Source organism: Marmota monax, unplaced genomic scaffold (assembly GCF_021218885.2).
Source record: "Marmota monax isolate L192 unplaced genomic scaffold, Marmota_monax_Labrador192_F-V1.1 WCK01_AAM20220418_F8-fsc00007, whole genome shotgun sequence".
Taxonomy (NCBI): domain Eukaryota; kingdom Metazoa; phylum Chordata; class Mammalia; order Rodentia; family Sciuridae; genus Marmota; species Marmota monax.
The window spans coordinates 32,549,072-32,671,249 of NW_026692781.1; the positions used below are offsets into that span (position 1 = coordinate 32,549,072).

Sequence of the window (122,178 nt, forward strand, 5' to 3'; positions counted from 1 at the left end):
AGTCCCTGACTTCAAATCCATTTCACAGGGGAAAAGAGTCTTAGATATGCAAAGGCAGTGAGCTGACTCACTCATAGCCCTGAAGGGAACGGAGAACAGCCAAGAGCTGCTGGAAGTGCATGTGGGCAGGCAGGTGAGAGCCCTGGTTGGTGCGTCTGGACTGCCAGCGAGACTATAAATCGCCCTGTGTCAGTCTGCGCTGCCCACTTGAGCTTCCCCAAGGCCTATAGGTATCTGGGATCCTGCTCTAACATATCTGCTTAAAAAAAAGGAATAAAAAAGAAAAAAAAGACGTTCTTTATCCTGGTAGAAGCAATTTTTTATTTTTTGGCATAATGCCTTCCCTTTCCAATTCTGATGAGCTGATCTTTTTTGTGAATGGAAGAAAGGTAAGTTCATGACATGATTAACATGAATTTTCATATACCAGGGATAAAATCAAGCTTTTACCCCATCTGTGATGCCATTCATTTAATATTTCCTTAACTTCTGTCTTCTTCTGTTTGAAGTCATATAGTGGTATAAACTTGGGTCAGTAGTTGAAATGTTGCCCAATTTTTAAAACATGGGGCTCCTACTTGCTTTTCGTTTTTCCTCTGCCTTCCCTCACACCTTAGCCTCCCTGTTTCACTGGGAGACACAGAGAACTAGAGGCAGAAGTAGGGAAACAATAGCCCTGGTTTTAGGAAATCATCTCTGCCTGACCAATTTAATGACTTTCTGTGGCCATGAGTTATTTGAGTCAATTTTGGAATCTGTGTATCCGTTCCCCATCTGAGCCCTTTTCAGGTAAGTTGGGGTCAAATAATCATCAGGTATATTGGAAAATTCAGGCATCAGAAAATGCAGTATATTTTCAAAATTCTGGTTCCAAGTAGTAAAGGATTTCTTTGTTATGTTTCTCTTGGAAAGTCACCCACATCAAAGATGTGCCGTCAGAGCAATGGCTAGAATTGCCATAACATGTCGATGTTATCTTCCTAATCTCCTTTCTCCCATTTCACAATGTAGGTAATAGAGAAGAATGCTGATCCTGAAGTCAATCTGCTGTTTTACGTGAGGAAAGTTCATATCCTTGTGTTTTGCTGTAATCCATCTGAATCGGGTAGTAAGACGTGAACATGGTAAGAACTATCAAGAAAGTCACCTGAATTTGTTCTAGATAATGACTTTATGTTCCATTGGCAGAGTCTAGTCGGAGTTCAGAGAATGAATCTATCAATTTGTGCTTTGTTTGATGCATTTTTTTTTACCTGAGCAAAACCAAAAGAAGCATCCAGAGAACCATGACTGTGCTCACTTCGGAAATAACTTATGACTTTGGAGCCCAGTGGTCATTCTGATGCTTGTTTCATATTCAGGAATATTATTGATGTAAATATGTCTAGCCAAATTTCTGGCCAGCTAAATATTCATAGTTGCATATCACAGGCAAGAGTGTTCCACAAGACATATTACTGACTGGTCCTATGCCCTTGGGTCATCCTTATCAGAGAAAACAAGTATTATTAATGTATTTCAAAATCCCAAAGTATAGTTAATGCCCTTCAAGCTTTCCATATCTGCTCTTAACTTCACACTCCTCTGAGACTTTCAGTAGATCTTCAGTATTCAAGGAGAATTCCTTGGATTTGGGTGCAACTATAAAGAGCTGGTACTTAGGACCAGATGTGGCCATGGTTATACAAATATATATATGAGCACAAATTGCATAGAACTATGCACGCATGTACCTGAGTGTGTGTATAAGAGGTGAGCTCAGGATAAGTTCTGCACTCTAGTTACCAACACTGTGCCAATGTCAAATTGCTGGTGCTAATTTGTACTATAACTATGTGAGTATCATCAGTTGGGTCAGTTGGGGGAAGCTGGGTGATGAATGTACAGGGCTGTCAGTACTACTTTGCAAACTTCCTGTGCAACTATAATTATTTAAAATAATGACTTAAAATATATACTCATTGAGCACATACAAAGCTCCAGGAACTGTGTTAGGCTCTAGCCAATGATGAACAAGTCGATATTATCCTCTTTCTCTGTGTTTTTTGCCCCCAACATACATATCTGAAGACTATTTCAATACTCCCTGTTCTCACCATGACACTTAGCTAAAAAAATAGACTGTACCTCACCCTTGTTTTCTCTCAGACTCCATCTCTCTCTACTTAGTACCTTGTTGTCTGGTTTCCTACCCATCTTTTACCACTCTGCCCAGTACTGCCTCCTAAGATCATTATTCAACTTACATTCCAGGTGGGCCAAATCCTCTCTCTCCACTCCTGCCATTTCCCATCTATCTCCCTTCAAAAGCATACTAGAAACCAGCAGGACCTATCACTCCCTTTTTATATTATTTCTAAATACCAATCACACTTCCCCCTGCTTTCTCTGGCATCTTAAAATGAGGAAATAGATCTATATTAGGAGAAAACTGAAAATTCACAAATTTCCAAGCAAACATTGCCAGAACTAGCCCTAGGAAAAATCACCCACAGCGCCCCCACCTGCTTTTCCTCAGCACCTGCCTCTGTTCATTCCTTGATGGTGCCTAATATAAATAAGCAGTTCTGGGCAAGTAAGAATTGCCTGGTACCACCAGATCCTAACTTTACAATTAGAGTGAACAGTTTTGTACAGTTCTGTAATGGTGTCAGGGGTGTTATAAAACTTGTTCCTCAAGTGGGTTGTTATGATGAATGGCTACTCTAGAAATGAATATTTGTGAATAACCACAGACTCTTCTGCCAGTATCATCCTACTTCTCTTTCACAGGACTCCTGTGAGTCCTTCCAAAACTCTGTACCTACATCTTCCCAGACGTGTGTGTGTGTGTGTGTGTGTGTGTAATTTTTCCTTTAAATCATGTCATCCATATTGCAAAAACTTTAGGATCCCATAAAACCCTAATATACTAGTGACTCAGGCCTTAGCTTAGCAGTCATCCCCAGAGTAGAACACAGTCACACAAAGAGCAAACTTTGGAGGCATCTGCACCTCTCTTCCACTGTCCCATTCCCTCCCTGCCCAAGGTCAGAGGATCCTTCAGATGCCCACAACTTCCCATTGACACACCCCAAAACCCCCACAGCCCCACCCAGACCTGCCAGTGGATCCTGTATCCCTACTCATTCAGCACCTTCCAGCCTGGTTTTAAGCAACCTGCAGAACAAGATGATGCACCCCAGGCTGAATGGTCCACAGCTACTTGGGGCAAGAAAGGTGCAGCACATTAGAGTTGTTTAATCTCCCATGAAATCCTGACTCTAGAATCAAACTAATGACTTCGGGGGAGAGGGGTCCTAGAAGCACCCCCAAACATTTGTTCTTCACCCACCCCTCACCAGAGCCCTGATATTGCTTGCAGTTCTGAAAACACTTCTTAATTTTATTCAGCTGATTTTATCAAGCACGGGGTATTCTAAAGTAAGCTAAAAAACTGTGGGCTGCACAGAGGAAGTGGGGTGAGCCCCATGTCATGGCGCACAGGGAGGGGCACTCACCATGGGCTTGGGGAGGTAAGGAAAGGACCAGGGTCAAGTAGGTGGTTTCAAGGCAAATAGAACTTGGAACCAAGGGCATTCTAGTCAGTGGCCAGAGAATAGAGTGCTTGCGAGGAACAGAAGGGAGTCCTGATGGCTGCAAAGAGCTGGAGGTGGGGTGGGAGGCTATGATGGCAAATGAAGGAGAAATAAGGAATGAGGTCCTTGAAGCAAAGGACCAGGTCTGGCTGATGTCATTGTCACAGAGTGCATGAGAGTTACAGACCACCAAACATACTAAGCCAAATTGAAAGGGAATAAAAGGTTCTTTAATGAGCATGGCCGGCAAACAGCTGGGAGCAGGCTAACGCCCCAAAGAACTCCCAGCACTTAAATTTTGGAAGTACAGAGTTTACAAAGAAAAAAACCCATGAGAACAACTGAGGCACATGTAGGTCAGAAAGACCCTGTTGAGACAGATAATTTTGATCATATGAGAGAATTGTTTTGATTATACATTTTAGAGTCATTTTATTATACATCAGGGCCGTAGTCAGGGATGCGGGAAGGTCCTACTGTACTGTCAACATAGATACAGCTGTCAGGAGGCTGCAAAGAAAACATTTTAAGCAAGCGTACAATGGAGTTAGGTCAGAACAAAATGACATTACTTTGGTTCTTTCGAATTTCAGTCACAATCCCTGTGCACGCCACCTGCCCACTTAGTGTTGGGGTAACTTTGGGATGTATTGTTGGGCTATGAATAGGTCACCAAAAAAGCTCTTCAGTGTAAAGGAACAAACAATAACTGACCTAAGTCAGTTTGACTGAAGTTGCTGTGTTAGGCATATAAAAAAATATAGCACACCCAGTTAAATTTGAATCTGAGTGTGTAAGACATGCTAAATATTCCCATTGTTTATCTAAAAGTTAAACTTAACTGAAGGTCCTGTGCTCTGTCTGGCAACCTTACCTGATGATGAGTGTTGAGATGACTCTACAAGAATATGGAAGGAACTGTCAGGAACTCCTAGCGAGGGTGAAGGGAGGGGCCGTCAAACCAGCTACTGGGCATCCAGAATCAATTTTTCACTTTCCACTCAGGGCAACTTTAAAATGCGTGTCACAGACTGTTTTTAAGTTCTGAGGAAGTGAAAAGTGACCCTCGTCTCTGAGCCAAATAGCACTTGATTCTTTATTTGGAAATTTCAGGAATTTCCAAAAGCAGAAACAGAAGGTTTCCTTGCCTTTCATGCCCCATTCAATGGAGCACTTCAACTAAGATGTGAGCCACTCACTTTCAGCCCTCTGCCTGGAAGTGGAAAGCCTGGCTTTGCAACCCTGAGATGGCTTAGCTGGCTCAGATGGGGACTAAAGAACAAAGCAGAAAGTGTGCAGCCTGTCTGGGCTGCTGCAAAGAACTTCCCCTTACTCCACCACTAGGGTTATCCTGACCCTGCATTACCTTTCCTGGGCAGCAATTTCCAAGATGAAAATGAGCCTTAGCCTCCACTCAAGCCAATTATAAATTTCACCATGAAATCCTTTTTAAACTTCATCCAGAAAATGTCCCAAGCAAATTCCAATAGATTCTTGGATGCAATTCCACTAGAACCTAAAGTAGGGGATTTGCATATATTATTTGTGAAAATATGCAGATGTCTTATAGGAAGAAGATATACAGTGATGGTTGATATTATTGACTCAACTAATCCCATAAGAAAGTAAAAGCATTACATTGCTGTACCTGAGAAAGTTAAACCTCATGGGGTTGGGGGTGGATTTTTCTAAGTTCTGCACACAAACTCCTTCCATCACTCTGTAGCAATAACACTACATGAGTTTTGAATCCATTGTCCAGTTCTGGACTTTTTACTGCGGACTTTTTCACAACTCATTTAGATGCAAACTCTGACCCAACAAATGTGAGGCTCAAGCAGTCTTTGGGTATCCTACTTGTGTGAATATCCATATGGGTCACTGCAGAAGTATCCATGTTTGATCACAAGAGACTTCTCTAGGCCCACTGGGAAAATCTGAAAAGTTTTATATCTGGAAATGCATCTGGACCCGAGGTTTTCAGATAAGGCAGTGTGGGTTTGGGATTTCTTCTCACCTTTCGTCAATGAGCTCATTTATAAGCAAAAAGATCATAAGCAGGAAACTGGCCAATTTGTTACAAGACTCATGGAAACATGTTGCTTGTTATCAGTCTCCAAAGGAGAGAAATGTGAAAACCAAAGCAGCCAGGGACCCCCTTTTCCTTAACTCCCTTCCCCCAGTCCGTCTCACAGGCACAAAATATGGCTGTGGGGGAGGAGGCTGTGGCGCCTGCACGGTGATGGTGTCCAGATACAACCCCAAGACCAAGAAGATCCAGTATCCTTTGTGTTGGCCTGGCTCAGCTCTGGCCTCTGGCAGGGTGTGGAGCCTCTCACTTTCGCTGTGGCCATGAGCCCCTCCCATCTCCTTCCAGGAATCTAGCATAGTCATGTTGCCTCCAGATCTTTCCCATGGATGTTCTTTCTGGCAGAATGTATTGGCCCATGTGCCAGTCGCTTAGGGCTCTGCTCTCTATTGCTGCAAAAACACTTGCTTTGTTTTTGAATAGGAGATTTCAGAGTGTGTATTAGGCAACAATGGTTAATGGAAAGAAATGATAGTCTTGCTGGAAGATGTAGGTCAACTCAATGAGAAGAGTTGTTTGCTCAGAAGTGCTGAACGACTCCTCAAATCATGCCATGCAATTGAACCAACATTACCTTGACCTAGAAATGAAATCTGTGCTCTGATTGAATGCAGAGGTGAAGGGAGAGTTGTCTAGCATGATTGCCAAGTTTTTGCCTTAGGAAACTTGGCAGGGGGCATTTACAAATTAGAAAACTTGGAAAGGGGTAAATTTAGCTAGAGACACATTGCATTTAGGGTAATTATGGGACACTTCAGAGGGACTGTCCAGCAGAACTCTAGATTGTTCTGTTATTTAAAGAAGAGTTCTCATTTAGAGCTTATAACTTAATGTTATATCATCAATACTAACAATAACAATGCTAATAAAAATAACTAACAGTTATCGAGTGCTTATTGCATACAGACACTATTCAGAGTAGCTTACGTATAGGATCATATTAAGTTCCCCAAACAACTTTGAGATAGACATTAAATTCACTCACATTTTGAAAACAGGAAACCAAGGCAAATAACTTTCTCAAGGTTTCTTGGGTCAGTGAGTAGCAAAGGCATGTTTTCATCCCACATCATGTAAAAGGCAGTGGGAACTACAGGAGAGAGTAGAAGTGTGAGACACTGTAGGACAATAGAAAGGAAACTGGGCAAAGAAAGAAGCCCCCACACAGGAGACCAAAAGAGTCTCCAAAGTTGAAGGAAGACTATCAAATGGAGAAGGCTCCAAGAAGATAGCGGTGATCACTATTGTGAAACCCTAACCCTAACCTCAAACCCTAACCCTAACCCGGGAACACTAGATTGCTGCCAGGGCAAGGTTGGCAGAAAGATAGAGCTGGAAGGTAAAATCCAGTTGCTACAGGCATGATTGGAAGGCAAGGAAATGGTGGAGAGATTTTGAAGAAACTTGAGCAAGAAAGGGAAAAAAGATGGGTCAATGCTAGAGAGAGATGTGAGTTAGAGTGTTTTGTTTTTTGTTTTATCATGGCCAACACTTGATTTTATTTCTCAATGCAAAAGAATTTAGGGAAATGAGACCCTAGAAAGGAAGTGGATAGTAAAACAATGGCGGACAGGGAAAGTCCATGAGAGGTCAAGAGTAAATGGGATCCAGAGCACAGGGGAGGAGGAGGATTGATAGTTTCTCACCTACCGATCCTTGAATGGAGGTGAGAATGATGCAGATCAGAGGAGCAGTCTCGGCCAGCAGGTGAAGAGAGCTCATGCCTCTATTCCCTAGATGAGGCTCAGGATAAGACAGAGGAGAGCAGTGAACACTGGGAGTGTCACAGAGAGAAATGGGATAGGAAGAGAAGACTAAGAGGAAGCAAATCTTAGGAGCGAAGGAACTGGAGAACATAAAAACCAAAAATGGATCTGTTGCCCAATGTGCCTGGGGTCTGCCCTAGCTCTGTACACCAAGCTCTCTTCCCAGGTCCCTCACTAGTCAGCTGAGTGACTTCCACACAGCTTTGATGATTCTCAGGGAGGGTGGAACCAAGAGCGGAACTTGGTTTTTGTTCAGAAGAATGGCAGTCATACCCTCAGCCTGGGTAGAAGAATCATTCCCTGAGAAAGGAACACTCCCCACACCTGAAAAGACGATGGGACTTAGCCTGAGTGGGACTCAACAAGCTAAATTTAGCTAATGATGTCTGGATCCCATTCCCAACCAATGAGATGAGACTCCAGTACTCACCGCACCTACCATGCCATTAAAATAGACACTAGTGTGGGACAGGTGGCCAAGACAAGGGCAGGAAACAGTGCCTTTCAAACTCAGCCACACATTGAAGTCATCAGTTAAACGTCACTAGTTGATCTGATTTAATTTAATACACCAAGAGTATCTGTATTTTGTAAAACTTCTCATGGTTGAGAATCACTTGGCTAAACTTTCCCATGGTAGTTCTCAGAAATCAACATGTTAACTTCTGAATTCCTTTCTCTAGAACGAGAAAAAAATAAAATAGAACTGGAGAATGGAAGTCTCTGAGAAGTCCTTGAAAGCCTTTACTTTCTTTTCCTTTCCTCTCTAGCATTCTACCAGCTATATGTAGGTCCTTTCTTGACATATCCAGGAATGCATGTCCCTATAGCTAGTCTGCTCTGTGTTCCCAGGGAAAAACAATATTGTGACTCTTCCTGGACTGAATTGTCATCCCCCAAATGTCACCCACTCCTGCAATTCCAGTGTGTTCTCTTTATATCATTCATTGCAGCCATTATCCCGTGACAGCATGCCTGGTGCCCATCTGCTCTCTGTACGGGGCCGCTGTCACCACTGTGGAAGGTGTAGGGAGCATCAAAACCAGGATTCATCCCGTGCAGGTAAGAGCACAATGATTGGGACCAGCTGATGATATGGGAATCCCCAACCGAGTCTAGTGACCTCCCATTTGGTCACCAACTTTGACATCCTTTGGGCTTTTTTTTTTTTTTTTTGCCCAGTTAAGTCTGCAGATAATGACAACCTTTATTGACTTCTTTTTTTTTTTTTAATTTTTTATTGTTGGCTGTTCAAAACATTACATAGTTCTTGATATATCATATTTCACAATTTGATTCAAGTGGGTTATGAGCTCCCATTTTTACCCCATATACAGATTGCAGAATCACATCAGTTACACATCCATTGATTTACATATTGCCATACTAGTGTCTGTTGTATTCTGCTGCCTTTCCTATCCTCTACTATCCCCCCTCCTCCTTTGGGCTTTTAAATTCTTATTTTGTGACATTCAGTGCTTCATTTGCTAGTGCTCTTTTCAGGGATCTTTTAAAAATTCTTTCATTGATTGTAATAGATCTTAACCCCAAGAAACTTTCTCAGCCCCATCTTTGCCCTAAACCAAAAGAAAAGTCCAATCTGAAAGGAGAAGAAAATGAAAGAAGAAACCAGAGATTTATTATAAAAGTTCTAGTTTTCCCCTCACTTTTCAGATTTACTGAACTCGAATAGGGAGCCCAACCATATGTAAGAATACTGCACAAATGCTTTCCAAATATCTGACAAGTAACAGTACACCATACCACAATAAAACAAAACTAGAATAACAAGATGTTGACTAAAATTCAGAGGACTATCTAAAGATATGGCAATGTTAGTTTTATATACTAGAAGAGGAACTTCTGCCTGGGATGAGTTTTAAAAGCACTATGAAGAAAAAAGAAATTATAAAAGAGTATCTTCCCCTGAGATTCCTTCTCTTGGAAGGCTGTGCTTGGAACTCCCAAGCTTGGCTGACAGCTGGTTACCTTTGATGGACACTTGCTAATAATGCATGTCTTTCAGCCATAAACTTAATGGCTTTGTTTTCTATTTAAGATCTTGTACCATGCTTGGCTCATCACCTTAATTATGCAAACACTTTCTGCTATACTTGTTGGATTTCTTTCTCTGAAGCTCTTGATAGTACAAAGGTAGGATTTGTTCAGCAATGCCCCGGAGCAGGCTTGTACTGACTTGTGAGCATGAATTGTCAGTGTGCAGGAATTTCACAAGCCAGTCTTAAAACATACCTATTAATAAATCAAACTATATACACTCACAATTACCTAATTTATAAAATAATATGGATTATGGAGGTGGAAGTAGTTAGACTATGAAAATTGGCAGAAGATATAAATCAGGGCTTGTTTTCCCCCAGAGAGCCAGTTGTTAAACATTTACAAGCACATTTACAAACCGGATTTATATGACACATCTGAAACAAATTGCCTCATAGCAATAAATCTAACACAACCATTTTGTCTTCTAGCATTAGAACAATGTCTGTCCTTTATGTTGAGCCACAGATGAAGTGTTTGGCTTTCATTTCAAGAGGCGCACTCTTTGAAAAAATATTTATTTGAAAACATTTGCATCACACTCAAGCTGGCCCATTGAGCAGTTGTTGAGAGGTGCACAGGACAGATGCACGGTCCTGTCTCCCATTTATGTCATCATGGCGTAGGGTTCTTGAAAGGAGCAAAGTAAATTGTCATTTCTCTTTTTCTGTTGTTCTGTTGTATTTGAGCGTAAAAGGTTGAATTGTGTAAATTAAGTACATGAATAGCACAGCACTACTGAACAACACTGCACAATTTTCAAACATTCATATAGATAATATCCTTAAATTCATGAAAAATTCTGTAATATAGTTGGAGAAGAGGATGCAAATTATTTGCTCATATTTAACTATTTATAATGATCCTGTAAAATAGATACCATTATCTTCATTTTCTAGATGAAGAAGTCAAGTAAATCAGCCGAACTCACACAACAAAGGAGGTGCCAGAGGGACCAAAACTCACATGAAAATGACACCAAAGCACGTTAGTTGTTCTTCTAAGCCACACTTTCTGTTTCACAGGCTCCAAATATAAAAGTTTCTTAATTAACTTGCTACTAGGCTTTTCTTAAGGGCAAAAATACGCATCTGATTTTAAAAAATAAAGTGCTTTCCTTCCAGGGGTTATCTTTTACCCTGCAGTTATTTCTGAAAAGTGGAATCTACAACTTCTGCTGCTGACTGGGGCACAAAGGTAGGGAAACAAGAGGTCTAAAGCATAAATGATGGGTGTACCATTGCTTCCCAGGAAAGACTTGCCAAGTGTCATGGTACACAGTGTGGATTCTGCAGCCCAGGAATGGTGATGTCTATCTACACGCTGCTCAGGAACCACCCAGAGCCAGCACCTGAGCAGATAATGGAAGCACTTGGAGGTGAGTCATCTTGGTCCTGCGTAGGCAGGAGTCAGAGTAAAAAGTGCTCAGGAAGCTAGACACAGAGACCCTGGCTCATGGGAGAAATAGTGGCACAGCTTCGTGGTTCCAGGCTCCTGGCTTCCTTAGTACCTGTCCTGACCGAAGTATTTCTAGAAAGGGCTGTCTTTGTTTGGCAGCAATGATGCCAGGAATGGGCATGCTGCTGGATTCCTGACTAATACTTTTCTTTTGGTGGAGCCATTTGTCACTCTGCAAAGACACACAGATGGGCTCTTTCTAACACTATCTTTTCTAAATGTAGAAATTTAGGTAAGCTGGAAGAACAAGATTGTGCTGTTTCCTTTTTAATTAATCTGTCTGAATAGTTCATTAACATCACTTACGAAAATTAATTTTGCAAAAAGGAAAGACTTTTTTAGATACTTTGTATCTTTATGCCCTAGTTGGTTTATTATAATAAGATAATCAAGGAAATCATAAAAACAATTAGTTATCAAATAAACTTAGCAATTCGATCTCCTGAGGCAAAAGAGCTATCAAATTTAAATGAACAAAAACAATTATATACCTGAAAAAGCTATGTTGACAAATGCAGTGTTCTTCTTTTTTTTTAAATTTTATTGAGAAGAAATTCACTTATCATAAAATTCACCTATTAAAGTGTACAATCCAGTGTTTTTAGTCTGTTCAGAGTTGAATAATCATCCCCACAATCAGTTTTAGAAAATATTCATCACCCAGGAAAGAAATGCCACAACTACTTAGTAATCAGTACCCCGCCATTCTCTCCCTCCCAACCTCCTACCATGGCAATTACTTATCTACTTTATTTATTCATTCATTCATTCATTCATTCATTCATTTATTCTAATCAGTTATACATGACAGTAGAAAGCTCTTCAATTCATTGTACACAAATGGAGCAGAATTTTTCACTTCTCTGGTTGTATGTGAAGTAGAGTCACACCATTAGTGCAACCATACATGTACCTAGGGTAATGATGTCCATCTCATTCCACTGTCTTTCTTACCCCTCCCTTTTTCCCCCTCCCTTTTATCTCATCCAAAATTCCTCCATTTATCCCACGCCCCCCCATATAGATTAGCATCCACTTATCAGAGAAAACATTCAGTCCCTGGTTTTTTGAGATGGACTTATTTCATTTAGCATGATATTTTCCAACTCCATCCATTTACTTAAAAATGCCACAATTTTATTCTCTTTTAATGCTGAGTAATTTTCCATTGTGTGTATGTAGCACAGTTTCTTTATCCATTCATCTATTGAAGGGCATCTATGTTGGCTCCACAATTTAGCTATCATGATGTGGCAGTGTCCCTGTAATATGCTGTTTTTTAAGTCCTTTTGGAATAAACCGAGGAGTGGAATAGCTGGATCAAATGGTAGTTCCATTCCAAGTTTTCTAAGGAGTCTCCATACTGCTTTCCATTTTGGTTGCACCAATTTGCAGTCCCACCAGAAGTGTACGAGTTGTCCCCCCACATCCTCACCAACAGTTATTGTTGCTTATATTCATGGCTATTCGGACTGGAGTGAGATGAAATTTTAGAGTAGTTTTGATTTGCATTTCTCTTATTACTAGAGATGTTGAACATTTTTTAATATATTTGTTGATGGAACAAATGCAGTTTTCTGTAACAACTCTAATTTCATGGTGACTGGTCACTAATTCTTAGAAGAAAGCTATTAAGGTAAATTTCTAGGTATTATAGGAAAGTTCTTTGTTCTTTTCTATAAACAGACCTGGATAGAAACTGAGTTTTATGATGAAAAGATGCAGAATACAACTAAATAGATGTTAAATTTAAATGTTATAGGAAGTGGCATATTAGTATTCCCTAATATTTTCCCTTATCACTTAACAACAACTTTTTTGGTTTCTAGTTAAACACTATTAAAATATGGGTCAATAATTTCAATTATAACCTGAATGGATTGAGCAATTGATAATTTTTGCTCAGTGAAATAATGAGCAACTAATGAGGTATCAAGAACTTTGAAAAGCATAGGTCTTGTGATTTGCCCTTTTTGTCAGTTTATTTGATTATGAGGCAATCTTACAGAGACAAATTATACCTTTCATGATTCTGTGCCTGTGATTAACATAGAAACCACCAAGAAAGAGATGGTACTGTCAAGTTTGGCTAAGTGGATGAGGCAGACAACTTTGTTCTAGGTGTAGATAACTTGAAGGGTATATTTATGCTCTCTGTAGATAACTTGAAGGGTATATTTTTGCTCTCTGTAGATAACTTGAAGAGTATATTTATTTGCTCTCTTTCTAGAATTATAAATATTAGTCACACTGATAACCTTTGTGGGTCTTTTTTTTAATGTGTGTGGTGCTGGGGTTCAAACCCAGAGCCTTGTGCATGCGAGGCAAGCACTCTACCAAATGAGCGATATCTCCAGCCCTCATGGTCATATTCTAAGAAAAACAATAATACAGGGGCTGGGAATATAGCGCAGTTGGTAGAAAGCCTGCCTTATATGCACCAAGTCCTGGTTCACGCCCCCCCCCCACAAAGAAAGAAAAACAATAATATAAAATAAAGTTCAAACAAATGTAATTAGTATAGGCTTATAAGTTCTAAAATGGGCAACCAACATAAAAATCGCTGCTTAATTTAATCTAGGCTTTTCCTTTCAAGGCTAAAGGAATAACATTTTTGAATTTTCATCTTTTTTTTCTTCTTAGAATTAGAAAAATGTCTGTAATGGGCAGTTATCTTTTCTTCAGCAGTCTTTAATACAGTCTATGGAGTTAACATTGATTATGTAACCCTGAACAAAATGAAACAAAAAGTCCTGATACTGGCTCACCCCAGCCTTTACTGCTAGCTTACAGCTTATCAGAGAGAAGATGTCCATGGCCTTCCCACTACTTGTATTTCATAACACGTAGTTATGTTCTAGAAATTTCAGCTTCTTCCTTCTACTCTAAGGAATTCTAAATTCACATCCTTCCATGTTTTTTCTTCTTTAGCAAAAAGAAAGAGACTATGGAGTCTGCAGCCATTCTTGTGTATTCAGCTTCTTCTAAAAAGAAAGGAGGGAACCCACAGCCCAACTTCCCTTGTGACTCACTGGAAGCAACACTTTTCTTCTAGTAGTTTTAACTTGCCGGATCCACATATACACACTCCCTCTGAAATTGTTAAACTATAATTGAACATAATAATTTGAAACATACTTTTAGTATAAAAATAATACATTCTATTGTGAAAAGGTCCCCAAATTTAAAGATATAGAAAAACTCATCAATAATTCTGCCACCAGTAGCGCCACCCAGACCAAGACATTAACACATGAGCCTTTGGGGACACTTATCCAGACTATAGCAGTCCCAATTCCTCTTACCCTGGGAGACTGCAGGAGAAAGGTATGACCGAGGGACACATAGATGATATGGAGATGCAGATATACAACTTAGGATAGGGGCAGGAAATAAAGAAGAAAGGATTGAGAAAAACTTTGGAGATTTCTATGGTATTTCAGGAAGAAAATGTAACCACAAAATTTATTTTTTGAAGAACATCTCCAAGGGAAACATTTTTTTCTAAAAAAATCTTGCTGGCTTTAGGGAGCAAAAAAAAAAAAAAGAATCTCAATACTAATACAACTATTCCACTGAAAACATGAAGTACAGATATGCAATGTATTTCTATATTATTTTCTAAAACTTTACCCCTTGTTAATCAGGTAATTTGTGCCGATGTACTGGATACCGACCAATTATAGAAAGTGGGAAAACTTTCTGTGTGGTGAGTTAAAAAAAAGACTACCCATTCTGTTACATTAATGATCTTTTGCATTAAAATAATGTATTGCATTCACTAATCTCTAAAATAACCCCATGTTGCCTTTTCTAATCACTGAAAGTTGTTAAATACCTACAGCTTTTTTTTTAAATAAATGGTTAGCATCTGTCTTGTTTTTATCCTTAAATTGGTCATTTTCCTGAGGAGGACAGAATTTAGTTTATGACTTCAAGAAATGTGTGGTCTACTGAAAAAAATAAAGCATGGAAACAATAAAACCATAATTGAAAAGCAAGATATTAAAAACTCAACGTATCCAATATATGCATATAAATTTTGAAGGAACATGAACTTAAGAGAATTAATAAATGGGAAGAAAAGAGACAGAGGAGAGAAGGGGAGTTTTGAGCTAGGTCCTAAAGAAAACACTAGAAATGAAGGCTAGAGAGAGGTCTAGGAAAATTCCAAGTAAGATTGGCAGCCATTATGAAGTCAAACAACAACAAGTGCTGGCGAGGATGTGGGGAAAAGGGTACACTTGTACATTGCTGGTGGGACTGCAAATTGGTGCAGCCAATTTGGAAAGCAGTATGGAGATTTCTTGGAAAACTGGGAATGGAGCCACCATTTGACCCAGCTATTCCCCTTCTTGGTCTATTCCCTAAAGACCTAAAAAGAGCATGCTACAGGGACACTGCTACATCGATGTTCATAGCAGCTCAATTCACAATAGCAAGACTTTGGAACCAACCCAGATGCCCTTCAATAGACGAATGGATTAAAAAAATGTGGCATTTATACACAATGGAGTATTACTCTGCATTAAAAAATGACAAAATCATAGAATTTGCAGGGAAATGGATGGCACTAGAGCAGATTATGCTAAGTGAAGCTAGCCAATCCCTAAAAAACAAATGCCAAATGTCTTCTTTGATATAAGGAGAGTAACTAAGAACAGAGTAGGGACGAAGAGCATGAGAAGAAGATTAACATTAAACAGAGATGAGAGGTGGGAGGGAAAGGGAGAGAAAAGGGAAATTGCATGGAAATGGAAGGAGACCCTCAGGGTTATACAAAATAACATACAAGAGGAAATGAGGGGAAAGGGAAAAATAATACAAGGGGGAGAAATGAAGGTCAGTAGAGGGGGTAGAGAGAGAAGAGGGGTGGGGAGGGGAGGGGAGGGGGGATAGTAGAGGATAGGAAAGGTAGCAGAACATGACAGTCACTAGTATGGCAATATGTAAATCAATGGATGTGTAATTGATGTGATTCTGCAATCTGTATATGGGCTAAAAATGGGAGTGCATAACCCACTGGAAGCAAAGTGTGAAAGATGATATATCAAAAACTATGTAATGTTTTGAACAACCAACAATAAAAAAAAAAGAAAAAAAAATAAATAAAAAAAATAAATAAAATCAATACTTAGAGATAAAAAAAAAAAGAAAATGGATGGAAGTAGGAAAAAGAGAGATGTCCAAAATTCAGGTTAGAATGACTAAATGATGAGACTAAAGTATTAAAAATTCATAAGATCGTGTTTGGGGCTAAAGAATGTAGATGTAAAGCTGATAACCAATGTGTAGTCATTGTTCTCAAGCCAGAAATAACACAATGAGAACAGAATTTTGGAAGAAAAATTCTTGGCACTTGCTTATAGATAAGCCTGGGGAGCCATGTTGGGAGTGAAGGGATGGACTAGTGCCATGTCCCACACAGGAGAGAATGACGACCCAGACCAGTGTGGCAAATGTGGAGACAAGGAAATCACTTTTAAGAGGATTGCCAGAATCATAGCCACCAGATGGTAAAGAGCAAAGAACCCAGGTCACCTTCCAAGTCAAGAAACAGGAACCACAGGAGACAAAGGAAGCTGGGGAAAAAAATGATTTAGTGTATGGGGGAGCAGATAGTTTTGAAATATCTTGTTTTCATAAAGTTAAATGTCAGGAGAAGATATATTTTGAAACAATTTCAGTAGGGGTGTTTTTCCAGGACGCATTTTTTATAGTAAAAATTATTTTTATATGATTGTTTGGCTAAAAACAATTCAAGGTACATAAGTTCATGCCAAATACTAAAAAAAATCTTTAAAAGACATATTTTAATGCCAGTACTGAATATTTTCATGTTCTACACACTACAGGCTATTTTATTTTAATTCCTGGGTTGGATATTATTTATGTGGAACCATAGGAGTGGGCAATATACTACCATTTTTGACCTTCAAAAACAGCAGTTTCTTTGTCTGATTCAACCTCTTACAGTGTGATTATTTTTCTGGTGACAAAAAAAAAATCTGTACAAAGATAGAGACAAAATTAGATATTTAGACTCTTTCTCATACTGGGTCCCCACATTCAGCCACTTGTAGTTAGTTCCTTTACTGTGTACAGCATTGCCATAAAATCCAAATCCCTTCTTAATTCTGTAGAAATGATCTTGCAAGTAAGATATACCAGCTGCTACTTTGGCAGTAGTTCTATGTGTCAGGCACTGTATGAAACTTTTCTAATACTTAAATCTATCGAATCTTTTGGGGATGGGTTTTATAATCCGAATTTAACCCTGCTAATATGTGTTAAAGCAGGCACTAGACCCAGTTCACCTTGACTTACTTTTTTTTAAATATTTTTTAGTTAAACATGGACAAAGTATCTTTGTTTTGTTTATTTACTTTTATGTGGTGCTAAGGATCGAACCCAGTGCCTCACACGTGGGAGGCAAGCACTCTACTGCTGAGCCACATCCCAGCTGCCTCCCCTTGACTTATGTATGAAGAGCATCTCTAGATTGCCACAAACCCTTTGGCAGTGTTTACACATTGAAAAGGGAAAACAGGAATGATAAGTCTGATTGTTGTAGTAACTGATAAATGAATTCCAGCTCCAAATTCTGCATTTCTGCATGAAATGTCCTAAAAATTAAAGTTAAATGATTTTAAAATGTTTGAGTCATCCCAATAATTCAAAATGACCCCAATAAATGACAAATAAGCTCAGGCTTTATTTATATTGATATATAGAAAGTTTTAAAGCCAGCTTGTCTTCTTAGGACTTCATTAAAGATGCATTCTGTATCACCATTAAGATGACAAAAAACAATTTGTTGGGTTGGTTACTACACTGTAACTACACTTCATGTATCTCAGTTCCAATAGAGGCCTCTGCTGGCTGATTCCACCCACCTCTCACACCTTTGCCATCCCCAGAGATTGGAATGACACTGTTTACAGGACTCCATCCTGACTTCGTCCCGTTCACTCCCTATTATTTTATTTAATTGTTCAGTGAAGAGATAGCAGGTTACCTAACCTGCCAGATGCTAAGATAGGTGACTAAAGAACCAACTAATGAAATGAATTACAGTAGATGGGGTAGAGAGAGAAGATGGGAAGGGAGGGGAGGGGGGATAGTAGAGGATAGGAAAGGTAGCAGAATACAACAGTCACTAGTACGGCAATATGTAAAAACGTGGATGTGTAACCGATGTGATTCTGCAATCTGTATATGGGGTAAAAATGGGAGTTCATAACCCACTTGAATCAAATGTATGAAATATGATGTGTCAAGAGCTTTGTAATGTTTTGAACAACCAATAAAAAAATTGAAAAAAAAGAAAATATGTGCTAAATTTTGTACTTCAAAGTAAAATTAATGATGGAATTTGTGACCAAATAAAAATTTAATCTTTTAAGTGAAAAAAAAAGAACCAACTAATGAATTTGACTTCAACTGCATTACCTCCTAAGGAATCCAGTGTTTGTCAGCTGAAAGGATCCGGAAAATGTTGCATGGATCAAGATGAGCAGGCTCTTGAAAACAGACAAGAAAAAGTAAGTATCTGGCTTTTCCACTTCAGTTGAGATTGGCTGAAAAACATCCATATAAACCCAAAGGAGTTCTCTGTTAGTGTGAGTAAGTAAAATGCAAAATAAGTGAATTGGGATCATCAAAAGCCTCAAAGAGCTCCAAAAATTAGGAGGTTCGTGACTCGCACAAGGCTGGTCGCACAGGCTGCTTCCCTTCCCAAGCATCAAGGCTTTCTGTGCTTAGTCTGAGTTTAGCAACCATCCCCATTAGTTAGTTAACTCACTAACTCTTAGTGAGTTAGTCCCTCACTAAGAGAGACTGAGCAGCAGTGCCTCCTCATGCTCCTGCCAGAAAAAATACCTGCAAATGATTCCTGGGACCCAGAACAGAAACCTGAAACCCAATTTCTGACACCAGAGGAAGAAAACCAGAGTCTAGTAAGCAAGCTGGGAAATCATCCAGTGCTCTTGAGAGAGTGGGAAGCACTCCACTGAGAGATGCCCTGTGGTTCTGGCACCTCATTTTGTGTCAGGACGTGTCAGAGGAAGAGGCCCTGACTCTGAAGTCTCTCACTTAAATCTTCCTGCACTTCTCTCAGTAACTCCATGTTTTGTTTTGTTTCATTGAGATATGTACCAAACTGTATGATGAAGATGAATTCCAGCCATTGGACCCATCCCAGGAGCCTATATTCCCTCCTGAACTGATAGTAAGATACTTTACTTCTATTGTTTCATAACATGATATGGTATCTGCCTTTTTGTATTACACTATGAAATTACTGAGCTTTAACATTAAAAGTGGGAAGTGTGTCCAAGATAATGGAGCAAAAACCCATTTTTAGGGATTTTATTCAGATAAGTGGAACAGACAGCTTGGACGAGTGGTGCTGCCAGGATCAGCTGCCAGGATGCATTGGTTGAATCCCATCAACTGAAGAGCCTCAGGCCAGAGTACAGTGACACACCCAAGGCCATTGGTACTCTGTGAGATATCTTAAAGGTCATTTGTAAAATCAGTAAGTAAGAATCCAAAGACACTTAGAATAGCAGAATCACACTATTCTTACATTTAGTTTCTGTAATTTCAACTCAATGGGGGAAAGATAAAGAGAAAATAACGTATATAGTGCAGTGTGTCTGCCACTCTCTTCTGTGCCTGGAGAGAACACGAGAGAGGTGATTCCACTGGCTACAGAAGGTCTCAGTCCCCACACACCTCTCAGAATGGTGAGAACTTGGGCATCCTGAGTACAAATCTAGAAATAAAAATTACATGCATAGTGTAGCTGTCTGTACACACATATCTAAATATATAGAGACAGTTGTTCAAAAAACCCATTTATGCAATTCCTGCTGAGTGATTTAAGGGATGCTTTTCAAGGATAATTTTGCCTATAAACAATTCTTGTCCAGCAGAAAATCTCATCCCCAAAGATGAGTCTCCTCTGAGTCACTGTTGGGCAGAACTAGAGCAGGAAGCCTGGCATCTTAGTTCCAGGCCAAGCCACCTTCACTACATTGTGCTATTTCCTCTTCACACACTCACTTTGCAAATACAAATGGAGTTTAGGCCACTCTCCATGATGATTCTTTAGCAGTGCCATATGGATCTTATCAACAGATGACTCATTGGTGATCCCTAGAAGCTGGATCTCTCCAGAAAGCTAAATTGCAGCCCACCTGGACACCCAGTGAAAGAACGAACAAGGCTTGTCGACAGAGCAAATGCCCCTTTATTGAGGAACAGCTCTGCATATTTATAGAGCCAGGGGTAGTTTGACAGTTGACAAGGGGTGCTTTTTGATTGGAGGGTAAGGATCAGGTGAGCCATCAGGGCTAGTCTGATTGGTGGGTAGGATCAGGTGAGCCAGCAGGGCTCTGATTGGTGGGTAAGGATCATGTGAGCCAGCAGGGCTCACCATTGGACGGCTCTTCATGGGATATGGGGAAGTTAGTCTTTGGAGCTGGGCTGACTCCCAACACCCAGAGCTGTGGATACACTCGTGGCTTGTGATCAAGAGCCCTGCTTGAAAGTGTGTTACATTTGCTTCTCTGCAGAGAATGGCAGAAGATCCAAATAAGAGAAGACTGACGTTCCAAGGGGAGAGGACTACCTGGATCACCCCTGTGACCCTGGATGACCTTCTGGAGCTGAAAGCCAATTTCCCGAAAGCCCCACTTGTCATGGGGAACACTACAGTGGGTAAGTGTTTGCTTCCCTGTTCTTTAGAGTGGGTAGCCTAAACTCTGTGTCTCTTCTGAAACTCCTCCTAAGTGCAATTCATTTTTGTTAATGATACTCATGGTCCTTTAGAATGATTTGTTGCTTTCTTTTGAATATAAGTTATGAGTGTCACAATTTTCATTCTGGCTTATCAGTAACTTACATGTATTAGCATCCATTTTCTTCTTTTTCTGATTGCTTGAAATGGTGTTCCCCTTAAGGACCCGCCATTAAGTTCAAAGATGAATTCCATCCAGTTTTTATATCTCCACTTGGGCTTCCAGAACTACACTTTGTGACCACCACAGATGATGGTAAGTACCTTCTTTCACAAATAAGATATAATTGTTGGCTGTTGGGCTGTTGGGAAGCAACCACAGGTGCTGAGTGATTTTGAGATTTCACAGAATAACTCACCTCATTTCTTTATTCAGATATTTACTGAGCACCTACCCTGTGTCTTTTATGAGCATTTTCAAATGAATTTACTCAGCTACATCACTGAGTTCTACATCATCATAGGAGCCATAATAGCAGAAAGATGTCACATACCTCACCAGGTATTCAGGGATTGACCAAACAAGAAACTGAAGACATGTGCTGTCCAGTAGGAAAGGTTCTTGTCACACATTACTCTCCGATTCACAAATTTTCTCAAGGTTTATTCCATATATACATACACAAACATATGCACACACACATACACATATATCTTGACCACAAGAAATGTAACTATGAACAACAAATTTGTTTGAAATATAACGATGAACAACAATTTTTTTATCTTCACATGCTTTCACAACAACCCTGAGAGATAGATAGACATAGCAGGCAGCCATGGTACCTCTATTACCCTACAGAAGGTATAGAATCAAAGGGCTTAAGTAATTTCATCAACATCACACAGCTAGCATATCCAGGTCAAGGCTCCAACCCAGGTCTTCTTGCTCCACCTAATGCACTAAAGAAGGCAATCTGAAAAACACATCCCACCATCCACTACCCAAACTAAGCACTGGAATGATAATGACTGTAGAAACTAAAAATCCTATAAAGCAAGGTTCTCCTCAGTGAGGAAACAGAAATCAAGTAGACAATTTCTTGATAGCCCCTCTGACCTGCCAGTCTGAAGTCAGTCAGTCTGTTCACTTTTTAACCTGTTGGAAAGTGTATATCAATGGACTCACAAGAAGAGATGGAGTAAGGGAGGCCAGCCATGTAGAGCAGAAGGTTGGGAGAAGGTGTGGGAAGTATTTGGTTAGGGTGTGGTGAGGAGGTGGGGAGGAGGTAGAGCCTGTGGGACCCAAATCAGTGTTTGGGTCTTCACTGTTGTCCCTTTTCTTCACTGTTGTCCCTCCAGGGAGCAATAGGCACTGTTTCCCTAACCATCCATCTAGTAAATTTTAATACCGCCCATAAAATGTATATCTTTTTTATGTGCAGTGTGTGTATTGGTGCTTTACACATAAAAAGAGTTTCGCACTCCTTTGGGAGCAATATTGCTCCCATTGAGGATGCATGGACTAGATGACATCACTACTTAAACTATACCCTATAAGCACACCTGCAAATAAAATTGACCCAAGATATGGCAGTTGTCTTTTCTTTTTATCTTTTTGATCTGAGAACAATAGGAAGAGATAACTGAAGAAGGACAAATGGGCAATTGACATTTTTCAGGTTAATTTTTATTTAGGCTTTGTAAACTTAAAAACAAAACAAAAAACCTTTATGAGACCTTGACTAAGATTTCCATATTTGAGCAATTTAGGAAAAATAAATGAAGTACTGAATTTCAGTTATTCGTGCTTGATATGTGCTAAAGTCTATGGCACACATGACTGAGAAAAGGAGTTTGGTGTTCAGTATTTGAGAGTAAAGCAGATTGCCAGAAATATTTTTAATTATTGTTTTTGTTGGTTGTTGTTCTGAGTGAATATGGAAAGCGAAGACAGATTGAAGAGACTGGTTTCATGCAGTCCTATCTTGTTAAAGTTCAGTTAAGCTTATATTCCACTATCTTATTTTTAGGGGTGACAATAGGTGCAGGATACAGCCTGGCCCAGTTGAATGATGCCTTACAAATTATTGTTTCGGAGCAACCAAAGGAGAAGACTAAGACATTTCGCGCCCTCCTGAAGCAACTGAGGACACTTGCAGGAGCCCAGATTAGAAACATGGCTGTACGTTCTCTATTAGATAAAATAAGTCACAGTTCTGGACAGTCATACAGTTCTGCTCATTTTAACCAGTGTTATCCTGAAGAGGAATCCTAAGTCAATGTTGAACATGTCTCCTCAATATGAGAGTGGGGATAGGTGGAGGTGTTCAAAGTAAGAGAACTGTGATATAATAAGATTATGATACAAGAGTCAGAAGATTCCCAAATTCTAGTCCCAATTACCTGTGATGATGTATGATCCTGGAGAAGCTATTTGATCTCTTTAAACCACTGTCTCTTAATTTTTGAAATTAAGGTCCAACCCAATGGACTGTCTCTAAGGTACTGTCCAGCTCTAACACTCTATGAAATATACCTCCAAGATGCTCTTTTATGGCTGGTTCTCCTCTTAGATCTTTGTATTAAGGTCAGTTTCTAAATGTGTCTCCCACATGTGCATTCGTGGATTTCCCCAGTTGTCTAGCTTACTGGGGTTTCCTAGTTATTTAATATTTGAGAAAAAATCAAAGGGAGATCAGTAGAGTAGAAGAAGGGGATCCAGGAGAGTGAGGAGGGGAGGTAAAGGGGAAATACTGGGAAATTATATTGACCAAATTATATCATGCACATGTACAAATATATAACAACAAACTCTACCATTATGTACAACTGTAATGTACCAATAAAAATACAGTGGTGGTGGGGGGAAACTTAAGAAAAATTGGCTCAGACTACTCCCCATTCCACACATGGTGGGTAGATTAGCAGGATTTGGTGGGGTCATGGGTCACTATATTTCTCCTGTTTGGCTCTGGCTCCTTGGCTGATCCTCCATATCTGCCCTTCATTTTCACCTTCTGCATCTTATGTCCCTTTTCTAAATGGCATTGGTCCTCTCATTATCAACTTGACTCCGTAAGTCTTCAGAGAGCCCTTGTTTGAGTCAATGTGGAATAGCCTTTACTGAAGGTTCAAGGTGACAGAGAAGCATTCTGTTTCACAGCAGCAAGACAGGCTCCATATCCCAGTTTTTCAATTTGCTCAGGCCACAGTCTCTCCACCCTCCTCATGTTGTCTGATACTTTTTCTACCCTTTGGCCAAACCTTCCCTTCCCCCTAACCTGCTTTCACCAGCCCCCAAATTCCCATTCATTTTCCTTTGTATCTATCTTCATAGGTAAACACGCCTATCAAGGAATGTTTCCAAAGACAAATGCATATTTGAGTCAGTCCTTGAGGAAATCATTCCTCCTTGTTGCACATGGAAGAGGAATATTTTCTCAGGATGGGGTCAAGAGTGGGAATATTGTATGACATGTTGTCTGAATCTACTTAGCTGCTTCCAAATTCACAGATCTTTCTGTGACACAAAGAAGAGAATTAAAAACTTAACACAAGGCCTCTGTATAGAGAATTCATTATTTGACAAACAACTAAGTACATCTTTTCAAATGCCATCCTTTTTTATTTAAACTTTAGGAGGACATGTGGCAAGCCAGCCTCATTTTTCTGACCTAAATCCCATTTTAGCAGCAGGAAATGCAACCATCAACCTGATATCTAAAGGTAAGAGGCCAAGCTTCAGGTATTCTACTTTAGACTTACCACTGTTTGTTTTGTAGCCTCTGCTGTAATTATTAGCTGGGGACCCAAGAATATTTAATTTCACTTCATAAGGCTATGTTGACATTGCTTCAAACCTAAGGGTGAAACTTTGATCAGTTATCTGCTCTACAGAGGTCCTTTATCTTACAAACTGGATACTTTTATTGCACCTGACAATTTTTCTTAAATATTTGACCAATTTGTGAGCAGTTAAAATTACAGTATCAAAGTAGTTGAAGAAAAATATTAATGAGCGGTCTCTCCATGGCATATTTCAATCCAGAGTTTCATAAAGATGGCAGTTTTTCTTATAAGAATTTCATTTTAAACTAAATAAAGTTTGTGGGACATCTTACCCATTACTTCTGTCCTTATTCAGATACTTTGAGCTTTTGGGAGGGAAAAGGATTTAAACTTCAGGAAATAAAAACAAACTCATATTATTCATAGGGCTACTGATGTATGAGATTCTTCTCTGATTAAAATTAATTTTTTAAAGGTTACTCAAGAGAGTATGATAAACTAAGAGAACAGTGTGTGTGTGTCTGTGTGTGTGTGTGTACACATATATGCAAATAATCAAAGAGAAAGTGATATATCAGGAATCCCACCTCTGCCGGAAGTCCTACCTCTAGTACTATGGAAAGGTCATTCAATCTTTCCCAATCCCAATTTTACCATTTGTGAAATATAAACATTGCAGATTGTTTCCAAATAACTTTAAAGTTCCTTAAGGCCCAAATTTGTGAGTGGTGTATAAATGTGCTGTAAGAACCAGAAAAGACTCCTCAGCTTATCAGGTCCATCCCTGTCATTGTGCAGATGGGACCCCAAAGCTGCCATGACTTGCTTCAGCGAGCCAGGTTGGGAGCTGGAACTAGACCCCTGTGTTCTGGCTCCCAGCCTACACGCTGTCTTTCCCACAGATACATCACATCCACCACTTGCCGTGGGTTCTGCAGTGAAAAAGCTCAACCTAATCAAGGCCATTTTCTCTAACAGAAGGAGAACGGCAGATTCCATTAAATGGCCCTTTCCTGGAGAAAGCACCAGAGGCCAGCCTGAAATCTGAAGAGATTGTGTTGTCTATTTTCATCCCCTACTCTACACAGGTGAGGTTCCTGGAACTGCTGCCCTGCCCCACAGAAGCCCTGCTGGCCCTGTGCAGAAAGCCTGAGCTGCAAACAGGCTTCCAGGGGAAATGGCCCCCTATTCAGAACCAGTTGCTTTAGGGAAAGTTTGGGCCTCTCACAGGGGGAGACCAATTCCCAGATGGTCATTTGATTTTCTTTCATAGAAGAGTCACATTATAACTTTCATAGATCCTCAGCAATCTATTCTTCATGACTCCCTTCCTCCATAAATATCAGCCCCCCGTTACCAGCTGATCCAACCCAACTTCTCGTTTTAAAGAAAATTAGAATGCAAATATATATATATTTATATATATATATATATATATATATATATATATATATATATATATATATATATATATTTGTATAAAGGTAAATATAACCCTGGCTGCATTCAGTATTTATACATATTATTATTATTATATTCATTTCTTTCTTTTGACTTAAAAGAAATTAAGAGTGAAACATTTCTGTGGGCTTGATGTATATAACTCTGCCAAAGTTCAAGATACCTTTTCACGAACTAAATATGTTTTTACTCTTGTTAATTTTATTTTGTAGTTTTCTTATAAATGGTCTAAAGATTTCTTGTTAATGTTTTGCAGAAGTACTGCTTTAAGAACACATAACCTGGGTTAATTTAAGATAATAAATGATCACCTACAGGATTGAGAGATAGACATTAAAGCCCAGTACACTGTGATATTGATTTGCTGGATGTTTAAGATTAAGATTTTAAATTAAAGTTAAATTAAAAGGGCCAAAAACCCCAAAAGAGCTCCTGATAGTATCCTGGTCCCTATCTCTAGGTCTAAGGGAACATCGGCCCTGCAAAAGCAAAATCTATTATGTGAGTAGAATTTTTTATTTCAAAATGAATGTGCATCTTAGCCAAGATTGAGTACATAGTCAACATTAGCTAGAGGAAGCTTCTAACTAAGTGAAAGTTATTTCAGGTATTTCAAAGTCAATCAACATTTATTAACCAAATCATTTAATAAGATTCTTTACCTACCGACTATGTATCACAGCATGGTGTTCAAACTGGAAGACACTACAAGAGTTAAAAGGCATGGGGTCCTGTCCTCAGAGTCTCTAAATCTAACAGGAAGGGCTTGAAAGGTAGGGTAGGGGAAGGGGGACCAATTGCCTGGGACAGGAAATGACAGGCAGCTAGAGTAGTTTCTATTGGGGGACAGATGATAGCCCTGAATCCATGGGGTGGCCAATCCGGGCAGGAGAACCACATGGAGCTGGGAGGTAAGGAACAGGGCAGCTGGACAGCCTGCGAGGTGAGTCAGGGAAGGAGGCCGGGGTCCATCACCAAGCATCTCAGCTGCTACAAGGACTTATGTGTTTTAGCAGGTGGCCACCTTTGAAGCCTAAAGCAAGGTAAAATTTGAATAAAAGAGCTATTTTAAGAATATTGATCCAGTAGAAGAAATGAGTGAGCATAAATTGGTTGGGGGGAGGACTGAAGGCAGAAGGAGCAGTGAGGAGGCCAAGGCAGTGGCACCTTTTCTCCTGACTGTCCCCTCATCCCAACAGCAGCCCCCCGTTACCAGCTGATCCAACCCAACTTCTTGTTTAAAAGAAAATTAGAATGCAAATAGTAAGTCACTTACTTACCCAGGCCACATGTGGCGATCCAGAGTTGAAAGAAATAGAGCCCAGGGGATGAGCAGGGACTCTGGAGCCTGACAGCTGGGGAACCCCAGCTCTGCCACTTACTGTGTCACTTTGTGCAAGTAGATCAGTGGAGATAAGCACTAACCCTTCCGAGCATTTCTCTATCTCCAGTGGCACTTTGTGTCGGGGCTCCGTCTGGCCCAACGGCAAGAGAATGCCTTTGCCATTGTCAATGCCGGGATGAGCGTGAAGTTTGAAGACAACACAAACACAGTCCGGGAGCTCCAGATGTTCTTTGGAAGCTTCGGCCCCACCGTGCTCTCAGCAAGCCAAACCTGCAGACGGCTTGTCGGGAGGTATGTCATGGCGTGTCTGGCCACATGGAATGTGGGCCGTTCTGTTTGGAATGTTTTAATAAAAAATGTACTTTGGAAATTTTTTTCTGGTTTCAAACATACATATAGTCCCCTAAAAAAAATTAAGCACCACAGAATTGGATGAAGAAAGTACAAGCCACCCAAAAGCCAGGCCTTTGAGATAAAATGATTCTTTTATTGCAAGTTTCTGAAGTAAAGTTTATGCACAAATCACATGGTTTGAGTAGGTGGTACCTCTAAGGAATCAACTGTAAAATAAGTAAATAGCTCTAATACTGGGACTTAAGACATCTGAAAATATTCTTACTCCACTTAAAGAACATGAAATATATTTTTTAAAAGTCACATTGTCTTCTTCTTGTAACTCTCATGACCTCTAGCATTTGGAGAGTAAGTTCTAAAAATTCTTCCAACTTGCAGTTTTACAATAAATTTAACCCATCATCAAAATTTAACCTTCCTTGTCGAAAACTAGCAATTAATGCCAGGTTTTTCAGATATGAAAATAAATCCATGCTTCCAAAACAACTCTGTACAAATTTTTGTTTGTGAAATTTTTCCAACTCTCTTCAATCATTGGGTCATTTACCATGTTTATGCAGTGTACTTTTTGTACCAGACACTGATCTAGTTCCTGCAGACACAGCAGAGCACAAGACAGAGTTTCAGGTCTCAGGAAGCTTTCGTTTTAGTAGTGTTTTGGTTGTTTGTTTTGTTTTTGTTTTTCACTTGAGCTATTTGAGGTAAATCAATATTTCCAACTCATTTTATTAAAAAAATAATAAAGGAGAATTCAGTAAGGAAACTTTGGGAGCCCCTGCATTAGGTGCTAAAAAAAAAAGCTAATGAAATATTTTGAGAATCTTTTGTTCAGACTTCATAGATGATTACAGATGCCTGGAGTTATAGCTCCATGGTGGAGCAGTTGCCTAGCACATGTGAGCCCAGATTCAATCCCCTGTACCTCCCCAACTCTTTCTCTCTCTCTCTCTCTCTCTCTCTCTCTCTCTCTCTCTCTCTCTCTCTCTCTCACACACACACACACACACACACACACACACACACATACACACACACACAAACCAAAATGGTTACAGGTTGCACTCCATCTTTTCTTGCCATCAGTTTAGTATCTATCTGTCTTAGTACACTTTCTATTGCTATAACAAAATACCTGAAACTGGATGATTTATAAAGGAAAGAGGTTTATTTTGGCACATGGTTCTGGAGGCTGGAAGTCCAAGAGCATGACACCCACAAAGGCTTCTTTCCATTCCAACTTACAGCAAAAAGTTGAAGAGCAAGCAAGCCGGTGTTGGCTGAAGAGACAACACAGTGGCATACTTGCATTTTAGCAGCATGCTGTTACAGTGACTACTCTAGTCTCTCAACTGCATTAATCTCTCTTAAAGATTTAAATCACCTCTTCCAACACCACCACAATGACAATCAAATCTCAACATGAGTTTCAGAGATGATAAATCGTAGCACAGTCTTTGCCCCTTCTGTGAAACGTTTGCATTCTTACTGATAGACAGTGGGATGACGAGATGCTGAGTGACGCGTGCCAGTGGGTCCTGGATGAGATCCACATTCCCCCTGCAGCTGAGGGTGGCATGGTGGAATACCGGCGGACACTCATCATCAGCTTACTCTTCAAATTCTACCTCAAAGTGCGGCAAGGGCTGAACAAAATGGTAAGTGATTTCTCTGGGTCTCTGGTTCCTTGTCATTCCAAGCATGGGTCTGCACAGGAAGACTTCCCCTGCCTGGTTTGGATAATACACTGAGTGTACCTGGCATGGTGCCCTCCATGGTGCTTCCTAGCCTCCAGCCCTGCCTCTGGGCCTGGAGTGGTTTCTCCTCCCCTTTCTTCTCCTGTAACCCCAGGCTCTGAAGGGGGCAGCCTTGTTAGTCTATTTGCCCTATGATCCATGTGACAAGTGCTAAAACGTAATAAGAGGTTAACTAACAATGGTGAAAAGCCTTCAGTAAGTAAATTATACCTTTTCCTTGTTTGAAACAAATTTGCATAAAAATAATACTTTAATACTTAGAATGTAATCCTAGCCATTTGGGAGGCTGAGGTAGGAGGATCACAAGTTCAAGGCCAGTCCGGGCAACTTAGCAAGACCCATTTACAAAATAAACATGAAAAAAGGTCTGAGAATGTTGCTCACTGGTAGAGCACCACTGGCTTTAATCCCCAGTGCTGCAAAGGAAGGAAGAAGGGAAGAAAGGAGGAAAGGAAGGAAGGGAGGGAGGGAGGGAGGGAGAAAGGGAGATGTGAGTAAAGCAAAAAGGAAGAAAAAATGATTTGTGACCCCTATCATCCTTATTCAACCACTATTAATATTTTAGTGCACATCCTTCTAAACCCTTCTTTATGGATGTGTGTATATGTGTGTGCATATTAATAACTGTTCAATAGACGTTGCTTGTTGAGACCCATCCGTGAACTATATATACATGAGGATCTTTTCAGCACGGTAGCCAGTTAGTGGGAAAGCCTGGTATTGGGAACTTCCGGTGGCAATCTCACAGGGTAAGATCGCCCACAAACATGTAAACTCCCCCTGAGCTCTGCTCAGGAAGGTCCCATGTAGGACCAGAGATGGAGTGACCTGCTGTGGTCACACAGCCTCTCAGAGATGGGTGTGACCTGTCAATATGCCAGTCAATCTTTGACTGCCAGACATCACGAAGCAAGACACCACCTCTGAAACCTTATCCCTGCCTTTGATGTACCCCCTTAAATAAACCACGGGAGCCATTTTCTAATTGTCCAGCTCCAGCTCCTGTGTGGCTGAACCTATCAGGTGCTCCATCCTTTAAAACTGTGATTGTGATTCTGTCTTTTGTTCTTTACTAATTATTTCAGACTTTAAGTTCTTCAGAGGCTTATCCCTCTGAGCAGACAAAAGGACCCTGGCGAGGTGCTAGCCACTCCTCGAGAGTTGCTTACTTATTTTACTTAGTAATATGAACATCTTTCAATGTCATTAAATATTTCTCAGTGGCATCGTGACAGAATGGTTGCATGTGTGTTTATGGATGACTGTGCCATTATTTGATCCATTCCTTATTTTTAAACGTTTAAATTGCTTCAAGTTTTCTGTTAACTAGTTTTTTCTTACTCAACCTCATTTAAAATAACCTCCACAGCAGTGTTTCTTCTACCAAATATTATTGATATATCTTATTACATACAATTATATACTATTATATATTCTATTATGTATTATGTAGCACATTCGATATACAAATGTATATATGATTTATTAAATATTTTATTTTATTCATTATTCATTATTATATATTATTATATATTGTACACTATTACATATTCTATCACTATAGAAGAATTCAAAATAGAGAGGGGCAAAATTTTTTTAAATGAACTGTAATCCAATAATAATCAACTATTACTATTAACATTTTTAGAATATACACTTTGATATTTTTCAATTTCTTTTTACTAAATTGGAAGCATACTATACATAAATTCTGTAGCCCTTTTTTCATTTAACTATATTCCCTGAAGTATATTTCTTCATCATCAATAAAAATACTCTTACAAAACCATTTTGCATGATTACAGAATATTGCATCTGAATGTGCCATAATTTGTTAAGCCATTTTCCTCTTGTTTGATATTTAATTTAATTCCATTTTCTTCACTATCACAAATAATCTAAAATTGAACATTCTTGTAAATTAAGCACTGCTTGTTCCTCAGTTGCTTCTTGGAGATACATGCTGAGATAATTGGCCTGGATTTGAAAGCACAGCCTCCATTTAGAAGTGCACATATTTGCACTCATTCAAGAGGACCTTGTCCAGTCTGACAGGTGGCATACACCTGTAAAACCAGCAACTTGGGAGCTGAAGCAGGAGGACTGCAAGTTCAAGGCCAGCTTCAGGAAGTCAGTGATAGCCTGTCTCAAAAGTTTTTTTAAAAAATAATTAATTAAATTAAAGTTTAAAAAGAAAAGAGAGAGACCTTGTCAAGAAGTGAAGTCTTGGCTCTTGGAAACAACCTTACTTTTCTGTGTGCCCAAGTGGATGCAGAAGTCATTCTACAAACCTCGCCACCAGCTTAGAGAACTCCAGGCTCAGAGCTTTCTGTCAACAGAGCTGCAACCTAAGATCTTGAAGAATCCATTGGATAACCCCGTTTTTACATGTTTTTCCATGTTAGTCATTCAGATTGCAAAATTAAATGTGAAATAATCTTTTTAGGATCCCCAGAAGTTTCCTGATATTCCAGAAAAGTTCCTGAGTGCTCTAGAAGATTTCCCCATAGAAACACCACAAGGAATCCAGATGTTCCAGGTGGGTTGGTAAAGTTTTTGTTTTTTAATATATGTATGTTTTTGGGATACATATGCCTGTTATATATTTATTGCTGATAGAGTCTACAAAAGCCACCTGATGTCACCCATACACAAATTACTTGGTTAGCTACTGTGCTTTCATTCAGGGCTACTCAAGTAATTCTGTTCTGAATTTCTTTTCTCCATTATTTTCAGTTTTGTAACCTAAATATTTCCCCCTTTATTTGACCAGTGTCCGTCCATCCTTTAAAACCTGACTCAACATTTTCTGCCGCTAGAAAGCCTTCTTGCTTCATGACAACCACCCTGAATCTCCCAGGAACTTAGATATTTTTGTTCCGCTTTATCAATTGTGTAAATTATTCTTTATTGCCATATGAAATAGACCGCCTTATTTTAATGTGTGTTTGTGTGTGTTCTGATGCCTCAATGAGATTGTAAGAATCCTTGAAGACAGGAATGATGTCTTCTTTTTTTTTTTGGGGGGGGGGCAGGAATAGGGATTTTAATCAGAATATATCCCTTACTATAGAACTCATGGATACTAATTAACCTGATTCACAGATCTGAATATCTAATTACCTATAGTTTTCATTTGTTTGTTTGTTTGTTTGTTCACTTGTGAGTAAGCTAGATAAATCAAACCCAATTTTCAGGATATGAGAGAACTTCCAGTGTAAATTTTACTTGCTTTGTTCATTAACAGTGTGTGGATCCCCACCAATCCCCACAAGATCCAGTTGGCCACCCAGTCATGCACCAATCGGCCATTAAACATGCCACAGGGGAAGCCATATTTTGTGATGACATGCCCCGCCTTGACCAGGAACTCTTCCTTGCTGTAGTCACCAGCACCAGAGCTCATGCAAAGATCATGTAAGGAAACAAAAGATGTTCCCATGTGTTACTAAAATGCATTCACAGTTTCACATTCAAATTGAGAGGCTATTGCATATTTAAGTCAACTTAGAATACTCATTTCTTCTTCTGGACTGGAAAAAGTCTTTTTTTTTTTTTTCCAGAGATGCCCTCTGGCATTTGTTAACACCAGCCAAAAGTCCCTATTTACAGCTACACTGTTCATGACATTGAAGTGCTTAGGACCAGTTGAGAAAAGTCATTTTTAAGCATAGTTATTAAAGAATCTATGACCAAGAGTTAGAACACCTGCTAGATAATAATATTTTTCAACATAGACTATTGGTCCATGATTTAGTTATGAAGTCCACATATATTTTTTCGACTTGAGAAATCATTTATATTGTGCCATGAACTTACTTCTGCATCTTTAATATCTACCATCATGTTTTCCCTGCTAGATCAATTGATACTTCAGAAGCCCTGTCACTTCCAGGTGTGGCTGATGTAATCACAGCAGAGGATGTTCCAGGGGATAATAACCATCATGGAGAGATTTTTTATGCACAGAATGAGGTGTGTGATTTGTGCATGGTTTATGATTTGAACACTTTGCTGGAGAGACCAAAATGATTATCAGCTGCCACTGGAACATCCACAGATTTACATTCACACCACAAAAACTGGAAACCAATGACTCCTCCACCTCTGTGATTCTCCACTTCTCTCTTAAATCAGGGGTCCCTTTGAGATTCTGATGAGAAGTCATCAGTCTTCTTAAGGAAGGTCTCTGAATAGCTGTGAAAGAGAAGCAATATGGAACAGAGACATTAGATTAGGTAGAGGGGAGTGAAGGGAGGGGAGGGGGTATGGGGTTAGGAAGGATAGTAGAGTGAAGCAGATATTATTACCCTATGTACATATATAACTATATAACCAACCGGTGGGATTCTACATCATGTACAACCAAAAGAATGAGAAATTATACTCCATCTATGTATGATGTATGAAATGAATTCTACTGTCATGTGCAACTAATTAGAACAAATTTAAGAATGAACAGACATTGAAAGAAAGCAGAATTTCAGGTTGACCAGATCACTGTGTGTGCTGCAGGAATGACGAGGAGTGGGAAGACAGCAGAAGGCAGATCATGAAAGTCAAGAGAATTAAGTTCTGCAACCAATTTTTGTGTCCCCTAAGTCCCAGTGGAGCCACTGGTTTAAATTTTATTCTCATAGGTAGAAAATAGTTTTCTCTTTGACCACAAAATCCAGCAGGTGAATGTTAAAATGTGAGAATGATCATTCCTTTCTGATGAGTCTATGCCCTTAGCTAATCAGCAGCATGTGGCTTTCCTGCAGGTCATTTGTGTGGGTCAGATCATCTGCACCGTGGCTGCCTATACCTATGCTCATGCCAAAGAGGCAGCTAAAAAAGTGAAGATCACTTACGAAGACATAGAACCAAGGATCATCACAATAGAGGTAGTCTGACCACTTTGCATCTTGTAGCATGATTAGGGCAGTATACTTTGGGGCAGAATTCAGTCATGGAGTCATAAAATAGTATAAGCTGGGCTCCATCTATATACTTTGTTCAGTGCTATCCTAGAGAAAGGCTCTAGTAATCAGCACCTCAAGAGCTTTCCTGTCCAAACACCTTCTTCCCCACAAGTACTTCTGCAGCCAGTACAGCAGTGAAACTAACTTCCTATGCCCATTTCTCCTTGGCCTCTCACCAAAGCCTGCCTGAGAATACAGATCAGCAACACCACAGTATTGCCCTCAAGACCCCACAAACAAAGCTAGTCAATGGGTGCCGCAGTCTGGCTGGGCACAATCAGGAGCCACTTGTCAAAAGAAACTAACTTTATTTTTAGGACCACACACGCCAAACAAAACAGCCTCTCAGGAAAAATCCTCAGAGCCTCAACTGCCACCACCGGCTTTCCACAAGCCTCTCTCTCCCACACAAGCTTCTCTCCACCTCCCACAATCCTCCTGCTCTTGAGGCCGATTGGCTGGGTCACGTGGGCGGAGCCAAAAAAGTCCCCCAATGAGCAGCTCCGTGGTCTGAAAGGGCAGGGAAACAGCCCAATGAGCATCACCGCAGAGGAGCCAATCAGCTAGATGTTGCTGGGGCCGCTGTGAGCCAATCATCAGCCGGCAGCTGGTTGCTTGCAGCTGGAAGTTTGCTGGGGCCCCTTCGGCTGTGGCTCTCAACATCTCCCCCTCTCTGTTTAAACAACAAGCATGTGGCTTAGGGACCGTGCCTGCCTTAGGTTGTCCAATAGTACATACGGTCCTTTGGTACCATTGCAATTGGATCTTACCCGTCACTGACTACCGGTCCAGTATACAGCCACACCTGTGGAGAGGTCTTTGTACCAGCGGGGGGGTGAGGTTCTTTGCCTCACCTCTGTTGGCCCCCAAATAGCTGGACGATCATGACAAGCAGAAGGGAGGAAGATACACCAAGCCAATTGACGGCTCCTTTTGGAAAAATTGTACCACCAATGACATCATCAGCAAAAATACCCCAACATTACCACAAGTCGCTGCACCAACAGATAGTTCACAGTGCATACAGGTGAGCTCACAATGTGTCCAGGCAAGTTCTGCAAGCAGTTCAGTGATGGCTATTGTAGAAGCTATAGATTGGTTTTATCTTTGACTTCACCAGCACTGGGATGAAGATAGGAATTCTGGCAATAATGGCTAAAGAAAAAATTATGTAACATTACAGAAGGCACTAAAAGAAAACAATTTTCTTAACAATTTACATTGTCTTTAAGAGAATTATTAAATATAATGAAAAGGAAAGGTGAAAGTAAACAAACAGATCTGTTAACCTTCTTTTTTGTTTACATATTAAAACAATCCTCAACAGTTGTTTACCCAATTTAAATTAAACCATATAAATCACGTGAAAAAAAAATATTTGGATCCATTTTATCATGAGCGCTCATCATATATGATATATGGACATACGTACATTCAAACATATAACACAAAACACAAGTGTGCACACATAATAGAATACATACAACACATAACATTATAGTAAAGGCCTTATAACCTTTTACAGGTGAAATCTCCATTGCAATGTTTAAAAACTCTATAGTCAAAAAATAGAACTGATCAGCAAAACATTAACCTAGGTCTGTATGAGCTCAAAAAACAAAATAGAACTTCATGATATGGCAAAGGGCAATAATAAAATAGATATTGAAAAAAGCATCCTGGTTCTCTCGCAGATGTAAGAATAGCCAAACTGGAGTTTTGGATATCAGTTGTTATAGATTTGAGCCAAATCATCTTCTTTTTGGTCTGTAGAAATCGCTTTAGTTAATCTTTCTGGAATCCAAATCAGCTGCTGTTCTCCCTGTGGAAACACATAAACAGACCCCCGACTCCAGACAATCACTGGGTCAGGACCTTGGTTAATCTCTCTGGAATCCAAATCGGCTGCTGTTCTCCCTGTGGAAACACACAAACAGACCCCCGACTCCAGACAATTACTGGGTCAGGACCTTTCCATTGTCCTGTTAGAATATCCTTCCAAAGTACCTTGGGCTTATGTACATTTTTTGGACACATATGCCTTTCCGCAGCACTAAGTCCTGATGAATCCAAATTTAAAAAGTTTAGAGTAAAAAGGGTTATTTTAAGTTTATCTTTGGGGAATATATACCCCTTCCCAATTCCTTCTTTTTGCTTTAATAAGTACATTTTAATAGTTTGATGAGCTCTTTCAACTATGCCTTGTCCCTGTGGATTGTATGGGATTCCTGTTATATGAGTAATGCCAAATGTTGAGCAAAATTGTTTAAAAGAGGTAGAAGTATAACCAGGGGCATTATCTGTTTTTAACTGTTTTGGAACACCCACAGTGGCAAAATTTTGTAAGCAATGAGCTATAACATCTTTAGTTTTTTCTCTGGCATGAAGGGAGCCCATCAAAAATCCAGAAGAAGTATCAACTGTAACATGCAAATATTTTAATTTTCCAAATTCTGGCATGTGTGTGATGTCCATCTGCCAAATATGGTTAGGTATCAATCCTCTAGGATTGACTCCAAGATTAACTTGTGGTAAAAAGGTCACACAATTTTGACATTGTTTTATTATTTGTCTAGCTTGTTCCTTAGTTATTTTAAAATGCTTTTGTAAAGTATTAGCATTGACATGGAACTTTTTATGAAAATTTATAGCTTCTTCTAGTGTAGAGAAAATATGTATGTCATGTGTAGTTTTATCTGCTAAATCATTGCCCAAACTAAGGGCTCCAGGCAATCCTGTATGTGCCCTGATATGTCCTATAAAGAATGGATCTTTTCTGTCCCAGATTAGACTTTGTATAGTGGAAAGCAAAGAGAAAACAGTAGAAGAAGGGGAAATCCTACCAGCATCTTCAAGAGATACTATAGCATTAACTACATACTGACTATCAGAAAATAAATTAAATACAGAATCTTTAAACATCACAAAAGCTTGTAAAACTGCATTAAGCTCTACCTTTTGAGCTGATTGTTTGGGTACTAAAAATGTAAAAGTTTGATCAGGGGTAACTACTGCTGCTGTACCATTATTTGACCCATCAGTGAGTATATTTGGAGCATTCATGATAGGTGTTTTTCTTGTCATTTTTGGAAAAATTACAGGATGCAATGACCAAAAAGACAATAAAGGATTAGATGGTAAGTGGTTATCAAATGAAACATTAGATTTGCACATCATTATTGCCCAAGTATTTAACTCATTAGCTAACTCATCAATTTGATTCATAGTATATGGAGTAATAATTTTATTGGGAGAAAATCTAGAGCTCTGAGGAACTCATAAACATTGTAACATTTGTTATATTACAACTGCTGGGTCCTCTGTTTCTCTGCCCACTGTTCTTAAGCACAAACTCAGAAGACAAACTACTTGGACCCATAATCTGATTCTGCCATTTAACAGCTTCTCAATAGAAATGAAATGAAAACTTTGGCAAGTTACTTAAACTCCACAGACTTTGGTTTCTCATCTGTAAAATAGGAATTTTTAAAATTCATTTATTTTTTATTTTATTTATTTATTTATTTTTTATTTTTTGGTACTGGGGATTGAACTCAGGGGCACTCGACCACTGGGCCACTTCCCAAGCCCTATTTTGTACATTATTTAGAGACAGGGTCTCACTGAGTTGCTTAGTGCCTTGCCATTGCTGAGGCTGGTTTTGAACTTGTGATTTTCCTGCCTCAGCCTCCCAAGTCTCTGGGAATACAGGTATGTGCCACAAAGCCCGGAAAAATAGGAATCTTTATGAGGTTTAAATGACAGAATCCAAGTAAACTACTTAGAATAGCACCTGGGGATGCAGTCAATAAATGTTGGCTATTGTTTTTGGTTTTATTGTTATTAATGAGAGCAAAGATGTGCTGTGTTTTGTTTTATATCTCTAGTGCCTACCAGTGTTAAACCCACAGTTGGTGCTCAATAAATGTGTGTTGAGTGATAGTGGGATGGAAGGATAGATGAGCAGGTAGATGCCTAATCAGGTTGAACATCTTCATTGATTTTCCCATTCTTCCCAACAGTTATCAAATTCAAATTTTTCCAATGATCCTATAACTGCCACTTATTTCTGCTCCTTTCTTCTCATTCTCACTTTCACTCCATCCTCCAGCACCATCCTCACCACCTTATTGTCTGAATAACCACTTAGAGAGGCTCTTGTCTTACAGTTCAGCCCCTCTCCCACCACATTAACATTTCTGAGCCCCTGAGTTCAGCAGTTTACCTTTCCTATTCAGCACGGTCCCCTTACATAGGTCTAACTCCTCAATGTAGTGTCAAGGTCTTTCCTACACCATCCTCAATCACCTTTCCACACTCATCTTCCACTGTTTATTGATAGAAAACCTGCAGCCTAACCAGTCTGTCCTTGTCCTCATTTTGATCCCTCACCTGATCTCAACCTTAAACTGTTATTTTATGATGAGCCTTTAACTCCAAATGTTACTGGATCTGATTCAGGTAGCCAATACTAGGCCATTCCTGAGCATTCCACCCACCCCAGCCTCCTCCTCCTTAAATTCTCTTTACTCTATCATGAGCCCCTCTTACCCCAGAGTTGGCACCTTAAAACCAAATGCCTCAGATAATCACTCAACAATCTAGAGGTGGGGCCATGGTAATAGAGCTTTGTATCCTTAGCTCTTCTCCAAGTCCTTGAAAAAATTAGTGAGTCACCTAGGGATGCCTGTAATTCACTTTAATCCAATTTCCACTGACTCTTCACACTGTTTTGGCTCCAATTGTCTCTGTTTGTAAAGATCTATCTGAGGGGCTGGGATTGTGGCTCAGCGGTAGAGCACTTGCCTAGCACGTGCAAGGCACTGGTTCAATTCTTAGCACCACATAAAAATAAATAAATAAAATAAAGGTATTGTGTCAAACTACAACTAAAAAAATATATTTTAAAAAAGAGATCTATCTGATAGAGTAGAAGCATGGAATTCTGACGGGGGACAAATAGTTTATTAGGATGCAAATTAAAAAATTGTTTTGGTTTGTTTGTTTCTCCACCGCAGCAAGCCCTAGAGCACAATTCTTCTTTTTTCTGAGAAAAAAATTGAGCAAGGAGATGTAGAGCATGCCTTTAAGTATGTTGACCAAATCATTGAAGGTAAGTACAATAGTCTAGAGCCAGAAAATAGAAACTTCTAACGTCAAAGACTAATTTCAGTCATCTGGTTTGAGAAAAGCTGAAACACTAAGGCAGGGCTTTTCTATCCTATTGTGGTTGTTGAACAACAATTTAAAATGCACGATGAGTTTAAAGCTTGATGAATTTTTACATATGTAGAAACCTATGCAAACACCACCCCATCAAGATACAGAACATTTCCCGTACCCCAGAATTCTTCCTACATCCTGTCTTGTAGTCCTCGAAAGTATTATTCTAACTTTTATCACTATAGATTAATTTTATCTGTTTTGAACTTCACATATATGGAATCTTTTAATATAATCTTTTGATGTGCTTATTTCTTTTATTTAACATTTTATATGGAAGAGTCTACCATGTTATTGTATGGATCTGTAGTTCTGTTTTCATTTTTCAGTAGTTACAACATTAGACAAATAGTCCACAATTTATTTACCCATTCTGCTATTGACAGACATTTGAATTTTTATCAGTTTGGGACCATTATGAATAAAGTTTTTATAAACACTATTATACTTGTTTTTTAATGAACATAAGCACTTACTTCTAATGGCATATACTAGGACTTAAAGGCGGAGTAATAGCATATTTGTATGTTTAGCTTTAGAAGTTAATGCCAAATATTTTTAAATGACAATGAAAGTCATACCAATTTTATTCCTATTAGCAATTAAGAAAATTCCATTGTTATTGCCAGGCTTTGCAGCTTTATCTAATCAGTTAGATGGGTACTGGTATCTTGTTATGCTTTTAGCTGGATTTATCTAATTGACTAATGATGTTGAACTGTTTTCATACGTGTATGGGCTCTTTTTATATTCTTTTTGTTGAACTATCTATTCTAGTCTTTTGCCTATTTTTCCTTAATTTTTTAAATCCAAAAGTAAAAATTAATTATAATTAATAATACATTTATATCACATTACTATAATTATGTAATTGTTATTAATGTAATTGATAATATAATAAATAATCTATTTACTTACTAGTTTACAGATTTTAATATGGTTGGTTTTTTTTGGTACCAGGAATTGACTCATGGCCACTCAACCACTGAGCCTCATCCCCAGCCCTATTTTGTATTTTACTTAGAGACAGGATCTCACTGAGTTGCTTAGTACCTGCCTCACTTTTGCTGAGGCTGGCTTTGAACTTGCGATCCTCTTGCCTCAGCCTCCAGAGCCACTGGGATTACAGGCGTGTGCCACTGCGCCCAGCTCATTTTTATATTTTTTTGGTACAAGTTCTTTGTTGGCCAATTATAATTCTTCCAGTCTGTGAATTATCTTTTCACTTTCTTTATGCTGATTTTTATGATTAAAATTAAATCCAGTCTTTAATACACAGTGCCAAATTAACTGCATGTCCATATGAAACAAAAGGAATCTCGAACCCTTATACCATATAGAAAAATTAATTTGAGACAGATCATAGACCTAAATGTAAAAGCTGAAACAATCAAGCTTCTAGGAAAAACATAAGAAAACTTCTTCATGACCTTGGGACAGGCAAAAATTTCTCAGCAGACACAAAAGCAAGCAGTAACTATAAAGAAAAGTCACCTAAATTGAATTTCATCATAAAGAATTTGCTGGAATTTTGTCTGAGATTGCATTATAACATGTATTAATTTAACATAATTGAAATACTAATAATAAGTCTCATGAACCATGAACATAGTAGACCTTGCCTTTTATTTAGGTTTTCTTTAATTTCTCTCAGTAATTTTTACAGTTTTCACTATAGATATCTTGCACATCCTTCTTAATATTTATTCCCAATATTTAGTGCCTTGTGATGCTATGATAAGTGATATTTAATTTTCAATACTTCTATCTAGTATGTGAAAACAATGTTTGTGTATTGATTGGCTATCTAGCAATTTTATTAAATTCATTTACTCCTTTAATAGTCTTAGAGAATTTCTTGAATTTTCTATGTATTTAATCTGTGACTGTTATCTTTTTCAATCTTGATACTATTGTTTGTTTTGACATGGTGCACTAAGATCTCATTAGTGTGATTTTTTAAATATCAATACCTGAATCACACCCTAGACCAGTGATATCAGAATCTTGGAGTATAGAGTCAGAGCATAGATATATTTTTAAAACTCACCAGAGATTCTAATGTATGGCCAAGACTGGTATAAACAACTGTCATTTTGAAGAAAATTGCTGTGTGTCTTTGGTCAGAGAAAACAGCACAGGGTCTCTGACCTACTTCTAAATAATTGAAATCGCAAGTGCTATAAATGTTTATCTTTTATTAAAACCTGGTAGAGACTAGAAATCGTGTTTCGCAACATCATTCTATTTAAGCAGAAACTGCAAACTACCTCTCAATTATATAAACAATCCTTTACTTCAGAAGAGGACACAACTGGTAAGCTGGTGAGAGATGCTCAGGAATCTGACAGTATCCACTAACTATGCCAAAGGTCCAATACTCCTCAAGGATTCTGTTTTTTAAAATAAAATGAAATTTTCACAAAGGCTATAAGTTTGATGTGAAAGTTATTCACCACCCCCTCCCAATAGTCACATCAACTAACATTCCTCAGGTACTTACTGTGTCAATACCATGCTAAGCATTTTATATGTACAACATTATTTAATCCTTATAACCCTAAGAAATCAGTATTTTTACTAAACCTGTCTTAAGTAACTAAGCATTTACTACTTACTATTTGAAATGTGAGTGAAATAATTTTGAGAAGGAACATAGCCATAGCTTCATTTTAAAGGTTAAGAAAGAAACTGAGGCTTATAAAAGTTAAATCACTAGCTCAGGTCTCCTATCCAGTTAGCTGTAGGACCAGGAATAGAGCCTCGTTCTGGCTGGCCCAAAGGCCTTGCTTGTTGGGCACCATGCTAGATTGTCTTTCATTTTTATTCTCACTCAAAGGGCAGATGATTGACAAGGTGCCATTTGGAATTGCTGCCATTTGGGATTTGGGCAATTGTGGGATTTCAAAATGTTGGCACAAGGTGGGAAATTTGAAACATGAAGAGAAGAAATGACTAAGAGTCACAGAGCGTGCCAACATGAAGAAGTGTAGTAACTAAGAGCATGCACCCTGGCTGGAGTTGGGTGACCCAGGTGTGAATCCCAGTTCTTGTGACTTTGGATGGTTTCCTTAACCTTTCTATGTCCCGGCTTCTCAATCTGCAAGATGTAGATAATAATACATGTTTCATGGATTTGAGGGTGGATTTGAGGATTAAATGAATTAAATGAATTAATCATCTATGAAGTGCTAAGCCTTAGAAAAATACCTGGCATACTACAATACTATGTAATATTAAGTAAATACATTGGAGTTTAAAATAATACCCTGATAGCATTAGGATTATTTTGAGCTGAGGGCAATTGAGAAATAGCAGGAACAGAAAAAAAAAAAAAAGCCACTTTTTTCCTATTAACTCCAAAAGCAGGGTATGTGTTTCCTTTTGAGAAGGTGTTCCCCTCCCCTCTCACACAGGGAAGGGCAAAACAAATTGCGACAGTGGGCTGCTTTATGCTCTGAATATAGCCCTTGCTGCTCTGCCACTGCAACTTATTTTTTAAATGAACATGTTTCTTTCTCTTCCTTTCTCCTTGCTCCTCCCTAATCTCAGGGGAAACAGGATTACCTTTCTTCCCCATTTTAAGCAGATTTATCTGTCCTTGAGCACACACCCACCATAGGAACAAAGTAATCCAGACTTTGGGGATGGCATAAGATGATCTCAGAAATGACTCCCAAATTAACAAATGAATTACAACTCCAATAGAGAACAAGTGGAAGGTAGCCTTTGTATCACCTCTTTAAAAGCCCCGTGCTCCTGCTGATGGGCAGAATCATAGCCTTTGGAAAAGGAGTTCCCTGTGATTCTCCTTTGCTAGCAAAATAATAAAACTTCTTTTTCCTTTTTCTCAAAACTGTGTCCTACTTACTGGAATTGGCATCAGGGACAAGGAGTACAACAGTATCACAAAAAGTGTTTTAACCAAATGATATAAGTCCAGCTCTCCATAAGATAAAGCAACTTGGTCTTTATAAACAAAATGCCACCAATAGTGCCCATGTTGGTACCTGTGACTTAACATTGTCCTGTGTTCATGCTTTACAGGTGAGGTCCATGTGGAAGGACAGGAACATTTTTACATGGAAACACAAACAATCATGGCTATACCAAAAGCAGAAGACAAAGAGATGGTGTTACACCTTGGAACACAGTTCCCAACACATGTGCAGGTAATAGGCTGTTTTTGGAAATGAGACTCCAAATAACCTCTCATTCTTGTGCCTTGAACTATGTGCATCCCTGACATTGGCTGAAATCCAGTGAGAATAAAATGGAATAAATAACTTTCAATATGATTTGGAAATTTTGCTACCTTCCAAAACATAGGACAAGGTTCATCTTTCCCTCTTAAGAATTGACAGTGTAAAACTTAATCTCAGGGAGGTCAAATCCTTAGTACTGTATGTTAATTTTCCTTTATATGTCACTGGTATTGCTATTCTATATAAATGTTCTAATATATCGGTGGTATGTGGGTAAAGCAATTGCATTTCCAAGACATTTTCAGCCTGACGCAGTAGCAAGTAAATTCCAGTCCTGTGCTGTGGCTTGAGATATAAAGCAGTGTTGTACCCAGAGAAGTGAAAAAAACAGTCCTGATATTCCCATGTTTCAAAAATGGAGTTGCTCCATAACACTGTCAGGTACAAGGGGATACTTTAAAAATAGTGACAAGTGTCACTGGGAGGGAATCCTGACACCTTGAGGACCTGAAGTAGTGGCTCCATGGGAAGAAGAAGTTACCAGTTGCTATTCAGGAAAAATGAAAGGCTGAAGTCACTGGCTCTGAGCAGGGATATGGCTGTGACCTCCACAGTTGCAAGTTTTGAAGTGGATGGAGGAGGGGTGAGGGATATGAGTTTTATCTCTAAGCAGCCTTGTGATCTCTTGAAAGTTGCTGGGCATCAATATTCTTTTCTGTAAATTGACGGAGGTAATAAGATCCCTGAGGTCCCTTTTTGCCAGAGGTTTGGGTTCTGGGCTTCCAGGGATAAGGTGCATGTGTCCAGATCACCATTGCCACCCACCACCAACACCATCAGTTCCACACAGCAGGCATCTTCCAAGGGTTACTAAAAAACTTAGGGCAGCATCAAAAGCAGTTCCAGCAAAGCATTTGAGTGGACATTTCTGCAAAGAAGAAATATGAATGACTAATGATCATATGATAAGATACTTTGAATCATCAGCCACGAGAGAAAGGCAAATCAAAGCCACAATGAGATACCACTCCACACCCACTAACATGGCTATAATCTAAAAGAGAGATAATAACAAGTGTTGACAAAGATGTAGAGAAACTGGAACCTCCATAAATTGCTAATGAGCATGAAAAATGGTGTAGCCACTGTGAAAAACACTTAGGCAGTTTCTTTGGATGTTAAAGATGAAATGACCATATAAACCAGCAACTCCACAACTATCTACCCAACTATCTACCTTTGTCCACACAAAGGTTTAAACATAGATGTTCATAGCAGCATTACTCATAAGAGCCAAAATTAGAAACAACCCAATATCTATCAACTCATAAATAGATAAAATCTGATATATCCATACAATGGAATAATATTTAACCATAAAAAGCAATGAAAAACTCCTACATGACACAACATGGGTGACCCTTGAAAAAACACTGTGCAAAGTGAAGGAAGACAGTCACAAAAGGCCACACATTGTACAATTCTATTTATATGGAATGTCCAAAATAGGCAAATCTATAGAGATGGAATATATATTTGTGGTTGCCTAGGCTGGGAGGTTGGCAAGAGATGAATTCCCTTTTTGCCAGAGGTTTGGGTTCTGGGCTTCCAGGGATAAGGTGCATGTGTCCAGATCACCATTGCCACCCACCTTAGTGAATACAAGGTTTCTTTGGAGATGCTGAAAATGTTCTCAAATCAGACTATGATGATGGTTAACAACTTTGTAAATATAAATATATGTGAAAGTACTGATTTTTTTTTTTTACTGGACAGAGAGGAAACATATGGATAAGAAAGTAAACTATTAAATTGCACTTATGAGGCCTTGGGGACTTACCTCTTATAGGAATATGTGGCTGCAGCACTCAATGTCCCAAGAAGTAGAATCGCCTGCCACATGAAAAGAGCTGGAGGAGCATTTGGAGGGAAAGTGACCAAGCCCGCTCTTCTGGGAGCCATTAGTGCTGTGGCTGCCAATAAGTAAGTGACAGTGATCACTGTGTCATGTCAGCAGTCTGAGTGGCATGGATGGCACGTGATTCCTTCCAACCTTTCATCTCAGCCTTCAACTCAACTGAAATTGGCTGTGTGGAAGGAAGGTCAAAACCTCAGTCCTACAAGAGACACATCTTGTCATGGAATAAACCACAGGCTCTGCTGCTGCCTGCAGATGTTCACGCAGCCTCTGCCTCTTCCTGTTGGAATAACCAGACACTGGAGTAGCCACGACTTGTTAACCTTGTAACTACAAGAGTTCACCAAGATACACTCAGGACAAACTTGTCTTATCCCAGTCTACCACTACAAAAAAAAAAAAAAAAGAGTTCTTGGAACTTTCCAACAATAGAAAAGGCTGTCCTTTAAGTAGCAGGTTTATAGGAGTTGGAAACATTCCATAAGAAACCAGAGTCCTTGATACATACTTTATGAAAAGGAAGTCTGCAAGGGAGGTTGAGCTCTACAGAGTGCTGAATCTCAAACTTTCAGCCTTAACAGCCCACCTACAGCAATGTGTTAATGCCCTCTTAATATCACAAGTGAAATGAATAATAATAAAACCTATTTAAACATATAATTTCAAAATGATCATACAACTCTTTAATGTAAATATTAACAAGAAATAAAGGGGGAATCATTTATAACCAAATAATATATCACTGCAAGATGTAAATATTCAGAAATGACTAAACCAGAATTTTATATATATATATATATATATATATATATATATTTAAATTTTAATGTTCCTACAGTTTGCAAAATGTTGTTAAAGGCATATTACTACCCCCATTGAAAACCATTAAGCTGCCAGGTACTATGGCACACATTTGTAAGCCCAGTTACTTGGGAGATTAAGACAGGAGGATCACAAGTTTGAAGCCATCCTGAGCAACTTAGATCCTGTGTCAAGATAAAATTTAAAAAGGGATGGGCATGTACGTCTGTGGTAGAGCAGTTGCTGAGCACGTGCAAGCACCTGGGTTCAATACCATAACAGGAAGAAAAATAAAACCCCACTAACCTAAATTACTTCAAGTCTCCTTTCCCATCTCTATGCTTATACAACTTTGTGAAGCCCCCTGCATATTAACAGAGTCATTTCCCATAGGACTGGCTGCCCAATCAGATTCATCCTAGAGCGAGGTGATGACATGCTGATAACCGCTGGCCGCCACCCACTGCTTGGAAAATACAGAGTGAGAGCCTTCAGGTTTAACAAGCCACTAAAACATTGTGTTAACCAATCAATAGTAAAGACAGTTGCTCAATTCCTACCTCTTAAATTGGATATTTGGATGCTGCCTAAAGCTAGTCAGAACTTTCTGTCTGGATCAAATTCAACTTGAGCTCTCCCTGAGTGTTCCTCCTGTGTCTGTCATATCTAACCATGCGTATAAGCTAGGTAAGGGTGGATGACTGTGATCAGATGTGTTTGTGTACAGCACAGTTAGGTTGCAAAGAAGTGTAATTGAGAAAATTGTCTTGCCATCACTTTGCAGATTGGATTCATGAACAATGGTGTGATCAAAGCTGTTGATGTCAAATATTACATCAATGGTGGATGCACTCCTGATGAGTCTGAGATGGTGAGAAACAAGCTTTTCCATAGCTTTTCAGTGGGGCTATATGTGCCATGCTTTATGCCGCAGTCTGGCTGGGCACAAATGCCGCAGTCTGGCTGGGCACACAATCACGAGCCACCACACAGCTTGTAGATTCAAACAGCAACTCTTTATTCCCGAACTCACACCAGCCGTCTACAATCACGTTCTGGGGAAATCCACGTTCTCTGCCCAAATCCACGTTCTCTGCCCAAATCCCCCTCCACTGGGCTTCTATCTCCCAAATATACTGTCTGAATCCCGTGAGAACTCAAGGGGAACTCAGGCAGCAGGATACGCCCTATTCCCAGCAGGAATAATCTTAAACCTTAAACCTGGAACCTAAACCGGGAACGCCCTAATCCGCCTTGGTCCTTGAGCAAGGTCACCTACATTCAATGTCACTGCAACATGGGGTACGCTGGCAAGGAAATTGTCATACCTACTTGGCTAATGGCTCCCAGCAGCTTTATTTGCATGAATATTCATTTTATGAATTAGATAAATTCTTAAATGGTTTGTGTTAAAAATAAAATTTAGAGAAATGGTTTTGAATATTGGATAGAAGTAAAGTTTTTTTTTTTTCCCTTTAATCCAGGTTCAGGAGTTCATTGTGCTGAAATCTGAAAATGCATATGACATTCCAAATTTCCGATGTCGGGGCACAGTTTGCAAAACAAATTTGCCATCCAACACTGCCTTTCGAGGATTTGGCTTCCCTCAGGCCACAGTGGTAGTAGAAGCTTACATAAATGCTGTAGCATCTCAATGTAACTTACTTCCAGAAGAGGTAAACGGTCAGAACCCCCCTAATAAAACGCTGGCTTCATTGGGTCAAATGTATCTTGCACACCTACACATAGCATTATGTCAGCCTCTGTGTGGTTTCTCAAAACTGAAGCATATCTATGTATCAGTTAGCTTTTGCTCTTGTAGTAAGTCAACCACAAAACCAAGTGGTTTAAAATAATTAGCATTTTTTCATGAATCTGTAGGTCAACTGGGGAGAACTTCTGGTATGGGCCAGCTCAACTGGAGCTCTATTGATCTCAGATGGCTTCATTAACATGTCTGGTAGCTATCTGGTGGGTTTATCTGGGAATGCCTGACCTGGGAAGGCTGGAAAGTGCTCTATAGTAGTAGGCTGTGGTAGGCTAGCCCATATTAATTCTCATGGTAGTTTTCCCAGAGTTCCCAAGAGCAGCAAGAACGTGGCGTGCCCCAATGTACCAATACTTTTCAAGTCTCAAAACCAAAAGCAAGTCACAAAACCAATCCTAGAGTCAGTGTGAAACTACCCCAGGGCAGAAATAGAGTAGAAAGATTATAGCCATTTGTGCAAACGTTTAACCACAGTCAAGACTTTGAGAAGCTAATTTGAAAATAATTAGGACACAAGGCAATGTTATATAGGAGTAAAAGGACTTGAGCCAGAATTTGAACTTATCACTAACAAACTTGTGACAAGACTAATAATAATGTCTACTGTTTCTCAGGATCATCATGAAGTTAATTGAGATAAACACACTTAGACAAACACTCATGCCTGGAGCATATAAAGTATTCAATAGTAGTTTCTGTTTTGCGTTAATTTCAATTTTATACCCAGACATTTGCATTTGCATATTTATATCCACGTATTTAGTTGTTTCTTTTTTAGAAATATTTTCTCTCTATCAGACATATAACAAAAATGCTGTTATATATGGAACAAGCATTCATCCTTAAAATCCATTTTACTTTATCGTCTTTCAGGTTAAAGAAATAAACATGTATAAGAGAACTAGCAAAACAGCCTACAAGCAGACATTTAACCCTGAGCCCTTGCGAAAATGCTGGAAAGAGTGTCTGGAGAAATCTTCATTCTATGCTAGGAAACAAGCTGCAGAGGAATTTAACCAAAAAAATTACTGGAAGAAGAGAGGGCTTTCCGTTGTTCCCATGAAATATACCATTGGAATCCCCGTAGCTTACCACACTCAGGTGAGGTGAGGAGAGATGTCCTCCTGAAAGCCCTGTTCCAAATGACTGGCCTCTGGAAAAGGCAATCATATGCAACAAGGGGTTGTCCCTGCTGGGGTCAGAGAAGAAACTGGGGCAGTTTCCTTTAGCAGGAGATAGAGTAGGCTTAAGCAAGGATGGGGACTATAGGTATTAGGGCTGACCTAGCAGGACATGGCATGAGGACCTCAATCAACAATACAGTCTAATCAGGGGCTCCTGGTTTTAGTAGCAGGGTCCCAAACATGAGTATTGAGTAGGGAGTCAAATTTCACGTCTGTGAGAGAAAGAAACCTTCCTAGTTTCTTGGAGAGCAGTAGGGTCATTTGAAGGCAGAGCTTCCAAAAGTATAAGAATAGACAGCTGCCCAAGTCACACAGAAACTTGAAGTTTTCTATTGTGAGGCTCAGGGACTATTGGGCTTTCTTTTTAAGTTTAACCATAATCAATTTTTCATGGGGTTCAATTTCTGATTCTGTTCTTTTATTTTTGTGTATATTCCCATTAATTGCTGAAATGCCCCATAACCAAACTTTTGCAAATAAAAGCATACAGGCCCCCTTCATGTGTGAGTGAATTATACAAATTATGTTGAAGTGTTATCCTAAATGTCTGCAGATGGTGTGCTGACTCACGGTCCCACCTCTTGTCTCTAATATGCTCCATCAATTAAAGTAATCCTACTTGATGCTTACATAGTCATCATCACTAAATATAACACGCTTTCTGGAGGCACATGATAATACTTATGCGTGGTCATCCATTACTCTTGTTAGAGTGTCAGGAATATAAAACACAGTTTAAACATTCCTGTAGATAACTTAATGATCCAAAAAGTCTGGATCATATCCAGGAGATGGAAGAGATGAATTAGTTGGTATTTTAATGCTTTGTGGCAGGGACATAGGCATCCATATAAAGGTAGGTTCCCAATGAGGTAAGTGCAGGATCCTGGGCCATATGCTAGAGTGCAATGGAGATTGAGCTCAAGAAAAATTCTGTGATTTGCAGAACCACTCTATGTGGCCCAGCCTCCTCCCTCCTATGGTCTGGCCCTGGGACATGTGCAAATTCTGTGAATTCTTCATTTGGAATAACCAGCTTTTTATGTCCTCAGCTAAACTGACTGTGAAATTTGTCAATATCCGTTTCCAAACTGTATTACAATGATCTCCACCAGGCAGCTGCTTTGGTCCACATCTATCTAGATGGCTCTGTCCTGCTGATTCATGGTGGCTGTGAACTAGGACAAGGTCTGAACACCAAAATGATCCAGGTGAGACAAGTGCTCATGTTCTCTCTTGTAGGAGAGCTTATCACCTTACAGACTAAGATCAAGCATTAAATGCACAAGTCAATTTTAATACTCATCCTAACTTCAGGAACATAAAAATGCAGTAGAGTGAGGGAAGTAGATGTTAGAATTGAGAAAAATATAATATTCCTCCTGCATATGAGAGAACTATGAATTTTCTGAAAAATGTAGCTCCAGTTTCAAAGATAAAATACTGTAAAGCTTCATGGCAACTGCTCAGAACAATAATGTGTGTCCCAGAATGATCACTCTGCCATGTGGCTTCCATAAAACTGGTATAAAAAGAAGCACAGCAAGACTGGTTGGTTGGCCACATATCTCCAAAAAGGAGTGTATCATTGGTGGTGCCATTTAATACCCAGCTTAACTATTGTCATCTTAGCAGGACAGCCAGCCAGGGTTTTATACTCAGTTCTAAAAAGAATGCAAAGTTTTCTCACTTAGAAGTGGGCATAAAGCCAATGAAATAATTTCTCTTTTGTCCCTGGCAGGTGGCTAGTCGAGAACTGAACATCCCCCCATCATACATACACCTGTCTGAAACCAGCACCATCACAGTGCCCAATGCTGTCTTCACAGCTGGGTCCATGGGGACAGACATCAACGGAAAGGCCGTACAGGTGATTCTTCTTTCATCTCTCAGTCACCCAAGGTCTGCATTGGGATACCTCGTCTTTCTTTATGGAAGATGAAACTGAGGTCAAGAGAGTTCAAGTTCTAGGTCACTGAGCTAATTGTGGTGAAGCAGAGATTCCCAGCCAAGTTTTCTAAAGCTCGATTTGGTGCTTCAGCTGCACTAGGCTATCTTTTATAATTCACATTCTTCTTCATGTGCAAACCTGCCCCTTTAGCAGCCTCCCTCTGTCTCAGATAAAACAATCTCCCCCTTTTCTCACCCCAGCACACCAGAGCAATGCGGTGCAGTCCTGCCTTGCTCCCTTGGAGAGCTTGGGCCTGGAAATTAACCTCCCTAAGAATCCATTTCCTTTTGTGCATCACTGGAGATTCAGATATCACCCATCTCATAAAAGTGGGTGGAAAGAAATCTTATAAAAATCCACCACATCACCTTCCTTCCCACCCCTAACCTCTAGAAAACTATCAATTGGTCACTAGTCACCAACAGAGACCATCTACACAACATGACAAACACCTGGTTGAAAAGGGAAACTTTCTGCTTGACAAATGTGCCCCTATATCATGTGGACCAGGTCTTCCCAAAGCCAACTCCTTGGATAGTGGTCCTATGAAATGCTCAGTGAAAATATAAAAGCTCTTCAATCACAGAGTTTGAGAGATGTTGCACTCCACGTCCCACTCCATGTAAATATTGTCAGACCACCTTTGAGACAATTTTTAAGTTCTTCCTCTGTAGTTCAAAAATGTAGGAAAACTATATAGAGCGGAAGTCCCACCACACACTGGCCACCACCATCTGACTTGGTCAGCAACCTGTCCAGTATATTCAGAGGGTGCTCTTTGGTAGGAAAGCCATTTGCTTGCCCTTCAGACTTTCTGCATTTCTTCCTTGGACTTCCATGGTGGGCTGACTATGCAGAGCTTTCAAAGCCCATGAAGACCCACTGCTTTCAATAGTTCTAGATTCTTCACCAACTAATAACCACATGAGACTTTCAAAGGAAATGTAACAAAAGCTGAGGTTCTGCTAACTGTAAAGGCATTGATGGTTCCACACTTTATATACAGAGAATGTCACTTGGCTAGGTAGGACTCAAGAAGATGAAGTCATTCATTTCATAATCCCAAAACTCTAAAAATCCAAAGTCTTTTATATGGGAGTCTAGGAAATGGCCATTAAAAAATGCTTATAGAAAAATCCTGAATAATTTTAATGTAAGAGCAACAGTAGACAGTTTAGGTAAATGAATAAGCATTTGTATACTTATGTTTATAGAAATAGAGAATGACTAACTATTAAACACTGCAAAGCAAAGAATGCAACAAGTGGAGAAAAGTAATTCTATTTTAAATTTCCATTAATTTCTAGTTATCCTTAAAATAAAGTGGTTAAATACAGAAAGTGCATTAATTAGAAAACAAACAAACAAACCTAGCCCAGCAAGCATCTCTGCTGAATTGGCCTCTCACCAGAAGACTTGTCTTCAAAAGTAAGTACTAGTCTTCAGGCCCCCAAGCACTAGGGATCCTTATCAAGCTCTATGAGTGACTTTGGAGTCCCTCTTGATAGGCTTGAGATGATTTAGGGGAAAGTTATCACCAGCTAGCTGGGATGGCGACCTATGCTGGGTTCACAAAATCTAGCTACATCAATAACTGAGAAAATGGCAAAGAAAGCACATAGACACACAGAAATGCCTTTTCAAAATCCAGGATGGCTCTCAACCTTAAATGTCTATTGGAAAGAGAGAGCTTGCACTTTATGTGTTCATAACAATGTTAATTTCATTAAATTAATAATTGTTCATGAAATAATAAAAAAAGAAGTTCAGAGTCACAAAAGAATGGCAAAGGTTCACTGCAATATCTCACTAAATTAAAGGGTGAACTTACCTTAGGAGATGCGTGAACTCTGAAGTCACTCAGAGGAGTTTAGTGGTCAGGGTGTTGCCGAGGAGACCTGCTGAGCTGAAGCCACCATGTGGCTCTATAGCAGGAGGGAAGATTTCAGGCAAGTTTTAACAGGCAGAGGTTTCTAGAGAGAGTGAGGTAAGGACACACCATATAGGCACTTCCAGAGAGAACAATATAGCTCTTATAGAGTCTAAGTTTTTAAAGGATTTGGGTCCCTTTGTTCTTGACTCAATTTCTCATACCTCCCCCCCCCACATGGTTTATTACCCCTTTGCATAACCCTCAGCAATTTTTCTTTGTGAGGATAGCAATGACCTGGTCACAGGGGAGAGTCATGAAGACCTGGTCACAAGAGATAAGGTCTTGAAGCAATAGTTCCCTTAATGGGTTATAATTAACTATGTCTGAAGGAGTTTTGATGAGCCAGTACCCATTTTCCTGATGCTTATCTGCTTTGATAAAGTTTTATGTTATCCTCAGTCCCGTGACTTGTGGACTTTCCTTGATGACTATGTCTGATGTTCATCCTGTAAGTTACTGCCCTTTAGTGTCCCCCCTCTACCCACCTGCTCATAACTAAACTACCCACCTAACAAGAGTGAGATAATGGGAAGGAGATCTGATATTTGGAAAGATGTGGGGACTCTAGGACTTAGGTTGCCTTGTATGTGGCTGTCTCTTGGAAGGCATCCATTTGTAATGAGGTCAATGATTGAAAATTGAATGGATCAACAAAGACAAATCTATGAAAACAGTAATCTCCCCAATGCATGAGAAGCTATAGAACATTTTCCAAAGAGAGGATGATAGAAAAGTAGGAACAGAAGCCAAGAGGAGGGTATTCTGAGGCTGAGATTAGTAAGAGTAGAGATACAAATGGACTCACATTTGAATTAAAGGTGGAAGCCAAGCTGGGATCCACTAACTCCCAGGTATCTAGTATAATCTTAGAAGTCCAAGAAATTACCTCAATAATTTCTGTTTTCATTTCAATAAAAATCTTTTAAAAATTAAAATAAACATTTCAAGTATGAGCGGAATACTTGTATTGATGATTGTATTTGCCCACATTTGGGAGCAAAACTACTTTGGGTCAAGGCAACAACAACAACAACAACAAAAACAAACAAGCAAACAAAAAAACCAGCAGAGATGGACTTCATAAATGAACGATGTTTTCCTGCCCAGTATAAAGTAGGTGATGACAGGGAATAAAATGCAAGGGAAAATCTCATTGCCATTTGAGTAAGAAGAGTGGAGAGAAAACTGATTCTTTACACTAGCAGAGTAGGCATGTTGGACTTAAAAGCACCTGCGCCTTAGCAGACAATACTTCCACACTCCAAGCAGCATTTTAACTTCCAAAACACAACATCATCTCTCAATTGAATTAATGTTGTTATTTTGAACTTTATTAGTATATGTATTGGTGTGCATGATCTGTCATTTTGGTTTTGCTTTATAGTTACATAAAAAATCTAACTCTAAGGAGACTCTGCTTAGCTTTGTGTTAACATATATATAAACATTGTAATAAAAATAAGTCAACACTGTAGAAGCTACAAGAAGATCTTTTTCCTTTGAAAATATTCAACACATTTCTTTCTCAAGTTTAAGAAATCCTCCTATAGGAGTAAGGAAGATACTTAAAAAAATGGCAGGCTCCATCAAAAGTGATTTAAATAACCAACATTTTGCTATTCCCTCTGCCTTTTATTTCTGATACCATTTCAAACATTTATTTCTAGAATGCCTGCCAGATTCTCATGGCCCGTCTTCAGCCCATCATCAGAAAAAAAACCTTAAAGGAAAATGGGAAGAATGGGTGAGTGTTTCTTTTATTATCCCAGCCAGGAAGAGGCAAGGACATCCACATGGGAATGAGTCATAGATGTGTGGGCTGACAGGTGGCAACCATTCAAGAATACTGATGTGCTGGGAGCCATTAGCCAAGTAGGTATGACAATTTCCTTGCCAGCGTACCCCATGTTGCAGTGACATTGCATGTAGGTGACCTTGCTCAAGGACCAGGGCGGATTAGGGTGTTCCCGGTTTAGGATAATCGGGTTTAGGGCGTTCCAGGTTTAAGATTATTCCTGCTGGGAATAGGGCGTATCCTGCTGCCTGAGTTCCCCTTGAGTTCTCACGGGATTCAGACAGTATTTTTTGGGAGACAGAAGCCCAGTGGACGTGGATTTTGGGCAGAGAACGTGGATTTCCCCAGAACGTGATTGTAGACGGCTGGTGTGAGTTCGGGAATAAAGAGTTGCTGTTTGAATCTACAAGCTGTGTGGTGGCTCGTGATTTTGTGCCCAGCCAGACTGCGGCACTGATGTATTAGCATTTACTTCTACCTTACAGAGCAGGTAAAAGAGATACCCATGTTCATTGCCACCTGGTTCTATTTCAGAGCTTAATATCTTATAGAACACAATAGCAGCATGAGCTCAGAAGTCAAACCCCAGGGGTGTTGCCCATGTGCCGTAGCTATGGCAGCAGGGCCAGGGTCTCAGGCTTTGGTGTTCTCACCTGTGCAATGGAGAAAACAGCAATGCTAAGATCAAAGGATTGCTCTATTTTTAATAGTTGTTACTACAATTACCATTATTAATATTGTTGCCTGCCCCTATCCAGTTGCAGGGAAGATGACATAATCTTATAGTAAGTCAGTTGGTCAAATTAGTGCAAGGTGAAAATCCAAATATATATATATATATATATATATATATCTCCTATGTGCATACCTAAATACATAACTACATAAAAATGTAGTCTACCCCTCTCCCTAATCTGTGAAAAATATTAAATTTTTACACTGTGCAACACAATTTGGATAATACCAGAACACAGCTGTCTGTTATTTTTCCCTAGCAAATTGTGACCCATAGCTCATACTCAGTCTTGAGTCTCACTACAGATAAATGTAGGTACAGAGCCCCATGTAAACAAGAGACAAGCCCAGAATGGATGGGTGTTGTAAATTACTTTCCCTAAACTTATACTTTCTTTTTAACTAATCATCTCTTTCAGATTACACAAGCTTTTGAAGAATCCATCAGTCTCTCAGCAACTGGATATTTCAAGTAAAGGACATTATTACTTTGGCTAATATTATACTTGGGCAGGGGTGATGTGGTGTGGGTGTTAATCCTATAGTCAAGGGATCTCTGGAGATGGGGAAGGAGATGAGTGTTTGGACCAGGAGCAGGGGAATAATCCAGAGCCTCCTTGGGGAAGGGCAGACACCAGTCCATCTCCTCCTGAATCTGCAGCAATTCTCTTATAGCCCTGATCACAGTCCCCTCACAAGAGAAGGAGAAGCAGACCTCCAGCCACAGAATGGGGCACAGGGTCTGCAGCCTTCTGCCCTGTAGTATAGGACCCCACACAGCCAGGTGACCAGATCACTAATCAAGAAAGTACCTTTTCTTTTTAAATTCCATTCCTGATTTCTTTTCTCAGAGGCTTCCAGACAAATATGGACTGGGAGAAGGAGGAAGGTGATGCATTTCCATATTTTGTTTATGGAGCATCCTGTTCTGAGGTTGAAATTGACTGTCTGACTGGAGCTCATAAGGTAAAAAGCAACATTTATATGTGCCATCTTTATAGAAAGTAATATGTTTCCTATACTGTAAATAATAACTAACTTGATCCTCCAGGTGGAAGCAATAGGGACAGATATATAACTTTAGTTTTTAAAAAATCTACTTTAAATAAGTTATACTGTCCATTATATCTTTTCTCTTGGTGTAGCTCCTTAGAACTGACATCTTCATGGATGCTGCTTTCAGCATAAACCCAGCCCTGGATATTGGACAGGTATGTACCTTCCCCACAGAGACTTTTAGTCAATCCTATTTAAGAGGAATTCATACAGAATACAATTCTCCAGAATCATGCAAACCTTGTTCATACCTCATGCAAATATCTTGCAACATATATTATTATTACACACATCATACACACGTGCATACACATACAGATAGATAAAATACTGTAAGAAAATTCAAGAAAAAGTTAACAATAGATGTCTTCATTTCAGGAATATATATGATTTATTTTGCTTTGTAAGTCTCCATGCTTTCTAATTTTTCTCCAAGGAATATTAAGTTTATAATTAAAACATTATACAGGTCCATAGTAATTAAGTTACGTTAGGGCTTATATTAATATTGAATTTAAACATTGCACGATTTGGGGAAATAAAATAGAAAAATGTTTAAACACAGTTTTTCCCCTTTGCTGAATTTAATTCTGATTCATATCTCACAAATAAATAAAATTAACTCACCCAAATCTTTTAAACTTGGAGTTAAAAACCTTTCCAGTTGTTGGGGAAGCTCTGTTTTTTCCAAGTTTGTTTCTCAAAGTGGGGCCAACAGACCAAAGCATCAGCCCACATCAAACCTGCTCACCAGCTCCCAGGTGAGGCCAAGGTGACTGGTCCCTAGTGTGCACCTTAGTAGCAATTTGGAGACTGAATATCTTGGCATTCAACCCCGAGAATTTTGTGGAGCTTTCATCTGCCAGTCTCATTCTACCATCCTAAATCCTAAGGAACTAGTTTGCCTAGCATGACCAATGGACTTTATAAGGAATAATTTTGTTGACTCATCAGTGCTTCTCAAACTGTGGTCCTCAGTCTCTCTATACCCAAAGCAACTATAGTGTTTCTGGCCCACTTCAGGTTCAGTCGTGCTCATCATAACTTTGGTAGACTAGGAATTGAAATTTGTGCACAATGTGGATCTTAAATTTGTAAAGTTTGAGAACTACAACTAGTCCCAGACCCTGGTCCACCTATCCTTTTTTTTTCTTCCTACTCCCAGCTAATTCCTGCCTCTTTATTGCTTTTGTAAAGGAAAATGGGAGATACTGTAATTAGTAAAAATTCTACATTTGCCCCATCAGAAAAGGAAAGAAAAACAGAAGTGGTAGACTGAATCCTTTGGGCTTTTATCTTTTCCTTTAGAGACACTGTCATTTCCTAAAGTAGCATTTAAATGTGCTTACCTCATTCCAAAATTTGAAGTTTCGGTAAAAACTCAAGCCATAATTCTCCTTCAAGTTTTATAACCTCTAGACAGGTACTTCCTTTGAAAAAAACCTTTATCTCAGAGCATAATAACTTACAAAGAAAGCAACATGACTTCCAACCCACCATGTTTAACATTGATCTCACCATAGTAGTTTATAAAGGGAAGCAAAGAATCCAGATATTAATATCTACTACAGTGTCCTGGCTCCATTTATTCTAGTTCATGCTCCTTTCATGGTAGCTTCTTTTCTATCTAATCCACAGACATTTATTGAGAACTCTATGTACCAGGCACTGTGCTGAGAACAGAATAGAAGTAGACCCGGCCTCAGATTGCTTAAAAGTGAGGGGGAGGTGGATAACAAGTATTCAAGGTGCAGTGAGCCTGGGAGATACACCCAGAGGAGGAGGAATATCCTGAGAGTGGTCATTTTCACCTGGAACTTAAAGGGTGAGGAGGAGTGAATAGGGGTTTGCCAGGTAAACAAGTTGAGGTGGACAGGTGTGAAGAGAATCAGGAGAAGCTGCATTTACAAAGACTTGGAGGTGGGAAAGAACTGGGTGGGTTTGAGAAACTACCTGGAACTTGGGCAAGCATCAGGTTACATGGGGTACCTGAGGATGAGGCCAGGCAAGGTGGAGGCACCTTTCTGAGGACCCTTTGTAAAGTCCATTGCAATATGTTCAAGAAAGGCTCACTGTGGTGAGGAACTTTACTTCCTTTCATACTGGGATATTTTTTCAACCAATATCATCCAAATCTCACATATGAAATTTCTGACTCTAGGTTGAGGGAGCATTTATCCAGGGCATGGGATTTTATACCATAGAGGAGCTGAAATACTCCCCAGAAGGTGTGCTTCATTCTCGGGGTCCAGATGACTACAAAATCCCTACTGTCACTGAGATACCAGAAGAATTTTATGTCACTTTTGTGCATTCCCAAAATCCCATTGCCATCTATTCATCCAAGGTAAGAACTTGAGACCTCTGTATTGGCCGGGTCCACCATAACCAAATACCACAGGCTGGGTGGCTAAAACAACAAATTGACTTTCTCACGCTTCTGGAATCTGGACAGTTGAGATTGGGATGTTGGCAAGGTTGGTTTCTTCTGAATCCTCTCTACTCAGCTTGTAAATAGCTTTTCTCCTCCTTCCTATTTCTTCACATTGCATTCCCTCTATGCCCCTATGGGTCCTAATTTTCCTATCTTATAGGGACACCTTTGGACTAGAGCCACCCCAAATGACCTCATTTAATCATCTCTTTAAAGACCCTATCTGCAAAAAACAGTCACATTCTTACCAACTGGGGATGAGAACTGTTTTAGTCAGCTTTTTCATTGCTGTAACTAGGAGATCTGACCAGAACAATTTTAAAGGTAGAAAGTTTATTTAGGGCTCACAGTTTCAGAGGTCTTAGTCCATAGAAGGCAACTCCATTCCACGGGGCTCAAGGTGAGACAGAACATCATGGCAGAAGAGTGTGACGGAGGGAAACAGCTCACATGATGATCAGGAAGCAAAAAGAAACTCCACTAGCCAGATACAAATATATAGCCCTGAGCCATGGCCCAATTCCTCCTGAAGCCACATCCTACCACTTCAGGTACCACTCAGTCAGGGGATTAACTCACTGATTGAGTTAAGAGTCTTACAACCCAATCATTTTTCCTCTGAGCCTTCATTCTTGCATTGTGTGAGCTTTTGGAGGACACCTCACACCCAAATTATAAGAAGGACTTCAACATATGAATTTGAGGAAAGATAAATTCAACCCCTTGAAAAACCTCCTCTTAGAAGAACTTTTGAAAGGATTCCCAGAACTGTTTTGAATTTGTTTGTTCCTTTGAATTGCAAATCCCCCCAAAAGAAAACAAGCTCTCTCAGAGTAATGCTCAACATCTTCAGAATCCTGAGTCCTCTTCATTCTTGAGATATGAAAGAAATCTAAATCAAATAAGAAAGGTCAAGGAGAGCAGAACGTCTTGGCTCCTTAGGCTAAGTGCCACCAGAAGACAAACTGACCTTGCAGGCAAATTACATCAGCCCAGATGTAATATGGGCTTTTCTGCTGCTCAAGGTCTAGCCACCTTGCTACCAGACCTCCTCATCATCTCAGAGGACCCTCTCTCACTAGCCCCACTTCTCCCTCCATATTTTCTGAGAGTAACCTGGTTTTTGAAAACCAAAGCAAGGAAACACTCTTGTCTGCTCCCAGCCTTTGTCCAATTTCTCCACCAAGGTCCTGGCCAAGAAACCACAGACCAGACTACCTAAGGAAAGAAAGAAGAAATATCAGTACAAAAAGCTTTGGTGAATCATTCAAAATATAATGTTAATTCACATCCATCTAAAGCCCAAGTGAAAAGGAGCAACCGTGTCACTGTCCCCAAGCCCATCTACAAAGATTTTGGTCATTTTGTTTTGGCTTTGAGTTAAAACAAGATGACCCAGAGGCAGGATTAGAGAATCCTAGAGGGCAACCAGGGACTTTGGTCTTCAGGACTTTACCTGAGAAGGAGAACAGGAGATTTTAACTGCTAGATATCCTGGTGTCCTGGAACATTTTTATCAGCTACTCTCAGGAGCACCTACACACAAAGAATTGCTGTGAGGGAGTTCAACCCAATAATCCAGATGCACTCCACTATAGGGGGCATTAAAGCCAGAAAGGGAGAACATGCGTGCATGGCCTGTGTGTGTGTGTGTGTGTGTGTGTGTGTGTGTGTGTCTACACAAATTAGTCCTAAAAGAACTGTACATTTCTAACTGCCAGTTGTACCTCTCTCAGGGATTGGGTGAGGCCGGAATGTTCTTGGGATCCTCTGTATTGTTTGCCATATATGATGCAGTGACTGCTGCCCGTGGAGAGAGGGGGCTGAGCAAGACCTTTGCCATAAATAGCCCAGCAACTCCTGAATTGATTCGGATGACTTGTGTGGATCAGTTTACTGACATGGTAAGGGAGGTTCCTGTAGGAATTGCTCCTTACAAGGATCTTCAGGTCCTTGGTTTGGATTTGATAACAATGACAAAATTAAATGAAAAAAATTTTTACTTCCACGTACCACTTCCAATATGCTTCAAAGCAATTGCAAAGTGAGCAAATCTCTTCAAATAACGATTGAATTATTTCAGACCCAAAAGATAAACACACTGAGCCAGAGCTAATAGAAGATGGATGTGGTAGGTTGCATCTTTAAACACTTTATCAAAATGCAGTTGGTGTAGCATTTTGATTAATTCAGTAACCAAATTATATTTACTAGATATCAGATCTGGTCTATTACACAGAATGTATTTGTTAAGTAAACTAAGAAAAATAATTTAAATGAAAAATATCAGGTCCCTGGACACAACTTGATTTGCCTTATAATCACACAGTAATAAAACACAATTTCATTTGCCATTTGCTAAAAATATATCTCAAATTATCATCAGAAAGCATTTCTCTATTGAACTGCTTACTGCAGCATGAGTCTATCATATAAAATTAGATTGCACGTCATGCTTTGGAAATTACAGGGGCTTTGAACAAGATGCATCTTGTCCCAAACATAAGTCTAGGAGGATAAGGAGGTTTATGATTCAAGAATTGAAACAAATAGGAAAATTACATAATTTTGATAATGATAAAATATACATTGATTTTTCCCTTTTAAAAAAATATATTACTTTTAAATTATAACATTTTCCATGTAATAAAACTGTATTAAAAACTATCTTCCTTCTTTTGATCTTTTTTAGATTCCCAGAGATGACCCTTCAACATTTACACCTTGGTCCATCCATGTGTCTTAATCTTGTGTTTTCAAGAAAATGAAATAATATGTGATTAATCTTTTTTTAAAAGTCTCAAATCAAAGCAAAATATAGCTTCACTTCTGATTGTCAAAGATAATTTTAGCATTTTAAAAATATTATCTGTGGCTTAGGTACCTGCATGATTATGTTTTAGGATGCAAATTTTCACCAAAAGTATAATGAAACTCAGAAATATAAATTCTAATTTTAGTTTTTATTATCCTAAATATCTATATCACCATGATTTTAAAACATGGTAGAGTTTTCATTAACCTGGAACAACCCAAGAGAGACTACTCATGCTTTATTCTTCAGAAATCTGCTCAAAGCAGATTAAAATCTGTAAAATCATTCACACCAAAAACTATCAGGACTGTATTCCCCCAATGTCTCCTAAAAATAGCCAGCTCACATGTTAAAAAAACCCTGGTTTGCAGTGCTTGCCAATTCCCATGGTATAAATATTCCCACAATGGCAAATTCTAAGCCACCACTTTAGGAATCTAAATGTGGAGTTGGAAAGAAATGCTCATAATCAGCTCTTGTGAGTAGCTAAAGGCTGTTTCCAACACTGCATGTCCACCACAGTCCCAAGGCTCCTGTCAGTCCCATGTGATCTATTTAGAAGGGGCTTTAGGAAGAAGAAGCTACCCTGGTTTGGATGAAGTTTGTCACCAGTTCATGTGCTGGAAATTTAGTCCCCAGTGTGGTGGTGTTGAGGTAGTAGAACCTTTAAAAGAAAAGGCCTAGCAGAAGGTTATTGGGTCAAGACCACTAGTGTGAAGGGATTAATGCTGACCTCAAGGAATGGATTGGGTCTCATAGGAGTGGACAAGTTTCCACAAGAGCAGGTTCCTAAGAAACTGAGCTTTGCCCCTCCTCACTTCTTGATTCCTCTCTGGCCATGTGATCCTTTGCACAAGCTACCAATATGTGATGCCATCTGCCATGTTGTGACATAGCAGAGACCCTTACAAGATGCAATCATCCAGAACCGTGAGCCAAAATAAAAACCTCTTTTCTTTATAAAGAACCCAGCCTTGGGCATTTTTTATTGCAACAAAATACTAAGACTAAGGCACCATTCAAAGCCTCCAACTGGTCTGTACCCACCATGAGCCATGTACATGGTACTGTATCTTCCTACCTGGAAGGTCACACTGAGTAAAAGAAAATGATCTCAAATCACTCTTGAGTCCCTTGTTTTAGATTAGTGTCTGAAAGGTGAAATCAGAACCACTTTCCTTTTGCCATCAAAGGGGCACAAAGTCCTCAAGAGTCTTTTTTGGTTATTCCCTAGCTATTTTACATTGCCTTTCCTGCAGAAACGCAGTCTCATGCCAGTTATGGATTTTAGTTTACTGTGAGGTTTGAAAACACAAACAAACAAACTAAATCACTTCTGAGGGATCTGTGCAATAAGTATTAAAGCTCTGCATTTATTCAAGCTCTGTATACATTAACTTATTAATGTAATTTTGCAGTGGGAGGGTAAATGAGTAGCAATTGCTTATATGTGCATGAGATCAAATCAGAAGAAGAAAGGGCTGATAGTAGAAATAAAGGTTTGTTTTTTTTTTAAGAGAGAGAGAGAGGAGAGAGAGAGAAAGAATTTTAATATTTATTTTTTAGTTATTGGTGGACACAACATCTTTGTTTGTATGTGGTGCTGAGGATCGAACCCGGACCGCAAGCATGCCAGGCGAGCACACTACCGCTTAAGCCACATCCCCAGCCCAGAAATAAAGGTTTTTTCCAAAAAAAAAAGGAACAAAGGCAAGTGTCTCTTCTTCCAAGAGAAGTGTATATGTGCATGCTCGTATGCACCCTTGTACAAACTTAAGTGTGTACTTGAATTCATGCAATAATCTAGATTGCCTAGAACTTAATACACAAAAACACATGAGAGAATAATAAAAAATAAAAGTTCACTGGAAATATATTTTCTGTAATAAAATTGGAAGACATGTTTGTCACAAAAAATTAACTATAAAACTATTATATTTCATAGACTAAAGGGGCTAGGACCCTGGTAACTCAGAAATTGAGTTTTTATAAAATAAGTCTGATCATTCCAACAGTATAGAATTAACTGGAAGAATTGAGATGAGAAGTAGTTACAATACTGGTATGTTTTTAAACAATAACAAGTTTCAAACACAGGATTAATATTCTTATGCCTTAAAATGAAATTACTAATTAATAATATCTATTATGTTACATAATTAATCCATATTATTGATTGACATAAATATATGTCATTGTCTAATTTTAAAGTTATTGCATTGATAGTTGACTTTAAATTTAAGATGTAATTTTTTAACCAGTGGACTCAGCAAATGATCAAGGACTCCCAGAGATAAAAGCATATAATCCTAACTCTGGGCAAACTCTTAATTCTTATTACTTGTAGAAAATTATCATTCCTACTGCTTCATTTTGGAGCCAGTAAAATTTTGTCAAAAGAGAAATTCTGCGTAGCACTTGCTACATATACAGTTCTTCTCTTTTCATATCCATGGGCCCAAGGATGTCTTACTTCTCCTGGACAAAAGTTCACAATTAAACAGTTTTGTATCACCTTATGGAAACAAGGAAAATGGAGTTGAGTGAATACTGGTAAGGATGGATTTGATTTCAGTTTAGCACCTCGAACCTGCAGATGCTCAGATTTGGGGAATGGTCAAAAAGAAGGCTGGAGCAGGGCTCCACAGAGATCTCTGTTGTTTCCTTTAAGGAAAAATCTTAAATCCTCTGCACTTGATATGTTCAGTGATGTAAATTGGCCAATATTCTTCACACTACCAGGACACATAGTATTGCAGGTTGAGTTCTCCAGACACTGAGAAAGAGTTTGGGAAGCAGGACTTTTCCTAGAAATTGATACCCAGTAAAGAAAAGTTGAAAATGCAGAATTGGCCAGAGGAAGAGATTGAATTGCAGTGCAGTCCCCCAAAATACCATGAACCCAGCAGGGAGCGCTGGAGCAAGTAGTGCTCCACTGAGTTACAGACTGCAATGTACCTCCACATCACTCACTGGCAGGGCTCCCTCAGGAAGGGCACAACCTTGAGGAGGGAGGCTCTCCACCTTCAGGAGCTGGAGGCCAATGCTGACCCCACTCCCCAGCTGGGCCCAAGTGCTTTCTTCAGGGATCTGGTTGGCTTACCTCCATATCTACCACCCAGACCTATCAGTTATTCTTCCTGATTTGCCAGTTTATTATTTACATGCATATAAGTAGCAAATCACAGTTATACTTTGGATGAATTACTTTTATAGAAAAGATTAATTTTGCATTCAAAGAAATGCACAATACATATGAATATGTAATGTTTTTCTACCTTAAGTCATTACTTGCCCCAGAAATTCTATGTCCTAAATTTACTATATTCTTTCCTTACTCATTCAAAAGTATTCTATTAAATTCATTACAGCACACTGTGTAGGGTGCTGTTATTTATTACAAATAAAACTACAGAGCAAGTAGTTCTTCTTGAGATTCATTATCTGAAATTGACACTAATTAAAAAATTGACTCTGTCCGTATAAAAAAGTGACCAAGTGGAAATGTTAAAGATGATGACTATCTGCAGAGCTCTACACACCCAAGCCCTGAGTTAACAAAGATGGCCTGAAATCAGCATTGTAAGAAAGCAAAAATTTATTCTAAAAGATCACAGGAATACCCAAGGGTACTTCCAATGTTAATAGATGTTTAATATCAAATATTTCTCAAAAATTATAGTCGGGGCTGGGGATGTGGCTCAAGCGGTAGCGCGCTCGCCTGGCATGCGTGCGACCTGGGTTCGATCCTCAGCACCACATACAAACAAAGATGTTGTGTCCGCCAATAACTAAATAAATAAATAAATATTAATATTCTCTCTCAAAAAAAAAATATAGTCAAAGAACTTTGGTCATCAGGCCAATCATTTGATTCACTTGCTAAGGAATATTCTATGACACTTACTGCTTGCCATATATCAAATTCATATACACAGTAAACTATATTTTTAGGTCCTTCTTTAGTTTAATTGATCTAGTTATCTGTCCTTATACTAATACTATATTAATGAGTACCATGGCAAGTGCTCCCTTGATCTTCTTGTTTTTCAAATTCATCTTAATTATTTGGTCTCATACCCCCCGCCAAAAATCATTTTATCCAATTACCTCTAAAAACTTAGGTAGGTAGAATTCTAATTAGAATTGTATTGAATTTAAATATTAACTTTAAGAGAATAGCCGTGTGTGTGTGTGTGTGTGTGTGTGTGTGTGGTGCTAGGAATTGAACCCAGGGCCTTGTGCATGTGAGGCAAGCACTCAACAAACTGAGCTATATTCCCAGCCCAAGAATTGCCTTTTTATATTAACTTTTCATTAAAGAAAATTTTGTCTTTCCATTTATGTAGATTTTGTCTCGTGAGTAGATCCTATAATTTTTTGGAAGAGGAGAACTAAATTTGTTTTTACATGATCTATGTTTTGGAGCTATAAATTTTCCAATATTTATGTTATAACCATTCACTAGATTGTTTCTTTCTCCACTGATGTTTATATGAATTTATATATTATTTCACTTTTTCATTATTTTGTTTTATCCATTGCAACCTCCAAGGATATGTTACACAATACGAGAGAAAAGGAACTTTATCATTCCCACTTGACTTTCTACAATTTATATTGTACCTTCCCAATTAACCTGCTCTTATCTATTTTGACTTCCTCTTCTCCTCACTTTTTCTGTCTAATCTCAAATTTTAATCAGAACAGAATTGGTTTTTTGCTTTGCCTTTAAGGATAGTATTATTTATTGGTTTTCCTAACTAATCTGATTTCATTAGTTTCTTCCTCTTCTCTGTGATTTGGAGTTTTTCTTGAGAATGGCTTCTAAATCTTATCCAGTAATTTAACATAATCTATTTATTTGACCACAGTTCTCCTTCTCTGTTTTTAATGTAATATACCAAGCCAGATTTAATAATTCTGATATTTAACTTGATATTGAATCGCTGATATTGAATCACTCTTGTGTCCCAGAAATAATTTTTTACTGAATATATTATCCCTTGATATATTTCTGGACCTGATTTTCTAGTATTTTACTTAAAATATAAGTGGGATTCTTCTACAGTGTTTTCTAACATCTTGAGTTGTATTAAAATTATTAAGTTTATAAGATGAATTAGGCAGAATTTCCCTTTATATATGCCAGGGAGAGTTTAAATACCCTTGTCATTAACTTAATGATTGATTATACAAAATTCATCTATGAATCATTTGTTCCCGCTTCTTTGTTGAACAATAGGATTTAAATCTTTCACCCTGCCCTTCATGATTTCTTATTCTGCTGTCTTGATCTGTACAGAGATATATTTCCTGCACTTTGTTTTCCAGGTCACTAATTGGGATTTCAAACATGATCATCTCATCTACTGAATTGTTCTTTGGCTGGTCTATTTTACTCCAGAAAGTGTTTCGGGAACTGCAGTTTAATATTCTTTTTAAAATTCAGACTGACAGTTGTCTCCTCCCACAGTTCTCTTGTGCTAGGTGTGTGTCCCACCTATTTTGACTGATCCTCCCTCTGCTCTTGGACCTGTGTTATTTTCCCAGGGCTGCCCTAGCAGCTTGTATAACTTAACACCACAGAAATGTATTCTCTCCCAGGCTTAGAAGCCTGGAATCAAGGTATCAAGCTTCTTTAAAAGGCTCTAGGAAAGAACCTTTGTGCATCTTCCTGTCTTGTGGTAGTTGCCAGCAATCCTTGCCACATTGTGGCCTGAAGACACATCACTCCAGTCTCTGCCTCTATCTCACCATCTTCCCTCCTGTGTATCCATCTGTCTCCAAATTTCCATCTCTCTCATATGATACCCATCATTGGATTCAGGGGTCGCCCCAATCCAGTATAACTTCATCTTAACTTGATGACATCAATAAAGACCCAATTACCAAATAAGATTGCATGGAGAACACAAGGCTCCGTAAAAGGCCCATTAAATTTGTTTTCATCTGTCAGCTCACTGGGCTTCAGCTTAGATTAGAGTACCCTAAGAACCACAACCACAGGCTGTAGAATAAAAAATGCTCCTAATCCATCCTCATCCTCAGCAGGGTAGAAGCTGGAAGGCTGCCAGGGCCCTGTGAGGCAAATAGAGGAAGCCCCCTAGCCTTGGGACTCTCCCACTCCTCACACTCAACAAGTCTCAGGGTCAAGAAGGGCTCAGGCACCGCTTATGGCACTACTGACCTACTTACACCAATGTCAAGATTTCTCTCCATGTTTCACCCCCATCCAAGGACCAAGCTCTCTCCAGATTCACTGTTCTCAGGCTGCTGATCTCCAGGTACTCCCTCAGCCTATGGAGAAGAATCTTCTCCCACAAAGCCCAGAGCCTCACTGGCACCCAGCTTCCCATAGACTCAGTAGAGGTAGAAAGGTTAGAGCCTGGAAGGGCAGAGAAGGGATCTCATGGTCAGAAGAGTGGAGAGGGAAAGGCCTGGAATATGGGTATTTAATGATCAATCCAAACCCTCAAGGTCCCAAAAAGTGCTCACTGTCTGCTTGCCTTTGTTCCATCTTTGGATTTCAAATAACTCAACACAGAAGGCCGCACCCAGTGACACCAAAGACTACTACCAGTACTTTTCCATTTATATCAGTGAGCAGAATGTGTTACTTCTTCCCCCACACCCCAGGAAGAAGGCCTGTTTGAATTGGAGGGGAGGGTAAGTGTCATTTCCAATATGAATTCTTTTATTAGCTAACAGGGATCTTGGATGTAAATCATAAGTCCTCTTTTATAACAAACATCTGAGCACCTGTTAACATGTGGAGTTTCTCTTGCCCACTGGAATAATCCATTTAAAAGTGAAGAAACTTGTTCTTCCTTCTTCATTAAAGGAAAAAAAGAAAAGAAAGAAAACAAAAGTGATTGCTTTTTGCCATTGTCTTGAGTAAGATCTGAGAGTCAGAGGTCCTGGCAGAAACTGCAGCTCACCCTCCTGCTTTACTTCCCACAGTCTTTGTTCACTCTGAAGTGGATGTTTTCCAAGCTAAGCTCCCCAGAGCCCTGGGGGTTTCTTAAGGGAAAGAAAGCCAGAGGCTTGAGACCTCACTCCCCATCTCCTCAGCTAGAACAGCCCCCTTTTGGTTTCATCTGTTTACACTTGACAAGATTTCACTCAAACAAAGGTTTCCTGGACCAAATAAGTTTGAAAAACATTTTTTCAAAGGCAATGCAGGATCAGTTTTCAGTTTCCCAGCAATTAATGCAATTGGTTCCCTAATCCAAAGTACTTTTATATAACCTAAATCTAATACCATTAGCCAACGTTAGTACTCCAAAACTGTTTTTCTACTCTAAATGCTTGTATTTTATGTCGATGATGAGAGATATTTTCCTGTGGCTGCTTTGGGAACACCATGGTTCATGCTTTCTGGTCTCTGTCAGCATTCAGCTCCCATCAATGGTGACTATGGGCCCTTTGTGTGTAAAAGTTGCTCTCTTTTAGAGGGAAGCATGAAGTGGTGAACAGATTGTGAACCCTTAAAAACAGCCGCTGTGGGGTTGAGGGCATTCAGACTAATACCCTCAAACTAATGCCCTTAAATCGAAGTGACCGCATACTGTGTCACCACATGCTCCTTTCTCTCTCTCCTCATCCTGCTTCCCTTCTGGGCTCAATTCTCAGGGAATTAACTCCTGTTCATCTTTCAGGCCTAAATGTGCCTTTCTCAGATGGATTCCCTGGTCCTTATCCCCAAAACAAGGCTAGTTTCTCTATTTTGTGTTTGTCAAAGGCTTAAATGTTGAATTATCTGCTATGGTCTTGTGAAACCCTTCAGAGAAAGGAAATGGGTGGATCTGCTGTCCTCTGTACCTCTGCCACTTAGCAAAGTCTGGTGCAAGGCAGATACACAATGTCTAGCAAATTAGTTCATCACTAATTTCTCCTTCTTTCAAAGTATCTTGGGTCATCAGTCAAGTACTTATTCACCCCTGCAATGAATATGTTATCATTCACCCTGGCCACTGTGGGGGATACAAGTAGCTATTGTATACACTAAGGTTCTAAGTAGAGAAATACCAAGTTAAAGTGGAAAGACAATTAGAAAAATAGTTTGGCTAGATTGTGATTTTTGTTGTTGTGTTTTGCTTTGATTTATTTGGTTTTTATGTGTGTATGTGTAGTTGTTTTGGTTTTTGCTTTGCTTTGCAGAGCAAGAGCATTCTGAGGCCAGAAACAGGGACAAACTGTAGAGGACTTAGGTCTGAGTTTGGACCTTATGTTCCAAGCCACAGAGAGCTACTGGGGGTTTTTTGAGCAGGAGGAAAATGATCAAAAAGGCTAACTCAAAGGTCTTGACTCACTCACAACATGATCTACAACTTATCATAAACCTATTGTTAATTTATTCAGCCACTTGTTAATACATGTGAAATACACACTTGTACAATAGGTACACTAGGCGTGGTATGCCTGAGGACCTGGCATTAGAATTATAAAGAAATTTGAAAGCTTCAGCTCATTTGATTAGGAATGTTTTCTGGAACACCTCTGTGGTGGGAAAGATGCTAAAACCCCACCCAGGCCATCTGAGAAAGAGATCTTCCCCATTAGCCAGGGCAGAGGGATGCCAGATGCCTGTGGTTTCTAGCCTGACACGCTATCGTGTAATGAGTGTTCTTAGCATAAAGGGATTGCTCCAATGAGGGTTCCATGACCTCATGAAGGAAGTGTGGGGAAGAGAGGTCTTGCCACCTCTCCTGAGCATCTACTTGCTTCACTAACCTGCAATGCCAAGTCCTGGGCATGACTTCAGCTAAAAGAACAAGGACTGCTGGATTTTATCTGTAGACAGCTCATTGGAGATGTTCAGAGAGGTTAGCCTGGTATGTTCTTCTGATCAAGGGTCTCTATGTATACTTAGAGGTATTTCAACCCAGGAGATCTTGGTTTTGGTTCCTGCTTTACCTCTTACTCCTGCGTGACCCTGAGGTGACCACTCTGGCCCATGGGCCTTAGTTTATTCATGTACAGTGGCTGACTAGATCACTGTTTTCCAGCAGAATGATCACAGGGGTGGGGAGAAGGAGTGCAGAGGGGCTGGGTGGATGCAGCACCCCACCCCTCCCCTTCCACTAGGGCACAGGCTGTACTTGTTCATATGTTTTCCTCTGAGGGGACATTTCCCAGGGTAGAATAAGGAACAAGTTGAGCAAGTGTGAGGTCTCAGGAAGCGCACCCCACACTCCGAGAAGAATGAAATCCATCCAGGATATGTTCCTAGGCTAGAGGTGACATTGCAGAGGGAGGTTGGGCCTAGAATATTGTTTTTCACATTGATGGTTTTCAAACTAATGCCCTCAAACTTCAGGAAAAGCTAGAAAAGGTGTGGGCTGTGTGCCGAGCCAGCTTCGAAGCCAGGATTAGTAGGAGTGAGGCACAGGATTAGAGGCCAAGCCCTCAACATAAAAACCCCAAAGCAAGGAAGTCTCCACCTCCTGCCCTCCCCTCTGAGGCTCCAGCCTGCCTGCTTCCGTGCAGGGAGAGATGCCAGTTGCTGGTCCTAAATCCTTTCCACTCACTTCTGTGGCTGGTGCCAGAGAGCACTCCCCATAGAACTGTGAGCGGAGCATCGGCAGGTGCCATGCCTTGCCCATCGAGATCAGATGCGTTGGTTTTCTTTGTGAACGGGAGGAAGGTGAGTGTTGGGTGTTACTCCCCGGCTTGCAGAGGTAAGCCTGCTACAGGGCCTGAAACCGCCTGTTCCCCTCTCAGTCAGGGCTTGGCTCTAGCAGTTCCGTGGGCTCTGCCATTTACTGCATGACCTTACCCAAGGAGCTTTGCCTCCCTGAGTCCTCACTTGTGGAATCTGTTTCTTGGGGCTTTTGTAAAGATGAAAAGAGAGCCACTCCTTCATTGCTTAGGATCCCACAAAGTGCTTATATAACTGAGTCTGAGACACAAAGGACTTTCTCCAATAACACATCTTCATCTTCAGACTCAGGAGGATAAGAAATGGAGCTTCCTTTATCTTTCTATTTACCAACTTCATTTTTCAGTTGAGTCCCCTTTAAACAGAATTGGTCAAAGTGTAATCTCCATGAGTTTAGTGTCCCCCTCTCTCCCTGGGTGTAGCCGAGTTCCAGAGGGAACCTATGTGACAAGGGCAGGGTCTCCTGGTTGCCACTTTTCCCTAACATCCTCCCCTCCTGTCCTCACAATCCATCCACACAGACCACTACCTGCCCTCAGCGCCCTCTGCCAGGCCCTGTCATGAGTCTGTATCTCTCAAGGGCCCACAGCTTCTCTCGGGCCTTGTCCCCTCTCCTCCAGGGCCTCTCTGACCTCCAATCCCACATTCTTCACTGGGGATTGGTGTGTCTCCCCCACCCACACACACACCTCTGGGCTTGGCCCAAGAAAGGAAATAGAATATGGAGCCCCTAACGTCTCATCGTTTGCCTAAGAACTCTCTCTCCTGTATCAAATCTTCCCAATCAGCAACCACCGTGTACTTCCAAAACAATCCACAAGCTGAGCCCTACCTGCTCTGCCACTGGCCTTGGCTTTGGAGACTCAAAAGCCAGAGGCAGCTCCTTCCTCCTCATGCTGCTCTGTGTCCTTTCAGAGTAAAGTAGCTGCAGTCAGAACAGAATAAGTCCAGGGTTAGAGGTGGTGGGGGTGAGAGTGTTAGGTGATAAAAAATAGGATCCCACCACATTCTCAGTAAGTGTTTTAAAGGACTTAGGGTGGTATAGGGGCAGGCAGAGGGGGACTTCTTCCCTTGGATAGGTGCCCCTGGAATCCAGAAAGCAGCTGAATTTTAATACCTCAACTTGGAAGCACCTTTCTATAGTTCCTTATTCTTTGAGGTCTAAAAAAGTATATGTCTTCCTTTTGGGGAAAAAGGAAGAATCTAACACTGACACCCACTGGATCTTCTCTTTCTCTATACAACAGAATGGCCGTTTTCTGGACACCCCAAGACAAAGTCAAAAGGAATATCCCAAGATACACAAGTGGGAAAGAGGCACCAAAAAGGACCCTCATGACTTCTGAGTGCCAACACTCCCACTTCCCAAGGGGAGGGATAGAGGAAGTCTAGTGTCCCACCAGAACCACCCTGGGCTCTGAGCAAGGTGTCAAGGCTCACTGTGGGGCCACTCTGCTGTTGAGTACAGTAGGTTGAATTGAAGATTCCACTAAGGTAGATAGTGGAGCAAATGTGAAGAATACAAGTCCAGGGACATTTGAGACAGAAGTGGATCCCAGTTTTTATCATGAAGATAAGAAAATGTGCATGAAAGGTGTCTGCCTTCAGAGCATCAAAAAAAAAAAAAGTGCATGTCTAATATTATAGCCGAAGCCCTAAATCAAACAGACTGTAACAGACATTCCACTGGGTCACTGATTCAACCCCATAATAATATCTCTTCTGTTTTAACACAGGTGACAGAAAGGAATGCAGACCTAGAAGTGACTCTGCTGACCTTCGTACGAAAGAACTGAACCCTTTTTTTTTTTAAAGAGAGTGAGACAGGGAGGGGGAGAGAGAGAGAGAGAGAGAGAGAGAGAGAGAGAGAGAGAGAGAGAGAGAATTTTAATATTTATTTATTTATTTATTTTTAGTTATCGGCGGACACAACATCTTTGTTTATATGTGGTGCTGAGGATCGAACCCAGGTCGCACGCATGCCAGGCGAGCACGCTACCACTTGAGCCACATCCCCAGCCCAGAACTGAACCCTTTTTAGCTAAGTCCTGGCTGTGTCTGTTCCTTAAAAATTTAGCCATGTGACCATGGGAACTGATCACTTCCTCCATTCAGTTGGCCCTTGGCCCTTGCTATTTGTTTTTGGCCATGGTTTTAAGTTGGATCTCAGGTGAAGGAGGCTAGTTTGGAGAGGAAGAATTTTCCCAGAGGTGCTTATATTTGATTTAATAGCATGAAATAGAAACTAAGCTCTTCATTTCCTCACGAAGTAGTCCCTAGAGGGCTTTGCAGGTCCCCAGCAGAGTGTCATGTAATAAGAGCTCCTGTTACCTGCCCCTTCATGAAACCAAATTCTCCAGAATCACTGAGACAGTGTCAGAGGAAAAGATTTTCTTTCCCTATACCTGCTTTCTGACACCAGACTCCTCCAGCCCCATTTTATATTCTGGAATCTACATCTTCACAATGGCCAACATATTTTAATTGGCAAATCTAATTGATCTCTTGGAGTTGCCAGAAAAATAAAAATAATTGAGAGAAATTTAAAATTGATGAAATTGGCCTCTACAATTTTGTTTATAAGCTCACAAGCTCACATGGTTTATAATTAGTTGTCAATATTTGAAAATTAGGGAATTCCATGTTTTAAAAGAAAATCAAGATTTTTCAGCTTCTCATTGTGACTGGGAAACTGGCCAGTCCTGTGTGGCAATAGTATTGCTTAGAGCTCAGTAGGGACTGTGCCTAGTTCCCTTTGAGTTCAGGCTCTCCAGTCACACCCTTGCCACTGTATTTATTTGTGTGACATCTCTGGTTAAGCATTTGAGGCTATGTTTTAATTCAGATTAATAAACCCTATCATTAGGAAAAAAATAGATAATAACAATAAAGAGTCAGTGATTCTGAAGTGTTTTTAACCAGTCTAGTCGATTACATCCAGTTCCATTAAGTGTGTGAAACAGATCACAGGGAAAAGGATGAATGAGGCTGGGCCTAGATTCAGGATCAGACCTGGACCAATCCAGGGATGCTCAAGGAAAAAATAAAAAAGTAAATACAGGAGTTTCCTCTGAAGATTCCTTGTTTTTAAATACAAGCTACTGAGCAAAACTCATAATACATTTACTAAAAATAAAGTTCTTCTCCTCCAATTACATGATTGGAGCCCAGAGGAAGACATATAAGAATACCCTATAATGAAATAGGATTTTTCAAAGTTTTTACATCATTATACCATGAGATGCTTGTGATAAACCTGTGACAATAAAGTAAATATTATGCCTCCTTCTGTGTAAAATTAGAAAATAGGCAAGGAAAAATTAAGTATTCCCATGTCACATAGCTAATAAGGTATGGAGTGGCCTTTAATAAGATCTGGAAGTAAGAGGATGACTTCACAGACCTGCAGCTCACCCCACAAAGACCCTAGGGAAGCAGTTAGCTATGGCTAGATGCAAAATGTTTGCCTTGGCAACTTTTCCTTGATCACCCCGACCTCCAGTAGGCCTCACAAGAAGCAAATATGCCTGTGGGACAGGAAGCTGTGGAGCCTGCACCATGATTGTGTCTAAGCATGATCCAGTATGCAAGAAGATAAGGTACCCACCAGACACTCAGAAGCCAGAGGAGGGCCTTGTTTATCTGCCTGGCTTGTGTTCTAATCTCAAAACTAAGAAAGATTTTTGGATTCTTGTCTCAGACCCCTCTGAGAAATCCTATAAATGCTGGGAGGCATCCACTCAGATAATGCAAAGATGATTAATTTTACATATAATTTCAGGAAGATCATAAACCTCCCAAGGCTCATCTACATGCCCTAGGTTAAGAAATCCCAACTTAGGCCAATAACATATTTAACAGATGAGGAAATTGAGACTCAAAAAAATGAAGTGACTTGTTCAGGGTAGAACAAGTAGTAGCCTGTAGAACAAGAATTTGAGCCCAGGAAGTCTAAAGCTAATTCTCTCTACTTTTGGGATGCCCCAACTCTGTAGAATAGGCATCTGGGCCACATTATAGAACTTGAGTTTTTCCAAATCCCATTGGTCCAAGAAATTAAGAGATGGTTTAGAACATAGGTCATTCAATATCATTTAAATTAACAAGCAAAAAAATACCCAAATGTGTAGCTGTGGGTAAAAGACCCATATCTTTTGCTTGCCTTTGCTTTTTATGAGGTCAGTGTCTCAATGGATATCTGCTGAAGTTCAATCACTCTCCTAGAGACCTTAGTCCATTCCTGTTGTTCCCAGGTGAGTCCATTCTAGGCCTAGGAAGTTTTTCTGAAGTTCAGAATGCCCATCTCCACCTTAAGGATCCTCAATCCTTGCAGATAGCACAGAGGCAAAGAGAGGACTGAATCTAACTTCTCCTTGCTGTCACCTCTCCAGTTCCCCAGCCTGTCAGAGCTGATTGATGGGCTTTGGAGGTTTTCTCCTGCCCTTCTGGCTCCAGTGTTCCCCATGAGGCAGGACTGTGTTTCTCCTCCTGGTTTTTTTCTTGTGTTTCTCATACAAAGACACTTCTCCGTCACTGCATGTCTGGTGCCCATCTGCTCTCTGTATGGAACCGCTGTCACCACCGTGGAAGGCATTGGAAGCATCAAAACCAGGCTTCACCCCGTGCAGGTAAATATGCATCTCAATTTTCTCACTTTTTATCTTTATTGCTTTACCAAATGTTTCTTGACTGTACTGATTCTAGATTATGATCAAGTAAGTAGAAGGTTGGGATGTGCGTTGATCAGGGTAACAACATCTGTCCCTTGATTTAAAAGAAAACTGGAAATACATCCATGTTCTATTAGATGGTTATCCTTCTTGTTACTTTTTCTACCTGAATGATAAGCAGGATCATCAAAATACCAATTAATGACTATTGGACTATGATCTAGAATAGATACTACACACTGGCTTTTATTTGTAGAATAAATACCTCTGTAGATAAGAGGATAAAACTCAATATTTTTCCATGTGACACAGAGGTCTCAGGAGTACAATCAGAATTGAGGATGAGTAGGGTCTAAAAATAGCTTTGCTAGATTAGGAGTACAATCATTTTTCCAAATCCTAACCTGAAACCAGAAAAAGAGTTTGGATCCAAGAGTAATGACATGCATTGGCAGAGAACACATCAGTTCCTCTGTCAGTGTCCTAGAGGTTTGGGGGATCACAGGACCAAATAAACTGAGTCCTTCGAGGCAGAAGGAGCCACAAGGATCTCTGAGTTTAACCACATGAGAATCATTTACAAAATCAGCAAAGGTAAAGGATCCAAAAGAGTCTGTTAGAGTCTACTAGATTAGGCAAGATGCTCACATCAGGCCCATAAACCCCAATCCTAGGATTACACTATATCCTGAGATCTAGAATAGGGCTTCCCAAGTTTACTGTTCCTAAAAATCACCTGGATGGTTGTTCAAGATGCAGATCCTGGGTCAAGAGGTTGGGAGCAGGGACCCCAAGTTCTGCACTTCCTACCAGCTCCCAGGGGAAACCAATACTATTGGACCACAAACCATCCTTTAATTAACAAGGATCTTAGCCACAGACCAAAATCCTTAAAAGTGTAATTTCATCTGGGCCAACCCAGAAGAATTCAAAGAAGAAAGCAAAATGAGATTGACAGTAGATAGTATTCAAATTAATCAAGAAGAGGTAGCCTCCTGGTCATCCTCCCTTGATGGGGTGTTCAAGAAAACTATTTTTGAAATTTATGCACACTCATTATAATTATTGATGCTGAAGAGTTCTTCTCTGGGAGTTGAAGGTGCACAGTATCTCAACTTGAAGGATTGAGCACTTGACCTTGAGAAGTGCCTATAATGATAGTCTATGGCTTCTGAGTGACTTCCTCCTAGAGCATCCTAGGAAAAGGGACACACAGACCCTGACAAAGGGGCTAGGGTACATTTGCTCAGAGGGAGGATTCCACCTCTCTTACCTTAATTAATTGAGTTAATTGCAGCAGGAAAGTATGACTGTACCCATGCTATGTCCTTCTAGGAAAGAACTGCCAAGAGCCATGGCACCCAGTGTGGATTCTGCACTCCTGGGATGGTGATGTCTATGTATGCACTGCTCAGGAATCACCTGCATCCATCAGAGGAACAGCTCATGGAGGCCCTGGGAGGTAGGTCTAACACAGGGAAAACCACCAGCTACCCACAGCCAGGTGGGAAGTTTTCTTCAGGCTATTATATGTCACACTCCACATTATTCCTGCCCTACTGATATCTCCACATAGGTCATTTCTAAAATAGCTACAATTTACCCAAGAGCAGAGAAAGATGTTAAGTAGTTCCCTGCTTATATGGTACAAACATGGTATGTTCTGCAAAGAACTAATGCACAGCATATGGACCACACCACTTATCTGTCCAGTGATTTTTGTGGCTGCCTTCATTAGGGGACTGTGTTAGTACTGGGCTGCCCTAACAAAGCACCACAAACAGGTTGGCTGTAAGGAGGACCATTCCTTGCCTCTTCCTAGCTTCTTGTCTTTGACAATAGTCCCTGGCATTTTTTTGGCTTATAGATGAATCACTTCAATCTGTGACTCCATCTTCACACGGCCTTTTCCTGTGCCGGTACATCCAAATCCGTACCACCACCCCTCCCCTGCTTTTTTTTACAAGAACACCAGTCCATAGGGCCTACCATAATCAAGTATAACCTCATCTTAACTCAATTACATCTACAGAGATCCTATTCAAAATGAGGTCTTAGCCACAGATTTTAGGGGTTATATCTTTAACACATCTTTTTAGAGATGCAATTCAACCCTCAACAGAACTCTTACAAATTGAGAGAATCCTTTAAAATTTTCAATGGGTGTAACTTAATAAAAAGGAGTTCATCAATATATCCTTTTTATGGGATCAATAAACTTCATTTTCAGGTGTCAACACTCCCTAAACAAGTCATCTGTTAGACACACAGATTCTTTTTTTTAATTGAGATTTTTTTAAATATTTATTTTTTTTACTTTTAGGTAGACATAATATCTTTATTTTTATGTAGTGCTGAGGATTGAACTCAGGTTCTCATGCACCACTGAGCCACAGCCACAGCCCCTAGACACACAGATTCTTAAATTGAGGACCCTCAAGCAAGCACATGCCTTATTCAGCCAGCTGCTGATGAAATTCCTCCTCTCTCCTGTCCTCTCTTTTCTCTCTGCTCCAGTGCAGAATATCAGTTTAAGTCATGTAGAATCCCTACCTTCTTTGGGTCCCTTCAGCAGATTCTCAGTTTAAAGCATGGCCAAGCCCAATCTCCCTCACCAGGCATTCAGAGAAGACTGGCAACTGGTCCCATTACCTAAGGCTTCCTCCTCCTCCATGTGACTCCCTTTAGGCCTTTCTCCTCTCTGCCTCTGCACATTTTCTCTTCTGCACCTTGCTCGTGTTGCTCTGAGAACTCAGACTGCTCCATACCAGTCCATAGCTTGGTCATCTTTCAAGCCTGAGCTTCTTAGCAAGGTATCCCCAGATGAGCTCTAGTCCACACTGACCCTCCCACTCCCTTTATCCTTGGAAACCTGAGGTTTGCAAGCTTTACCTTGCAATAGAATGAACTGCAAACCTCTTAAATGCATATTCCTAGGCCCACCCCAAGACATTCTGATTCTAGAGAATCTGAGCAGAGCCAGGGATCTGTATTTTTAACAACTGCCTTCAGGAAATTCTGCTGCATGACCTTAAAGCCCCTGAGGAGACCAATGACAAACTGCCCGAAGCATGATACTTTTCTCACCTTGGGAATTATTTATACTTTCTGCTATAGGATCACCAATATCTTACAATCTGAAATATAGTTGTTGTCAATAAATACACAATGGGGATGAAGATGGAGCTCAGTGGTAGAGTGCTCGCCTGGGCCCTGAGTTCAATCCTCAGCAGCAGCAAAAAAAAGTAAAAATAAATAAATAAGTATCTAGAGCTATTTAAAATTTCACAAGAAGCCAGTAAATATAAGTCCTCCTGACAGTCATGCTTCTCCTCCAATTAGGTAATCTCTGCCCTGCACTGAGTATCGGTCAATTCTTGAGAGTAGCAAGACCTTCTGCATGGTGAGTAGGTGACTATAGGGACACCATACAGAGCAAGAATGACAGGGATGCAGGAATTAGTTTTCCCAGACCATCTCAAAAGTCAATAAGGGAGATAAAGTAAGTTAGCTCCAACGGACTCTCTGAAGTTTAAGCTATTTCCTGGGGATTGGGTAAGTTCTGTACCACCTTTGATGTTGTCCAAAATCACAGACAGAAGTCAAATGATCTAACCAGACATCCAGATATTTTTTATCAGTTAAGTGAAGTATCTAGATAGGACAAGCAAGAGGGCTAAGGGAAACCCAAGTGACACACAAGGGGATAAAGTTTGCTGTGGTGAGATAAAGTTTATTCCAGAATCTAACCAGCTGGGAAGATATGAACAGATTTAAAAAAAAAAAAAAGTTGAATAAGTAGAGTGGAATCCAAAATTCACTCCAAGTGCAACAGCACAGGGAGCTTCCTCTACAAAATGGGGGAACTTCAATGGGCTGTTCTGAAAATCTCGTGAGTCTTGCTTGGCAATGAGTAAGAGTTTAAGAAATAGTTACTACTGTTGTTGATAATGTTGTTGACACTCTGAATTAACATTTGACAGGGATACAAGACAGACACATCTGATGACCCTCTACTGAGGGTAAGATGGATATGGGCAACAAAATCCTTAGATCCAAGCAAAGGGGACCCCACAGTTTAGAAGGCCCCCCTCTGACCTTTCTCCAGCTATTCTTAGGAGTCAATGGGGCCAACTGACTTGCCTACCTGGAGTCTTCACCCCTTTTCTAGGTCATTCTCCATGTATGGTTTTTTACTCCACTTTTAGACCAATATAAGCCTCTTTCCTGATATGCTCATCTACACCCTGCACCCTAGGTCAAAGGGAAAGTGCCGCAGTCCGGCTGGCTGGGCAAAATAACCGGGGTGTGACGAACAACTTGTGTACATTGATACAGCAGGAGTGGGAGCTGGGGGAATGGACAGAACTTGGAGTCTCTGGTAGGAGTGTTCACATGGGTGAGGCCCCTCATAGTGGAGAACAGAGCCAGAGCTGAAAGAGAAAGGGAGCAGGCTATAGGCTGAGGCCACCATTTGTATTCTTTCCTCAACTCCACAAATAATAGAGGTGAGCCTAGAGGTGGACAAGCAAGTATGTCCAACTAACCACAGATGTTCCATGTCCATGTGTCCCAGACTTCTATTGCCACATTGGGGAAGCCAAAGTGAACAAGCCAAGAAGTAAAATGAATAGCCATGAACTCAACCAATTGCTGGTGTAAATGGAAAAGCTCTTGTGAAATACAAAGAAAGAAAGTTAGAGGAAAGCCCTTTCCCTGTGGATGTGGTGTTATTCACCTTTCCAGACAAACAGATTCTGGGGATAAGGTGAAATGTGGTCAGACACTGCATCCTACAGCCAGCAGGTCCCATGGGACTTTAATGGATGACAGCAACCCAGCCCCAGAAGGGTTGTAAAAGATTGATATCTCCTAGGCCAAGGGAACACGGGCTTCTTTCCATTATTGTTGACTCAAGGTCCATCCTGGCAGCTCTCAGAGACTTCAGTAGAAAAGGAAGCTTTCTACTTTCTTGGCCCAGCTATTTCAGTTTCTTGAACACAATTAGTAAGATGCAGCTTCAGACACTTGGGCAGAGTTAGAGAACTGCTGAAGTGTCTGGGAAAAGGTATTTTAATAGACACTTAGGAGAAATTATCTGAGGAAGAATATAGTAGAGGTAAGTTTGGAGGAAACAGAAATGAAAGAGATTCAAATGAAAACCTGCTTTAAAATTCATTATCAACTCATTCCCAGTCAACCCATGTATAGCCCAAATGTCTGGGAGATCTGATTTCTTCTTTTGCTTCTTTCAAATTTTTCTTAATTACCTTATATGAAATATGATTATAATGAACAATGTTGTTGAATCTTGTATAGAGTATATTGCTATTGTCCCCAAAAACATTTTATAAATTAATTTTACTGCTAAGAATTAATCTTAAAAATTCATAGATATACACAAGCTATACAAAAATGTTCATGTACTATGTAGTGTGTAAATATGTAATATATAAATGTAGTATGATCCCAAATATATTTTATGTCAAATATCATTAATGACATAGAATAGGGTGATGATAGTCTCTTTTATACTTTGGTATATTCTGTGTCATTTTATATTAGTATATATCTTTTATATATATTATATATATATATATGTTCTATATATATCATCTTATATAAATAGAAAAATACAGCAAAAGAAGAAAGGCCTTATGATTATCCATGTTCCAACAGAAACTACCAACAGTGTTAAAAAGTGAAAATCGCCAAATCCTTCAGGACACATATATACTTACCTATTTTTAAAAAAGTGTTTAATATAAGGCTTTCCTCCTTCTTAGGGGTCAGCTGACTGTCAGCAGAAAGGAACAGGAAAATGCTATGTGAATCAGAGAGAAAACCATTCCTCCTCACTGGACAGGAAAAGTGATGTGAATGTCTTTGTTAGTTTAGGTCTCTGGCTGTGAGTATTGCCTGGCCCAGTTTTGAAACTGGACTTGGTAGTTTCAATGGTCACTCTCTGCTTTACTTAGAACTGTCCTAAGTGTATGCTCAAATATGGCACTTGGCATTTGGAAGTGGGTAAAATGGCCATCTGAAGCAAAGACTCCTATTTTCCCCTCAAAGCCTAAAGGGCTAGAACAAAAACTACTTGCACAACAGAAAAAACATCCACCCCTCCTGAGGGTGGATCATCAGGTGGGAATGGATTTCAGAAGCTGCCCCTGCTCACACAGAGCTCATACTTGTCACTGCACCTCCTCCTCTTCAAAGAGGGCACAGTAACCTCAGGAAGTCTGAGAGCCCTCCAAAGTCACATGGCAAGTTAATGGCCCCCATCCCTAGGACATCCAGCCCTAAACATCCCAGCCTCTGAGTATCAAGAGATACTCATTTCCAAAAAGGAGTCACTGCCAAGTTCTCAAAGAAATTACTTGGAGAAGTTAAAATGCAGGATAAAATAGAGAACTGGCTCCTGTTATACAAGAAAACCTGAGTCCAGAGCAAGTCTTAGCCAACACTGTGCCTATTATCCCCTCCTCCATCTCTGCTCTTCAAACCTACCTTTTCTCTATGTTTGCCCCTGTCACTTATTGGTCTAAAGAAAGTGTGCAGTGGAACAGAGGATGTTTCCCAATGGATGTGGGCTACATCCCCCATGATTACTATCCAGAGGATCAATACCTTGGTGCAGTTAATACTTCTAAAGTCAATCTCAATTTCTTGAGAATTCAATTTGGGCAATGATTGGTCTCTAGGGGCCACATGATTTACATTAACCAAACTTAAAAGAATATGATATTTAATCTGGAATGTGCTCCAATATGTTCATAAAGAAACACACAATTATTAAGTGGGTCTTGGGATCAGTGAACCACAAGTCCTTTTTCTACAGGAAATCTTGTATAGGAAACCAAATTATATTGCAAAGGCTGTGTGCCAAGCAATGACACAGAGCAGTTGCACCATCTTAACAAGTACTGTTCTGAAAGACCCCTGTTCCATGGAGGCGGCCATTCTACCTGGCCAGGTGTCTGCCCTGCCACTCTGACTCATCTTTAAGCTCTGTTAACATCTTCTGTTTGGGCAAGTCTTGGCCTAGAACCTGTTTAGAGGAACTCTTCATTTCTCAACCTTGAGTCATTATGCTTATCTGACATTTTCATTCTCAGGCATACTCTCATTTCTAAGTTTTAGAGATACACCCCATCATCACCTTCCAAGTACTGCCCATATTTAATCTAACATAAAAACTAGTCATTCTGATGTTGGCCCATAATGCCTCAATCTGTGGCCCTACAAAGAACCTTTATAAGGAAAATTTTCCTCCTGGAAGCTGGGAAGACCTCAGAGACATAAAAAAAGGGCACGGGGGTTGGACAAATGTCAGACCATTTCACCTAATCATCACAATTACCCTTCAAAATAAGCATTACTTCCCCCTTAATCTTTAGAAAGGTTAAGTACCTTCCAATGGAAAGGTCAGAGAGCGGAGCTGAGAGTCAACTAGACCTGTATGCATCCCACATCTAAGTACCCTCCCCATGGCACCTGCTGCCACCCCTGCATCCCAAGGTTCTCTCCCAATTTTCCTTACTTCTTTAGGAATGTTTTCTGGCAACAAGTGTTTTCCAAAGCTAAAGCAGCTCTGAGTCAGGCAGGATGACAGTTCAGGAGATGGTTCACTATGCTTTGGTTTCCTTAAGTGTAAAATCGAGATGATCATTGACTTCCTTTATACAATTATCATGAGAATTGAATAAATTATTAATAGATGTAAAAACACTTGGGTTGGGGGTGTAGCTAAGTGGTAAAGCACTTGCCCAGCATGTATGAGGCCCTGGGTTCAATCCCCAGTACAGGGAGGAAAAAAAGCACTCAATAAATATTAACTATTATTATGAAAGTCAGACTCCGTAAGTGAGTGTATGTGCATGCTAAATACAGGACTTCTCAGAGCTTGTAACATTTTGAATCCTGACTTGGCCAGGGGAAAGACCGTGGTTAGCACAATGTAGAGGACTTATTTAATGTCTAATAATTTTTCATACAATGTCTTAGCATTTCCCAGAGTACTTTTTGGAGCAGATCATAAGACTACTCTTTCCTCTAATATCATGCTACTTGAAAATCTGTATTTCTCTTACAAGATTCTTATTTAAGTTATTTAGTTTGAACCATTTCCCTGTATAAGGAGACTAGGTGAATTAGTATTAGTTAATCTTGCCTAATTCCTGTAAAGAACTACAGCATTGTTGCCAATTGAGTGGGGCTGACAGGGCCATCTGCTTCTTCTTTCTAAAAAGATTTGCACAGAGTTATTTGCTGAAGAGTTCCAGCCATTGGATCCAACCCAGGAGCTCATATTTCCCCCAGAACTCTTGGTAAAATGAGTTGGGTATTTTATGTGCTTATTTAAATATAACCGGTTATGAACTCAGTTTTATAAATCCACCCATTTCCTTCCCGTGACACTGTCAAATTGTGGAAGTGGTTGATAGGATGGAGATGCCTGTTCCCTCCCCAGCTCACCACTCCTGAGCCACCCCCCGAATGTACCCTGAAGCCCCATCTGAGGTTTTGTTAAAAAAAGATTACACCATTGCTTTCATCATTGTTATCTGGAATTTGCCCCTGTCAAACGTCCAGGTGATAAAGCATTGTAAGATCCTGCTTGGTTTTTCTGGCCACTCCAGTGTATTGGCCCCCCAAAGCACCCCTATTCCTTACCCTCCCCTTTGTCAGAATCACAGTCTTCATTCCCAAGTATTTTGTGTCTCATTCTGTAAAACACCTTTTTCTGAAGGTGTTCATTCATTCATTCAAAAATGTTTGTCCAACAAGCCAGCACTGTTCTAGGTACTGACATGAAGCAGGAAACCAAGCTAACAAAAAGCCCCTCCCAAGAGAGCTTGCAGTCTGGTAAGAAATAAGCAAAACAATAGATAAGAAATACAATGTGTCAACCAGTGAGAACTGTGAAGGAGAAAAATTAAATAAAACAGAAGAGAAGAATAGGATGCAGGTAGTTGCCAGAGAAGACGTCTCTGAGAAGGTACCATAGGAAGAAAGTCTGGGAGGACGTGAGGGAGCCAAAGATGTGCAAAGATGTACAAAGATGTGCGGGGCAAGAGCCATCCAGGCTGTGGGAACACCAAGTGCAAAGTCCCCAAGGGTGAGAGAACAGCTGGTCAAGGGACAGATTGGAAGCTGGCAGGGCTGAGCCAAGTAAGAGGCAGCCTCTGCTGGACTGAATGCCACTCAACTTTTATTCTGCAAAAGACAAGGAGCTATTAGGAAGGCCTGACAGAGGAGGGACATGCCCCTGCAGATGTTGCAATGGGATCATCCCAGCTGCTGTGCTGAGAGTAGTCTGCAAAGGGCTCACCCCGAATGTCTTCTTGAGGGGTGGTGGCTGGGACAGGCTGCCAGAGTAGGCAGTGAAAAATGAGTGGATTCGGGATCATTTTGCAAGAAAAGCTAACCAGCTTATTGATGGATGTGATGTGGGTGTGGGAGACAGAGGTGGCAAGGCCAAGAGCTTTGGACAGCTGAGAGAATACAGCAATTTATTGAGAGAGTACAGCAATTTAGAGCAAAGGGAAAAAACTTTAGAGAAAGGGGTCATTTTTCCTTTTGGGGTTCCTTATCAGGGGCTTGGAAAGGGATTGGCTGGCAGGAGCTCTGTTTCAGACAGGTTAAATTTGAGAGGTCTGTTACATACCTAAGAGGCAACATTAGTGCCCATTCAGATGTGAGTTTATATTTCAGAGGATAAGTCCAGGATGAAGATGTTAATTTAGGAGCATTAGTGTAGTTGTGATTTTTAAGAGCATAAGACTAAATTATGCTAAATTAATCCACTCTGAATGGATGACAGGTACCAGCTTATTTTGTCACTTGTCTCCCCTCCCCCCCCCAAAAAAAAATCTAATTTCAGGAATTTGGGTATTAGCCAATAGGTGTAGTGAGCATCTTTCTGGGCAAGTGGAGCCCAGAACCCCCAAAATATTTCTAGTCCACCTGGATCCTTGTTATAACCCAGGAGGACTGGTGTGCACACAAACACACACAGTTGCATTTGCCCTTAGAGGATGGCCGAGAACCCAGAAAAGGGAACCCTGACCTTCTATGGAGAGCAAGTTACCTGGATCTCCCCTGGGACCCTCCAGGATCTCCTGGAGCTGAAAGCGAAACACCCAGAAGCCCCTCTGGTCCTGGGCAATACCTCACTGGGTGAGTAACTGCAGTGGGTCTCATCCCACCATCAGGACTGAACTGAACCTGCTGTCTATTACTCTGTTCTTACTCCATGTTTTAGGAATAAAAAAATCTCATTCTGTATAAAAAAAACCAGTGGTCTCCAAAGTTGGAGGTACACATACCCTGATAGTATGCAAGGTTACTCCATGAGGGAGGGTGTAAGAATTAGCAGGGTTTTAAAAAAATCATTTAATTTATCTATCCTTTTTTGTAACACCTTTTATTAAGCCTACCTTCAAATAATATTATTTCATTTCATTTACAATGTAAGAACCTTACAGCAATATATTTTCAATTCCTCCCCCCATCAGCCTTTGTGCTATTATTGCATTATATTTTTAGTTTTTAATTTTAATCTATTTTTAATGGGTGCAATATAGCTATACATAAAATTGAAATCCAGTGTGATATGTTCTTACCTGCACATGACATAGTTTGGTTAATTTCCATTCTGCGGTTCCTCCCCTCTCCCATCCCTTCTCCCTCCCCCTCATCTCCCTTCCTCCATTCCACTGTTCTCCCTTCTGTTTTCAGATCCCCCCTTTTTAAAAACAAATTTTTTTAGTTGTCAATGCACCTTTATTTTATTTATTTATATGTGGTGCTAAGAATGGAACCCAGTGCCTCACACATGCTGGGCAAGTGCTCTACCATGGAGCCACCACCCAGCCCCAGATCCCCCCTTTTTTGTTCCTTACTTCTCTCTACCTTCTGCATATGAAAGAAAACATTCAACCCTTGACTTTCTGTGTCTGGTTTATTTCACTCAGCATGATGTTCTCCAGTTCCATCCGTTGACCAGCCAATGACATAATCTCATTCTTCTTTATGCCTGAGTAAAACTCCATTGTGTATATATACCACCTCTTCTTTATCCAATCTTGCTTTGTTTTTTTAAAATATTGAGTAGACATCATACAATTTTATAAAAATATTCATGAATATATTAACAATACAATGCACACCCAGGGACCACCCACACCCATCTTTAAGATTTTGAATTTACCAGAAACTTGAAGGCTCCCATGTGCCAAACCACATTCCCTTCCTTTCCTTCCCTTCTTGAAGACAATCCTTTGTCTACATGGCATGTTGGTCAATATTTTCCTTGTTTTTATGATTTTACCATGCATATTTGAATCTGTAAACAATGTCATTTAGTTTTGCATATTTCCAAACTTCACACTAATAGCCCAACACTCTTATTCTTTTGCAATTTGCTTTATTCATTCAATGTTCTTGACCTAAAATTCACCCCTATTGTTGCATGTAGCTGTGCTGTATTCTATTGTATGAACATGGAACAATTGCCCCTCCATTCTATTACTGAAGGACATCTATTGAAATAGTTCCAGCTGTTTTCCAATTTGTGCTATTACAAATATTCTCATTTATGTCTCCTGATACCTATGTACAAGAGTGTTATTTCCTATTTTGATATAAATGTAGTGAGTATCTAAATAAATAAATGTATATATTGGGAGGGCATCTATAAATTTACTTGGTAAGGAAGCATGGTCATTGCCTTCACTTCTATGCACATTTATTGTCGATTTTTAAAATTCATATCTTTTGTGAGACTATTTCAATGCAAAGAAAGAGATAGTTTTTCTTTCCTGCCCCTAAAATACATTCACCCCTCAGGACCTGCAATGAAATCTCAAGGCCACTTCCACCGGATTCTCCTTTCTCCTGCTAGAATTTCTGAGCTGAGTGTAGTGATGAAAACAAGTCACATTGTTCTTAGTAGATGTCAATGAAACAGTTCCTAAGCTTACTAAGCTTACAACTGCCAAGTAATTCAGAGCCTCCTTATCTGGTTGTATTGTCTGGCCTATTTCTACCTCTTTGTTTCTCTACTGTGATAGTACATCTCCATTTGGCATCTTCACTGTCAAAAGCTTTGCAGGGAATATGAGGTATCTGAATGTCATTCAAGACCTTGCGCTCACTACAGGAGTATTACCTACAAAATTCCATGGTGTCTCAGAGACAAAATTTACAGGTCACTTTGATGGAGGTAGTAAGAACAAACAGATGGAAAGGGGGTGAATGCAGGGGGAAAATTGTCCGGCACTCTCATGCTACCCATTTTGAGAGAACAGTGGCAAAAGACCAAGTGGGACAAAGAAAATTCTATAGGCAAGCACCCCTAGTCACTTACTACACCCCTAAGGGCACACTAGTGTGGGACGCTCTATTAGGGGAGGAAGTAGGAAGAAAGCATACAAGATTCACATTCAAGATGCACAACAAAGCCTTTAGCACAAAAAACATTATTTTACACTTTTCTTCATCCTCCGGAACTCCTAGTCCTGTGCATGTATATAAACGCTCAGTCAATAGCTGACAAATGAATTAATGGAAAATATAAACGCATGAGTGGGTCAGGAACTTGAATGTAAATGGAATGCAGTAGAATGATGACCTTCTTAACTTGGACAACAGGAAGGTTGACGGAGCTGGAAGCTTTAATTAGGAATGATTCTAGCTCGTCCTGTGTTGGTGGGACCAGTCGTGAGCAGGGGAGGGGGCCACCACACCTGAATCACTGCTGTCCAGGAATCCGCTCTCTCTGGACTCTCTGGTCTCTGGACCAGCAAGCCTGTTCTTCCTTGGCCTGACCCCATCCATTCCAAAAGAAAGGACCCCTTTTGGGTTTTGCCCAGCTTCAGTCTTTGGACAATTCAGGTAACATTGCTGGTGTGAGCAGAAGGAAAGGAATGAAAGAGTGAGTGAACTGGGGGTATAGACAGTAAGTTCAAACAGAAGGTTAAGGCAGGAGGCCCTGGATCATCTAGGAATTATTTAGCTCTCCTGCTTTCAAACTTCTCTTTAACACTGTGACTCTATACTCAAGTCTTAAATAATATAAGTAAATTAAATAGGCCACTCTGCTTAAAGAAAGGGGAAGACTTTCCCCCATCCCTTCCTATCCAAAGTCCCTCAAATCTGTTCCAAGAGGGCCTCTCAAGTAACAACTCAAAATCCTCAGTATAATCCAAATCCTTAATTTTATAGATGGAGAAAGAGATGCAAAAAAGAAAGTGGACTTGCCCAAGGTCCCCAGATTGTGGTCCCCAGATTTTGTCTCCCAATCCTACCCCACAACCTATTCAATGGCCATCTATTTTGACTGCTCAGTTTGGTCTCAGGTTGAAGTTGAGCCAGTCTGAAATCTAAGACAACAAAGAGCATGAGTGTCCTCTAGTGGCGTCTAGGAACATTTCCCTGCTTCTCAAACTTTTCTTATGACCCAGGAAGAATGAAAGATATTCTGGAGTAAACTGGAGCCGGATGTGCTCCCACCAGCACCCCTCAGGAAATAAATTTATGTTACTGTTGTTATTTTAACTTAAATATTTATTCAAATTTTTTATTTTTATCTATATACAAGACACCTCTGGCTCAGTGTCCTTTTCTTCACCCTGAAAATCTTTCATCTAGTAAGTGCTCCAAGAAACCACTGCACAGGCCCATGGACTCTGAGATGGGTGGAGTTCAAGTGAAGCCCCCTTTCTGAGAATCAAAGTCTAAGCTATTTTCAACTACATTGGAATGCAAGCTAGGTTCTGTGACTGGAGAGGAAGTCAACTATAAACACAATTATAGAGAACAGGAGAGCCTCTCCCACAGTGAGGCGGCCATGTCGGCAGTGGACACAGCCAAGCAAAAGCCCCAAAATGGATGATCTGGCCTCAAACTGAGCTTGAAATCTTTTGAGGATTCTGAAGGTAGGACAGACAGCTGGCCTTTCACTTCCTCTTGAGGCTGGACTGCCAATTTTTACTTATGTCAAAATAGAGGTGGTGATGCTGGTCTGCATGAAGCCTCGGACCTTAATAACACTAACAAAACTTTTTGCATGTTTTTTCCTTACTAGTAAAGCTCAAGTCTTCTCTTTGGGGAGAAGGAATTATATGACTGGGAGCAAACACAGTTTTCCTGAGATCCTGCAAAGATAAGGCCAGGGTTTTTGCAGAAGTTAAAAATCAACCCCCACAGAACCTGTGGTAACAAGGAGGCACAGACCATCACTGATGGGTCTGGGTGGGAACAGATCCATGAGACTGCCTTTCATGAGATGCAGAAACAGGAAGAGGGCAGAGACTCCAGGCTGAGACATTCCAGGGAGGAGGGATAATTTAGTTACTTTTAAGCAAGAATCACTTAGAATAAGGATATTAAGGAGCAGCTGGTGGTCTCCCTAATTGATTAAATTAGCTCCGATTAAAATGGGGGTGTTGTGGGTAGATGTTGGCAGAGGTGGAGGAAGGATCATGCCCAGAACATTTTTAATATTGGTAAAACAGAGCTATGTGGAAGGTTAAGATGTACTCAAAGATTAACCAAGAAAAAAAAATCTAAGCCCAACCTGAAATCTGACAAAAACAGATTAATACTTCCCAATCCTGCCAGTGATGTCAAGCCCACCAGTGATGTCAACCCTACCAGTGATGTCTAGATGTGAGTGTTTCATGCTGCAAATCCCAGGGGAGTGAAGGATTCATTTTAAAAAGATTGGCTAAGTCATCTCCTGAAGTGACCACTTCACTTTTTGTTGTTGTCATTATATATACCAGATTTTCCTTATTTCCTTATTATTGGTATGCTATCGTTATATATAGTAGGAGATTTATTTTTTTTTCATCTTACTTTGTATGTTTTATTTTTTTTTAATTTTTTATTATTGGCTGTTCAAAACATTACATAGTTCTTGATATATCATATTTCACACTTTGATTCAAGTGGGTTATGAGCTCCCATTTTTACCCCATATACAGATTGCAGAATCACATCAGTTACACATCCATTGATTTACATATTGCCATACTAGTGTCTGTTGTGTTCTGCTGCCTTTCCTATCCTCTACTATCCCCCCTCCCCTCCCCTCCCCTCCCCTCTTCTCTCTCTGCCCCCTCTACTGACATTCATTTGTCCCCCTTGTATTATTTTTCCCTTTCCCCTCACTTCCTCTTGTATGTACTTTTGTATAACTCTGAGGGTCTCCTTCCATTTACATGCAATTTCCCTTCTCTCTCCCTTTCCCTCCCACCTCTCATCCCTGTTTAATGTTAATCTTCTTCTCATGCTCTTCGACCCTACTCTGTTCTTAGTTACTCTCCTTATATCAAAGAAGACATTTGGCATATGTTTTTTAGGGATTGGCTAGCTTCACTTAGCATAATCTGCTCTAATGCCATCCATTTCCCTGTAAATTCTATGATTTTGTCATTTTTTAATGCAGAGTAATACTCCATTGTGTATAAATGCCACATTTTTTTATCCATTCATCTATTGAAGGGCATCTAGGTTGGTTCCACAGTCTTGCTATTGTGAATTGTGCTGCTATGAACATCAATGTAGCAGTGTCCCTGTAGCATGCTCTTTTTAGGTCTTTAGGGAATAGACCGAGAAGGGGAATAGCTGGGTCAAATGGTGGCTCCATTCCCAGCTTTCCAAGAAATCTCCATACTGCTTTCCAAATTGGCTGCACCAATTTGCAGTCCCACCAGCAACGTACAAGTGTACCCTTTTCCCCACATCCTCACCAGCACTTGTTGTTGTTTGACTTCATAATGGCTGCCAATCTAACTGGAGTGAGATGGTATCTTAGGGTGGTTTTGATTTGCATTTCTCTGACTGCTAGAGATGGTGAGCATTTTTTCATGTACTTGTTGATTGATTGTATGTCCTCCTCTGAGAAGTGTCTGTTCAGGTCCTTGGCCCATTTGTTGATTGGGTTGTTTGTTCTCTTATTGTCTAATTTTTTGAGTTCTTTGTATACTCTGGATATTATGGCTCTATCTGAAGTGTGAGGAGTAAGATTTGTTCCCAGGATGTAGGCTCTCTATTTACTTCTCTTATTGTTTCTTTTGCTGAGAAAAAAACACTTTTTAGTTTGAGTAAGTCCCATTTGTTGATTCTAGTTATTAACTTTTGTGCTATGGGTGTCCTATTGAGGAATTTGGAGCCCGACCCCACCATATGTAGATCGTAGCCAACTTTTTCTTCTATCAGACGGCGTGTCTCTGATTTGATATCAAGCTCCTTGATCCATTTTGAATTCACTTTTGTGCATGGCGAGAGAAAGGGATTCAGTTTCATTTTGTTGCATATGGATTTCCAGTTTTCCCAGCACCATTTGTTGAAGATGCTATCCTTCCTCCATTGCATGCTTTTAGCCCCTTTATCAAATATAAGATAGTTGTAGTTTTTTTTTTTTTAAACTCTTTTTTTTTTAAAGAGAGAGTGAGAGAGGGAGGGAGGGAGAGAGAGAGAATTTTAATATTTTTTTTTTTTAGTTTTCGGCGGACACAACATCTTTATTTGTATGTGGTGCTGAGGATCGAACCCGGGCCGCACGCATGCCAGGCGAGCGCACTACCGCTTGAGCCACATCCCCAGTCCGATAGTTGTAGTTTTGTGGATTGGTTTCTGTGTCCTCTATTCTGTACCATTGGTCCACCCGCCTGTTTTGGTACCAGTAGCATGCTGTTTTTGTTACTATTGCTCTGTAGTATAGTTTGAAGTCTGGTATCACTATACCGCCTGATTCTCACTTCCTGCTTAGCATTGTTTTTGCTATTCTGGGTCTTTTATTTTTCCATATGAATTTCATGATTGCTTTCTCTATTTCTACAAGAAATGCCTTTGGGATTTTGATTGGCATTGCATTAAACCTATAGAGAACTTTTGGTAATATCGCCATTTTGATGATGTTAGTTCTGCCTATCCATGAACAGGGTATATTTTTCCATCTTCTAAGATCTTCTTCTATTTCTCTCTTTAAGGTTCTGTAGTTTTCATTGTATAAGTCTTTCACCTCTTTTGTTAGGTTGATTCCCAAGTATTTTATTTTTTTTGAAGATATTGTGAATGGAGTGGTTGTCCTCATTTCCATTTCAGAGGATTTGTCGCTGATATACAGGAATGCCTTTGATTTATGCGTGTTGATTTTATATCCTGCCACTTTGCTGAATTCATTTATTAGCTCTAATAGTTTCTTTGTAGACCCTTTTGGGTCTGCTAGGTATAGAATCATGTCATCTGCAAATAGTGATAATTTAAGTTCTTCTTTTCCTATTTTGATGCCTTTAATTTCTTTCGTCTGTCTAATTGCTCTGGCCAGTGTTTCGAGAACTATGTTGAACAGAAGTGGTGAGAGAGGGCATCCCTGTCTTGTTCCAGATTTTAGAGGGAATGCCTCAATTTTTCTCCATTCAGAATGATGCTAGCCTGAGGCTTAGCATAGATTGCTTTTACAATATTGAGGTATGTTCCTGTTATCCCTAGTTTTTCTAGAGTTTTGAACATAAAGGGATGCTGTACTTTGTCGAATGCTTTTTCCGCATCTATCGAGATGATCATATGGTTCTTATTTTTAAGTCTATTGATGTGGTGAACAACATTTATTGATTTCCGTATATTGAACCAGCCTTGCATCCCAGGGATGAATCCTACTTGATCATGGTGCACAATTTTTTTGATATGTTTTTGTATCCGATTCGCCAGAATTTTATTGAGGATTTTTACATCTAGGTTCATTAGAGATATTGGTCTGTAGATTTCTTTCTTTGAAGTGTCTTTGTCTGGTTTAGGTATCAGGGTGATGTTGGCCTCGTAGAATGAATTTGGAAGTTCTCCCTCTTTTTCTATTTCCTGAAGTAGCTTGAAAAGTATTGGTATTAGTTCCTCTTTAAAGGTTTTGTAAAACTCTGCTGTATACCCATCCGGTCCTGGGCTTTTCTTAGTTGGTAGTCTTTTGATGGTTTCTTCTATTTCCTCAATTGATATTGGTGTGTTTAGGTTGTCTATATCCTCCTGACTCAATCTGGGCAGATTATATGACTTAAGAAATTTATCGATGCCTTCACTATCTTCTAATTTATTGGAGTATAAGGATTCAAAATAAGTTTTGATTATCTTCTGTATATCTGAAGTGTCTGTTGTGATATTGCCTTTTTCATCCCATATGCTAGTAATTTGAGTTCTCTCTCTTCTTCTCTGCGCTAGCATGGCTAAGGGTCTGTCGATTTTGTTTATTTTTTCAAAGAACCAACTTTTAGTTTTGTCAATTTTTTCAATTGTTTCTTTTGTTTCAATTTCATTAATTTCAGCTCTGATTTTAATTATTTCTTGCCTTCTACTTCTTTTGCTGTTGTTTTGCTCTTCTTTTTCTAGGATTTTGAGATGAAGTATGAGATCATTTATTTGTTGGTTTTTTCTTTTTTTAAGGAATGAACTCCAAGCAATGAATTTTCCTCTTAGAACTGCTTTCAATGTGTCCCATAGATTCCGATATGTTGTGTCTGTGTTTTCATTCATCTCTAAGAATTTTTTAATTTCCTCCTTGATGTCTTCTATAACCCATTGATCATTCAGTAACCTATTGTTCATTCTCCAAGTGATGTATGCTTTTTCCTTCCTTCTTTTATCGTTGATTTTCAGTTCCATTCCATTATGATCAGATAAGATGCATGGTATTATCTCTACTCCTTTATATTGCTTAAGAGTTGCCCTGTGACATAATATATGATCTATTTTTGAGGATCCATGTGCTGCTGAGAAAAAAGTGTAACTGTTTGATGTTGGGTGGTATATTCTATATATGTCAATTAAGTCTAGGTTATTAATTGTGTTATTGAGTTCTATAGTTTCATTATTCAACTTTTGTTTGGAAGATATGTCCAGTGGCAAGAGAGGTGTGTTGAAGTCTCCCATGATTATTGTATGGTGGTCTATTAGACTCTTGAACTTGAGAAGAGTTTGTTTGATGAACATAGCTGCACCATTGTTTGGGGCATATATATTTATGATTGTTATGTCTTGTTGGTGTATGGTTCCCTTAAGCAGTATGTAGTGTCCCTCTTTATCCCTTTTGATTAACTTTGGCTTGAAATCTATTTTATTTGATATGAGTATGGACACTCCTGCTTGTTTCCAAAGTCCATATGAGTGATATGATTTTTCCCAACCTTTCACCTTCAGCCTATGTATGTCTTTTCCTATCAAATGCATGTCCTGTAGGCAGCATATTGTTGGGTCTTGTTTTGTGATCCATTCTACTAGCCTGTGTCTCTTGATTGGTGAGTTTAAGCCATTAACATTTAGGGTTATTATTGAGATATGGGTTGTTCTTCCAGCCATATTTGTTTATTTATGTTACTAAACATGGTTTGTTTTCCTCTTTGATTATTTTCCACCCTTTACTGTCCTACCTCCCACTGTTGGTTTTCGTTGTTATTTTCCATTTCCTCTTCCTGTAATGTTTTGCCAAGGATGTTTTGAAGAGATGGTTTTCTAGCTGCAAATTGTTTTAACTTTTGTTTATCGTGGAAGGTTTTAATTTCATCTTCCATCCTGAAGCTTAATTTCGCTGGAAACACAATTCTTGGTTGGAACCCATTTTCTTTCAGTGTTTGAAATATGTTATTCCAGGATCTTCTAGCTTTCAGAGTCTGTGTTGAAAGATCAGCTGTTATCCTGATTGGCTTACCCCTAAATGTGATCTGCTTCCTTTCTCTTGTAGCTTTGAAAATTCTCTCCTTATTCTGTATGTTGGGCATCTTCATTATAATGTGTCTAGGTGTGGGTCTCTTATGATTTTGCACATTCGGCATCCTGTAGGCTTCTAGGATTTGGGATTCTGTCTCATTCTTCAAGTCTGGGAAGTTATCTCATATTATTTCATTGAATAGACTGCTCATTCCTTTGGTTTGAAACTCTGTCCCTTCCTGTATCCCAATGACTCTTAAATTTGGTCTCTTGATGTTATCCCATATTTCTTGGATGTTCTGCTCATGGTTTCTTAACAGTCTTGCTGAGCTGTCTATGTTCTTTTCAAGTTGAAATACTTTATCTTCATTGTCTGATGTTCTATCTTCTAAGTGTTCTACTCTGCTGGTAGTATTCTCAATTGAGTTTTTAAGTTGGTTTATTGCTTCCTGCATTTCTAGGATTTCTGTTTGTTTGTTTTTTATAACCTCTATCTCCCTGTATAGTTGATCTTTTGCTTCTTGGATTTGTTTATGTAATTCATTGTTGAAGTGATCTTTCATTGTCTGATTTTGCTGTCTGATGTCTTCCTTGAGACTCCAGATCATCTGAAGCATGTATATCCTGAATTCTTTATCTGACATTCCATCTGCTGCAGCTATTACCTCTTCTAACGTTGAGTTGACCTGCATTGCTTGTGGTCCTTTCTTTCCTTGTCTCTTCATACTGTTCGCGTTCCTTTCTACTTGGTGAAACTGTTGTGCTATTGAATTTTCCCCCTATATATTTATATTGGTCTTGTATAGTTGCAAAGTCTCCCTCACAGGCGCGGGCAGCGGCTCTGCCCCTCCTCCAATTGGGGCAATGTGCCTACCACGCCGGCAGGCCGCTGGGCCTGCTCTGCCGGTCGGTAGCAGGGTCCGCCTACCTTGCAGGTGCGGGCGGCGGCTCTGTCCCTCTGCGGGCCGCTAGGCTTGTTCTGTCGGTGGTCGCAGTTCTGCCTACTTTGCAGGTGCAGGCAGCGGCACTGCCCCTCTGCAGGCATCTGGGGCTGTTCTGCCAGTGGGTCGCAGGTCCGCCTACCTTGCAGGCACGGGGGGGGGGGCGGCTCTACTCTTCCTCAGGCCACTGGGCCTGTTCTGTCTCTCGGTTGCAGGTCTGGCCTGTTCTGTTGGTGGTCACAGTTCCGTCTACCTTGCAGACGCGGGGGGAGGGGGCGGCTCTGCCTCTCAGCAGGCCGCTGCGCCTGTTCTGCTGGTGGGTCGCAGGCCAGCCTACCTTGCAGGAGTGGTTGGCAGCTCTGCCCCTCCGCGGGCCACTGGGCCTTTTCTGTCGGTGGTCACAGTTCCGCCTACCTGGCAGGCACGGGGGGTGGGGGCGACTCTGCCCCTCAGCAGGCCACTGGGCCTGTTCTGTGGGTGGTCACAGTTCCGTCTACCTTGCCGGCGCAGGGGGAGGGGGCGGCTCTCAGTAGGAGATTTTTTGTTGAATATTCGTATATGCATATAATGAGCCTTGATTTGAGCCCCTTATCCCAAATGAAGAGAAACCCTGCAGTTTGGAACTAATGTCCTACCAATCCTCATAAGTACTGTGGCAACAGTTATCAAATGTTGAATTACTTCCTGGACAGTTAGCAAGTAGCGCATTCAGTTCTCTTGGATGCTGTCCCATTGCTTCCCTGTCCCCTCCCCAGGGAGCCCCACCTTCTCCACACCCAACACCACCCAACCTAAAACCTAGGGCAGCTGTTTGCTTAAGCTGTGTTCATGGGGCCTGGCTGATGCCCCTCACAGAGCTCATTATCAAAGATTTTGAGCATCAGGTACCTGTAGAGGGACAAAATCTGAAGTCAAAGCATCATTGATTTTAGACAATGACCTTGTGAATTGAATGTCATCGAGCCAGGCCCATTTTGCCTGCCACCCCCCCCACACACACACACACACAATGCCAATCACTATATAATGAGTTTTTCAAAAGACTTAGAGCTTACTCACAAGGCGAACAAGCACGAAGGTTTCTGAAGTTTCCAATTCACCTCCCTGAGGATAGGTTTAAGGATATAATGAGATAAAGAAGCAGGGTGATTTAAGGTGTGGCGAGAGGTGATTGGAGGTGAAGTGATCAGTGGTCCCCACATGCATAGTCAAACCTCATGGTTCCTCATGAGCTGTGTGTTCAGAAAATGGCAGCATTAGCATGATCTGAGGGTGGAGCTTCCAGCCTTCTGAGATCAACAGGTCACTCACTGGGCACCTACACAGACCCATGTGAAGCTTTTGTGCTTTCAACAAAAGCAGACTGAAGGACCTGGACCAAACAAGGGACAAAGGAGGGCACTGCGAGGGGATACCTGGCATCCAGAGGTGGGGGAGGGTCAGTGGTGAACCAGGACCCATTCGAGAAGCCCAGGCTAAGAAGAATAAAGGGGGTGGGGGGTCTGGGAAGTGCCAGGATACCACAGCACAAGGGGAACAGAGGGGAGGCATAAGAGGGGGCCAGAAAAAGGGGCCTGAAATCAAGGGACCTGGATAGGGTCCTCGAGAAGGGTGGCCTGGGGCTCAAGCAAGAAGCCAGGCCCAGGAATGGAGAGCCAAGTGCAAACACCTGGGCCTGGGTGCATGAAAAGGGACAGGGATGGCGAGGGGAGGGAGGGGGAATGGGGAGCAGTTGGCACAGGCGGAGGAAGGCTCAAGGCCCAGGTCCACTGCAGGGTGTCAGGGTTTGGGAGCAGGGCCCAGCTGAGGGAGAACAAAGGGCCCAGGCAAGGGGCAGGGCTCCAAAGGGAGCCCTCAGGGCCAAGAAGCCAGGTCCTGTCACCTGGCCTGGGTAAGCATCCTGGGAAGGGGATCAGGAAAGAGGGCCTGGCAGAGACAGAAATGACAGGAGGGCCAAAAGAAGGCACAGCCTGAAGGGCTGCAGGATGGGTGTGGGTGGGGTGAGGGCCTGGACCCAAGCGAGGAGCCCAGGTTAGGGACCTAGAGGAGGGCCCAAGCCGGGGGAGAGCAGGGAAGTGCGGGGCAGGGGAGGCGGGGCTGCACTAGGGTACTGCAGTACAGGGAAGCCAAGGGGAGCAGGAAAGCAGCTCCAGGGAGGGGCCCGCAGGCAAAGCCCTGGGAAGCACAGAGCAAGAAGGGACACCAGAGGCTTGAGCTAGAAGCCAAGCTAGGGAATGGAGAGCCAGGGCTGGGGCAGGGGGCTCAAGACAGTGGACAAGACTTGGGAGGGAAGGCAGGGGTTCCTGCAGGGGGCCAGCAGGATCCAGGCTGAGGGCCACTGCCAGGTGTCAGGGTATTGGGTGCAGAGTTCAGGGAGAGCAAGGGGCCCAGGCAATGGGCAGGGCTCTGTTTCCCATAAAGCATCTTGGACCACATGAGAATCCAGGGCTAGGGACCTGGCAAAGGAGGCCTGGCAAGGGATGGGGGGGCCAGGAGGAGGGTGAAGGGAGGGCATGGCGGGGGGTTGCAGTGGGTGCAGAGAGGGGCAAGAGCCAGGACACAAGCCAGGAGCCCAGGCAAGGGACTGATCCTACTGAACAAGGAAGAGGAGACTCTCAAGTGCCAGGGGAAAACACAAGGGGAAAGGGAGGAAGGAGCTGTGCGAGAACCAGGAGACAGAGGGAGGCACAAGGGGCACTGATGGGAGAGAACTTGGGGACCCAAGCAAGGGGTCCCCAGGTCAGACCCGACACTAAGAGACACCACGCTATGCCAAGGGACACAAGGAACACTGTCAGGGGCTCAGGCAAGTGGCCAGGCCCAGGGATCGGAGCCCACAGGGTCAGGGGTACAGAGGGCTGGATTGGGGTAGGGGCAGCATGCAAGGCCAAAGGGAAGGGAGGGAATAGCTCAGAGCTAGGTGGGCACAAGTCCCACGTCCACTGCCAGGCCACAAGGTTCAGGCGGCGAAGGGGACCCAAGCAAGGGGTAGGGCTGTGTTTCCCCCAGGGAGCCTTCAGGGCGCAGAGGCCAGCCAATTCTGCTCCTCTTCTCCAGGTGAGTAGATCCTCAGAGGGGGACCCGAACCAAAGGAGGGGCAAAAGAGGGCACTGTAAGGGGATACCTGGCCTGCAGAGGAGGGGGGCAGTGAGGAGCAAGGACCCATTCGAGGAGCCCAGAGTAGGGAGAAGCAGGGGGATCAGAGGGTCCGGGCAGTGCCAGGATACCAGAGCACAAGGGGAACAGAGGGGAGGCACAGCTGGGGGCCAGAAAAAGGGGCCTGAAACCAAGGGAAAGGAACAGGGTCTTCGAGAAGGGTGATCAGGGGCTCAAGCAAGGAGCCAGGCTCAAGTGATTGTGAGCACTTGGACCTGGGTGCACAAAAAGGGACAGGGATGGGGAGTGGAGGGAAGGGAGAAAGGGGAGCTGGTGGCGCAGGGGGAGGAAGGCTTAAAGCCCAGGTCCACTGCAGGGTGTCAGGGTTCAGGAGCAGGGCCCAGGCTGAGGGAGGCCAAAGGGCCCAGGCAAGGGGCAGGGCCATGTTTTCCTGAAGGAAGCCCACAGGGCCAAGAGGCCAGTCCTGTCCCCTGGCCTGGGTGACCATCCTGGGAAGGGGATCAGGAAAGCAGGTCTGGCAGGGTCAGGGATGAGGGCACACCCTGAGGGGCCTGTGGATGGGTGTGGGTGGGGTGGGGGTCAGGACCCCAGCAAGAAGCCCAGGTTAAGGATCTAGAGGAGGGCCCAGTCCAGGGGAGAGCAGGGAAGGGCAGGGCCAGGAAGGCAGGGCTGCACTAGGGTACTGCAGTACAGAGAAGCCAAGGGGAGCAGGGAAGCTGCCCCAGGAAGGGGCCCACAATCAAAGCCCAGGGATGCAGGGAACAAAAAGGCCACCAGAGGCTCAAGTGAGGAGCTAGGGAAGGGGGCTTAGGACAATGGACAAGAACTTGGGAGGGAAGGCAGGTGATCCGGTAGGGGGGTGGCAGGCTCCAGGCTGAGGACCACTGCCAGGTATCAGGGTTCCAGGTGCAGGACCAAGGACCCAGGGAGAGCAAGGGGCCCAGGCGAGGGGCAGGGCTCTGTTTCCTATAAGGTGCTTTGGCCCAGATGAGAATCCAGGGCCAGGGACCTGGCAAAGGGGGCCAGGAGGAGGGGACGGGAGGGCTCGGCTCGGGGTTGCTGTGGGTGCAGAGAAGGGTGAGAGCCAGGACTCAAGCAAGGAGCCCAGGCAAGGGGCCCCACCGATCTAGGACGATGAGGGACCCAAGGAGCAGGGACAAGACAAACATGGTCAGGGACCCAGGTGAGGATTCAGGTGCCGCAGTCTGGCTGGGCACAATCAGGAGCCACTTGTCAAAAGAAACTAACTTTATTTTTAGAACCACACACGACAAACAAAATAGTCTCTCAGGAAAAACCCTCAGAGCCTCAACTGCCACCACCAGCTTTCCCCAAGCCTCTCTCTCCCACACAAGCTTCTCTCCACCTCCCACAATCCTCCTGCTCTTGAGGCCGATTGGCTGGGTCACGTGGGCGGAGCCAAAAAAGTCCCCCAATGAGCAGCTCCGTGGTCTGAAAGGGCAGGGAAACAGTCCAATGAGCATCACCGCAGAGGAGCCAATCAGCTAGATGTTGCTGGGGCCGAGGAGCCAATCAGCTAGATGTTGCTGGGGCTGCTGTGAGCCAATCATCAGCTGGCAGTCTGAAAGTTTGCTGGGGCCCCTTCGGCTGTGGCTCTCAACATCTCCCCCTCTCTGTTTAAACAACAAGCATGTGGCTTAGGGACCGTGCCTGTTAGGCAGTCCAATTCAACATATGGTCCTTACCCGTCATCGGATGAACTGACCTCTAGGCGTCAGCCTCCTGTCTTAGGTTGGTACCACTGCAATTGGATCATACCCGTCACTGACTACCGGTCCAGCATACAGCCATACTTGTGGATAGGCCTTTGCACCTGTGGAGGGGTGAGGTTCTTTGCCTCACCTCTGTTGGCCCCCAAATTTTAGACCATCACTAGTAGAGGAGGATGCAAAATGCCATGACATTAAGCCAATTGAGGGCTCCTTTGAAAAATTGTACCACCGGTGACATCATCAGCAAAAATACCCCAACACTACCATAAGTCACTGCACCAACAGATAGTTCACAATGCATACAGGTGAGCTCACAATGTGTCCAGGCAAGTTCTGCAAGCAGTTCAGTGATGGCTATTGTAGAAGCTGTAGATTGGTTTTATCTTTGACTTCACCAGCACTGGGATGAAGATAGGAATTCTGGCAATAATGGCTAAAGAAAAAATTATGTAACATTCCAGAAGGCACTAAAAGAAAACAATTTTCTTAACAATTTACATTGTCTTCACCGGCACTGGGATGAAGATAGGAATTCTGGCAATAATGGCTAAAGAAAAAATTATGTAACACTACAGAAGGCACTAAAAGAAAACAATTTTCTTAACAATTTACATTGTCTTCACCGGCACTGGGATGAAGATAGGAATTCTGGCAATAATGGCTAAAGAAAAAATTATGTAACATTACAGAAGGCACTAAAAGAAAACAATTTTCTTAACAATTTACATTGTCTTTAAGAGAATTATTAAATATAATGAAAAGGAAAGGTGAAAGTAAACAAACAGATCTGTTAACCTTCTTTTTTGTTTACATATTAAAACAATCCTCAACAGTTGTTTACCCAATTTAAATTAAACCATATAAATCACGTGAAAAAAAATATTTGGATCCATTTTATCATGAGCGCTCATCATATATGATATATGGACATACGTACATTCAAACATATAACACAAAACACAAGTGTGCACACATAATATAATACATACAACACATAACATTATAGTAAAGGCCTTATAACTTTTTACAGGTGAAATCTCCATTGCAATGTTTAAAAACTCTATAGTCAAAAAATAGAACTGATCAGCAAAACATTAACCTAGGTCTGTATGAGCTCAAAAAACAAAATAGAACTTCATGATATGGCAAAGGGCAATAATAAAATAGATATTGAAAAAAGCATCCTGGTTCTGTTGCAGATGTAAGAATAGCCAAACTGGAGTTTTGGATATCAGTTGTTATGGATTTGAGCCAAATCATCTTCTTTTTGGTCTGTAGAAATCGCTTTAGTTAATCTTTCTGGAATCCAAATCGGCTGCTGTTCTCCCTGTGGAAACACATAAACAGACCCCCGACTCCAGACAATCACTGGGTCAGGACCTTGGTTAATCTCTCTGGAATCCAAATCGGCTGCTGTTCTCCCTGTGGAAACACACAAACAGACCCTCGACTCCAGACAATTACTGGGTCAGGACCTTTCCATTGTCCTGTTAGAATATCCTTCCAAAGTACCTTGGGCTTATGTACATTTTTTGGACACATATGCCTTTCCGCAGCACTAAGTCCTGATGAATCCAAATTTAAAAAGTTTAGAGTAAAAAGGGTTATTTTAAGTTTATCTTTGGGGAATATATACCCCTTCCCAATTCCTTCTTTTTGCTTTAATAAGTACATTTTAATAGTTTGATGAGCTCTTTCAACTATGCCTTGTCCCTGTGGATTGTATGGGATTCCTGTTATATGAGTAATGCCAAATGTTGAGCAAAATTGTTTAAAAGAGGTAGAAGTATAACCAGGGGCATTATCTGTTTTTAACTGTTTTGGAACACCCACAGTGGCAAAATTTTGTAAGCAATGAGCTATAACATCTTTAGTTTTTTCTCTGGCATGAAGGGAGCCCATCAAAAATCCAGAAGAAGTATCAACTGTAACATGCAAATATTTTAATTTTCCAAATTCTGGCAAGTGTGTGACGTCCATCTGCCAAATATGGTTAGGTATCAATCCTCTAGGATTGACTCCAAGATTAACTTGTGGTAAAAAGGTCACACAATTTTGACATTGTTTTATTATTTGTCTAGCTTGTTCCTTAGTTATTTTAAAACGCTTTTGTAAAGTATTAGCATTGACATGGAACTTTTTATGAAAATTTATAGCTTCTTCTAGTGTAGAGAAAATATGTATGTCATGTGTAGTTTTATCTGCTAAATCATTGCCCAAACTAAGGGCTCCAGGCAATCCTGTATGTGCCCTGATATGTCCTATAAAGAATGGATCTTTTCTGTCCCAGATTAGACTTTGTATAGTGGAAAGCAAAGAGAAAACAGTAGAAGAAGGGGAAATCCTACCAGCATCTTCAAGAGATACTATAGCATTAACTACATACTGACTATCAGAAAATAAATTAAATACAGAATCTTTAAACATCACAAAAGCTTGTAAAACTGCATTAAGCTCTACCTTTTGAGCTGATTGCTTGGGTACTAAAAATGTAAAAGTTTGATCAGGGGTAACGACTGCTGCTGTACCATTATTTGACCCATCAGTGAATATATTTGGAGCATTCATGATAGGTGTTTTTCTTGTCATTTTTGGAAAAATTACAGGATGCAATGACCAAAAAGACAATAAAGGATTAGATGGTAAGTGGTTATCAAATGAAACATTAGATTTGCACATGATTATTGCCCAAGTATTTAACTCATTAGCTAACTCATCAATTTGATTCATAGTATATGGAGTAATAATTTTATTGGGAGAAATTCCAAACACTCCCTTTGCTGCTTTTATTCCTTTGAGTATTAATTGTCCTACAGCCTCAGGATACCTAGTAAGAATAGTGTTAGGAGAATAAGATAAATGTATCCATAATAATGGACCTTCTTGCCAAAATACTCCTGTAGGAATATTTTTTCTTGGTAGTACAATAAATAATAAAGGCAAACTTATATCAATTCTATCCAAATGCATATTTTCCATATATGTTTCAATGATTTTTAATGCCTTTCTTGCTTCAGGCGTTAACATTCGGGGTGAATTTGGATCTGATGGACCTTTTAAGATATCAAATAAAGGTCCCAACTCTCCTGTTGGTATACCTAGATAAGGCCTTATCCAATTTATGTCTCCTAATAACTTTTGAAAGTCATTAAGTGATTTGAGTTGATCTACTCGTATTTGAATTTTTGGTGGACGGACCATGGTTGAGGATAATAGAACTCCTAAATAATTAATTGGAAAATTTAATTGTACTTTATCTATTGCTATCTCTAGATTATAATTTTTTAATAAGTTTGTAAGTGTGGCATAAAATTCTAGCAATGTGTTTTTATCTTTGTGTGCTAATAATACATCATCCATATAGTGAAATATTTGTAGTTCAGGATTTTGATTTCTAAGTGGCTGGATTACTTTGTTAACATAAATTTGACACATAGTTGGGCTGTTAGCCATCCCTTGAGGGAGTACTTTCCATTCATATCTCTGATCATGACCTTCATGACACAGTGCAGGGATAGTAAATGCAAAACGTGGACTATCCTCAGGATAAATTGGAATTGAAAAAAAAAACAATCTTTAATATCTACAACTAAAACATACCAGGTTTTTGGCAAAGCAGACAACTGAGGAATCCCTGATTGAGCAGGTCCCATAATAACCATCTCATTATTAATGGCTCTTAAATCTTGCAATAATCTCCATTTACCAGATTTCTTTTTGATGACAAAAATGGGAGTATTATGGGGAGATACAGAAGGTTGTATATGTCCTTCTGCTAATTGTTGTTTGACCAGGTCATGGGCTGCTTGTATCTTTTCTTTAGTCAGGGGCCACTGAGGAACCCATACTGGTCTTTCTGATTTCCAAGTAATTTTTATTGTCTCAGTGGCCCTTTCTGAAAATCCAACCCATGTCTGTCTGTTCCTTGATCTATTTGTATTGGTGCTGCTATACCTTGTTCTTGTTTTTCTAATCTTTTTCCTTTCCTAAAACCTTGTCTAGTCATAATAGTGGGTGCATTTTGGTTGATGTTATTTGTTAATGTCAAACCTAATTGATCTAGGACATCTCGTCCCCATAAATTTACGGGAAGATGATCCAATACATATGGCTGTATATTTCCTTCACATCCTTCAGGATCCTTCCAATCTAATACCATTGCACTTATATGGGGATTAGTTGCCACTCCTAGGCCTCGAAGCGTTTGAGTGGCTTGTTGTAATGGCCAATGTTTTGGCCATTCTTGACGAGAGACGATGCTAAGGTCTGCACCTGTATCCAGTAGCCCATTAAATTCATGTCCTTGAATATTTAGTTTTAGCATGGGGCGAGAATCTAAATTTAAAGAAAGCATAGCCCAATCTACACCTGTGGAGCCTAATCCCTTGGAACCTCTTTCTACAGTACGACTGGAAAATTTATCATGTAGGCTGGGTATTATTAGTAACTGTGCTATTCTATCTCCTGGTGAAATTACTGATATACCCTTTGGAGGACTGGCTATAATTTTTATTTCACCTTCATAATCGGGATCAATTACCCCAGGACTTATCATAAGTCCTTTTAGAGTAGAAGAGCTGCGTCCCAATAATAAGCCTACTGTTCCTTTGGGAAGAGGTCCTTTCACCCCTGTGGGAATGATTTGAACTCCCATCTCTGGAGTTAGTACTGCTCTGGCGGAGGCGCAGATGTCCAACCCTGCGCTCCCTCTGGTTTGTCTGATGAGGGATCTGATGGACAATGTGTCCTGGGCACTACCCTGATGGGGTTGCTGGGTTCCTCCAGTGCTCCGTATATTTGTGGTTTGGGGCCCCGGAGCATTGGGCCCCCCTGTCCATTTTTTGGCAATGGAGCCCAATGCCTTTCTCCACGATATCGTGGATAAACACCTGGTCCTTGTTCGTTTTTTGATAATGGAGTACCCTCTATGGTGGTTTGAGAACGGCATTCATTAGCCCAATGTCTCCCTCTACGGCATCGTGGGCAAATACCTGGTATTCTACTCCTTTGATACCTAGTTTTGTTAAACCCTCCTCCAATGGGGCAATTCCTTTTAAAATGTCCTGTTTGTTCACAATTGTAGCATGTTCTTGGCCTGGCATCTAAAGCCTGTTTTACTGCAGCTGCCACAATTTGCCCTTGTTCATTAATGTCTCTGGCATCTAAAGCCTGTTTTACTGCAGCTGCCACGACTTGCTCTTGTTCATTAATGTCTCTACATAATTTAATATATGTGTTTAAATCTTCATGTTTCCATGGTCTAATGATATCTCTGCACCAACGATTCGCTTGCTCATAAGCCAGGTGTTTTAGTAATGGCATTGCTTGTTCTGTATTCCCAAAAACTCTGGTAGCTGTTTGAATAAGCCTATCTACAAATTCAGCATAAGGTTCATTAGCTCCTTGTATTACCTTAGATAATTGACCTTGTAAACCTCCATGTCCTTGTAAAGTCTTCCATGCCTTAATTGCATCTGCAGCAATTTGTGCGTATACGCCAGGATCATATGCAATTTGTTGCTGCTGATCCTCATAAGGTCCCTTTCCTAACAACATATCTAGATTTCTCTGAGGATAACCAGCTGCTGCATTTCGCCTAGCCGTCTCCTTGCAAAATTCCTCATTGGCAACCTTCCATAACAGGTATTGTCCTCCATTTAGCACAGCTTTACACATATTAGCCCAATCTGCTGGCGTCATGTTCAAGTTGTTAATGGATTCGACCAAGCTTACAGTGAAGGGTGCTTGAGGACCATAGGTTGTTACAGCCTCTTTTAGCTGCTTCACTGTTTTGAAATTTAAAACTTGGTAAAATCGCTGCCCTCCTGCCTCAAATACAGGGCATGTTAATATTTGAGACCTTGTCTCAGGATCCCAACTATCAACTGCGGGGGTTGGGGGCCTCCCAGCATATGGAGGTGGCGCTGTTGGTTGGACACTTACGCCCTCTGGTGATAGAAAGGTGTTAGTAGCAGTCTCCTGTAGAGGTGGTGCTGTTGGTTGGACACTTACACCCTCTGGTGATAGAAAGGTGTTAGTAGCAGTCTCCTGTTGTAACTTTCCCCCTGATGGCTTTTTCTGTTTTACACTTTCTTTCTCTGTCTGACTAGCTTGAGAGGCCTTCTCTTTTACTTGAATCTTTTCCTCTGTCTGACTAACTTGAGAGACCTTCTCTTTTACTTGAATCATTATGTCTTCTCCTTCCTCTACCATTGTCTGAACTGAAGGCTTTGGACTAAGCAAACAAGATACGAATGTCCACAATGGCAATGTGCCAACTGGCAGAGTCCCTGGGCTTTTCTTTTCTATTCTTTTTAAATCTTCACCATGATGGTTCCATTGTGATATATTTAACAACTCCTCCTTAAAAAGCCATGGGCTACATTTTTGTATTGTATCAACGTATGCCCTGATTGTTCTTGATTTTACTGAGATGCCTCCTTCCTCTAACAATTTACTTAACACTCTTTCAGTTTGTTTTTTACTAATTTCTGATCCCGTATTTCTACTATAATAAAACCCAACAAGATAACGCCTAACAAAACTGAAACTGAGTGAAACAAAATTGGAACAACACAAAATCATTATAATAGCCTCCTGAAATGTCCATCCGTCCTTTCTCCCTATCTGTTCCTCAAATGTGAGCGGTTTTTCTTCCATCTTACACATCTCCAGGGACAGGCAACTTAAAACAAAAGTGAAACAAAATAACAAAAGAAGAATCTTAAAATGGCTACCCATCCTCTCGCCCTGCCCTCAGGGGCGAGCAGTTCACTTACCCTCAGTCGCTCCCCGTGCGAGCCACCAAATGCCGCAGTCTGGCTGGGCGCAATCAGGAGCCACTTGTCAAAAGAAACTAACTTTATTTTTAGAACCACACACGACAAACAAAATAGTCTCTCAGGAAAAACCCTCAGAGCCTCAACTGCCACCACCAGCTTTCCCCAAGCCTCTCTCTCCCACACAAGCTTCTCTCCACCTCCCACAATCCTCCTGCTCTTGAGGCCGATTGGCTGGGTCACGTGGGCGGAGCCAAAAAAGTCCCCCAATGAGCAGCTCCGTGGTCTGAAAGGGCAGGGAAACAGTCCAATGAGCATCACCGCAGAGGAGCCAATCAGCTAGATGTTGCTGGGGCCGAGGAGCCAATCAGCTAGATGTTGCTGGGGCTGCTGTGAGCCAATCATCAGCTGGCAGTCTGAAAGTTTGCTGGGGCCCCTTCGGCTGTGGCTCTCAACATTCAGGCATGGGGACTGGAGCCCAAAGGGTCAGGGCTGGGGAAGGCTGGGTTGGGGTAGGTGCAGCATGCAGAGCCAGAGGGCAGGGGAGGGGATCTCCAAAGCCAAGTCCAGCACCCACTCCACTGCCAGGTATCAGGGTTTTGGCATCAAAGGGGGCCCAGGTGAGGGGCAGGGCTGTGTTTCCCATAGGGAGCCTTCAAGACACAGAATCCAGCCAATTCCACTCCTCTGCCCCAGTGAGTAGATCCTTAGAGAGGAACAGGGACCAAAGGGGGGGCAAAGGAGGGCACTGTGTGGGGATACCTGTGTCCTGGAGCAGGGGCGGGGATGGCTATGTGGGTGGGGAGCTAAGACCCATTAGAGGAGCCCAGGCTAGAGAGAAGCAGGGTGAGTGGAGGGTCCGGGCAGTGCCAGATACCACAGCACAAGGGGAACTGACTAAAGGCATAGGAGGGGGCCTGAGCAAGGGACCTGAAATCAAGGGACATAGACAGGGACAGCATCCTCGAGAAGGGCAGCCAGGGGCTCAAGCAAGGAGCCAGGCCCAGGAATGCAGAGCCAAGTGTCAGGGACCCTGCAGGGCTCGGGAGGGGAGGGAGTGGAGAGAGGGGCGCAAGTGGCTCAGGGGGTGGAAGGCTCAAGGCCCAGGTCCACTGCAGGGTGTCAGAGTTTGGGAGCAGGGCCTGCGCTGAAGGAGGACAAAGGGCCCAGGCAAAGGGCAGGGCTATGTTTTCCCAAAGGGAGCCTGCAGGGCCAAGAGGCCAGGTCCACTCCCCTGGTCCAGGTGAGCATCCTGGGAAAGAGATCAGGAAAGGGGGCCTGGCAGGGGCAGGGACGAAAGGAGGGCAAAAGGAGGGCACAGTGTGAAGGGCCGGAGAATGGTGCTGGTGGCATGGGGGCCAGGAACCCAGAAAGGAGCCCAGGAGGAGGGTCCATGCCAAGGGAGAGCAGGGAAGGGCAGGGTTGGGCAGGCAGGAGGCACCAGTGGACTGCAGTGCAGAAAACCAAGGGGAGCAGGGAAGTGGCCCTAGCAAGGGGTCCATAGTCAAGGCGAAGGACAAGCGGAGCAACAAGGGCCACCAGAGGCTCAAGCAAGGAGCCAGGTCAGGGAATGAAGAGCCAAGGGCAAGGGCTTGGGAAGGGGGCTCAGGACAGTGTTCAAGACTTGGCAGGGAAGGCAGGGGATCCATGAGGGGGCAGTCAGGCTCCAGGCCCAGGCACCTCCAGGTTTCAGGGTTCCTGGTGCAGGATGAAGCACCCAGGGAGAGCAAGGGGCCCAGGTGAGGGGCAGGGCTCTGTTTCCCATAAGGTGACCTGGCTCAGATGAGAATCCAGGGCCAGGGACCTGGCAAAAAAGGCCTGTCAAGGGAAGGGGGCCAGGAGGAGAGCGACGGGAAGGCACGCCAGAGGGTCCGGGTGGGTGCGCAGAGGGGTGAGAGCCAGGACCCAAGCCAGGCATCCAGTCAAGGGACTCACCCAACCAATGATGATTAGGGACCAAGGAGCAGGAGACCTGTGAACACCAGGGGAAAGACAAAAGGAAGGGGAGGAAGGGGCTGCATGAGGACCAGGAGACAGAGGGAAGCACAAGGGGCATGTAGGGCAGCCCACTGGCAGGACCAAGCAAGGATCCCCAGGTCAGACCCAACATGAAGAGACTCCACGCTATGCCAAGGGACATGAGGAACGCAGTCAGGGGCTCAGGCAAACACCCAGGCCCAGGGAATGGAGCGCAAAGGGTTAGGGTTAGGGATAGCTGGGTTGGGGTAGGGGCAGCATGCAAGGCAAGAGGGCAGGGGAGGGAAGGGAGGGCATCGCTCAGGGCTGGGTTGGAGCAAGTCCCATGTTAAATGCCAGGCCTCAAAGTTCAGGCTGTGAAGGGGACTCAGGTGAGTGGCAGGGCTGTTTCCCATAAGGAGGCTTTAGGGCGCACAGGCCAGCCAATTCCACTCTTTTGCGTGAGGTGAGTAGATCCTCAGAGAGGGAAATGGAGCAAAGGAGGGGCCAAAGAGGGTACTGTGAGGGGATACCTGGTGTGCAGATGTAGGGATGGGTGGGCTGTAGGACCCATTCCAGCAGCACAGGGTAGGGAGAAGCAGGGGGAGCGGAGGGTCCCGGCACTGCCAGGATACCACAGCTTGAGGGGAACAGAGGGGAGGCACAGGAGGGGGCCGGCAAAAGGTGACTGAAACCAAGGGAAAGGGACTGGGTTCTTGAGAAGGGTGGCCAGGGGCTCAAGCAAGGAGCAGGGCCCAGTAATGGAGAGCCAAGTGCTAGTACCTGGGCCTGGGTGAATGAAAAGGGATATGGATGGGGGTAGTGAGGGGAGAAAGGGGAGCAGGTGGCCCAGTGGGAGGAGACCTCAAGGCCCAGGTGCACTACAGGGTGTCAGGGTTCCGGAGCAGGGCCTGGGCTAAGACAGGCCAAAGGGCCCAGGTAAGGGACAGGGCTATGTTTTCCCAAAGGGAGCCCACAGGGCCAAGAGGCCAGGTCAAGTCCCCTGGCCCTAGTGAGCATCCTGGGAAGGGGATCAGGAAAGCGGGCCTGGCAGAGACAGAAAGGACAGGTGGGCCAAAGGAGGGCATAGCCTAAAGGGCTACAGGGAGGGTGTGTGGGGCGGGGACCAGGACCCCAGCAAGGAGACCAGGCAACGGACCTAGAGGAGGGCCCAAAGCCAGGGAGAGCAGGGAAGGGCGAGGCCGGGAAGGTTAGGCTGCACTAGGATACTGCACTACAGGGAAACCAAGGGGAGCATGGATGAGACCCTAGCGAGAGGCCCTCAGACACAGCCCAGAAAAGCATGGAGCAAGAAGGGTCACCAGAGGCTCAAGCAAGGAGCCAGGCCAGGGAACGGAGAGCCAAAGGCCAGGGCTTGGACAGGGGGCTCAGGACAGTGGACAAGACTTGAGAGGGAAGGCAGGGGATCCAGCAGGGGGCAGTCAGGCTCCAGGCCCAGAGCCATCTCCAGGTTTCTGTGTTCCTGGTGCAGGAGGAAGCACCCAGGGAGAGCAAGGGGCCCAAGCGAGGGGCAGGGCTCTGTTTCCCATAAGGCGCTCTGGCTCAGATTGAGAATCCAGGGCCAGGGACCTGGCAAAGGAGGCCTGGCAAGGTAATGGGGCCAGGAGGAGGGCAAAGGGAGGGCACGGAGGGGGCTCGGGGTGGGTGCGCAGAGGGGCAAGAGCCAGGACCCAAGCCAGGCGCCCAGGCAAGAGACCCACTTGACCCATTGTGATGAGGGACCCAAGGAGCAGAGATCCGAGAGCGCCAGTGGAAAGCGCGAGGGGAAAGGAGAGAGGGGCTGCACAAGGACCAGGAGACAGAGGGAGACACAAGGGGCCCTGAGGGGAGCTCACTAGGAGGCCCAAGCAAGAGGCCCCCCTGGTCAGATCCAACACAAAGCGACTCCACACCACGCCAAGCCTCACGAGGTACTCAGTCAGGGGCTCAGGCTAGTGGCCAGGCCTGGGGACTGGAGCACAAAGGCGCAGGGTTAGGGAGGGCTGGATTGGGGTTACGACAGCATGCAAGGTGAGAGGGCATGGGAGGCAAGGGAGGGGATTGCTCAGGGGTAGGTCAGCACATATTTCAAGCCCACTGCCATGTGTCAAGGTTCGGGCATAGATGGGGACCCAGAGGAGGGGCAGGCTGTTTCCTATAGGGAACATTCAGGGCACAGAGGCCAGCCCATTCCACTCCTCTGTGTCAGGTGAGTAGATCCTCAGAAAGGGACCTGAACCAAAGGAGGACCAAAAGAGGGCACTGTGAGGGGATACCTGGCGTGAGGAGTTGGGGGAGGGGTGCTCGGTGGAAAGCCAGGACCCATTCGATGAGCCCAGGCTAGAGAGAAGCAGGGGAAGCGGAGGGTACCAGTGGTGCCAGAATACCACAGCACAAGGGGACCAAAGGGGAGGCAAAGGAGGGGGCTGGAAAAAAAGGTTGGAATCAAGAGACAGAGACAGGGTCCATGAGAAGTGCTGTCAGGGGCTCTAGCAAGGAGCCAGGGCCAGGAATGGAGAGCCATCTGCGAGTGCTGGGGCATGGTGCTTGTAAAGGGACAGGTCTGGGAGAAGAGGGAGGAGAGAAAGGGGAGTGGGTGGCACAGGGGAAGGAGGGCTCGAGGCCCAGGTCCACTGTGGGATGTCAGGGTTTGGGAGCATGTTCCGGGCTGAGGGAGGCCAAAGGGCCCAGGCAAGGGGTAGGGCTACGTTTTCCCAGGGGAGCCCACAGGGCCAAAGAACAGATCCACTTTCCTGGCCCCAGTGACCATCCTGGGAAGGAGATGGGAAAATGGGCCTGGCAGGGACAGAAATAGTAGGGCCTAAGGAAGGCACAGCCTGAAGGGCAGGAAATGGGTGTGGGTGTGTGTGGTGGGGGCCAGGATCTCAGTAAAGAGTCCAGGTTAGGGACCTAGAGGAGGGCCCAGGCCAGGGGAGAGCAGGGAAGGGCGGAGCAGGGAAGGCAGGGCGGCACCAGGGTACTGCAGTACAGGGAATCCAATGGGAGTAGGGAAGCAGCCCTGATGAGGGGCCCAAAGTCAAGCCCAGGGACTCACTGAGTAATAAGGGCTACCAGAGGCTCAATTGAGGAGCCAGGCCAGGGAATAAAGAGCCAAGAGCCAGGATTGGGGCAGGAGGCTAATGAAGGTGGACAAGGCTGGGGAGGAAAGGTAGGGGATCTGGTAGGGTGGAGCTAGGCTTCAGTCCCAGGGCCACTGCCAGTTGTCAGGGTTCCAGGTGCAGCAACAAGGGATCGGGGAGAGCAAGTGACCCAGGTGAGGGGCAGGACTCTGTTTCCTATAAGACGCCCTGGCCCAGTGAGAATTCAGAACCAGGGACCTGGCAAATGGGGCCTGGAAAGGAAGGGAGCCAGGAGGAGGGCCACGGGAAAGCACGGCTGGGGGTCACAGTGGGTGTTGAGAGGGGCACAAGCCAGGACCCAAGCCAGGAGCCCCGGCAAGAGACCATCCTATGACCGACCAAGGATGAGGGACCCAAGGAGCAGGAGACACGATAGCACCAGGGGAAAGCACAAAGGGAAGGAGAGAGAGGGGCTTCTCGAGGACAGAGACAGAGGGAAGTGCAAGGGACACTGAGGGGAGGTACTAGAGGGCCCAGACCTGACAAGAAGCAACTCCACACCAATGCCAAGCGACATAAGGAACCCAGTCAGGGGCTCAGGCTAGTGGCCAGGCCTGGGGACTGGAGCGCAAAGGCGCAGGATTAGGGAGGGCTAGATTGGGGTTGCAACCGCATGCAAGGCGAGAGGGCATGGGAGGCAAGGGAGGGGATCAATCAGGGCTAGTTCGGCACATGTGCCAAGCCCACTGCCATGTGTCAAGATTTGGGCAATGAAGGGACCCAGGGGAGGGGCAGGGCTATGTTTCCCATAGGGAACATTCGGAGCTCAGAGACCAGCCCATTCCACTCCTCTGTTCCAGGTGAGTAGATCCTCAGAGAGGGACCTGACAAAGGAGGGCCAAAAGAGGGCACTGTGAGGGGATACCTGGCGTGAGGAGTTGGGGGAGGGGTGCTCGGTGGAAAGCCAGGACCCATTCGATGAGCCCAGGCTAGAGGTAAGCAGGGGAAGGGGAGTTCCCAGCAGTGCCACAATACCACAGCACAAGGGGAACAAAGGGGAGGCACAGGAGGGGGGCAGAAAAAGGGGCCTGAAATCAAGAGACAGGGACAGGATCCATGAGAAGGGCGGCCAGGGCTCAAGCAAGGAGCCAGGGCCAGGAATGGAGAGCCATCTGTGAGTGTTGGGGCGTGGTGCACGTAAAGGGACAAGTCTGAGGAGAAGAGGGAGGAGAGAAAGGGGAGCGGGTGGTGCAGGAGGAGCAAGCCTCAAGGCCCAGGTCCACAGGTGGGAGTCAGGGTTCGGGAACAGGTCCTGGGCTGAGGGAGGCCAAAGGGCCCAGGCAAGGGGCAGGGCTCCGTTATCCCAAAGGAAGTTCACAAGCCAAGTGACCAGGTCCAGTCCCCTGGACCAGGTAAGCATCCTGCGAAGGGCTCAGGAAAGGGGGCCTGGCAGGGACAGGGACAATAGGAGGACCCAAGGAAGGCACAGCCTGAAGGGCTGGAAATGGGTGTGGGTGGGGTGGCAGCCAGGATCTCAGAAAGGAGCCCAGGTTAGGGACCTAGAGGAGGGCCCCCAGCCAGGGGACAGCAGGGAAGGGCGGAGCAGGGAAGGCGGGGCCGCACCAGGGTACTGCAGTACAGGGAATCCAACGGGAGTAGGGAAGCAGCCCTGAAGAGGGGCCCAAAGTCAAGCCCAGGGTCTCACTGAGCAATAAGGGCTACAAGAGGCTCAGTTGAGGAGCCAGGCCAGGGAATAAAGAGACAGGAAGGGCCAGGATTGGGGCAGGAGGCTCATGAATGTGGACAAGGCTGGGGAGGGAAGGTAGGGGATTTGGCAGGGTGCAGTTCGGCTCCAGGCCCAGGGCCACTGCCAGGTGTCAGGGTTCCGGGTGCAGCAACAAGGGACCAGGGAGAGCAAGGGTCCCAGGTGAGGGGCAGGGCTCTGTTTCCCATAAGGCGCTCTGGCCCAGATGAGAATCCAGAACCAGGGACCTGGCAAATGGGGCCTGGAAAAGGACGGGGGCCAGGAGGAGGGCCACGGGAAAGCACGGCTGGGGGTTGCTGTTGGTGCCAAGAGGGGCTAGAGCCAGGAGCCAAGTCAGGAGCTCAGGCAAGGTACTGTCTAGTGACCAACCGAGGATGAGGGATCCAAGGAGCAGGAGAACTGAGAGCACCAGGGGAAAGGGCGAGGGGAAGGGGAGAAAGGGGCTTCGGGAGGACCAGGAGACAGAGGCGCAAGGGACACCGAGGGGAGCGCACTAGGGGGCCCAAGCAAGGGGTCCCCAGGTCAGACCCGACAGGAAGCGACTCCACACCTTGCCACGAGACACAAGGAACCCAGTCAGGGGCTCAGGCTAGCAGCCAGGCCTGGGGACTGGAGCCCAAAGGCTCAGGGTTAGCTGATAATCAGTCACTTGAATTTTCCCCCTTTTTGAATTGCCTGTTTATTTTCTTTGTCCGAGTTTTTATTGTGGTATTTGTCTTCTTTTTTAAAGGTCTTTAAGAACTCTTTATACATTAATGATACCAAGTATTTGCCACAAATATTGAAGATTTTATTCCCTCATATTGTTACCATATTTTTCAAAATAAAACTATTTCTTCCATCCTACCTTCCTTCCTTGCTTTCTTTATCTTAACTTGCCTTGATAATAATCTTTTTAATATTTTTTGATCAGTATGCATCTATTCTCGTAATTGTGATTGATGTATTGTATTGCAAATTAGTATTCAATTTATAAGCTCTTGCAAGGAAGTGGCTAACACACTGGCAGCTGTAGGAGCAATTGCTTCTGCAATAGTGATAGCAATAACAGTGGCTATGACAGTAGCAAGAAAACATTTGTGACTATGTAATATTCTTCATCATTGGGTATAGATACAACATTATGCTAAGGACAGGTAAGATGACCTGGAATCCATCCATGAGTTCATTGTTTTAAAATTATGGTTGCGGTAATATTTAAAATGATATTATGGGTAGAATAACAAGGGGCTTGATTTCCTTGAAGGGTAACTTTACAGGGCCGTGGTTCACAGAGAAATAATCATCTTCTCATTTAAGGCAAGCATCTACATGTTTTCTCAACAGAGGGACAGATAATAAATATTGTTAGCTTTGTGGGCCATATGATCTCTGTCACAATTATTGAATTCTGCTATTAAGGCATGAAAGTAGCCACAGTCAATATGTAAATGAATGGATGTGGCTGGGATCCAATAAATTTTTATTTGCAAAATATGGCCCATGAGAAGAGGTTTGTTGACTTCTAGCTTTTTTTTCTTTTTCTTCTTCTCCTTTTTAAATTATTATTATTATTATTATTATTATTATTATTATTATCATCATCATCATCATCATCATTATTGGGAAATCCTGTATGGCTCAGGCCCCTGAAAATTTCAAACAAGGATGGGGATGGGGTCACCATTTTTGAGGGCTGCCTCTGACTTGAGGATGAAGTGGGTGAAACCACTTTGTCATCTCCCTCACCATCAAACCATTGTGCATTGAACTGGTGGTTAGAGGCACAGGAGAAAGGAGACCACCTGTGTTCAAAGCCCAGCCATGACAAAAACCAGCTGTGTGACCTTGGATCAGTTGCTTTACATTTCCATGCCTCAGTTTTCTCCTGTGCACAACAGGGGATGGTGATGACATCCTGCCTTGGAGGCTGTGGTGGGGATTAAATGAATTAAGACAGAGAATGCAGAAGTGGGCCTGGCACATGTAGTACTTGGTACAGGAAACCTGCAACTGTGACCTGAGCATCTTCCAAAGATAGGGCCTATACCTGGTGAAAGGTGTTTCACAAATCATCGCTGGGCCCCTCAGAATTTGACATGGGTAGGGAGTGTTGTTACCCTGTTCTCCAGATGAGATAAGGAGACCTGAACAGGAAGGATCATGGGGGTGCCCTGCAGTGGCAGAGCATAATATAGTGATGGTTTTATTTTTAAACCACTGGTCCTCAAGTAGGTGGAATTTTGCAAACCCTCTGCCCACCAAAAGAACTCATGGAAATGTTTGAAGACATTTCTTGTTGTCACAACTTGGAGGAACATGAAAGCTTTGCTACTTGGCCACAACGGGTAGAGCCCGGGTACACTGCTCAGGCATCCTCCCATACACAGGACAACCTCATCCTATGAAAGATGCTTCCAGCCATCACAGCAGCAATGCTAAGGTGGAGAAGCCCTGTCCTAAATACACTGCCTTCATCAGAATTTCCTCAGATAAGGGCCCCAGCATAAGTTGATAATTTAGGAGCGCTTCTAAGAAGCATGGGTATTAGGGAGGTCAAGTGAGATAGGGTAGTAAAGATCAAGAGTAGAGGGCTATTACCAAGCATGTTTCCATGAGGGGAAACTGTGCCTAATCTTCTTGGGGACCCCTGAGGGGCTGTGCAAAGCATGCACATTTCAGAGCTTGCTCACCTGAGGTGCGAGGGAGCTGGGTATTTATACACCAACATGCCGCAGTCTGGCTGGGCACAAATGCCGCAGTCTGGCTGGGCACACAATCACGAGCCACCACACAGCTTGTAGATTCAAACAGCAACTCTTTATTCCCGAACTCACACCAGCCGTCTACAATCACGTTCTGGGGAAATCCACGTTCTCTGCCCAAATCCACGTTCTCTGCCCAAATCCACCTCCACTGGGCTTCTATCTCCAAAATATACTGTCTGAATCCCGTGAGAACTCAAGGGGAACTCAGGCAGCAGGATACGCCCTATTCCCAGCAGGAATAATCTTAAACCTTAAACCTGGAACCTAAACTGGGAACGCCCTAAACAAGATTATCTTAAAACCGGGAACACCCTAATCTGCCTTGGTCCTTGAGCAAGGTTAAGTACATTCAATGTCACTGCAACATGGGGTACGCTGGCAAGGAAATTGTCATACTTACTTGGCTAATGGCTCCCAGCATCTCCCCCCTTCTGATTAATTAAACAACAAGCAATGTGGCTTAAGGACCGTGCCTGGTAGGTTGTCCAATTCAACATATGGTTCTTACCCGTCATCGGAAAACTGACCTTTAGGCGTCAGCCTCCTGTCTTAGGTTGATACCACTGCAATTGAATCATACCCGTCACTGACTACCGGTCCAGCATACAGCCATACTTGTGGATAGGTCTATGCACCAGTGGGGGGGTGAGGTTCTTTGCCTCACCTCTGTTGGCCCCCAAATTTGGCCTTGGTGCCAGTGGGGGAGTGAGGTTAATGTGGCTTATGGACCGTGCCTGGTAGGTTGTCCAATTCAACATATGGTTCTTACCCGTCATCGGAAAACTGACCTTTAGGCGTCAGCCTCCTGTCTTAGGTTGATACCACTGCAATTGGATCATACCCGTCACTGACTACCGGTCCAGCATAAGCCATTGGCCCCCAAATTTTAGACCATCACTAGCAGAAGGGAGGAGGATACAGAAATGCCACGACACCAAGCCAATTGACGGCTCCTTGGGAAAAATTGCATCACTGGTGACACCATCAGCAAAGATATGTCAGCACTACCACAATTAACATGGGGTGCGCTGGCAAGGAAATAAAAATTGCATCACTAGTGACACCATCAGCAAAGATATGCCAGCATTACCACAATTCGCTGCACCAAACGATAGTTACATAGTCCAGGCAAGTTCTGCAAGCAGTTCAAAGCAGAGGAATCTATCAATATGTCCATTTCCTCCCAAAATCCGTTTCCTCCCAAAGTAAGTTGACTCTTTGATTGAGCATTACTTGTTGAGTTCTTCACTGGCACTGGGATGGAGATAGGAATTCTGGCAATGATGCTAAAGAGACATTATCCTGAAAAGAATTATTAAATATAATGAAAAGGAAAGGTGAAAGTAAACAAACAGATCTGTTAACCTACTTTAAAAACAATCCTTAACAGCTTTTTACCTAATTTAAATTAGTAAACAAACAGATCTGTTAACCACCTTTAAAAACAATCCTTAACAGCTGTTTACCTAATTTAAATTAAACCATTTAAATCACGTGAATAAAAAAAATAATAATAATTCGGATCCATTTTTTCATGAGCGCTCCTCATATAAGAAATATGGACATACGCACATACAGACATACAACACAAAACACAAGAGTGTACACAAACGTACAACACATAAGAAAATAGTAAAGGCCTTGTAGCTTTACCTAGGTGAAATCTCCATTGCAATGTTTAAAAACTCCACAGTCAAAAAATAAAACTGATCAGAAAAACATTAACCTAGGTTTGTATGAGCTCAAAAAATAAAAATAGAACCTTATGATGTGGAAAAATGCAATAATAAAATAGCTATTGAAAAAAGCATCCTGGTTAATCACTGTCGCAGATGTAAGAATGGCCAAGCTGGAGCTCTGGATATCAGCTGTTATGGATTTGAGTCAAATCATCTTCTTTTCGATCTGTAGAAACTGTTTTAGTTAATCTCTCTGGAATCCAAATGGGCTGCTGTTCTCCCTGTGGAAACACACAAACAGACCCCCGACTCCAAACAATCACTGGGTCAGGACCTTTCCATTGTCCTGTTAGAATATCTTTCCAAAGTCCTTTAGACTTATGTACATTTTTTGGATACATATGCCTTTCCGCAGCACTAAGTCCTGATGAATCCAAATTTAAAAAGTTTAGAGTAAAAAGCGTTATTTTAAGTTTATCTTTGGGGGATATATACCCCCTTCCAATTCCCTCTTTTTGCTTTAATAAGTATGTTTTAATAGTTTGATGAGCTCTTTCAACTATGCCTTGTCCCTGTGGATTGTATGGGATTCCTGTTATATGAGTAATACCAAATGATGAGCAAAATTGTTTAAAAGAGGTAGAGGTATAGCCAGGACCATTATCGGTTTTTAACTGTTTAGGAACGCCCACAGTGGCAAAATTTTGTAAGCAATGAGCTATAACATCTTTAGTTTTTTCTCCGGCATGAAGGGAGCCCATCAAAAATCCAGAAGAAGTATCGACTGTAACATGTAAATATTTTAATTTTCCAAATTGTGGCAAGTGTGTGACGTCCATCTGCCAAATATGGTTAGGTATCAGTCCTCTAGGATTGACTCCAAGATTAACTTGTGGTAAAAAGGTCACACAATTTTGACATTGTTTTATTATATGTCTGGCTTGTTCCTTAGTTATTTTAAAACGCTTTTGTAAAGTATTAGCATTAACATGAAACCTTTTATGAAAATTTGTAGCTTCTTCAAATGTAGAGAAAATATGTATGTCATGTGTAGTTTTATCTGCTAAATCATTGCCTAAACTAAGGGCTCCAGGCAATCCTGTATGTGCCCTAATATGTCCTATAAAGAATGGATCTTTTCTGTCCCAGATTAGACTTTGTATAGTGGAAAACAAAGAGAAAACAGTAGAAGAAGGGGAAATCCTACCGGCATCTTCAAGAGATACTATAGCATTAACTACATACTGACTATCAGAAAATAAATTAAATACAGAATCTTTAAACATCAAAAAAGCTTGTAAAACTGCATTAAGCTCTACCTTTTGAGCTGATTGTTTGGGTACTAAAAATGTAAAAGTTTGATCAGGGGTAACTACTGCTGCTGTACCATTATTTGACCCATCAGTGAATATATTTGGAGCATTCATGATAGGTGTTTTTCTTGTCATTTTAGGAAAAACTACAGGATGCTTAGACCAAAAAGACAACAAAGGATTAGATGGTAAATGATTATCAAATGAAACATTAGATTTACACATGATTATTGCCCAAGTATTTAACTCATTAGCTAACTCATCAATTTGATCCATAGTATATGGAGTAATAATTTTATTGGGAGAAATTCCAAACACTCCCTTCGCTGCTTTTATTCCTTTGAGTATTAATTGTCCTACAGCCTCAGGATACCTAGTAAGAATAGTGTTAGGAGAATAAGGTAAATGTATCCACAATAATGGACCTTCTTGCCAAAATACTCCTGTAGGAATATTTTTTGTTGGTAGTACAATAAATAATAAAGGCAAACTTATATCAATTCTATCCAAATGTATGTTTTCCATATATGTTTCAATAATTTTTAATGCCTTTCTTGCTTTAGGAGTTAACATGCGGGGTGAATTTGGATCTGATGGACCTTTTAGAATATCAAATAAAGGTCCCAACTCTCCTGTTGGTATACCTAGATAAGGCCTTATCCAATTTATGTCTCCCAATAACTTTTGAAAGTCGTTAAGTGATTTGAGTTGATCTACTCGTATTTGAATTTTTGGTGGACGGACCATGGTTGAGGATAATAGAACTCCTAAGTAATTAATTGGAAAATTTAATTGTACTTTATCTATTGCTATCTCTAGATTATAATTTTTTAATAATTTTG

General features: G+C 41.7%; 1 protein-coding gene across 1 annotated transcript; it reads left to right on the forward strand.

Annotated features, from left to right (window-relative positions):
• Window positions 1-225: 225 nt before the first annotated feature.
• On the forward strand, window positions 226-63,189 carry LOC124094564 (aldehyde oxidase 4-like). The gene is given in 37 exon segments (XM_058580358.1): window positions 226-389; window positions 1,012-1,069; window positions 5,762-5,858; window positions 8,387-8,495; window positions 10,746-10,872; window positions 14,600-14,661; window positions 18,413-18,496; window positions 19,102-19,182; window positions 20,534-20,678; window positions 20,921-21,013; window positions 22,731-22,881; window positions 24,332-24,426; window positions 25,468-25,577; window positions 27,402-27,586; window positions 29,142-29,304; window positions 31,850-31,942; window positions 32,651-32,820; window positions 33,264-33,378; window positions 34,167-34,289; window positions 39,386-39,405; window positions 39,407-39,480; window positions 43,638-43,762; window positions 45,645-45,778; window positions 46,908-46,995; window positions 47,299-47,385; window positions 47,999-48,190; window positions 49,156-49,383; window positions 50,582-50,677; window positions 51,208-51,336; window positions 55,018-55,062; window positions 55,065-55,094; window positions 56,300-56,352; window positions 56,732-56,846; window positions 57,026-57,091; window positions 59,098-59,283; window positions 61,107-61,274; window positions 62,063-63,189. Coding segments are annotated over 37 exon segments (4,005 nt in total). The 5' UTR covers window positions 226-335; the 3' UTR covers window positions 62,117-63,189.
• Window positions 63,190-122,178: the final 58,989 nt, after the last annotated feature.